Consider the following 103,393-nt stretch of genomic DNA (forward strand, 5'->3'; position numbering starts at 1 on the left):
AGATCTTCCTCTCAGGAAAACAAGCAACATTTACAATGACCGACAAAGACAAATGACAGAGGGAGTATATATACATTGATATCAAATCAAATCAAAGTGTATTTGTCACGTGCGCCGAATACAGAGAAATGCTTACTTACAGGCTCTAACCAATAGTGCGGAGGGAAAAAAAGTAAGTGTGTGTGTAGGTGTGCGTAGGTAAGTAAAGAAATAAAACAACAGTAAAAAGACATTTGAAAATAAGAGTAGCAAGGCTATATACACACACCGGTTAGTCAGGCTTATTGAGGTAGTATGTACATGTGGGTATGGTTAAAGTGACTATGCATATATGATGAACAGAGAGTAGCAGTAGCGTAAAAAGAGGGGTTGGCGGGTGGTGGGACACAATGCAGATAGCCCGGTTAGGCAATGTGTAGGAGCACTGGTTGGTCGGGCCAATTGAGGTAGTATGTACATGAATGTATAGTTAAAGTGGCTATGCATATAAGATAAACAGAGAGTAGCAGCAGCGTAAAAGAGGGGTTGGGGGGCACACAATGCAAATAGTCCGGGTAACCATTTGGTTACCTGTTCAGGAGTCTTATGGCTTGGGGGTAAAAACTGTTGAGAAGCCTTTTTGTCCTAGACTTGGCACTCCGGTACCGCTTGCCATGCTGTAGTAGAGAGAACAGTCTATGACTGGGATGGCTGGGGTCTTTAACAATTTTCAGGGTCTTCCTCTGACACCACCTGGTGTGGAGGTCCTGGATGGCAGGCAGCTTTGCCCCAGTGATGTACTGGGCCGTACGCACTACCCTCTGAAGTGCCTTGCGGTCGGAGGCCGAGCAATTGCCGTACCAGACAGTGATGCAACCGGTCAGGATGCTCTCAATGTTGCAGCTGTAGAACCTTTTGAGGATCTCAGGACCCATGCCAAATCTTTTTAGTTTCCTGAGGGGGAATAGGCTTTGTCGTGCCCTCTTCACGACTGTCTTGGTGTGTTTGGACCATTCTAGTTTGTTGTTGACGTGGACACCAAGGAATTTGAAGCTCTCAATCTGCTCCACTACAGCCCTGTCGATGAGAATGGGGACGTGCTCGGTGCTCCTTTTCCTGTAGTCCATAATCATCTCCTTTGTCTTGGTTACGTTGTGGGATAGGTTGTTATTCTGGCACCACCCGGCCAGGTCTCTGACCTCCTACCTATAGGCTGTCTCGTCGTTGTCGGTGATCAGGCCTACCACTGTTGTGTCGTCAGCAAACTTAATGATGGTGTTGGAGTCGCGCCTGGCCATGCAGTCGTGGGTGAACAGGGAGTACAGGAGGGGACTGAGCACGCACCCCTGGGGATCTCCAGTGTTGAGGATCAGCGTGGCAGATGTGTTGCTACCTACCCTCCCTGATAGAGTGGGGATTGGAACTAGGTGTGTGTAATGATGACGAGGCAAGTTCGGGGTTGATGAGTGAAGGGCGTTTGCCGGCAGCAGCTAGGCCGGCGGCGCTGAACGCCTGAGCTGGACAGAAGGGGGAGCCAGAGCGAAGTAACACTGTCAATCAATTCCGCCTATGCCATTTTAGTCACAAAAATAGAACTGTTTAGCCATGATGACCATTGTTATGTTTGGAGGAAAAAGGGGGGGATTGCAAGCCAAAGAACACCATCCCAACCGTGAAGCACTGGGGTGGCAGCATCATGTTGTGGGGGTGCTTTGCTGCAGGAGGGACTGGTGCACTTCAAAATAGATGGCATCATGAGGCAGGAAAATTATGTGGATATATTGAAGCAACATCTCAAGACATCAGTCAGGAAGTTAAAGCTTGGTCGCAAATGGGTCTTCCAAATGGACAATGACCCCAAGCATACTTCCAAAGCTGTGGCAAAATTGCTTAAGGACAACAAAGTCAAGGTATTGGAGTGGCCATCACAAAGCCCTGACCTCAATCCTATAGAAAATTTGTGAGCAGAACTGAAAAAGCGTGTGCGAGCAAGGAGGCCTACCAACCTGACTACGTTACACCAGCTCTGTCAGGAGGAATGGGCCAAAATTCACCCAACTTATTGTGGGAAGTTTGTGGAAGGCTACCCGAAAACGTTAGACCCAAGTTAAACAATTGAAAGGTAATGCTACCAAATACTAATTGAGTGTATGTAAACTTCTGACCCACTGGGAATGTGATGAAATAAATAAAAGCTGAAATAATACTATTATCCTGCTATTCTACTATTATTCTGACATTTCACATTCTTATAATAAAGTGGTGATCCTAACTGACCTAAGACAGGAATTTTTACTATGATTAAATTGCAGGAATTGTGAAAAACTGAGTTTAAATGTATTTGGCTAAGGTGTATGTAATCTTCCGACTTCAACTGTAACTAGCTAGTAAAATGATATACAGTTGCTGATCTTACAAGTTTGCTAACAAGTTACAAATGTGAGGCATGGTGCATAAGTTAGCAGGTGCCAGCCAAACTAGCTAGCCAACTCCAGTCATGTGCTAACGTTTGCTGATAAACCTAGCTTTAGGTGGCTGGTTATATTGTTGTAGCTTTCTGTTTAGTAGCTAGCCATATCTATGACTAAAAATAGAAGAGGTTTTACAATCGATATACAAAAGATCTCAGATTGTAAAACCTCTTCTATCTTTCGTCATGGATGTGGCTACTGGTATTTGTTTAGCTAGCTAATTTACCTAGCTAGCTACAAGCTAGCTAAGTTAGAAAACATTAAATAATTGTATTTCCCCCCACTGTATCACAGTAGTATGTTATCCAGTAATAAACAATATTAGCTAGCTAGCTTGAAGCCATTACGTCTGGTCAGTTCTTTCAGTTTTGCCCAAATGATTGTTGTTAGTGTCCCCCTCCTTTATAAAAAGCCAGCTTTCACAATATCAATTGTGGCCGGTAATATCAAAGTCTCTGCAATTGTGTGAGGTTTCATAGCGTAGCGGGCCTAGCCAATCACACTGGGAATGATTCAAGTGCAGCGATCAAGTGTGGCCTTGTCCCATGATCTAAAGTCGCTCTCTGGTTGAGTTTTATCTTTTAGTTTTTCATAATTTTCATTTAGATTTTGAAGGTTAACCACATTACAACGATTTTGATATACAAAGACTATATATATACAGTGGGGCAAAAAAGTATTTAGTCAGCCACCAATTGTGCAAGTTCTCCCACTTAGAAAAATGAGAGAGGCCTGTAATTTTCATCATAGGTACACTTCAACTATGACAGATAAAATGAGAAAATAAATCCAGAAAATCACATTGTAGGATTTTTAATTAATTAATTTGCAAATTATGGTGGAAAATAAGTATTTGGTCAATAACAAAAGTTTATCTCAATACTTTGTTATATACCCTTTGTTGGCAATGACAGAGGTCAAACGTTTTCTGTAAGTCTTCACAAGGTTTTCACACACTGTTGCTGGTATTTTGGCCCATTCCTCCATGCAGATCTCCTCTAGAGCAGTGATGTTTTGGGGCTGTTGCTGGGCAACACGAACTTTCAACTCCCTCCAAAGATTTTCTATGGGGTTGAGATCTGGAGACTGGCTAGGCCACTCCAGGACCTTGAAATTCTTCTTATGAAGCCACTCCTTCGTTGCCCGGGCGGTGTGTTTGGGATCATTGTCATGCTGAAAGACCCACCCACGTTTCATCTTTAATGCCCTTGCTGATGGAAGGAGGTTTTCACTCAAAATCTCACGATACATGGCCCCATTCATTCTTTCCTTTACACGGATCAGTCGTCCTGGTCCCTCTGCAGAAAAACAGCCCCAAAGCATGATGTTTCCACCCCCATGCTTCACAGTAGGTATGGTGTTCTTTGGATGCAACTCAGCATTCTTTGTCCTCCAAACACGACGAGTTGAGTTTTTACCAAAAAGTTCTATTTTGGTTTCATCTGACCATATGACATTCTCCCAATCTTCTTCTGGATCATCCAAATGCTCTCTAGCAAACTTCAGACGGGCCTGGACATGTACTGGCTTAAGCAGGGGGACACGTCTGGCACTGCAGGATTTGAGTCCCTGGCGGCGTAGTGTGTTACTGATGGTAGGCTTTGTTACTTTGGTCCCAGCTCTCTGCAGGTCATTCACTAGGTCCCCCCGTGTGGTTCTGGGATTTTTGCTCACCGTTCTTGTGATCATTTTGACCCCACGGGGTGAGATCTTGCGTGGAGCCCCAGATCGAGGGAGATTATCAGTGGTCTTGTATGTCTTCCATTTCCTAATAATTGCTCCCACAGTTGATTTCTTCAAACCAAGCTGCTTACCTATTGCAGATTCAGTCTTCCCAGCCTGGTGCAGGTCTACAATTTTGTTTCTGGGGTCCTTTGACAGCTCTTTGGTCTTGGCCATAGTGGAGTTTGGAGTGTGACTGTTTGAGGTTGTGGACAGGTGTCTTTTATACTGATAACAAGTTCAAACAGGTGCCATTAATACAGGTAACGATTGGAGGACAGAGGAGCCTCTTAAAGAAGAAGTTACAGGTCTGTGAGAGCCAGAAATCTTGCTTGTTTGTAGGTGACCAAATACTTATTTTCCACCATAATTTGCAAATAAATAAATTAAAAATCCTACAATGTGATTTTCTGGAATTTTTTTTCTCATTTTGTCTGTCATAGTTGAAGTGTACCTATGATGAAAATTACAGGCCTCTCTCATCTTTTTAAGTGGGAGAACTTGCACAATTGGTGGCTGACTAAATACTTTTTTGCCCCACTGTATATATATATTTTTTTTTTCAGGATTCTGGGAATTCTCCCGTGACCCCATTTTTAAATCAGGCGACCCCATATAGTGTTGCGACCCCTAGTTTGAGAACCACTGGGCTAAGGTAACACCGACATCTTTTAGGGAGCGGTAATGAAGTGACCAATAATGGTTGCAATTGAGATCAGCTGTGCGGGTGAATTTAGCACATATTGATGGTTTGAGACGTCAGCTGGTGATAATCTAGTGCCATCAATGGTTGCAATAGGCTTAGCCCCCTCAGTTGAAACTTGTCCCCCCTCAGTTTGAGTTTTATGTCCCTACATAAAAATAGCAACAACAAAAAAAAGTTCAAATGATTGAGTGACAGGTTTTTGCAAAATCTCTATCTCCGCTGCGCTATGTCATCATAATGGACAGAGCACGTTGTGGTGTGTGTAGGGGGGCGATGGAAAGCCACTGGGGCACAGGGTTTCTGTTAACCGGTAATTGACAGCTTTTGGCCGATAAAATAAATGAAAAGCCGATAAATAAAACTGGAGCCGGGGCTGCCCTGCTGCTGAGGAGAGAGAGAAAGCGAGATAGGAGCCTAGGCTTGATATTGATTGTGAAGATGGAGACCTTTTTAATTGAAGCAGGGGAAGGAGCCAAAATATTTTCCAATTGTTTCGTTCTGAACAGAACCTTTATTTTTTTCATTCCGTTCCACTGTTCCAACCAGCAAAATTAAGTTCTGAACCGGTTCTAACCAAAAGAAGGTACTGTTTTATCGTTCCTTTCTTTTCCTTTTTAAACCTCTGAAATATACATATTTTTTACATTTAGAGCGACATTAAAATTACTTCACCAATCAGTGAGGATAGATCAGCTTGCTGTGGAGTGGGTAAGTGATTTAATCTGTATGGGAATGTCGTTAAGAGCAAATTGTATTTTGCCGTAACAGCATGGTTTAAACCTCTAAGGGACCCCTTAACGCTCGAATCCCATTAACGGGATAGATTTGACAACATCCGGTAAATTGCAGAGTGCGAAATTCAAAAATACTAACTAAGTAATATTAAACATTCATGACGATACAAGTGTCTTACATCATTTAAAATATAAACTTCTTGTTAATCCAGCCACTTTGTCAGATTTCAAAAAGGCTTTACGGTGAAAGCATACCATACAATTATCTGAGGACAGCTCCCCACATACAAAACCATGAAAAACATTTTCCAACCAAACAGATGCATAACGAAAGTCAGAAATAGCAATAAAATAAATTGCTTACCTTTGAAGATCTTCATCTTTTTGCAATCCCAAATGTCTCAGTTACACAATGAATGGTCGTTTTGTTCGATAAAGTCCTTCTTTATGTCCAAAAAATGTCCATTTATTTGGCGCGTTTGATTCAGAAATACACCGGTTCCAACTCGTCCAACATGCCTACAAAGTATCTAATAAGTTACCTGAAACTTGGTCCAAACATTTCAAACAACGTTTCTAATCCAACCTCAGGTAAAATGTAAATAATCCATAAAATTTAAGACGGAATAATCTGTTTCCAATACCGGAGAAAAACAACACGGAGCGCGCTCCTGTTCACGTGCACCAGAAGACTAGAGTCCTTCTGAGTGACACATGGAAATAACTACTTCTTCATTTCTCAAAAGAAAAACATTGAACAATTGCTAAAGACTGTTGACATCTAGTGGAAGGCATAGGAACTGCAATTTGGGTGCTAGCGTCCCACCTGGCCAACATCCTGTGAAATTGCAGAGTGCGAAATTCAAAATACAAAATTCTTAATATTAAACATTCATGGAAATATAAGTGTCTTACATCGTTTAAAAGCTTAACTTCTTGTTAATCCAGCCGCTTTGTCAGATTTCAAAAAGGCTTAAAGCATACCATGCAATTATCTGAGGACAGCGCCCCGCGTACAAAAGCATTACAAACATTTTCCAAACAAGCAGAGGGGTCACGAAAGTCAGAAATAGCGATAAAATAAATCACTTACCTTTGAAGATCTTCCTCTGTTTGCAATGATAAGGGTCCCAGCTACATAACAAATGGTCCTTTTGTTCGATAAAGTCCTTCTTTATATCCCAAAAAAGTCAGTTAGTTGGCGCGCTTGACTCAGTAATCCACTGGTTTCCCTCGTTCAAAATGCATACAAATGAATCCCGAAAGTTACCAATAAACTTTGTCCAAACAAGTCAAACAATGTTTGTAATCAATCCTCAGGTACCCTAATATGTAAATAAACGATAAAATTTAAGACAGAGAATACTATGTTCATTACAGGAGATAAATAACGAAGTGCACGCCCTCACCGACGTGCGCCACAACACTACAGCCAAAATGGGAGCCACTACAAATTCAAGCTCATTTTTCAAAAAACAAGCCTGAAACTCTTTCTAAAGACTGTTGACATCTACTGGAAGCCCTAGGAACTGCAATCTGGGAGGTATTACATTGATTTCCCCATAGACAGGCATTTAAAATGGTGTCACCTCCAGAAAATGAATCCGGATGGATTCTCCTCGGGTTTTTGCCTGTTATATCAGTTCTGTTATACTCACAGACATTATTTTAACAGTTTTGGAAACTTTAGAGTGTTTTCTATCCAATACTACCAATTATATGCATATCTTAGCTTCTGGGCCTGAGTAACAGGCAGTTTACTTTGGGCACCTCATTCATCCAAACTTCCAAATACTGCCCCCTACAACAGCCTTCTTCTGTGTGTTCTCTTTTCAACTCCCTCTGCATTATTTGCAATCAAACAGCAGAATTTTTCCCATCTCCTTAGCTATCATACTCTGCTTCCACCGGGCATTCCACTGATTTCAAAACACGGTCCTCCAGAAAGTGGAGAGCCTTAGCAACACTTATGCAGTTCTTTTTGATATGTTTCAAAATGTCCATGTAAGAAAAGATTACCTACACATACTGAGCAGCTCATGTTATAGACATAAGCGTGAGCAGCCCATCCAGCCCATCCATTATCTCAGTCAATCATGGCTAGTGGGAAGGCTCCTAACTTTTTCCGTGGCTAAAACAACTATGCTCGTAATTTAATATTTGTATCTGTATTTACAGATGGCATACAGGTTTGTTATTAAGGCACATGAAAATTCACAAGTTCCAGAATGCATTTCTGCCAAAAAACGCATTTTGATCAAAAAAAAGAAATATTCAAATGCCTCTCCAGTAAAGTAGTGACGAGCGACATACGCCTATTTTCCTCAAAAGAGTCACATTTTGTTACATTTTGCGACCCTTTGACACCTAGATGTGGGAGTAAAAAAAAATATTGGTTGCATCGGTGCGGTCTGCACATTTATTCACCTCACTAATAACATCCTAATTGTATAAGGCTAAAACCATGATTTGGTCAAACAGTAAAGTACATTATCCTTATGATTCCTGTAATGGAAGTGTCTTCCCGCCTGTCCCTGTACCTGTTTCTCTGGGGCCTGCTGCTGTGTTGAGCGAGCCAATATACACATTGGCCATTGTGAGTGCATAGGCCTCATTATATGGTAGGCTACAACTGCCAATTTATTTTTACATTAAATGCACTGTTAGATTAACCCTTGTGTGATGTCCGGATTATGGGACCCATTTTCAATGTCTACTAAAAGAAAAATGATACAATTAATAATTATAATTGTTTTTCATCCTGAGACTCATTGGCCTTAGCTCATTTTCTGTGAAGAACATGTAAAAGAACACACTGTGCACCCCCCTACACATGTACAGTTGAAGTCGGAAGTTTAACAATTGCAAAAGTGTTTTCTAATGATCAATTAGCCTTTTAAAATTATAATCTTGGATTAGCTAACACAACGTGCCATTGGAACACAGGAGTGATGGTTGCTGATTGTCACGTTCTGACCATAGTTCTTATGTGTTTTGCTTGTTTTAGTGTTGGTCAGGACGTGAGCTGGGTGGGCATTCTATGTTGTGTGTCTTGTTTGTCCGTTTCTATGTTTGGCCTAATATGGTTCTCAATCAGAGGCAGATGTTTTGTGTTGTCTCTGATTGGGAATCATATATAGGTGGCTTGTTTTGTGTTGGGGATTGTGGGTGGTTGTTTATCGTTCTGTATTAAACATGTTGAACACGAGCTACGCTGCGTCTTGGTCCGATCCCTGCTATACCTCCTCTTCAGACGAAGAGGAGGAAGGCTGCCGTTACAGAACCACCCACCAAACTCGGACCGGGCAGCAGCGACAGCAGCAGCAGCGGCCCACTACACAGGACTCCTGGACATGGGAGGAAATTTTGGAGGGTAAAGGACACTGGGCTAACATTGGAGAATATCGCCGCTCTCGTGAAGAGATGGAGGCAGCTAAAGCCCAGGAGCGGTGGTATGAGGAGGCAGCACGGAAGCGTGGCTGGAAGCCCGAGAAGAAATCCCCAAAATTTCTTGGGGGGGTGGCTAAAGAGGAGTGTGGCGAAGTCAGGTAGGAAACCTGCGCCCACTTCCTGTGTTTACCGTGGAGAGCGGGAGTACGGGCAGACACTGTGTTATGCGGAAAAGCGCACGGTGTTTCCTGTACGTGTGCTTAGCCCGGTGCGGTACATTCCAGCTCCACGTATCGGCCGGGCTAGAGTGGGCATCGAGCCAGGTGCCATGAAGCCGGCTCAACACATCTGGTCTCCAGTGCATCTCCTCGGGCTGGTGTACATGGCACCAGCCTTACGTAGGGTGTCCCCGGTTCGCCAGCACAGCCCAGTGCGGGTTATTCCACCTCCCCGCACTGGTCGGGCTACGGGGAGCATTCAACCAGGTAAGGTTGGGCAGGCTCGGTGCTCAAGGGAGCCAGTACACCTTCACGGTCCGGTCTATCCGGCGCCACCTCCCCGCCCCATCCCAGTACCACCAGTGCCTACACCACGCACCAGGCTTCCAGTGCGTCTCCAGAGCCCTGTTCCTCCTCCACGCACTCTCCCTGTGGTGCGTGTCTCCAGCCCAGTACCTCCAGTTCCGGCACCACGCACCAAGCCTCCTGTGCGTCTCCAGAGCCCTGTACGCACTGTTCCTTCTCCCCGCACTCGCCCTGAGGTGCGTGCCCTCAGCCCGGTACCACCAGTGCCGATACCACGCACCAGGCCTATAGTGCGCCTCGAGAGTCCAGTGTGCCCTGTTCCTGCTCCCCGCACTAGCCTTGAGGTGCGTGTCTCCAGTCCGGTACCACCAGTTCCGGCACCACGCACCAGGCCTACTGTGCACCTCAGCAGGTCAGAGTCGGCCGTCTGCCCAACGCCGCCTGCACTGCTCGTCTGCCCAGCGCCGCCTGCGCTGCCCGTCTGCCCAGCGACGTCTGAGCTGCCTGCCTGCCCAGCGCCATCTGAGCCATCCGTCTGCCCAGCGCCATCTGAGCCATCCGTCTGCCCAGCGCCATCTGAGCCATCCGTCTGCCCAGCGCCATCTGAGCCGCCCGTCTGTCCCGAGCCGTTAGAGCCGTCTGTCAGTCAGGAGCCGCCAGAGCCGCCAGCCAGTCAGGAGCCGCCAGAGCCGCCAGCCAGTCAGGAGCCGCCAGAGCCGCCAGCCAGTCAGGAGCCGCCAGAGCCGCCCGCCAGTCAGGAGCCGCCAGAGCCGCCCGCCAGTCAGGAGCCGCCAGAGCCGCCCGCCAGTCAGGAGCCGCCAGAGCCGCCCGCCAGTCAGGAGCCGCCAGAGCCGCCCGCCAGTCAGGAGCTGCCAGAGCTGCCTGCCAGTCATGAGCTGCCTGCCAGTCATGAGCTGCCCTCCAGTCATAAGCTGCCCTCCAGTCATGAGCTGCCCTCCAGTCATGAGCTGCCCTCCAGTCATGAGCTGCCCCTCAGCCCGGAGCTGCCCCTCAGCCCGGAGCTGCCCCTCAGCCCGGAGCTGCCCCTCAGTCCGGAGCTGCCATTAGTCCGGAGCTGCCATTAGTCCGGAGCTGCCCTTCAGTCCAGAGCTGACCCTCAGCCCGGAGCTGCCCCTCAGCCCGGAGCTGCCCCTCAGCCCGGAGCTGCCCTTCAGTCCAGAGCTGCCCTTCAGTCCGGGGCTGCCCCTCAGTCCGGAGCTGCCCCTCAGTCCAGAGCTGCCATTAGTCCGGAGCTGCCCTTCAGTCCAGAGCTGCCTCTCTGTCCGGAGCTGCCCTTCAGTCCGGAGCTGCCCCTCTGTCCTGAGCTACCTCTCTGTCCTGAGCTACCTCTCTGTCCTGAGCTACCTCTCTGTTCTGAGCTGTCTCCTCAATCTAGTGGGGACCTTGGTGAAGATTCCTAGGCCAAGGTCGGGGGCGAGGGTCGCCACTCAAAGGACGCTAAGGAGGGGGACAAAGACAATGGTGGAGTGGTGGCCTCGTCCTGCGAGGCCACCTTAACAATTGCAAAAGTGTTTTCTAATGATCAATTAGCCTTTTAAAATTATAATCTTGGATTAGCTAACACAACGTGCCATTGGAACACAGGAGTGATGGTTGCTGATTGTCACGTTCTGACCATAGTTCTTATGTGTTTTGCTTGTGTTGGTCAGGACGGGAGCTGGGTGGGCATTCTATGTTGTATGTCTTGTTTGTCCGTTTCTATGTTTGGCCTAATATGGTTCTCAATCAGAGGCAGATGTTTTGTGTTGTCTCTGATTGGGAATCATATATAGGTGGCTTGTTTTGTGTTGGGGATTGTGGGTGGTTGTTTCCTGTCTCTGTGTTTTCTCTGCACCAGCTAGGACTGTATCGGTTTGCCACATTTTGTTATTTTGTATTTGTTAAGTGTTCACGTTTATCATTCTGTATTAAACATGTTGAACACGAGCTACGCTGCGTCTTGGTCCGATCCCTGCTATAGGCTGCCGTTACACTGATAATGGGCCTCTGTACGCCTATGTAGATATTGAATAAAAAAATCAGCCGTTTCCAGCTACGATAGTCATTTACAACATCAACAATGTCTACACTGTATTTCTGATCAATTTTATGTCATTTTAATGGACAAAAAAAATGCTTTTCTTTCAAAAACAAGGACATTTCTAAGTGACCCCAAACTTTTGAACGGTAGTGTATATATATTTTTGTGTAATTTTTTTTATTGTTTGACATAAAATGGGGCGGCAGGTAGCCTAGTGGTTAGAGCATTGGACTAGTAACCGAAAAGTTGCACGATCGAATCCCCGAGCTGACAAGGTAAAAATCTGTCGTTCTGCCCCTGAACAAGGCAGTTAACCCACTGTTCCTAAGCCGTCATTGAAAATATGAATTTGTTCTTAACTGACCTGCCTAGTTCAATAAAGGTAAAATAAAAAAAATCATGTAAATACACCATGCAAATCAGCTCCAAGTGATTTTAATTTTGGAAATCTGTTCCAAACTATTCCCATGCATAATAAATAGATATACACTGAGTAAATCAAACATTAGGAAAACCTTCCTACTATTGAGTTGCACAATGTTGACTCCAATGCTTTCGAACAGTTGTGTCAAGTTTACTTGGTGTCCTTTACATTTTACATATTTCAGTTGAACATTTCTCTATATTTCTTTGTCATTGAGGACTTCTTTCATTATGCTCTACTTGTGACTTATTTGTGCGCAACTTCATGGAATTACTTGATTTACTGTTGTAGCAGAGAAGTGTGCCAGGAATGATGTGTGGGTCAGTGACGGCACGCGCCCCTCACTCATTAGAATATCAATGCACGAACGACAAGCAGTGGTGGCCCTTCCCCTCTAAATCTCTCTCTCACACCAGCTCACACACACACACTTTCGCGTGAAGCACTTTTTTTTCAAGTGGTGTTGCTTGATAGAAAGTTTTGTTCTCAATCATTAGGAGACTTCAACATCTCTTCGCACTTTAAAACCATGAATAATGAGTCTACTCTGCGTAAAACGGCAGTGCACTCAGCAGGCTACCCATATTGTTAAGACTTGATTGGTTGGATATTTTATAGTAATATTTTAAATTGACTGTAGTCCAATATCCAATAGTAATTGTTTGGGTTATTAGAGTTAATTTTAATAATACAGGAAAGGCATATGATCTGAAAGTGGTCAAAGATCTTAAAGTGCATGGTGTAAAGTAGCCTAGTCCTATAACTAAACTACTTCTAGATAGCACCTTTTTTTTTCTAAAAGTGTATAGGCTATAATGGCAATAAGCACGACAGATGCTGGAAACACCCCTGTTGATGCCCCCTAAATCAATATGCATTAAGAAAGTTGTGTGCAGTTGGGAAGGACAGTTTGAGAAAACAATAGTGTGTGGGGACACCGCACGGTAGATCATGTGCCATTGATTACCATACAGCTGTTCACACAAAGGCAAAAACTCTAGCCTGCTGCAGGGTCCAGAGAGAGTGCCCCTCCCCCGTCTCAACCTCAACAATAGACCCCCGAATATCCCCGAAGCGCGCAATGAAAGGTCTCATCCATAACCTGCCCGCACGCGTCTGAGCAATTACAATTTTGTGACTGAAGAAAGGGCGGATCATGCTATTCTTCCCTACTTCCTTCAGATCGATATTTACCACACATTAATTAATACTGAACAATGAATTGATACTGAACAATATATGTTCTTATGCCAAACTTTTGTGAAAACAACTTATTTGGAACAGAATTGAAAGGACTAAGATGAGGTGATATCGAATAGTAGCCTAGGTTATAGCCACTCATAACCCAAATGTTTATTATCATGTGATGCTGTCTAACACTTAATTTACCATCATTGTGCCGGTAGGCTAAAGTGCTTAAATTAACAACTTTTTTTCTGTTACATGATTCCAGTAGGTATAGATACTGTAGAGCTGTTAGGCTGCGAAGCCTATTCATTATACTGGTTGAAAATCGTATGCTTTTGTAGGCCTATATTATTATTTGTCTGATTGAAGTTGAATAATTAAATATGTAGTTTTCGATGCTTGTGTCACACATTTCCTAGCTCGACTCCAAAATCGTGGACATTTGGCTAGTTAGTTGTATTTATGTTTTATTTGTTTATTTAACCTTTATTTAACTAGGCAAGTCACATTCTACATTCTTATTTACAATGATCGTCTATCAAAAGGCAAAAGGCCTCCTGTGGGGACCGGGCTGGGATTAAAAAATAAAAACAATAATATAAATATATGACAAAACACACATCACGACAAGAGACACAACACAACACTACACAAAGAGAGACCTAAGACAACAACATAGGAAGGCAGAAACAAATGACAACACAGCATGGTAGCAAAACAGCATAACAACATGGTAGCAACACAACATGGTAGCAGCACAAAACATGGTACAAACATTATTGGGCACAGACAACAGCACAAAGAGCAAGAAGGTAGAGACAACAATACATCACACAAAGCAGCCACAACTGTCAGTAAGAGTGTCCATGATTGAGTCTTTGAATGAAGAGATTGAAATAAAACTGTCCCGTTTGAGTGTTTGTCGCAGCTTGTTGCAGCTGTATAACTGTATAAAATGTGTATTGTGCCAATCACACTTCCAATATGATTATGCTCTAAGTATAGGCCTTATGTTATTTTTGCTGATAAATTTAATCAGCACCAAATCCACACACATGATCCGACGCGTCGTGGTTGTCCCTTGGGTCTTACCGTGCTCCGCCTCCTGACGCGTGACAGGGCGCATCAGGGGTATAAAATTCATTCACTCTCATTAACCACCAGAACCAAAACAAGTGAAGACCAGCACATAGGGAAGAGCGAGGACTGCTATACCTTTTCATACTAATTTTATGGTGTGACTGCAAGGATTTTTTTCTATCCGGGTTTTTGGGAATACGCGCCTGTCACATTTCTATTGGACACAACAAATGCAAACACCTGCGAATTGTTGTATAGCTACCAACCAAACACCTGGCGGAAATGGCCTCGCTACCTCTTAGATGTGTCTTTGCTTTGGCTGTAGTGCAAGTGGTAAGTACGAAGTGTAACCTAACAATAAGGAACCATTCAATATTGCCGTGCTTTATGCACAGCATATCTCTAATGTCCAATTCGCTCTTCTCTTGGCAGGTATCATCTTCTGGTGTGTTCGAGTTGAAAGTCCATTCGTTCAACACTGCTCAGCGCATATGCAGAAGGCATAGGGACTGTCACATATTTTTCAGAATTTGTCTCAAACACTCAGAGGATGTCATCCATGCGGAGCCACCATGCACTTTTGGAACAGGACACACCAACGTCATCCGCGCAGATCAGACCTCAATTTCCAGCAGCGCTCCTATTAGAATACCGTTCCATTTTAAGTGGCCGGTAAATAATATTATATTCATAAATACTAATGTTAGACAAGGAAATATAAATGTTATGTTACTCTATCATTCTTGCATAAACGTTTTAATCCAGGATTTACCTCTTACAGGGAACATTTTCGCTGATCATTGAAGCATGGAACGCAGAAATCCCTACAGAATACACAGGTAAGGTGTTGTTGCAGTAGGCTTATTATAGCATTTTTTTAAACAGCCTACCTGTTACTTAAAAAAAATTCTGTATGCCAATATGCTACTACAATACTATTTTTTCCCTTATTTTTTCAGACAACCAAAACAACCTGGTCAGTCGCTTGGCTACCAGAAGAAGACTGGCCATAGGCGAGGACTGGTCTCAAGACGTCCACTTCGGAGAGCAGAGCGAGCTGCGCTACTCCTATCACGCATTCTGTGACGAGTACTACTTTGGCGACAGCTGCGCGGAATACTGCAGACCCCGCGACGACACTCTGGGCCACTACACCTGTGACGTGGAGGGGAACAAACAATGTCTGGAGGGCTGGAAGGGCAACTACTGTTCTGATCGTAAGTTCAATCTACTTGGTTAACGTCAATGACTTTAGGCTACATTACTGTCCAGACTCAGATTCTGTCAATCAGGTTGTCTCAGTCTGCACTGTATAGGCCTATTGGAAATAGACTGCACAGTGCACACAATGATTAATTGATAAATGAGGCAAATGCTATTTTTTGCATTCTCCTTAGTGAAAACAATTAATGCTCTTTGAAGGTGTCACAAGGGCAGTATATAGACCTGAATGATTGGTGGCAATAATTTGTACATACAGGCCTACACATAATTACACCAACAATTAAGCATGTGCAACACATTTTAATTGTACATTTTATGAAAATGTTTGTGCCAAGTTAATTCTAAAGTAAGATTACTCTTCTGCCTCAAGGATTTCAATTTAATCTCATAACCAGCCACTGTACTATTTTAGACAGGCATAATTGCATGAGCCTTAAGTATCTACTTTTATCTCAGAAAGCCTCCTGTTGTGTTGCTTTATAGACTTTATAGTAAGGAAGGCTTGTGGAGTTCGATCTGCCCTTTGTTCCCCTATAACAAAGGGAGAAAGAAACATGACTCACCAGGGACACATGTTGGAGATGCTGTGTGTGTGGCAGAGGGCGAAAAGAAGGTCCTGGCTTCTGTTCCTACGGTGGAGTGCTCACCAGCTGCTTGGTTTAATACTTAACAAACAGTTGGGAGGGCCGGCAGTGGGGGGGCTCAGACAGAGTTGGGGGGGGAATGCGTGCCCGCCCAATCTGCCCATTCATTGTAATCACACCCTCTTCCCCCCTCCTCCCACCAGCCATCTGTTCGGCAGACTGCAGCGCGAGGCATGGCTACTGTGAGGCCCCTGGGGACTGCAAGTGCAGAATGGGTTGGCAGGGGCCCTCGTGCAACGAGTGTGTGCGCTACCCGGGCTGCCTCCATGGCACCTGCGTCCAGCCATGGCAGTGTGACTGCAAGGAGGGCTGGGGCGGCCTCTTCTGCGACCAGGACCTCAACTACTGCACCAACCATCGGCCATGTGCCAACGGTGCCACCTGTACCAACACAGGCCAGGGAAGCTACACCTGCATCTGCCGCCCGGGCTACGGTGGCACCAACTGTGAGCTGGAGACCAACGAGTGCGACAGCAACCCCTGCAAGAACGGAGGCAGCTGCAATGTGAGTAATATTACAGCTTACAGGGGTAGTAGGGGGTAGTTAAATATTGGCTCAGATTTTTGGGTGTTAATTAAACAATATTTTTAGAGTTATTTTGGCATTCCATGTTATTGTTTTTTTTCCTTAATTGTCCATTTGAAGGTAAAATGTTAATGTGCCCAAGGTACAAACGCAGTGTAACATAACACAGTAAAACATGTTTAAATTAGACACAATGTCAGAAACATGATCAGTAATCATGGTTCATCTATGGATTGTAAAAAGCCAAAGCTCAGTCAAGGTGTCTGTCTAACGACAATTCTCTCGACATTATCAAAAATACTCCAATGACAATCATCTCTCTCTTTAGGACCTGGAGAACGACTACTCGTGCACCTGCCCCCAGGGCTTCTATGGGAAGAACTGTGAGATCATCGCCATGACATGTGCCGATGGGCCCTGTTTCAATGGAGGCACCTGCATGGAGATGCTGACGGGGGGCTATACTTGCCGTTGCCCTCCCACCTACACTGGCTCCAACTGCGAGAAGAAACTGGACCGTTGCAGCAACAGCCCCTGTCTGAATGGTGAGTGACTGCAGTGGATCAAGCTCAAATTTAAGTTTATAGTTTATTTCCAAGTAGTTGGAATTCTTTGTTGGAGCACTCTCACATATAGTACAGTACATAGACATGTACAGTAAAAATAAAAATAAATATGTTTTCAGTCATACAGTATGTTGAAGTCGGATGTTTACATGCACCTTAGCCAAATACAATAAACTCAGTTTTTCACAATTCCTGACATTTAATCTGAGTAAAAATTCCTGTCTTAGGTCAGTTAGGAGCACCACTTTATTTTAAGAATGTAAATGTCAGAATAATAATAGAGAATTATTTATTTCAGCTTTTATTTATTTCATCACATTCCTAGTGGGTCAGAAGTTTACATACACTCAATTAGTATTTGGTAGCATTGCCTTTTACATTTTTTAACTTGGGTCAAATGTTTTGGGCAGCCTTCCACAAGCTTCCCACAATAAGTTGGGTGAATTTTGGCCTATTCCTCCTGACAGAGCTGGTGTAACTGAGTCAGGTTTGTAGGCCTCCTTGCTCGCACACGCTTTTTCAGTTCTGCCCACACATTTTCTATAAGACTGAGGTCAAGGCTTTGTGATGGCCACTCCAATACCTTGACTTTGATGTCCTTAAGCCATTTTGCCACAACTTTGTAAGTATGCTTGGTGTCATTGTCCATTTGGAAGACCGATTTGCATGGGTAATTTTCCTGCCTCATGATGCCATCTTTTGAAGTGCACCAGTCCCTCCTGCAGCAAAGCACCCGCACAACATGATGCTGCCACCCCCATGCTTCACGGTTGGGATGGTGTTCAACGGCTTGCAAGCCTCCCCCTTTTTCCTCCGAACATAACGATGGTCATTATGGCCAAACGGTTCTATTTTTGTTTCATCAGACCAGAGGACATTTCTCCAAAAAGTACAATCTTTGTCCCCATGTGCAGTTGCAAACCGTAGTCTGGCTTTTATGGCGGTTTTGGAGCAGTGGCTTCTTCCTTGCTGAGCAGCCTTTCAAGTTATGCTGATATAGGACTCGTTTTACTGTGGATATAGATACTTTTGTACCTGTTTCCTCCAGCATCTTCACAAGGTCCTTTGCGGCTGTTCTGAGATTGATTTGAACTTTTCCCACCACAGTACGTTCATCTCTAGGAGACAGAACGCGTCTCCTTCTTGAGCGGTTTGATGACTGCGTGGTCCCATGGTGTTTATACTTGCGCACTATTGTTTGTACAGATGAACGTGGTACCTTCAGGCATTTGGAATTTTCTCGCAAGGATGAAGCAGACTTGTGGAGGTCTACAATGTTTTTTCTGAGGTCTTTGCTGATTTCTTTTGATTTTCCCATGATGTCAAGCAAAGAAACACTGAGTTTGAAGGTAGGCCTTGAAATACATCCACAGGTACCCCTCCAATTGACTCAAATGATTGTCAATGAGCCTATCAGAAGCTTCTAAAGCCATGACATAATTCTCTGGAATTTTCAAAGCTGTTTAAAGGCACAGTCAACTTAGTGTATGTAAACTTCTGACCAACGAATTGTGAAATAATCTAAACAAGTCTAAACAATTGTTGGAAAAATTACTTGTCATGCACAAAGTAGATGTCCTAACCGACTTGTCAAAACTATAGTTTGTTTACAAGAAATTTGTGGAGTGGTTGAAACACTTAGGTTGGAGTCATTAAAACTTGTTTATGTAAACTTCCAAAAGTAGGAGAAAAACAGCAGCCAGGTTGCTTGGTTTAAAAGGAGGATTGTACTCTGGTTTAAGCTATTCTTGAACCTGGTAGTGGAGGTCTTGATGCTCCTGTAACCCGCCCAGATGGTAGCTGGGAGAATAGTGCACTCGCAGGGTGGCTGGGGTCTTTTGGGCCCTAGTAAGGGATCTGTCTGCATTGATGTACTCGCTGAGGGTAGTGCCAATGATTCTTTCTACAGTGTGTGCTACCCTCTGAAAACGTTTGCAGTCTTGTGCATTGGTGTTACCATACCACACATTGATGGATCCAGTCAGGATGCTCTCTACTGAGTGCCTGTACTCATGCTAAACTTCTTCAGTAGCCTCAGGAAATAGAGCCGCTGCTGTACCATTCTGATCACAGCGTTTGTTGGCTGGCCATATCAGATCGAATGAGATGGTTATGCCAAGGCATTTGAAACGGTCCACCAGCTCCCCCAAAAAGTGGAAACAGGTGAAAGTGGATGGAGAGGATCTTGCCTTAGTTCTGGCAACACCTAGTGGTTGAAGTACGCACCTGCACTTGCTTGAAGTACTTGATAATGAAGTACTTCACTTGGCTGATAGAACAATGAATTAATACATGTTTTCAGGGTATATCAATTCATGATGTCATGAAGTGCCAACAGTGTGTGATCCCATGTATCACATCTTGCGCTACTTCAGAATGTGGTAGGCTGCAGTGTACTAATTGGCGCCGTGTGAAATGTTGTCTTCTAGGTGGTGAGTGTCTAGACCTGGGTCAAAGCGTGCTGTGCCGCTGCCACTCTGGCTTTACCGGCGCCAACTGCCAGTTCAACATCGACGACTGTGCTTCAGCGCCGTGCCAGAACGCTGGCACCTGCCAGGACGGTGTGGACGACTACACCTGCTCATGCACACTGGGCTACGCCGGCAAGAACTGTAGCCTGCGCTCAGATGCCTGCGGCCGCGGTGCCAGCGCCCAGCCCTGCCAGAATGGCGGCACCTGCTTCACCCACTTCACGGGGCCCGTGTGCCAGTGCCCGCCGGGTTTCATGGGACCCAGCTGCGAGTTCACGCTGCAGCCCAGCTTCCATCCTGCCCCCCGACTGACCAATAAACCTTCCTCCACCGCCCTCACAGCCTCCTGCGTCCTGGCGTTACTCGCCCTTGGCCTGGCGACGGGCATTGTGGTGCTGCGGCGGCGCCGGCTGAGTGGCAGGAAGCAGCTGAACGACACGGCGGTGTTCAACGACCTGAAGACGGGGATCAACCGCTTCCCCAGCGAGAGAGAGGCTTTCATGGCTGCTAGTGGCCTGTTCAAGATCAGCAACAGCGACCCGCGCCTCAGCATGGCATCACTTGCATCACTTAGACCCACAGACGACAGGACGGGCCGGGGACTTGGGGGGGAGCGCCACTCATTCTCCCCTGGACAGGACTACCTCTGGAGGGGGGACAGCGGGGCTGGGCTGAGATGAGCCACTGGCCTGGACCCAAGATGGACAGAAAAAGGAGACTGAACAGCCAAACACCTGGGGAGGGAGAGACAAACTGTGAGGAAGAACAAGGGATCGTTAGCACTTATTTTTCTCTCTTTTTGAAATGTTAAGTGAATGAAGAAAAAGACAAACTGCTTGAATGGTTGGAAATTATTCCCCTCATTCTGAAAATGTTTGTTACACATTTTGACAACAAAGAAAAAATATGTTGGAAAACAACCTTGTGTCATGAAGAACAGTAAATGACCTCTTGAAGTATGGGAACTTTAGGAAATCTCCTCAGAGAAAGGTCTTCCATGTCAAATAACCCAAAGAGATGACTACCAATACCACATAACTACATACGATGGACACTGACCTATCATTGCACTTCCTCCAACACAGTGATATTGACCAAATGACTCTGGAAGAACCATTTAAACCAAATACAGGCAGACCTGATTCTCTGACCTGTACCTTTTTGGAAGACAATAGACTGTTATCAATGACCTTCAAGGAGATGAATATATTTGCTGTATTGACTTTTCCCACTGTTTTTGTTTGTTAGCTCATTTCACCAGAACTCTGATATTAGCAATTCCAAAAGATAAAACATATATATTTTTCATTTTAAAATTAACTATTATTTTGTCAACATACCATTTCCTAAGAAGAAACTATCAGTCGTTATACCATCATTTTATTTATGTTATTTATTAAACTCAGCAAAAAAAGAAACGTCCCTTTTTCAGGACCTTGTCTTTCAAAGATAATTAGTAAAAATCCAAATAACTTCACAGCTCTTCATTGTAAAGGGTTTAAACACTGTTTCCCATGCCTGTTCAATGAACCATAAACAATTAATGAACATACACCTGTGGAACGGTCGTTACGACGCTTACAGAAGGTAGGCAATTAAGGTCACAGTTATGAAAACTTAAGACACTAAAGAGGCCTTTCTACTGACTCTGGAAAAACAGCAAAAGAAAGATGCCCAGGGTCCCTGCTCATCTGCGTGAACATGCCTTAGATGTGCTGCAAGGAGGCATGAGGACTGCAGATGTGGCCAGGGCAATAAATTGCAATGTCCTTACTGTGAGACGCCTAAGACAGCGCTACAGGGAGACAGGACGGCCAGCTGATCGTCCTCGCAGTGGCATACCACGTGTAACAACACCTGCGCAGGGTTGGTACATCCGAACATCACACCTGCTGGACGGTTACAGGATGGCAACAACAACTGCCAGAATTACACCAGGAATGCACAATCCCTCCATCAGTGCTCAGACTGTGCAATAGACAGAGAGGCAGGTATGAGGGCTTGTAGGCCTGTTGTAAGGCAGGTCCTCACCAGACATCACCGGCAACAATGTCGCCTGTAGGCACAAACCCACCTTGGGCACGTCTGGGACCTGTTGGTTCGGAGGGTGAGGGCTAGGGCGATTTCCCCCCAGAAATGTCCGGGAACTTGCAGGTGCCTTGGAAGAATGGGGAACATCTCACAGCAAGAACGGGCAAATCTGGTGCAGTCCATGAGGAGGAGATGCACTGCAGTACTAAATGCAGCTGGTGGCCACACCAGATACTGACTGTTACTTTTGATTTTGACCCCCCCCCCCCCTTTGTTCAGGGCCACATTGTTCCATTTCTGTTAGTCATATGTCTGTGGAACTTGTTCAGTTTGTCTCAGTTGTTGAATCTTATGTTCATACAAATATTTACACGTTAAGTTTGCTGACAATAAACACAGTTGACAGTGAGAGGACGTTTCTTTTTTTTGCTGAGTTTATATGTAAAATGTTTTCCTTTTGTCACAAATTCAGAGATATATTTATGTGCTCCTAAATAAACAACTTGTTCTACATCTTTGTTATTCTGTGTATTCTAAATACACCAGGAATATTCCGGGGAAATTATTTATGACCTGAAATCAATGAACATGTGACTTTGATACCATAGGCGGAAATCCCAGGGGGGACGGGGGGACACGACCCCCCCCATCCTGGGAAAAATATGATTTGTCCCCCCCAATCTATCACTGTAAACATAGCTATGTAATTTCAATAATATTAATAATACGCAATGAAAGCAGTTGTGCTGATTATAGACACTTAATAGCGCCTTTTTAAGTTTCAAAAGATTGCGACCACCCCGCCCTTTGCCTCACAATGGTTTGATCCACTGCCAGTTCTTTAGCTGGCAAGGTAATAGAGGGTTCGTATCTACTGTCCGAAAGGCACATGTACGTAACTGACGTGAGGTTAATCCAGTCAATCGCGCCATAGCAATGTTTAAATGTTTATGTTGGCAGGGTTCACACACTAGCTGAATTTGCAGAGCTAGCGCGCAAACTAAAGCAAACATTAACAAGCTAGCTAGTACCTATTCCATTAATGTGGCGTCGTCAAAGATGGAATCTTTGCTATCGTCAGTTTATTCCAAGATCAGCATGCAGCTGTAGTGCTTCAAAGTCCCTGTGATAAGGTTAGCGATAAACTGAAGTCCAAACTGAACAGAACTACACTCTCTTATACCATTGTCTTAAATATATTTAATGGTCTCGTTGCAAAAGCTAAATTGTCGCTAGTGAACTTTTTACAATTTATTTTATTTCCCCCTTTTCTTTTGTTGATTATAGCAAACACCACAGAAACGGAATTGGTGCTCGCTAGCTTTACAAATTCAGCTATTGTTGGAAGCCAGCCAATATGAAACAAACTATATTAAAATTAGAAAAGGTTGTAGCATATGTTGTGTAAATGTGTGTGTGTGCAGCTAGACCGGCCAGCCAGCCAGCCAGGTAGAAAAATGGCAGAAAAAAGTAAAAAGACGGACATCAGAGTATTTTTCAGTACACCAAAACGCAAAGTAAGAACTCTAGTAGCCTAATATCTCAAAGACGAGTTGATAAAATGTTCATAAGAAAGAAGTGAAATGCTAATGGAATGTTTCACAATGATGTCATTAGGCAGAGCAGGCAACAGATGGCAGAGCAGGCAACAGATGGCACACAGACAGCAGAGCTGGGGACAGATAGGCAGGGACAGACTGGCAGAGACAGGGAGTCTCAGGTAAGTTTGTTGAGTCTTTGTTTGGCAACATTATGAAAGGTTCTCAATTTTTTTAACTTGTAAAATAGGGACATAATTGGAAAATGCCATGGATACCCCCGCTCTCAACTTAAACTGATGACTAAACTAAGATTTGTTTATGGCAATGGTATTGCTGTTGTGATTAATTGTGTAGTTTTGGGTACCGGTAGTTAGGAGTACGGCAAACACCTTATTTCTTTTCTAGGAGACAGACTGAGTCAGTGAGGGTGGTGAAAGGGAAAGAGCCAGGGAGAGAGACTTCAGAGAACAATGTCACAGCCACGGCAGGACCAGGTGTCACCCTTGTTGCCAGCAGCACCAGTATAGGGGACAGTGGCACAGCATTGTCCAGTTACCTCAGTGATGGCACAAAACCATATCAGCCACACCCACAATTTTTGAACCGCAAACTCTTGCCAACAGAGTGTTGACGTTTCAAGAGGCCCCAAAGCACAGAATGAAATTCTGAACATCATGGCCATTACAATCATTCGAGGCATTGCAGCTGAGATTAGGTCTCTTCCGATTGTACAATTTTCATTAATTGTTGATGGTACTCAAGATGTCTCTGGTGCTGAACAGGAGAGTGTCTTTTTGCATTATGTTGACCATGACCTTGTCCCTCACGAGGAGTTTATTGGGCTATACAGGGTGACGGAGACAACAGGCGAGGGCATTGCGAAAGTGGCAACTGAAGTGTTGTTGAGGCTCAATTTGCCCATGTCTGGCTTACGTGGGCAGAGTTACGATGGTGCCTCAAACATGGCAGGAAAATACACAGGTGCACAGGCAATTGTGAGAAGGCAGCAGCCATTAGCCCTCTATGTCCATTGTGGAGCACACTGTGTAAATCTGATTACACAGGCTGGCTGCTCAGCCTCCCCACTGATCCGGGATTCCCTTTCTTGGGTCCATCAGTTAGGTGTCCTCTATGGCCAGTCAGGAAAGTTTAAGAGCATGTTTGAATCAATTGCCACGTCCAAAGAAACACATCTGCCCACCCGGAAACCCCTATGTCCAACAAGGTGGACTGTGCGGAATAATGCTATTAGAGCTGTGCTAGGGCAGTATGAGCGGGTACTAAGCAGCCTAGAGGAGAGTAGTTTTTAGTACATGACAGTACACTTACAAATTATTTATTTCATGTTATTTTATTTAAAATTGCATACTTTGTGCGACATACTTGTCCATAGCTGGTGTTTGAAGAGTTGAGACACTGACTGAAGGATATTTTGTTTGATTTATTTGGGTTTTTCATTGAAGTAGTTATTTTGCTTTTAGAACTGTACTTATTTTAAGCTTTTTGTTCTTGTAAAGATATTGTAGTAGACTCAGGCCAGTGGCACATTTAATGACTATATAAATGTATCAGAAAAAGTCAAATTAAAAGGTCAATTCAATACGGAGACTAACTTTGTGATGGTTCTCAATGGAGATTATTTTAGATGAGATCACACCATGTTCATTGTATTTATGAAAACTACACCCATACATTGCTACCTACTGGCCTTTCTTGATATTGCTAGTTGTAAGTACGAATACCTGCATACATACTGGACTGGTAAGGAGCACTGCTATAACTATTATTAGTAGTAGTATTATAATGATTTAAACATTTGAACAAGTTGGTTAAACCCTTCAGTTAACTACTGTACCTATCAATTATTCAGTTGTAGGAATTATGGTTCCTCAATATACATTTAACATATTACAACGTAGGCTATGTGTTACAGCACTACTTTTGGTGTCCCCCTCAGGAATTGCTCTTGAGAAAATGTAATGTAATTGTCCCCTCCAAGGTTGATATCAGATTTTCGCCCCTGTTTGATACACGGATCATGAGTATTGCTGTTTCTGAAGAACAGCCAGTGTAATGTTCATGCCAAAGTTAGTTTGTCAGGCATTTGCAAAAAAAAAAATGTTTTTTGTTTGTGTTGAATAAAAACTACAAAATCTTCAGCTTTTGTCACCTATCGATTGAGTATCAACATACAGCATGTTGGCCCTATGATAGACAAAGGTATAAATGTCATTCAATTCAAATGTTTACATATGCATATTTGGCTGGGTTTGAAAATAAGCCTATAATGAGGGGTTTTTGTAAAACGATTGGTATAAAATGTGAGAAGTAACCTGCCATTGCATAATGTACGCAAGGTAGGCCTACCCAATTAGCAAAATTATTCGAACGCTTGCTCAAACACGTTTCTATAATATATATATATTTTTACCAGAATCTGTCCCAATTTCTGTCTGTGTTGGTTTACCAACCTACAATGTTTCGGTCACTTTTTACTATGCGCTTTTTTCCGGTGCGCTTCCGCAGGAAAAAGGTGAAACTAGAACCCGAAGACTGTTTTAGGTTTGCTACATTGAATGTTGTCGAATCCACAATGACATTCTCGCTTCAACCCACACAGTGTTTCAAGCTCCCATTTGCTTGGGAACCATTCAGACCAGACATGGCAGCCGACAGGGTCGGACGGATGCGAGCAGATGAAGTCCACTCATCAGATTTGGAAACGTGTCGAGAACACGGAGTCAACCTTCAGAAGAGACAAGCTCGAGTGACTGTGAAATACAACAGAAAAGAGCTACAGAGACGACTAGACGTGGAGAAATGGATCGATGACTGCTTGGATGAGCTGTACTTGAGCAAAGTGAGTGCCGTCATAGCCTATGGATCATAATAATGGTCACCACACAAAGTGTCATGTAAGCGCTCAGGCAATAGGTTTCAGACTGTTAAGAGATTTTGGGTATCATGGCAAGTTAACTTTCTAATCAGGCAATACTATCTGAAAGTTTCCCATCCTTTAAGAATGAGAACTTTGCTCTTTCACCTTTGCCTAAATCAATAGAATTTGATTTTAAAAAATAGTTCACTTTATGTTTAAAAACAAGGCTTTGAGTTGGATATTCATATAAAAAGGGCTGGGTTTGTGCTCTGTAAAGACACACTGTACATAACACATGGATCTCAACATTAAACTTGTACTTTTCGCAGCACTGAGGGTATTACAGGGCTTTATAACCCATGTCTAACAGGCAGACAAATGAACACTCCTCTGAGACACAAACAATGTAGAATAACTACTATAGTATATTCCAACACAATAACTTGCACTTGAAATTACAGAGGCATTTCTAAACCAGCTGTTCTGCGTAGTCCTTAACAGCACTAAGCAGACTTGCACATTGTTGTGGGTGTGGTATATGAGATGTATATACAAGGTGTATACAATATGTATGTTATGAGAGGGCACAGTGTCCATAAAAGGACTGGAGAAGATGCAAGGTGCACTGTGGACTAAGGCTCTGTCCAAAATGGCACCCTATTCCCTATAGTTCACTACTTTTGACCAGGGATCTATGGGTAGTGCACTAGGGAATAACGTGCCATGTCAGATGTAGCCTAAGTCTTGAGCCACCACTGTCCACCACTGTAGCAGCCGCCTCCTGTATACATGGTGGCTGGGGGATGCTAACTCACTGCCTTACATGGCCACTTGGAAAAAGGGAAAGGAACAGAAATGGAATTCCCTCCCTTACAGAGAGGGTATGAGGGATGAAGGATGAGAAACAGGAAGAGAACGTACAGAGGATGGGGTTAATACTCCTTGAGGTAGGGTAAACATACTGCAGCTGGCCATGTGACATCACTAGCCAGATGTTCTGCTCTGATGTTTTGGGTTTGGGGATACAGGTGTCCTAGTGGCAGGGAGCCTAGCGGTAAAGAGCGTTGGGCCAGTAACCAAAAAGTTGCTGGTTCAAATTCCTAAGCCAACTAGGTGAAGCATCTGTCAATGTGCCCTTGAGGAAGGCACTTAACCCTAATTGCTCCTGTAAGTCGCTCTGGGTAAAAGTGTCTGATAAATTATTAAAATGTCAAAATATAACATTCTGCTCCGTGTTCTTGTCTGCATCTGAAATGTCACCCTATTCCTTATGTAGTGCACTACTATTGACCAGAGCTCTATGGTCAAAGTTATGTACTATATAGGGAATAGGCTGCAATTTTGGACACACATCTTGTAACAATACTGCACCTTGTAACAATAACCTTGTAACCTTGTAACAATACTGAAAGCTTCCTGCCATCCTTGACCTACAGTACCAGTCAAAAGTTTGGAACACACCTACTCATTCAAGGGTTTTGTAACGATGTGCACTGAGAGTCAGGAAGCAAGTTCAGGTGCTTTAATAAATGAACACACCATAATATCAAAAAAGAACCACAAACAACACACAGAAATTACACAGGAACAGAAACAATCACATCTGGGGAAGGAACCAAAGGGAGTGACATATGTAGGGCAGGTAATCAAGAAGGTGATGGAGTCCAGGTGAGTCTGACGTTCAGGTACACGTAACGATGGTGACAGGTGTGCGCCATAACGAGCAGCCTGGTGACCTAGAGGCCGGAGAGGGAGCACACGTGACAGGTTTTTCTTTATTTTTTACTATTTTCTACATTGTAGAATAATAGTGAAGACATCAAAACTATGAAATAACACATATGGAATCATGTAGTAATCCAAAAAGTGTTAAACAAATCAAAATATATTTTAGATTTTAGATTCTTCTAAGTAGACACCCTTTGCATTGATGACAGCTTACTTTTTATTTTATTTTGTATTTTTTTAACTTTAGTTTTAGTATTTTTTTTTTAGTAAGTTCTATTTTCTTAACTGTATTGTTGGTTAAGGACTTGTAAGTAAGCATTTCACGGTAAGGTCTACACCTGTTGTATTTGGCGCATTTGACAAATAAACTTTGATTTGATTTGATTTTAGTACACTACTAGTGTAAAGCAGGACATTCAACCCTTTAGGGCCACAAGTGCACCTTGTTGGCCCATGCCTGATCTCACCTAAGCATTAGATCAGATAAACAATAATGTCAGCAACTATCATTTTAGGATATGCCCTTAACAGAGAATTTTTATGGATTTTATGACTGTGAAATCCAGCCACCCAGAAGTCGAACTGGTACCAGGCCGGCAATTCAGAGCAGTTGTGTGGAGAGGAGGCTGATCTTCAACTGGTCTGGAACAACAGAGTTCTGTTCTGTCTGGCTAGGCCACTGATACAGTTTGGAGAGTTGGATACATGGACACTGCTACTATTACTTTTCTACTCTGATAATATACAGTATACATGTGTGTGCGTTTTTAATATACAGTTGAAGTCAGAAGTTTACATACACCTTAGCCAAATACATTAAAACTCAGATTTTCACAATTCCTGACATTTAATCCAAGTAAAAATTCCCTGTTTTAGGTCAGTTAGGATCACCACTTTATTTTAAGAATGTGAAATGTCAGAATAATAGTAGAGAGAATGATTTATTTAAACTTTTATTTCTTTCATCACATTCCCAGTGGGTCAGAAGTTTACATACACTCAATTATTATTTGGTAGCACTGCCTTTAAATTGTTTAACTTGAGTCAAATGTTTCGGGTAGCCTTCCACAAGCTTCCCACAATAAGTTGTGTGAATTTTGGCCCATTCTTCCTGACAGGGCTGGTGTAACTGAGTCAGGTTGGTAGGCCTCCTTGCTCGCACACGCTTTTTCAGTTCTGCCCACAAATTTTCTATAGGATTGAGGTCAGGGCTTTGTGATGGCCACTCCAATACCTTGACTTTGTTGTCCTTAAGCCATTTTGCCATAACTTTGGAAGTTTGCTTGGGGTCATTGTCCATTTGGAAGACCCATTTGTGACCAAGCTTTGACTTCCTGACTGATGTCGTGAGATGTTGCTTCAATATATCCACATAATTTTCCTGCCTCATGATGCCATCTATTTTGTGAAGTGCACCAGTCCCTCCTGCAGCAAAGCACCCCTACAACATGATGCTGCCACCCCCGTGCTTCACGGTTGGGATGGTGTTCTTTGGCTTGCAATCCCCCCCCTTTTTCCTCTGAACATAACGATGGTCATTATGGCCAAACAGTTCTATTTTTGTTTCATCAGACCAGAGGACTTTGTCCCCATGTGCAGTTGCAAACCGTGTGTGTGTGTGTTGTTATGGCGGTTTTGGAGCAGTGGCTTCTTCCTTACTGAGCGGCCTTTCAGGTTATGTCGATATAGGACTCGTTTTACTGTGGATATATATACTTTTGTACCTGTTTCCTCCAGCATCTTCACAAGGTCCTTTGCTGTTGTTCTGGGATTGATTCGCACTTTTCGCAAAGTGCGTTCATCTCTAGTAGATAGAACGCGTCTCCTTCCTGAGCGGTATGACGGCTGCGTGGTCCCATGATGTTTATATTTGCGTACTATTGTTTGTACAGATGAACGTGGTACCTTCAGGCGTTTGGAAATTTCTCGCAAGGATGAAGCAGACTTGTGGAAGTCTACAATTTATTTTCTGAGGTCTTGGCTGATTTCTTTTGATTTTCCCATGATGTCAAGCAAAGAAACACTGAGTTTGAAGGTAGGCCTTGAAATACGTCCACAGGTACACCTCCAATTGACGCAAATGATGTCAATGAGCCTATCAGAAGCTTCTAAAGCCATGACATAATTTTCTGGAATTTTCCAAGCTGTTTAAAGACACAGTCAACTTAGTGTATGTAAACTTCTGACCCACTGGAATTGTTATACAATGAATTATAAGTGAAATAATCTGTCCTTAAACAATTGTTGGAAGAATTACTCGTGTCATGCTCAAGTAGATGTCCTAACCGACTTGTCAAAACTATAGTTTGTTAACAAGAAATTTGTGGAGTGGTTGAAAAACGAGTTTTAATGACTCCAACCTAAGTGTATGTAAACTTCCGACTTGTGTTTTGCAGGAGGATGACATGCCAGATGAGGTAAACATTGATCATCTGTTAGACCTGGCTAGCGATGAGGAGCGAGTGAAAAAGTTAAAGGTAGGCCCCGCCCACCCAAAGTTGTTCTGATCATAGACTCAGACCAACCAGACTTTGACAGATAATTTTACTGCTGGAATTTTGATACAAGGAATGATCTCTTCTTTAAACTCTGTTCACCATCAGGAGATCCTTCAGACATGCAGCAACAACACAGAGGTATGTTTTACCCTAATGTTTTATGATATGGAATAATCATGCATATTAAGTCATACCTTTTTATTTAGTCTGTACATACAAACACACACACACACACACACACACACACACACACACACACACACACACACACACACACACACACACACACACACACACACACACACACACACACACACACACACACACACACACACACACACACACACACACACACACACACTGTATAGGCCTCAGATAGGAGGCAGCAGTGTCTGACACCTCCTTCCACTGTCACTCCACATGCCTTACAATGACCGTCTGTCCTAGCCTTCTCTCTCTCTCTTCCCTATTTCTTCTCTTCTCTTTTTCCCCCTGTTCCCTGCTGTAACAAAGGACCTATTTGGACAAAGGACAGGGCCCACACTGGCCTGCTCAGGCCCAAACACGCATGCGCATGCGCATGCACCAGAGCATGTGAGCACAGTTGAGCTGTTGGAAATCCCGCCCATCACTCATGGAGTGGTGCTTCTGGCGCTCCTTGTCCTTTCCTACCGCTCAGCTAAAAACCGCTCCACACTCACAGGAAAAAAAAAAAATCACAATTGAACCAACACCCATCTATTTGTGTGACTACCTGGACCTACCAATTGGTTTTTAAAGTATTGAAACCAAACCATATGGATTTGAATGAAAAGTATGTGAATAAATATGATAACTGAATGTAAGAAGCGAACATAGTTTCAAATAGGCTACATGTCATATTAAACAGCATATAAACACTAAATAGGTCAGGAGCCAGACAGCGAGCCTAAGAAGGAATGAAGATGAATTATTTAGGCTATATTATTTCAATTTTTTCAAGGCTATAGCCTACAAAGAAATACATTGTGAAGCATTTGCAAGTGCGACACAATAGGCTGGTAAGGACATAAAACCCTCAGCATTTTGTTGTATTAAATCATTATAGTCTATAAATTATGTATATAGGCTGTGACTTAAATACAAATTAAATGAAAAATGCCTTATTAGTGCCTTAGAATCTTTTTTAAATTAGTTTTTAGAGACACGAGTTAGGCCAGTCTGTGGCTTCAGGCTCATGCGATGGTCACTGGAGAGCCGGCCAGCAGCAGAGAATATCCTCTCCACACTTGCAGAACCACTGGGGATGCTAAACACTCCTTTGGCCACTTTTGCCAGGTTGGGCAGAGAGGCAGAGTTGTTTTTTTGTTGTTTTTCTATAGGTAGGCCTAAAAGTTTTTAGGCAAAATAACCCAATCAAAACTGAAAGCTCCTTGAAAGTAGGGTAAGGGTTAGGGTATACCAGGCCTAATGGGCCAAAATCAATTATGGCCAATTATATATAGATAATAGAACAAAAATGAATTAAACGTTTAAGAGATCAGAGTTTTGTTTATAAATACTTTGCTACAATGACACACCTAGTTATCTATCCACCTCGTTCCTTTCTTTTAGCATGTAAGTTCATAGTAAGTACACAATCATGCTTTTGGGATACGTGTCTTTTCAGATTCCACAATGATTCTTTAGCTGTGGACACTACATCACTGTACTCCCTCTCTTGCTCTTGGTCCTCCTTTTTGTAAGTCACCTTGATTTAGCACATGCATTTGTAGTCTACGACAAGCAAACTACAAATACATGCTGGGGCGGGCATGCCCTGAGCTCATGAAGTGAGTGCTAATGGAGCAAAATTGGAGCAGGCGAGAAGGCCGATGCTCCAGCCTTTGGGAATCTCGCTCCCCACCCCAGTCAAATTGGGCTCGCTCCAACTCCGCTCCGATCTCATACTCTGGCATGCACACACACACGCTTCCACACACACGCTTCCACACACACGCTTCCAAACACACACTTCCACACACACACACACACACACACACACACACACACACACACACACACACACACACACACACACACACACACACACACACACACACACACACACACACACACACACACACACACACACACACACACACACACACACACACACAAACACACACACACACCAGGTGAATCCAGGTGGTCTAGAGACCAAACCTAGAGTGGCTGGGGTTGAGACTTCTCTATTTTCCGTCTCCCACTCTAATTCCTATCTATGTATTATCTATACTGAACAAAAATATAAATGCAACGTGCAACAATTTCAAAGATTTTACTGAGTTACAGTTCATATGAGGAAACAGTCAATTGAAATACATTTATTAGGCCCTAATCTATGGATTTCACATGACCTGGAATACAGATATCAGGAATACAGCATCTGGGCAAAAAAAACGTCACAGTATTTCTGTGCATTCAAATTGCCATCAATAAAATGCAATTGTGTTCATTGTCCGTAGCTTATGCCTGCCCATACCATAACACCAACGCCACCATGGGGCACTCTGTTCACAACGTTGACATCAGAAAACCGCTTGCCCACACAACGCCATACACGTGATCTGCGGTTGTGAGGCCAGTTGGACATACTGCCAAATTCTCTAAAACAACGTTGGAAGTGGCTTATGGCAGAGAAATTAACATGACTATTTCTGTCAACAGCTCTGGTGGACATTCCTGCAGTCAGCATGCCAATTGCACACTTCATCAAAACTTGAGACATCTGTGGCATTTTAGAGTGGCCTTTTATTGTCCCCAGCACAAGGTGCACCTGTGTAATGGTAATGCTTTTTAATCAGCTGCTTGATATGCCACACCTGTCAGGTGGATGGATTATCTTGGCAAAGGAGAAATGCTCACTAACAGGGATGTAAACAAATTTGTGCACAGTATTTGAGAGAAATAAGCTTTTTGTGCATATGGATAATTTCTGGGATCTTTTATTTCATCTCATGAAAATGGGACCAAAACTTTACAAGTTGCATTTGTATTTTTGTTCAGTGTATCAGAACTCAGGATAATACCCAGATGCAGACAGCTGGAGTCACAGATGTTTATTGACCCGAACAGGGGGCAGGCAAAAAACAGGTCAAAGGCAGACAGAGGTCCGTAATCCAGGGCAGACTCAATAAGGTACAGAACAGTAAGCAGACTCGGGGTTTATGACAGGCAGAGGTTTGTAAACGGGTCAACGTCACGCAGGTACAGAACGGCAGGCAGGCTCAGGATCAGGGCAGGCAGAATGGTCAGAACCAGGGAAACAGAACCTGAGAAAGCAGGGAGATGGGAAACACACTGGTATGACCTGACAAGATGAACTGGCAACAGACAAACAGAGAACACATGTATAAATACACTGGGGATAATGAGGAAGATAGGCGACACCTGGAGGGGGGTGGAGACAAGCACAAAGACAGGTGAAACAGATCAAGGTGTGACACAGTGTATGTATCTAATGTGAAAGGGAAAAATACAAAACATTACTTATCACAGGAGGTTGGTGGCACCTTAATTGGGCAGGACAGGCTCGTGGTAATGGCTGGAGTGGAATAGGTGGAATGGTATCAAATACCATTTATTTGGGCTGCAATCTGAGGTGCAGTTAACTCTAATAAACGTATCCTCTGCAGCAGAGGTAACTCTGGGTCTTCCTTTCCTGTGGCAGTCCTCATGAGTGCCAGTTTCATCACAGCGCTTGATGATTTTTGTGACTGCACTTAAAGAAACGTTTAAAGTTCTTCAAATTTTCCGGATTGGCTGACCTTCATGTCTCTTTGCTTATTTGAGCTGTTCTTGCCATAATATGGACTTTTACCAAATAGGGCTATCTTCTGTATACCACAACACAACACAACTGATTGGCTCAAACGCATTAAGAAGGAAAGAAATTCCACAAATTAACTTTTCTTTTTCTTTTCTTTTTACCCCCTTTTTATCTCCAAATTTGTGGTATCCAATTGTTAGTAATTACTATCTTGTCTCATCGCTACAACTCCCGTACGGGCTCGGGAGAGACCAAGGTCGAAATCCATGCGTCCTCTGAAACACAACCCAACCAAGCCGCACTGCTTCTTAACACAGAGCGCATCCAACCCGGAAGCCAGCCGCACCAATGTGTAAGAGGAAACACTGTGCACCTGGCGACCTTGGTTAGCGTGCACTGCGCCCAGCCCGCCACAGGAGTCGCTGGTGCGCGATGGGACAAGGATATCCCTACCGGCCAAACCCTCCCTAACCCAGACGACGCTAGGCCAATTGTGCGTCGCCCCACGGACCTCCAGGTCGCTGCCGGCTGCGACAGAGCCCTAGCCCTCTGCGCCACCCGGGAGGCCCACAAATTTACTTTTAACAAGGCACACCTGTTAATTGAAATGCATTCCAGGTGATTACCTCATAAAGCTGGTTGAAAGAATGCCAAGTGTGTAAAGCTGTCATCAAGGCAAATGGTGGCTACTTATATTTTGATTTGTTTAACACTTTTTTGGTTACTACACGATTCTATATGGATTCTTTCATAGTTTTGATGTCTTTACTATTATTCTACAATGTAGAAAATAGTAAAAATAAAGAAAAACCCTTGAATGAGTAGGTGTGTCCAAACTTTTGACTGGTACTGTACATGATGCTACTATATGTCCCTCCGTGCCAGGCCTTCATCGGAGAGCTGTTGGTCAAGCTGGAGGGCCTTCACAAGCAGGAGGAGCTGGCTACCGAGGGCATCGAACACCCCTCCCACTACAACCACGCCCAGCACCGCCATGAGCCCTACCACTTTAACAGACCCAACTGGCCCCGAACCCACACCCACCAGACCCCCTGAGCTCACCAAACCACTGACATATGACCTCTGACTAGGGTCTTACTAAAACTCTGAAAATGTTCCCAAAATTCCCACGTTTTCCATAAATTCCGGTTGGAAAATTTCTGGAATCAGGAAGGAATAAGCAGGGACCAAATAACCAAGTATTCCCGGGAATCCTACAATCGGGATTTCTAGAAAACCTGGGAATTTTGGGAATGTTTCTGTAAATTTGTTTCCCAGTCACCCCATTTCATCCCAGTCATCTTGGCAGTGATGGCCCCCTACCAGTTTGCCCTCTTGTTTGTACTGCCAACTTTATTTTTGAGTGAATTTAAATGAATTAAATGAATTCATCATATTAAAATGGAGGTAAATAAAACATATGTCAATCACTATAGGGCCTGTATTGTCGTTGTTGTCATTCACAAAGATGTTGTAGATAGGCTGCTTAGACAAGGTTTTAAAAGAACAGCATGTCTGGTCTGGTCCCAGGTCCTGAATTCAGTAGCATTGCTGATCTTGGATATTGTTTTGCCATTTAGATCATAATGAAGAAGATTAAATAGAGAGAGGGACTTAATCCTAGATCAGCACTCTTACTCTGGGACGCTTTATGAATATGGGCCTGGAGATCTGTATGTGCTGTAGGCAACTCCTCTTTCTATGGTTGTCATGCTTCACATGCACTGTTCTAGGCAGTTTATCTTTGGCTCTAGTTCAAAAAGAGGCGACAGTGTTACTACTCTGGGCTTGCATGTGACGTAGCCTACAGTACGTCCGTCCTTCTTTTGTACATGCTTGTCTGCATGACATGCCAGGGCTGGGTCAGGCATGTAATCTTTTAAGGGGGAATATCTATGGAGATAGCCGCCAAAAGGTTGAACGTACTTATTGTCAGGATCGTAAGAAAAGCCATGTGTGAAACATTAAACGTAAACATGATTTAAAAAAATCTTTGAACAGATAATCACCATGTTACGATTACGGACTAACATTTTAGGCTTGAGCAAATCTTGTGTTGCAATTCTGACGTACCTTAATACCTTTTCAGAGTTTTATCAGTTTAATCTCACCAACAAAAAATAACATACGCGGAACGGTCTGTGAGGAATGCTACTCAACAAGCATAACACAGTATATAAAAAAAACAGAAGTCAGGGAAACCGGAAAGAGGTATTCTGCACGTATTCAAGTTAAAAGTCTCCATTCTCTATTACTCCTCAGTTGAGTTTACTTCACATTTAAGTAGCTAATGCAATGGATTTGTTTGCCAGCGCAGGTCTAGATAGCACTAGCTGTATTATACCTACAACAGTGAAGTTTCAGTCTGTTAGGTGTATCTCTACAACATGTGCATATCTCTGAGTGACGTGGACATCCCCATGCATGCACTTAATCCAAATATGACTAATTCAATATTGCACCATCCATTCTCTGGGCCCTGTCAGCAATCCTAACCAGTAGTATATACCAGGAATAATGAAACATAGAATCATGTTTGGTAAATCTATGAATTATGTATGACCACTGGAGTCTTTGACACTCAAAATATCTTTTATAGAATATTTTGAAATGTATTTCATCACTCAAAACCTTGTCAAAACGTATTCTGTAGGAAACATAATTTGACATGATTTCTATGACTCGAGTCATGAACATATGGACTTAATGTAGGGAGAGGTTAAACGTAGGCTAAGTCTGGCATGAGCTTATTCCCACACTTTAATAATTAATAATAATTATGTTGCAGTGGTCTTGGGTAGTCTCCGTATAGGCTATTCCCTCCATCGCGACACTGCTGCCCAGTTGAAGAGCTTGTGATCTCCATGCAGCACCATGCGCCTTTGGAAAAGCACCCCTCAGCCTCAGAAGATGTCCTTCTGGAGGCATGCATCCATGGAGTCATTATACCTAATGTAACCTAATGAATCACACTTTTTCCAGTATTTGGGAGCATGGACTGTAGGCCTTATATTAGGCCTTTTTGACTGTTGTGTTTGCGAATTCCACTCTGTATGTAGGCTTGTTATAGTAATTTGTGTTGCACAATCTCATCACACAGAGGCTAAATTAATTTCAATAAATGAGACAAAACTAAATATTTATTAAGTGTTGGCTATAACCTGTCCTGAGTGAAATAGCCAAGGGGTCCCAAATGGTCAAGAATATCTATAGCCTATTCTTATTGCCAGTACTGTTTTCCCTATCAGCCACTGCACGTGCTTCTTCAACTATTTTGTTTAACATTTATTTAGAGACTATATTTAGAGGCCTGTGAGCCAGGGTCTCTTTTTAACTGGAGCCGTATAATAGAAACAGTTATAAAACACAAATAGAGTTCTAAAATTATTCCACAAGACACCAGTAGCCAAAATGATTTCAATGCCTACAAGTTGAAGGCCTATTTCTTTTTGGATAGGCCTAAATTAAATATTGAATTATTACATTTTAGATCATTTTGAATACACATGAATTTCAATAAACAAATGGATAAGACTGTTCTATTCTGCACTGTTGGAGATGGAAACACAAACATTTCGCTACACCTGCAATAACATCTGGGCAGCAGGTAGCCTAGTGCTTAGAGCATTGGGCCAGGAACTGAAAGGTTGCTAGTTCAAATCCCTGAGCTGACAAGGTAAAAATCTGTCGTTCTGCCCCTGAACAAGGCAGTTAACACACTGTTCCTAGGCTGTCATTGTAAATAAGAATTTGTTCTTGACTGACTTGCCTAGTTAAGAAAAAGAAAAATGTGTGTGTGACCAATAAGATTTGATTTAAACTCAGACAAACAACTGAATGGATGACATACTGAATGAAGGATTAATTAAATGTTCAAATATGTTGGAATGACAAGTTGCACACATCACGCATGTTCTGCACTTTATTTGGCTACTAAGCAAATAGGGTATATACCTCTATGACTGCATGCCTCCAGAAGGACATCTTCTGAGGCTGAGGGGTGCTTTTCTGAAGACGCATGGTGCTGCATGGAGATCACAAGCTCTTCAACTGGGCAGCAGTGTCATGATGGAGGGAATAGCCTATACGGAGACTACCTAAGACCACTGTAACAGAGTTATTATAAATTGTGGGAATAAGCTTATGCCAGACTTAGCCTACATTAAACCTTTATTTAACTAGGCAAGTCAGTTAAGAACAAATTCTTATTTACAATGACGGCCTACCCCGGCCAAACCCTGACCCGGTCGACACTGGGCCAATTGTGCGCTGACCTATGGGACTCCCAATCACGGCCGGTTGTGATACAGCCTGGAATCTAACCAGGGTCTGTAGGGACACCTCTAGCACTGAAATGCAGTGCCTTAGACCACTGCGCCACTCGGGAGCCCTCTCCCGTGTTCTTTTCAAAGTCCATATGTTCATGACCCGATTCATGCAAATCATGTCAAATTATTTTAAATTCATATTAACCCCTCCTCAGTGGTGGAAAAAGTACCCAATTGTCATACTTGAGTAAAAGTAAAGATACCTTAATAGAAAATGACTGAAGTAAAAGTGAAAGTCACCCAGTAAAATACTACTTGAGTAGAATTCTAAAAGTATTTGGTTTAAAATATACTTAAGTATCAAAAGTAAATGTAATTGCTCAAATATACTTAAGTATCAAAAGTAAAAGTATAACTAATAAACAAAAAAATCCTTACATAAACGAAACCATATTGCACCATTTTCTTGTTTTTTATTTACAGCTAGCAAGGGGCATGCTCCAACACTCAGACATCATTTACAAACGTAGCATGTGTTTTGTGAGTCCGCCAGATCAGAGGCAGTAGGGATGACCAGGTATGTTCTCTTGATAAGTGTGTGAATTAGACAATTTTCCTGTCCTGCTAAACATTCAAAATGTAACGAGTACCTTTGAGTGTCAGGGAAAATGATGGAGTAATTCATAGATGCATGCATAATTCATAGATTCATGCATAATTCATAGATTCACCAAACATCTATTATTATTCAATGTTTCATTATTCCTGGTATGTACTACTGACAGAGCCCAGAGAATGGGATGTGCAATATTGAATTAGTCATATTTTGATAAGGTGCATGCATAGGGATGTCCACGTCACCCAGAGATATGCCCATGCTGTAGAGATACACCTAGCGGACTGAAACTTCACTGTTGTACGCTCAACCTTTTGGCAGATATCTGTCTCCATAGAACAACTCCATATTAACACCCATGATTTTGAAAGGAGATCTTCGACGAGCTGGTGTCCACATACTTTTGTTCATGTAGTGTATCAACATCCTCAACTAACAGACATCACCTTCCTCAAGACATCCCCCTTGTGTTGGTTATAGGAAATGATCCAGATGGTCCACAATTCTACCACTAGTGGGCACAGGAGGACAACATTGATCACGGGAGGTGCAAGAGTTTGAAGCTTACTGCTGTTCAAGTTGGCATGGAATCAACCTAATAGTCTTGTCATGCTAAATTGTAAGTACGCACTAAAGTGAACTTCTTTCCACTGTAAAGGTTTCTAAGCAAAGCAACCATCTTATGAAATGTACCTAGCATCTTTGAATATGAACTAAATGTCAGTTCTAGATGTCTGATTCATGACATACTGTGGGCCTCAAACTACTTTTGATTGGTCATGTAAGATATTAAACACACCAGCCCTTAATCTGTTCACATGCTCTCTTCAAGGTCTATATTACAAACAGTATTGTATGTTAGACTGACCTCATGTCAGAGTAGTGAAGGCGATTGTTGAAAAGCTTCACATAGGAAATTAGCTTTGAAGCCCTTGGAAATATTCTCTGTTACTCAGGTCAACTCAGAATGTAGAAGCACAACGCCGACTTATCAACTGACCCTCAGACAGAGATGAATCTGCACACACACACACGCACACACACGCACGCACGCGCACACACACAAAGAAACATGTGCTGAATTTAAAAAGAAGGAGCGATTGTAGAAGAATGTGCTGCCAGTGGTCATGCAATTAGTATAATTTGCAATCTCCCAGAACATGCATGTGTGTGTATGTGTGTGTGTGTGGGGGGGAAATTTCCTCAGGAAAACGCATCATCTACAGCTACAATACAGCCAGAGTCAGGAAGCTGGGTGAGCACAGTGCTCTGCTGAGCCACAGAGGAGATACACACACAATCTCTCACACACATACACACACACACACTCTGCCACACTTACGTACAACACACATCGGGATGACATTCCATTGAGACACTGTGCATTAACTACACAAGGTAAGAGGAATCCAGATATTTCTCATGTTATGAAAAAGCGGGACGTACGTTGTACTTCTGATTTCTGAACCTCTTGCCGTCCTTTCTCAAATTCTCTAAATGGCTATACAATCATCATATGTTCAGGTTAGCTTTGTTGTACCATAGTGTGATGGTCTGTGCGCATGTTCTGATTTTCTCTGAAAAAAACTAAAAATATATGTTTTTTTATCAATATGACATATTTCTAGACTGGGCTGATAATTCAATTATTTCCATATACCTTTCATGTTTCCATCTCCCAAGACTTTAAGAACTACTTTATATTTTACTTACCATGTTACGTAAAATGTATGCAAGCTTTGGATAAAAGCATCTGCTAAACGGCATTTATACATTGAGTGTACAAAATATTAAGAACACCTTCCTAATATTGAGTTGCAACCTCAGAACAACCTCAGTTCGTTGGGGCACGGACTCTACAAGGTGTTGAAAGCGTTCCACAGGGATGCTGGCCTATGTTGACTCCAATGCTTCCCACAGTTGTGTCTAGTTGGCTGGATGTCCTTTGGGTGGTGGACCATTCTTGATACACACGGGAAATTGCTGAGTGTGAAAACCCCAGCATTGTTGCAGTTCTTGACACAAACCGGTGTGCCTGGCACCTACTACCATGCCCTGTTCAAAGGCACTTCAATATTGTGTCTCAAGGCTTAACCATCCTTCTTTAACCTTTAATCTACACTGGTTGAAGTGAATTTAACAAGTGACATCAGTAAGGGATCATAGCTTTCACCTGGATTCACCTGGTCAGTCTATGTCATGGAAAGATTAGGTGTTCATAATGTTTTGTACACAGTGTATATTTTCATTATTATATGTTATTTTTGGACAAAACCTCTGTTTCCCACTTTATAATAAGTGCACATTACCTATACCTGTGCATTATACAGTAGTGTATGGTTAAACATGGTTATATAGTACGCTGCAGTACTAAATGTAATTACATGCAGTGTCAGCAAGCTAGTGTACCAGGCAACCAGGCACTAAAACCACTTGACCCAATCAATTCTTTCACTCTGAACTTAGCGAGGAATTTTAACTGATTAAATCATAAACACAGTTGGATGTTATACCAAGTTGTTAAAATAGTTAAGTGTTTTAGTAAAATAAAATAATGTAGCCAGCTACAGACAGACGCTACTTATATTTCCTGTTATTTTCTAAACTATTAGGGAGCAGAATGTCCAGTGTTTGTTTAGGAACTAACCTCCTGCTCCCAGTGTTGCTGTTCAATGTGTCTGCACCAGCTGAACATTGGCCTCAACACAATCCAACATTCATACACTGTACATATTTTTGGGATTCTGAACTGAGATGTTAATCAGTGGTTTAACACATGGATTCACAGTGTTCCTCTGAAACACATGAATAGTTAAGGAAACAATCACTGTTAAGATTTGAGCTGAGCATTGTAAAATAAAATGGAAAATAACATTTTGGAATCCGCCAAATAAAAATGTGCAAATAGTTCAATCCAAACTCACTTATTGTTCAAAAAAAGCTGAAATATTTCACAGCATTTGTTCCTAATGTTCACAAACTGTAGTTTTAACTAATTCAAAATGGGATCAATCCCAATTATCTCTAAACTGTGAGCAAAAATCCATATTACAACCTATGTGTTGTGATAATTGCGTTGCTTACTCTATAACCTGCTAGTTCATATGCCTTGACACCGTGATATATAGGCCTAAGGCAGAGACAATGAGAAGACACAGTGGCAGAATATATTCAACCACACATTTGTTTCATTACGAAACCGAAGAGCAACATCTGTCCGGTGAAGTCCACAAAACATATCGCATGTAACAAACCGTTACATGACCTACAGCATGGTCAAGCAAGGTAATGTTTCTGACATTTTCATATTACTAAATAACTATCAATTTAGAACCGCAGAGTTACCGCAAGTCGCAAAGTAAAGAGGTGCTGCCTCTGCTCTTCCAGCTCCATTTCAACTTCAACATCATCTAATCACCTGTACTTAGTCTAATACAGTGACAACTAAAAGATACCAAAAACAACTAAAATATATATATATATATATGGGGGATACAACCAACCCAGCTCTGCAGATTTTGCTGCGAAGAGACCAAATCATTAGATCATTTGTTTTGGTACTGTCCATTCAGTGTTTAGCTTGTTTTTGGTCGCAAGGTTCAGGAATGGCTGAAGAATTGCAACATTTACTTGGAGCTAACTCTCTAAATAGCACTGCTGGAGTATTTGAAAAGTCATTGTCAATCGATCAATAATATAATAATACTCTTAGCAAAAAGCTTTCCTTTACAATCTGTAGAAACTATGAGAATAGAAAGGTTCAGAACTTTTGTGAAACATCACATCATTGTTGAAAAATATATGGCGAATAGAAAACTGGATGGTGTTCAGAAATAGATGGGAGGGGTTGAGGGGAGGGAAACAACAAACAAAAAAACAAGATACCTAATGAAAAACATACTGTGTCCATAAAATGTATATAATACATATAAGCTGGAAGTAGAAGCCTAAGTGTTGTTGTCCATTAGTGTACTCCAATTAGGGGAAGGGTAGCAGGGTTAGGGGGAATTAATAAAGGAAAATATATATTTTCCTTTAACCCTACAGTGGCAAGAAAAAGTTTGTGAAACCTTTGGAATTATCTGGATTTCTGTATAAATTGGTCATAAAATTAGATCTGATCTTCCTCTAAGTCACAACAACAGACAAACACAGTCTGCTTAAACTAATAACACACAAATTATTGTATTTTTCTTGTCTATATTGAATACATAATTTCAACATTCACAATGTAGGTTGTAAAAAGTATGTTAATCCCTAGGCTAATGACCTCTCCAAAAGCTAATTGGAGTCAGGAGTCAGCTAACCTGGAGTACAATCATTGAGACGAGATTGGAGATGTTGGTTAGAGCTGCCCTGCCCTATAAAAACACTTACAAAATTTGAATTGTTGACTTGCATAAAGCTGGAAAGGGTTACAAAAGTATCTCTAAAAGCCTTGATGTACATCAGTCCACGGTAAGACAAATTGTCTATAAATGGAGAAAGTTCAGCACTGTTGCTACTCTCCCTATGAGTGGCCATCCTGCAAAGATGACTGCAAGAGCACAGCGCAGAATTCTCAATGAGGTTAAGGAGAATCTTAGAGTGTCAGCTAAAGACTTACAGAAATCTCTGGAACATGCTAACATCTCTGTTGACGAGTCTACGATACGTAAAACACTAAACGAGAATGGTATTCATGGGAGGACCCCCACGGAAGAAGCCACTGCTGTCCAAAAAAACATTGCTGCAGATCTGAAGTTCACGAAAGAGCATCTGGATGTTCCAGATGGTCAAATATTCTATGGACAGATTAAACTAAAGTTGAGTTGTTTGGAAGGAACACACAACACTATGTGTGGAGAAAAAAGACACAGCACACCAACATCAAAACCTCATCCCAACTGTAAAGTATGGTGAAGTGAGCATCATGGTTTGGAGCTTCTTTGCTGCCTCAGGGCTTGTACAGCTTGCTATCATCGACGGAAAAATAAATTCCCAAGTTTATCAAGACATTTTGCAGGAGAATGTAACTATATTTGTCTGCCAATTGAAGCTCAACAGAAGTTGGGTGATGCAACATGACAACGATCCAAAACACAGAAGTAAATCTTCAACAGAATGGCTTCAACAGAAGAAAATACGCCTTCTGGAGTGTCCCAGTCAGAGTCCTGACCTCAACCCGATTGAGATGCTGTGGCATGACCTCAAGATAGGGGTTCACACCAAACATCCCAAGAATATTGCAGAAATCAAATAGTTTTGTAAAGAGGAATAGTCCAATCGCCATTTTACCTGTTGTTGTCTTTGCTGATTAGTTGTTGTTGTCTTACCCGTTGTTGACTTAGCTAGCTCTCCCAATCAACACCCGTGATTGCTTTATGCCTCGCTTTATGTCTCTCTCAAATATCAATATGCCTTGTATACTGTTGTTTAGGATAATTATCATTGTTTTAGTTTACTGCGGAGCCCCTAGTCCCACTGTACATGCCTTTGATTCCTCCTTTGTCTCACCTCCCACACATGCGGTGACCTCACCCAGTATAACCAGCGTGTCCAGAGATGCAACCTCTCTTATCATCACTGAGTGCCTGGGCTTACCTCCACTGTACCCGCACCCCACCATACCCCTGTCTGCACATTATGCCCTGAATCTATTCTACCACGCCCAGAAATCTGCTCCTTTTGTTCTCTGTCCCCAACGCACTAGATGACCAGTTTTGCTAGCCTTTAGCCGTACCCTCATCCTACTCCTCCTCTGTTCCTCGGGTGATGTGGAGGCTAACCCAGGCCATGCGTGTCCCCAGGCACTCTCATTTGTTGACTTCTGTAATCGAAAAAGCCTTGGTTTCATGCATGTTAACATCAGAAGCCTCCTCCCTAAGTTTGTTTTACTCACTGCTTTAGCCACACTCCGCCAACCCTGATGTCCTTGCTGTGTCTGAATCCTGGCTTAGGGAGGCCACCAAAAATTCTGAGATTTCCATACCCAACTACAACATTTTCTGTCAAGATAGAACTGCCAAAGGGGGAGGAGTTGCAATCTACTGCAGAGATAGCTTGCAAAGTTCTGTCATACTTTCCAGGTCTATGCCCAAACAGTTCGAGCTTCGAATTTAAAAAATGTATCTCTCCAGAAATAAGTCTCTCACTGTTGCTGCCTGTTATAGACCCCCCTCAGCTCCCAGCTGTGCCCTGGACACCATATGTGAATTGATTGCCCTCCATCTATCTTCAGAGTTCGTTCTGTTAGGTGATCTAAACTGGGATATGCTTAACACCACAGCAGTCCTACAATCTAAGCTAGATGCCCTCAATCTCACACAAATTATCAAGGAAACCACCAGGTATAACCCTAAATCCGTAAACATGGGCACCCTCATAGATATTATCCTGACCTACTTGCCCTCCAAATACACCTCTGCTGTTTTCAACCAGGATCTCAGCGATCACTGCCTCATTGCCTGCATTCGCTATGGGTCCGCGGTCAAACGACCACCCCTCATCACTGTCAAACGCTCCCTAAAACACTTCTGCGAGCAGGCCTTTCTAATCGACCTGGCCCAGGTATCCTGGAAGGATATTGACCTCATCCCGTCAGTCGAGGATGCCTGGTCGTTCTTAAAAAGTAATTTCCTCACCATCTTAAATAAGCATGCCCCTTTCAAAAAATGTAGAACTAAGAACAGATATAGCCCTTGGTTCACTCCAGACCTGACTGCCCTTGACCAGCACAACAACATCCTGTGGTGTACTGCATTAGCATTGAATAGTCCCCGTGATATGCAACTGTTCAGGGAAGTCAGGAACCAATACACTGACTGACTGTCAGTCAGGAAAGCAAAGGCTAGCTTTTTCAAACAGAAATTTGCATCCTGTAGCTCTAACTCCAAAAAGTTTTGGGACACTGTTAAAGTCCATGGAGAACAAGAGCACCTCCTCCCAGCTGCCCACTGCACTGAGGCTAGGCGACACGGTCACCACCGATAAATACATGATAATCGAACATTTCAAAAAGGATTTCTCTACGGCTGGCCATGCTTTCCTCCTGGCTACCCCAACCCCGGCCAACAGCTCCACACCCCTCGCAGCTACTTGCCCGAGCCTACCTAGCTTCTCCTTCACCCAAATCCAGACCGCGGATGTTCTGAAAGAGCTGCAAAACCTGGACCCATACAAGTAAGCTGGGCTAGACAATCTGGATCCTGTCTTTCTAAAATTATCCGCTGCCATTGTTGCAACCCCTATTACCAGTCTGTTCAACCTCTCTTTCGTTTCGTCCGAGATCCCTAAAGATTGGAAATCAGCCGTTTGCTGCCCGCACCCGCCCGCCCGACTAGCATCATTACCTTGGACGGTTCTGACCTAGAATACGTGGACAACTACAAATACCTAGGTGTCTGGCTAGACTGTAAACTCTCCTTCCAGACTCATATCAAACATCTCCAATCCAAAATCAAATCTAGAATCGGCTTTCTATTTCGCAACAAAGCCTCCTTCACTCACGCCGCCATACATACCCTAGTAAAACTGACTATCCTACCGATCCTCGACTTAGGCGACGTCATCTACAAAATAGATTCCAATACTCTACTCAGCAAATTGGATGTAGTCTATCACAGTGCCATCCGTTTTGTTACCAAAGCGCCTTATAACACCCACCACTGCGACCTGTATGCTCTAGTCGGCTGGCCCTCGCTACATTTTCGTCGCCAGACCCACTGGCTCCAGGTCATCTATAAGTCTATGCTAGGTAAAGCTCTGCCTTATCTCAGCTCACTGGTCACGATAACAACACCCACCCGTAGCACGCGCTCCAGCAGGTATATCTCACTGATCATCCCCAAAGCCAACCTTTGGCCGCCTTTCCTTCCAGTTCTCTGCTGCCAGTGACTGGAACGAATTGCAACAATCGCTGAAGCTGGAGACTTACATTTCCCTCACTAACTTTAAACATCAGCTATCTGAGCAGCTAACCGATCACTGCAGCTGTACATAGTCCATCTGTAAATAGCCCACCCAATCTACCTACCTCATACCCATATTGTTTTTATTTACTTCGCTGCTCTTTTGCACACCAGTATGACAACTTACACACCATCTGCTCATCATCATCTGCTCATCTATCACTCCAGTGTTAATCTGCTAAATTGTAATTACTTTGCTACTATGGCCTATTTATTGCCTTACCTCCTCATGCCATTTGCACACACTGTATATAGACTTTCTTTTTTTTCTGTTGTGTTTTTGACTGTACGCTTGTTTATTCCATGTGTTGTTGTGTTGTTGTTTCTGTCGCACTGCTTTGCTTTATCTTGGCCAGGTCGCAGTTGTAAATAAGAACTTGTTCTCAACTAGCTTACATGGTTAAGACATTAACAATTATAATTGTTTGTGTCTTATTCGTTTAAGCAGACCGTGTTTGTCTATTGTTGTGACTCAGATGAAGATCAGATCAAATGTTATGACCAATTTATGCAGAAATCCATTATCAGCAACCACCACTCCTGTGTTCCAATGGCACGTTGTGTTAGCTAATCCAAGTTTATAATTTTAAAAGGCTAATTGATCATTAGAAAACCCTTTTGCAATTATGATAGCACAGCTGAAAACTGTTGTTCTGATTAAAGAAGCAATAAAACTGGCCTTCTTCAGACTAGTTTAGTATCTGAAACATCAGCCTTTGTGGGTTCGATTACAGGGTCAAAATGGCCAGAAACAAAGACCTTTCTTTGGTAACTCATCAGTCTATTCTTGTTCCAAGAAATTAAGACTATTTCATGCGAGAAATTGCCAATTAACTGGAGATCTCGTACAACGCTGTGTACTACTCCCTTCACAGAACAGCGTAAACTGGCTCTAACCAGAACAGAAAGATGAGTGGGAGGCCCCGGTGCACAACTGAGCAAGAGGACAAGTACATTAGAGTGTCTAGTTTGAGAAACAGACGCCTCACAAGTCCTCAACTAGCAGCTTCATTAAATAGTACCTGCAAAACACCAGTCTCAACGTCAACAGTGAAGAGGCGCCTCCGGGATGCTGGCCTTCTAGACAGAGTTCTTCTGTCCAGTGTCTGTGTTCTTTTTCCCATCTTAATCTATTATTTTTATTGGCCAGTCTGAGATATGGCTTTTTCTTTGTGACTCTACCTAGAAGGCCAGCATCCCGGAGTTCACTGTTCACTGTTGAAGTTAAGACTGGTGTTGGCCTGGTACCTGTTCAACTTCTGGGTGGCTGGATTTTACAACAAAAAAATAATAAATAAAATAATAAGTAAGCTGTCATCAATGCAAAGGGTGTCTACTTTGAAGAATCTAAAATCTCAAATATATTTTGATTTGTTTAACTCTTTTTTTGATTACCTCATGATTCCATATGTGTTATTTCATAGTGTTGATGTCTTCACTATTATTCTACAATGTAGAAAATAGAAAAAATAAAGAAAAACCATGGAATGAGTCGGTGTGTCTAAACTTTTGACTGGTACTGTATATATTTACAAAGAAAAGATATGGGGGATTGGAAATGATGGAGACAATTACATTGATAGAAGCCTAAATCTTTCTGGAATTTAAAGCTGATCTATAGCCCAAAAAATTTAAAAATTAACAGACCTTATTTACATAAGTAATCAGACCCTTTGCTATGAGACTCTAAATTGAGCACAGGTGCGTCATGTTTCCATTGATCATCCTTGAGATGTTTCTACAACTTGATTGGAGTCCACCTTTGGTAAATTATATTGATTGGATGTGATTTTGAAAGGCGCACACTTGCCTATATCAAGTCCCATAGTTGACCGTGCATGTCAGAGCAAAAACCGAGCCTTGAGGTCGAAGGAATGTCCGTAGAGCTCCGAGACAAGAATGTGTCGAGGCACAAATCTGGGGAAGGGTACCAAAGAATGTGTGCAATGTTGAAGGTCCACAAGACCACAGTGGCCTCCATCAATCTGAAATGGAAGAAGTTTGGAACCACCAAGACTCTTCTTAGAGCTGGCTGCCCGGCCAAAGTGAGCAATCGGGGGAGAAGGGCCTTGGTCAGGGAGGTGACACTGACAGAGCTCCAAAGTTCCTCTGTGGAGATGGGAGAACCTTCCAGAAGGACATCCATCTCTGCAGCACTCGACTAATCAGGCCATTATGGTAGAGTGGCCAGATGGACGCCACTCCTCAGTAAAAGGCACTTGACAGCCCGCTTGGAGTTTGCCAAAAGGCACCTTAAGGACTCTCAGACCATGAGAAACAAGATTGTCTGGTCTGATGAAACCAATATTGAACTCTTTGGGCTCAATGCAAAGCGTCAAATCTGGAAGAAACCTGGCACCATCCCTATGATGAAACATGGTGGTGGCAAGATCATGCTGTGGGGATGTTTTTCAGAGGTAGAGACTGGGAGACTAGTCAGGATCGAGGGAAAGATGAACGGAGCAAAGTACAGAGAGATCCTTGATGAAAACCTGCTCCAGAGCGATCAGCTCAGACTGGGGGCGAAGATTCACCTTCGAACAGGCCAACGACACTAAGCAAACAGCCAAGACAATGCAGGAGTGGCTTCAGGACAAGTCTCTGAATGTCCTTGAGTGGCCCAGCCAGAGCCCGGACTTGAACCTGATCAAACATCTCTGGAGAGACCTAAAACTAGCTGTGCGGCGACGCTCCCCATCTAACCTGACAGAGTTTGAGAGGATCTGCAGAGAAGAATGGGAGAAACTCCCCAAATACGGGTGTGCCAAGCTTGTAGCGTCATACTCAAGACTCAAGGCTGTAATCACTACCAAAGGTTCTTCAACAAAGTACTGAGTAAAGGGTCTGAATACTTATGTAAATGTGATATTTCTGTTTTTTATTTTTAGTACATTCGCAAACATTTCTAAAAACCTGTTTTTGCTCTGTCATTATGGGATATTGTGTGTAGATTGATGAGAATAAAGCTGTAACGTAACAAGATCTGGAAAAAGTCAAGGGGTCTGAATACTGTATGGATTATCTACAGGTAACTGCAAAAATAATGGAAACACTTGAGAAAATTAGGGAAACAAAGTATATTGAATTAAGCAATTAACATCCCATCATGTATAAAAATGCTGGGCAGGCCATTATTTTGGATATTATATTGGCTACCATGGCTATGCCCCCATACGATAACAATGCCCCCATCCACAGGGTATGAGTGGTCACTGAATGGTTTGTTGAGCATGAAAACAATGGAAACCCTAAGCCGTGGCCATCTTATCACCAGATCTCAACCCAATTGAACGCTTGTGGGAGATTCTGGAGCGATGCCGGAGACAGCGCTTTCCACCAACATTAACAAAACACCAAATTATAACCTTTCTTGTGGAAGATTGGTGTCGCATCACTCCAATAGAGTTCCAGACAAGGTGCATTGAAGTTATTCTGACTCGTGGTGGTCCAATGACCTATTACGACACTTTATGTTGGTGTTTCCTTTATTTTGGCAGTTACCTGTACATTACTATAGCACGTTGTACTGTCGTAACTTGAAAGAGCTGTTGGCTAATCATCTGTGTTGGTATTTTAGCTCTGAGTAAAGTCCATAATGAATAGTATAATTACAACAGTTCCTATGCTATTAGAATATTCTGTAGATCCCCGAGTACAACATTACTCTACCATTCATTTTGGTTTTAGCTTTCATTATCTGTTCAACCTTTTCCAGCACAATCCTACTGAGCTCTTGGTATTGGTAGCCTAACTAGCTTGTTCAAATGATCTGTGATCTCATTCTCTCTTCTAACTAACTTGCCTTGTGTCTTTGCAGTATTTGATTCTTGAGCACAACATTTTAATGCCCATCCTTAAGAACCTCCCGGGGAGGATCAAGAGTAACCATGGGAATGGTGAGCTCATCCTGCCCAGGTTAAACTTGGACCTGAACCCCTTCAATGAGGTGGACCTTGAGGAGGAGAGGAACGAGGGTGAGCCCCCCAATTTGGGGGTATGTGGGGGAAAAATCTTCCAGCGCAGTTCGTCTCGTGACGGGGAAGAGGAGGAGAATGAGGTGAACGCGGAGAGGCATGGCCCTGAGGCCCCTAAAGGAGGAGGGAGGCCCCTGAGGGGAACCCTTGAGCGGCTATGCGGCTCTTCGCCCCTGAAGACCCTGGGGAAGCTGGGGAAGGGGCTGCGTATGTCGGGGTGCAGTGTGTGGGGGACATTCCCGTCCCAGCGATGCCCCACAGACCCCCACTCACCCCAGCCTGAGAAAGAGAAGAGGAAGGGCCTCCGCAGGAGCTCAGAGGAGATCATGACCCTGCTCCGGTAACTGGGAGGGAGGGTTGCTGATCTAGGATCAGTTATGCCTTTTAGATCACAATGAAGATTGCATTGACAGGGAGGACCTGATCCTAGATCAGCATTCCCACTCTGAGATGCTTTATAAATACAGGCTCAGAGCCACAGATTAACATACATGTAATGTCTATATATAATATAACTCAATAACTATTTTCATTCGTAATGTCTCGACCAAAGAGCTTTCGTTGAGTTCCATTAATTACTGATTTGCTTGTCTATCCAAACTGATTTTCCTGTTACCGGGTAGGACTGAGACCCCCTATCAAGCTGTAACAAAATGACGGAAATGTTCACAGCATATAGCATAATCATTTCCTATTTGGTTATGTAATATACAAATGTTCCATGAGTTACTATGTTTATGAATAGAACTGCTTTGTTTGCTAATACCATGTTGTGTACCTAAGCACTATTTATAAACAGTTTTCACTTTGAGTGCTCCAGTCAGGGAAAGTCACAATCACCTCTCAAGCATTTAAATACCTGCTTATTTATAGCATATGAAGCCTAGTCTAGATATGGTGGTCACACGTTAACATTGAACACTACAGTATTTGGTAACAATTATGTATCCCATTCCATTATATTTTAGATGGTACCTTTATTTCCACACAATATTTCAGACTCTGGAAATCCACACATAGCCATTCTTGCCTTTCAAAGTCATACTCTGGCATAATATAGTTCCGACCCTCTCCTAATGGTTCTCTTCTGCTTGTAGATTTGCAGGGAGGAGGAAGCAGACGCAACGCAGAGAGAGCCTGCCCTGTGATGACCTGAGCGCCGGCAGCGAGGCTGAGTCCTGCCGCCGGCCCTCCTTCCTCAGGATGGTCAGCCTTGGCAAGCTGAAAAGGGAGTCCCTGTCGGACCACAACTCCCAGGAGGCTGAGGAGGATCTGGAGGAGGAGCCACTAGTGGTCAAACCCAGGGAACCTCTCTCAGGTATATAAGGCACTCCAAAACAAACCAATCAGGAGTGGAGATATGGTATGTTTCCTGCAGGTCCAACCAATCACAGATCACCTAATCGAAACATCTGAATCATGGAAGGGTCAGTGCAGGTTACTTCTGTCTCTGACATGAGCACCTTAGACCTCCCACAGTCAGTGTTTGTAAGTTTCAGTGTTTACTTTACGAGTCAGGAACTTCCTGGTCAGGTCCTGCAGTATTTCCTCCTCCAATCCCATGCTGGTTTCTGATGAGCTGTGTGCGGTCCCCGGACCCCCGAGTCATCGGGTTCAATCAGCACCAGGCTATGAAAGCCGGAAATGACTGACTTCCTCCCACTGCAGATCCCTTTAGATAGAACTTCATCCAGAGCTACTGTTCGCAGAGCTCAATAGGGACCAAAACAGACAAGGTACAATCATAGGACAGTGTAGTACATTGCGTGTTCACAACAATCCAAAATGTCAGGTCAAGAGATTTGTATTGTATTTTTTATGGATCCCCATAACTCTTCCTGGGGTACAGCAAAATTAAGGCAGTTATACAATTTTAAAAACATTACAATACATTCACAGATTTCATAACACACTGTGTACCCTCAGGCCCCTACTCCACGACATATCTACAATACAAAATCCATGTGTACGTGTATGTATAGTGCGTATGTTATCATGTGTGTATGCATGTGTCTGTGCCTATGTTTATGTTGCTTCACAGTCCCTGCTGTTCCATATGGCAAATAGGAGTGGCAATATCGTCCGCTATTATCCTCAGTCATTTTACATCGAAGTTGTCAGACCCCGGAGGCTTGCCATTGTTGATAGACAACAATACTTTTTCACCTCTTCCACACTCACTTTACGGAACTCAAAATTATAATGCTTGTCTTTCATAATTAGGTCAGCTATATTTGGATGTGTAGTGTCAGCACTTGTTGCTGGCATGTCATGCCTAAGTTTGCTAATCTTGCCAATAAAAAATTATTCAAGTAGTTGGCATTGTCAGTCGGTTTTGGGATGAATGAGCCATCTGATTCAATGGAGCTGAGTTTGCCTTTTTAGCCAAAATGTAATTTAAGGTGCTCCAATGCTTTTTACTAACACTCTTTATGTTGTCTTTGTTTCATAGTGTAGTTTCTTCTTCTTTTTATTCAGTTAAGGTCACATGATTTCTCAATTTGCAATATTTTTGCCAATCGGTTGTGCAGCCAGACTTATTTACCATTCATTTTGCCTCATCCCTCTTATCCATACAATTTTAAATTCCTCCTCAATCCACTGGGATATATCAATGGTTACAGTAATTGTCTTAATGGGGGCATGCTTATTAGTAACTGGAATAAGCTATTTCATAAATGTGTCAAGTACAGTGTCTGTTTGCTCCTCATTACACACCACGGACCACCAAATATTCTTTAAATCAACAACATAGGGACACCTACAAAACTTATTGTATGACCTCTTATATACTATATTAGGCCCAGTCTTTGGAACTTTGGTTTTCCTAGATATGGCTACTATATTGTGATCACTATATCCGATGGATCTAGATACTGCTTTCAAGCTAATTTCTGCAGCATTAGTAAAGATGTGATCAATACATGTTGATGATTTCATTCATGTGCTGTTTGTAACTACCCTGGTAGATTGACTGATAACCTGAACCAGGTTGCAGGGACTGATTACAGTTTTGAAGATTTTTCACGAGTGGGCAGCTTGGTGAAAGCCAGTCAATATTTAAATCACCCAGAAAATATACCTCTCTTTTGATATCACATACATTATCAAGCATTTCACACGTGCTATCCAGATACACCTCCACCATTGACATTTCTGTCTTTTCTGTAAATGTTATAATCTTGTATTGCTACCACTGTATCATCTAAGGTATTATCTAAGTGAGTTTCATAGATAGTCAGAATATGAATGTCATCTGTTACTAGCAAATTATTGATTTCATGAATCTTGTTTCTTAAGCTACATATGTTAACGTGGTCTATTTTGAGCACTTTTCTTTTAGGATGCTTACTTGTTTTCATTGCTTTACTGGGAAGCTTAGAAGATGTAGATATGCTCATGTTATTTAGGTCAGTGCAGGGTGAGCTGCATACAGTGGACTTCCTACTAGGGCACACCGCCTCAGTGCTAACAGTATAAATCTGGTTCATAGGCACATGATTACTGCATACAATAGCTGTAGGATCAGCAGAGGCATTCAGGGAAGTTAGAGGGACATAAATTAGGTTACTTACATTGTGTCTACCAACACCACGGTATAATGTACATTTGCTGGGCTTGGATCATTGATATACTCAATATCACACATATCAGCACCCTTCAATATGTCAATGTTGATATTTCACACAGAATATAGCCTGATGAAAACATGTACTTTTTCTCTTCACTTACCCCACCCGTTCCTACCCATACATTACATACTCTGTACAAACCAATAGACTAAACAGTATGACATTGATTCCTCTCTCTCTCCTTCCCTCAGTACTGGAGATCCTACAGCTGGTCAACCAGAGGGACCTCCTCCTGGCAGACACACACATCCAGGAGCTGGAGCGTGAGTGCGAGCTGATGGCCCTCCTGCCCCACCCCCCCACACCCTCATTCACGCCTCCCGGACTGACCCCTCTCGGGTCCTTCGACGACCCCTCCAGCCCCAATGTGTCAAGAGACGCCAGCCGTCGCAAGGCCAAGGATGTGGAGTTGCTGTACGAGGCCCTGCAGAAGGAGATGTGGGACGTGGTGAGGGAGTCACTCCGACAGCCAACGGCCGGGCCCAACCTGGGGCTGGTGGTGCTGGTCATCCAGCAGGAGGAGCAGGCCGACACCGCCCAGGCACAGAAAGAGGAGACCCAGCCCCTGAGGGAGGGCCTCCAGCCCCATCCTAGCCAGCGGCCCCGTCAGCTCAAGCTGAAATGGCGGCAGGCAGTGGGGGAGGCGTCTGACTGGAGCCTGCCCCAGCAGGTGAAAACTCCGGCAGGGCAGCTAGCCTCGTACCTGGAGCGGCTGAGGGGCCGCATGGTGGACGACCTGGACGCGGCGCGGAGGAACGTTGTGTCGGTCTACCCGGAGGAGTTCCAGGCCTTCCAGGTGTACGTGCAGAGCTACCACCGGGCAGTGGCCCGACGCCTGAACATCATCACCAGCTCCCAGCTGCAGATCACTGACGTCTACTCCTTGCTGGACTGGTTCTATAACATCTACAACAGGTCAGTGTCAGAACTCATAACATAACAACATTAAGAAAATCTATGACATGTACAACAGGTTAGACGTATACACTTTTAGAAAACAAGGTACTACCTAGAACCATAAAAGGTTATTCAATTGTCCACATAGGAAAACCCTCTGAAAGTAACTGTTTTTGGTTCCAAGTGGAACCCTTTTTACTAACTCAAGGTTCTACATGAAACCGTTTCACCACTAAAAGGTTCTTTGTATAACCTTTTTCACAAACAAAGGGTTCTACTTGGAACTAAAAAGGATTCCCCTATGGGAACAAACAAAGAAACCTTTTTATTTTATGAGAGTTAGTAAGTCCATGTACGTGTATATGAACATATAGATCTTTACAGGTATTCAAGCTGTGAGACTTGAATGAATAGTGACAGACAGTAGCACTTCCTCCCTTTTCCTCTGGTCTTTTTAAGGGATGTCCTGGGCACCGTTGGCATGAAAACCCCTATTAACTACTCCCCACTGGAACCCCTACTGCACCAAGATACAGTGGACCGACTGGAACAGGACTGCCTGAACACTGTCAGGGTAAAATCACACTTCCTTTAATACTGAACACTGTCAGGTGAAAACTTGCCCACTGACAGAGGTAATGTTTCTGGCACTAATCTAATGGTAGTGGAACTGCCCATGCTTGGATAGACAATGGACTTCATGGTTGTGTGGGTTCTGTTGTTAATCTCAGGAGAAGGTGACCACAGAGCTCACTCAGGTTCTGGACGAGGAGGAGAGGCGGTGGGCCCAAATGCTGCACATAGAGGAGTACCAATCCAATCTGGCCCGCTCCATCATCCAGGTCTGTCACACTGTCACTCAGAGACACTACTGTACAGTATATATGTAGGTCACTATTACTATGGCAGTCTGGTGACATTGTGGCAAAGAACTCTAAGACATTTGTAAATCTTTTATGAATATTCAGGAATGAACTATTTTGGCTGGTTGGATTTTGAAGTTCCTACCCTTATTAGTGTGTATGTGTGTGACTGTAACAGAGACTGACGGTGGACCTAGACAGATCCACAGCTGTAAGCTCGTTTCTGGGGGCCAGGGTGGCCCGCTGCAGTCTTAATGGGCTGTCTGACTTCCTGTACAGGTGAGGAGAAGATGTACTCATAGAGACATGGACAATGAGTATATTCAATCAATAACCTGTATGTAAATCGATATACATGGATTTCATTTCATAATTTTACTGTGTGTCCAGTTTCCAGAGAAAAGTGGAGATGTTCCATGAGACCCAGGCTGAGTTTGGGGACCGGGGTGATGGATACATCTCCAGGACCATCGCTCTGGTCAACTGTTGTCCTCCTCTAAGGTAGATACCCAGACAGAGAAGTCATCTCTTGTGGCAACTGTGTTGACTGATGCTCCATTCAAATGCTCATCGAAAACGTATATTTTCAAGTTGGTGAAGTTGTAAATGCGACAAGAGAGCATTCAAGTGCATAGACCAATGAGTTAGCTCGATAATCCAGCCCGATAGATAAGCTTGCTAACATTGCGGATAATAAGTTAACTATCTTGCTGAAGTTAACAACATGATCAAACTAGGTTATCCACATGATTAAGGTTGTAAATGGTTCAAATGGTTTTTCCATGTCAGAAATACGATCATTCCGAGACCAACAGTGTTTGCATTCCAATTTTTGTGTAGGTCTTTCGTACAGCGCTGCAGGCAGTGTGACCCACAGGGTAGTGAGGAGTCCACACAGAGAGCTAACTCCTCCCTCGATAGGATCATTAACCAATCAGTGAGGGTTCTGACGGAAAAACTATTTGAGCACATCAGGGTGAGGCAATGTGCTTTTTTCTTTTGTTAGGGCGGTAAAACGTCCTCAATACACAACTCACCAATTCCACACGTATTCATGACTGATCAAATACAAACAAACATGCTCTAACGTTAGCACAAATGTTTTGATATAGGAGAAGCTGTTCATCAACTTCATGTGAATGAAAGCTGTGTATTTCTATTCCAGCCGTTCTGTGACAAGCTGGTGAAGAGAAAGTGGCTAAACAACACGGAGGCATTTGAGGCCATCGAAGCAAGCATCAAGCAACACTTTAAGAAGTTCAGAAGACTGGACTGCCCACCTTATCAGGTATCCACCAATGACCACATACCTGACACGATAACATGTTGCGCGAAATACATAAAATAATAAATATTTGCCCTTTCTATCCCAATATTTTTTGTTTATCAACACTTATATTGCAATTGACGGACTGAATGATTGACTGGTTGATTATTTGATTGACAGAAACTGGTGGGGGAGGTACACAGGCGGATCCTGGTGGAGTATGTGCGTGCGATCATGCGAGGACGGGTCATCTGCACATCATCAAAGATGAGAAAGAGGATGGCGTTCCGACTTCAGGACGAGGCCAAACAGCTCAAAGGACTCTTCAAAGACCTGGTCAGTCATCCCTCTGACTTATGGTCATAATGACCACAAATGTACAGTTATTAGTATAACTACTGTCCCCAACGGGAGGGAACAAGGTACAACATACTATGGGGAGTCAACGACCAATCCTATTCACCTGAAAACTGAAATCCTACCCAACGGGCCAATGGATGCCAAGCCCTCCCTTGGAAGCCCTGCCTTTCTGGCTATAATACCCGGGCTCGCATTCATTTCCTTAATTCAGTGCCTCTCTTCATCGAGCCCAAATCCCCTGATGGCGCAGGGGGATAATATGTTATACTTCGTTCCCTCCTTCAGCGAACAATAGCTATATTCATAACTTTATGTTCCCATTCAGTCAGTCACTTGGTATAACATACACTATACAGTGGCTTGCGAAAGTATTCACCCCCCTTGGCATTTTTCGTATATTGTTTCCTTACAACCTGGAATTAAAATAGATTTTTTGGGGGGGTTTGTATCATTTGATTTATACAACATGCCTACCACTTTGTCTCTTGGGGTATGTCTCTATAAGCTTGGCACATCTAGCCACTGGGATTTTTGCCCATTCTTCAAGGCAAAACCGCTCCAGCTCCTTCACATTGGATGGGTTCCGCTGGTGTACAGCAATCTTTAAGTCATACCACAGATTCTCAATTGGATTGAGGTCTGGGCTTTGACTAGGCCATTCCAAGACATTTAAATGTTCCCCATAAACCACTTGAGTGTTGCTTTAGCAATATTCTTAGGGTCATTGTCCTGCTGGAAGGGGAACCTCCGTCCCAGTCTCAAATCTCTGGAAGACTGAAACAGGTTTCCCTAAAAAATGTCCCTGTATTTGGCGCCATCCATCATTCCTTCAATTCTGACCAGTTTCCCAGTCCCTGCCGATGAAAAACATCCCCACAGCATGATGCTGCCACCACCATGCTTCACTGTGGGGATGGTGTTCTCGGGGTGATGAGAGGTGTTGGGTTTGCTCCAGACATAGCGTTTTCCTTAATGGCCAAAAAGCTACATTTTAGTCTCAGCTTTGCAGCTCCTTCAGGGTTATCTTTGGTGTCTTTGTTGCCTCTCTGATTAATGCCCTCCTTGCCTGGTCTGTGAGTTTTGGTGGGCGGCCCTCTCTTGGCAGGTTTGTTGTGGTGCCATATTCTTTCCATTTTTTAATAATGAATTTATTGGTGCTCTGTGGGATGTTAAAAGTTTGGGATATTTTTTTATAACCCAACCCTGATTAGTACCTCTCCACAACTTTTTCCCTGACCTGTTTGGAGAGCTCCTTGGTCTTCATGGTGCTGCTTGCTTGATGGTGCCCCTTGCTTAGTGGTGTTGCAGACTCTGGGGCCTTTCAGAACAGGTGTATACATACTGAGATCATGTGACAGATCATGTCACACTTAGATTGCACACAGGTGGACTTTATTTAACAAATTATGTGACTTCTGAAGGTAATTGGTTGCACCAGATCGTATTTAGGAGCTTCATAGCATGAATACATATCCACTTTTACGGTTTGAATTTTTTGAAACAAGTTTAAATTTTTTTTGCTAGAGCTGCCCCGGTCAACTGTAAGTGCTGTTATTGTGAAGTGGAAATGTCTAGGAGCAGCAACGACTCAAGCCGTCTCAGAGGGTACCAAATTAGGATTCCCAGGGCAGCTCAAGCACAGACAGGTTCCACCACCTCTAAAAGGGGGTATAGAAGCCACCTTTGTCCCTAATACTTAGGGAATACTAATACTAATACTAATACTAATACTAATACCTCATGAGGCCTGAACTGTCAGAGCCCCATATAGGTAACCAGAACCTTCTGCAACTTGGCTATGCGCACTGACATGCTGCCACTGCAGCCCAAGTCCATAGATCCCATGGTTCCAAAAACAATACTTACCTTGCGATCCTGAAATGTCAGAACTGGTACAAGGAACCGAAAGTCCAAAATTTCAGACCACTTGTTGTGACTTGGTATAGCATCGACCAGAGTTGATGAACCACGGCAGCCCGAGGCTCCATCCCACTGGAAACTTGCTGTAACCTGGATAAATGCGCAACCTGCGCGCTGCCTAACACCCACTCCTGGTCCCAGCCATAAGAACACTATGAGCCACACCGGCAGCAGTTACATCCAAGCGATAAAACCTTGTCATGCCCCTGAACAATGCCCAAGCAGCCGCATCACCCTTAGTGGCGTGAGCACGCACACCGCTAGGCAATCCTTGTCCTTTGTTGTCATATGCCGGGGAGAAAGTGCCCTACCCCGAGCTGGATTAGCGAAAAATACAAAAAGCTGGTCACAAACACAGATATCCTTGGTCCTATTCATATACAGGACGTGCGTAAAGTGTGCACCAGACACAGGCCATGCAACCTCCGTTGTTCATTGGAAGCAAACAGAGGAGGTGAGAAAGGGAACTGCTCGAAAGCCCGGAAGGGTGTACTGATAGCAGGTAGAGATCCCCAACCATCACATAGAGCAGGATCCAATGCCACTGATACTCCACAGAATCAGTTCCCAATGGAGCATCCAGATCCATCATCGACAAGAAAAGACTAGAATACGTGTTCTCTCACGATGCATAAGATCTACGCCAGCCCTGCACACCGGTCCCATTCTGGACAACCATCGAGGGGTGCAGTCTCCACTCCGTAGAGATAGGACCACCCCCTGGAAAGCAGATCCAAACCTACGTTGAAAGATCCGGGAAGATACTTCCCCATAAGCGACAGGAAATGTGCACTGCTCCATACGAGCAGATAACGGGACAGGTTTATGAGCGAGAGAGACCACATCCCTTCCTGTCTGTTGATGTATGCCACCACCGTCCTGTTGTCAGACCTTACCAACACATACTGGCCCTCCAACATTGGAAGGAAACAGCTCAGCCATAGAAAACAGTCAGTAGCTCTAGGTAATTGATATGAGTGCCCTTTGCGCTGTTGACCAAATCCCTCACACAGAGCTCCCCATCCCAGTAAGGATGCATATGTCGTGATCACCCTGCGGGACAGTACCCGGTCCATGAGAACCCCCTGCAACAACAGTTGCGGGTTCCTCCAAGGAATTAACACCCTTAGGCATGACTGGGATACCATGAGCAGCTGATGGCAGTGGTGAAATACGTCCAGACACGTAGCAATCCCCCAGCACTAAAACAAAAGCATCAACAGAAGTCCCAGAGGCACTACAGAGGCGAACTGCAGAGCCCCTGTCACAGCCCTCATCACCCATGGTGAAACTGCTTGCCCACCACTGGACTGGAGAATGCTGCCAGTCTTCCATACCTTATCTCCTGAAAAGGTAAAGCGCCCCCCTGAGGATTGGGATAAAAAATTGTTTTATCGTGCTTGTTTTCATATCCACCACTCTTGACAACCGTGTGTCTGAATGTGGGGAAGGAACTCGTTTTTTGTTATGCCCACACCTGGACAATAACACAGTCTTGATACCCCTCACCAAGGATCCTTGGGTAGAAACAATGTGCTTTCGTATTACCTCTGTTCTGATAGCCGGCCCACACCGGGTTCAGGGACTTCGGCAACCAGTAACTTTGCCCCATTGACCGAGCCACTTAAAAGCACTGTTGCCACAACAAATTCTTGGGGAGGAAGGCCCCACTAAGCCACCACCATTGCCCCCATACTTTCCCCCACAGCCAGGATAGTACAGCGTGACAGACGCAGCACAAAATCAGCCATAGCACGGATTTCGTCGTGATGCTCTGAAACCGGCTTCCCCGTCTCCACGGTCTTCTTTAGCTTCTGCAGCAAATCGATATGATACATCTGCAGCACTGGACCACATTCAACGAAAGGGCCGCCACACCCTCAGCCTGATACATTTTGTCCAACTGATCCGCCGAGAACTGGCACTGTGTATTTGGAAGCACAATGCTAGAATAAGCCCCCTTGTTAGCCTCTGGAGCTAAGTAACCTGCCAGCTTTCCATCCATCGGCAGTGTGTAAATGAGCCCCGCCTTCTCTGTACCCTCTACATTATTGAGCTCGCCATAACCTGGTAGCACTAGCCTGGTTGAATGAGGGGATTCCCAGGTCATCAGCGAAATCTTTAAACATGGGTAAGCGCTGCATGGACAGGAGGTAAATAACTTCACCCAAAACTGGAGGAACTCCGCTGTGGAGGAGAAGACGGCCAATCCACCCCAGGTGATCTGCCAGCCTACGACACAGCTCCATCAAAGGTGCATTAACCACCAATGGTTCACTCTCCCCCATCGAATCCACAACCGGGGCTTTAGGCTCCCTGTACAGATGCCATCCGATTCACACTCTGAAAACCGTCCAGAGCCAACCAGGGATAGTATATCATCCCTGGAATCCAGACTCTGAACACTGCCAGAGAAACCTTGAATGAGCCTCACTCAGATGGGATGACAACCCTATCAACTCTAACCACCACTGCTGCTCTCTCCCGGCAGGCCTCCTGAGTGTGGTTCCACTCCAGGCAAACAGGACTGCACTTACTTTTCATTGTGAAACCCCATGCATGAGGTTGGAGGTTCAAATTTGTCTGGTTAGCGTTTTTGAACTCTTACCACTGGCCCTCTTACCCAAGCAAGGAAGCATTAGCTACACAAGCAGAGCAGAAAGTGCTTAGCTTTCAGCAAACAGAAGAAAACTCCAAGTACACTCCCCCCACTAACAGACACCTAAGTCGGAGCTGAATCTCGAGCCCCGGCATCCATTGGCCCGTTTCATTTTCAGTTTTCTTCAGGTGAATAGGATTGGTCGTTGACCAATATGTTATACCAAGTGACCGACTAAAAGGGAACAACTATCTGAATGAAATAAGACGATTAAGCTTAACACTCGCAACAATTGTTTGGTAAACCCTAAGCGTGCATTTATAACAGACCTCTAATAAAATACGATACACATGTGCTAATTTAGTTTGACATTGGTTAAGTGAATGCTGAGGTGCTGAGAGAACATAGGGCTGACATGCTGAGGGAACATAGGGCTCAGAAAAGATAGGGCTGAGGGAACATAAGGCTCAGAAAAGATAAGGCTGAGGGAACATAGGGCAGACCCTGTCAGTCTTTCCACTGAGAAACTGACTTCCCTATACTCTTCATTGACCTTGTTCTGAAAAATCACTTTGAAGCAGATTATTATAAGAATTTTTTTTAAAGACGAAACAAAAGAACTTCGGCTGTGGAATGCAGAGGCCTGTCTGTTACGAATGGTCCCGTGACCCTGGGGGATGCCAGGTCAGGCATAACTCAGACAGTGTTGATACGGGGTAGAAGGCTGAAGAATGGCCGCTGTCAGCGAGATGGAGATGAATGAGTGCAGGCCTACGTTAGTGTTAGTCAGGGGGTGGGAGATTGTGAGGAACTGGGTCTGCCAGCATGGCATTTGCCCCTCTCCATGAGCCAGTTGAAAGAAATGTCTGTCACCTCGGGCTGACAACAGGAAGTCTCTGTGTTTTGAGGAACTTCCTGTTCCTGTCAGCTGGGCAACTTTGATGTGTTTCTAGGTAGTCTTGATTGCCTTTCGCTTGAGAAGCAGAACGAGACATCTGTGGAAACTGGGGATTGAATACATTTTTAATCACTGTCTAAAAGGGAAGAGGATATTTTTAGTGGATGGAGAGGTTAAGCTGTGTTAGCACACTGCACATTGTTGTCTTTCTTTCTGAGAAAGTATGTCTGACAAACAGGCTGTCCCTGTAGGAGACACATTTATTGGTTCCAGGGAGAACCCTTTCAACAAAGAACCTTTAACACTAGAACCATTTACCCCATACAGTCTCTGACAGTTATTTTGATGCTCTTGCCACTTTAGAGCATATTTACAAAGGGTGCGAGAAGCTCCAGACTTTTTTTCCATTTAAGTCAATTGTTATAATGCTTGTGAATATCAACGGGATGAAAGCTTCGCTACAGTTCAGTGAGACAATCACCACACCGACCGACTCCAGATAGTGATGTGCGTATCCCATCTGTAGACGGCCTTAGATCCAGAACAGGAGTCTACCTCTGATTTATTTGTCTAATTAATGAATAAATACTAGTTGAAGTTGTGCTTCAATACAGAGCAAGAGATGGTTTGTTAACTGAAGGGTATTTAAAAGGCTTGAATGTACAAGAAATCAGAGCCATAGGTTGACAAGCAAGAGCAAAGTCTTCCTTCGGTGGTTATAAAAAAAGTGGCTTATAAATAAACATTTGGCTACTGAACAGATCTGTTATAACATGACTTAAACCAGGAAGTCAGTAGAGCATGATCTGTTTCTCTCATTCAAGTAAAGTGTGACGTAAACAAGACACATGGCCATAATCAAACACAAATCTGTGTCTCAGCACACACACACAAACTACACATGCACATGCACACACACACAAACTACACATGCACACACACACACACACACACACACACACACACACACACACACACACACACACACACACACACACACACACACACACACACACACACACACACACACACACACACACACACACACACACACACACACACACAGAATGAGCCGAGGCAGAAGCCCTGTGTCTCAGTGCAGCCTTATCATCTTTTATGTATTATTTGTATTCCAGTCAAAGTCAGGTCCTTGGTCCCGCGTGCCAGCGTTATCACTCTGTGGATCAAGATGGCGCCGGAGGGGAGGGCTGCTGTCTTATCGGCTCTTAAACAACCATGCTATTTCGTTTGCTTTTTCGTTTGCTTTTTCGTAATTTGTTTTGTACATAATGTTGCTGCTACCGTCTCTTATGACCGAAAAGTGTTTCTGGACATCAGAACTGGGATTACTCACCTCAAATTGTACGAGGAGTTCTTCTTCAATGAGTCGGACGCGAGGGATACAGACACCCGGCCAGGCCCAGATCCCTGTGATTCGCTGGAAGAGGAAACCTAGGTTTCGCGGGAAGATATCAGGATGCCTTGTGAGGATCAGGCGACGAGTCGCTAATCTGTCCTTGCCTTCCGTTCTGCTAGCTAACGTTCAATCGCTGGAAATAAATGGGATGAACTGAAAGCACGTATATATCCTACCAACGGGACATTAAAGGCTATAATATCTTATGTTTCACCAAGTCGTGGCTGAACAACGACATTAAGAACAAACAGCTGGCGGGTTATACACTCCATTGGCAGGATAGAACAGCAGCCTCTGGTAAGACACGGGCCGGGGGTCCATGCATATTTGTAAACATAGCTGGTGCACGATATCTAAGGAAGTCTCAAGGTTTTGCCTGCCTGAGGTAGAGTATCTCATGATAAGCTGCAGACCACCCTATCTACCTAGAGAGTTATCATCTGTATTTTTCATAGCACCACAGACCGAGGCTGGCACTAAAACCGCACTCAATGACCTGTATTCCGCAATAAGCAAACAGGAAAACGTTCATCCAGAGGTGGCGCTCCTATAGGCCGGGGACATTAATGCAGGGAAACTTAAATCAGTTTTACCTATTTTCTATCCGCTTGTTAAATGTACAACCAGAGGGGGAAAAAATCTGGACCACCTTTACTCCACACACAGAGATGCCTAGAAAGCTCTCCCTCTGCCTCCATTTGGCAAATCTGACCATAACTCTATCCTCCTGATTCCTGCTTACAAGCTAAAATTAAGGCAGGAAGCACTAGTGACACGGTCTATATAAAAGTGATCAGATGAAGCAGATGCTAAACTACAGGACTGTTTTGCTAGCACAGACTGGAATATGTTCCGGGATTATTCCGATGGCATTGAGGAGTATACCACATCAGTCACTTGCTTTATCAATAAGCAAGTGACTGATCATCAAGGACATCATCCCCACAGTAACTGTACGTACATACCCCAACCAGAAGCACTGAGCTAAAGGGTAGAGGTACCGCTTTCAGGGAGCGGGACTCTAACCCGGAAGCTTATAAGAAATCCCGCTATGCCCTCCGATGAACCATCAAACAGGCAAAGCTTCAATACAGGACTAAGATCGAATCGTACTACACCGGCGCCGCGCTCGTCTTATATGGCAGGGCTTGCAAACTATTACAGACTACAAAGAGAAGCACAGACAAGAGTTGCCCAGTGACACAAGCCTACCAGATGAGCTAAATAACTTCTATGCTCGCTTCGAGGCAAGTAACACTGAAACATGCATGAGAGCATCAGCTGTTCTGGACGTCTGTGTGATCACGCTCTCCGCATCCAATGTGAGTAAGACCTTTAAACAGGTCAACATTCACAAGGCCGCTGGGCCAGACGGATTACCTGGCCAACTGGCAATTGTCTTCACTGACATTTTCAACCTCTCCCTGTCTGAGTCTGTAATACCAACATGTTTCAAGCAGACCACCATAGTCCCTGTGCCTAAGAACACTAAGGTAACCTGCCTAAATGACTACCAACCCGTAGCACTCATGTCTGTAGTCATGAAATGCTTTGAAAGGCTGGTCATGGCTCAAATCAACACCATTATCCCAGAAACCCTAGACCCACTCCAATTTGCATACCGCACAAACAGATCCAAAGATGATGCAATCTCTATTGCACTCCACACTGCCCTTTCCCACCTGGACAAAATGAACACCTATGTGAGAATGCTATTCATTGACTACAGCTCAGAGTTCAACACCATAGTGCCCTCAAAGCTCATCACTAAACTAAGGACCCTGGGACGAAAAACCTCCTTCTTCAACTGGATCCTGGATTTCCTGACGGTGACAACACATCCACCACGCTGATCCTCAACACGGGGGCCCCTCAGGGGTGCTTTCTTAGTCCCCTACTGTACTCCCTGTTCACCCACAACTGCGTGGCCAAGCACGACTCCAACACCATCATTAGGTTTGCTGACGACACAACAGTGGGAGGCCTGATCACCAAAAACGATGATACAGACTATAGGGAGGAGGTCAGAGACCTGGCAGTGTGGTGCCAGGACAAAAATCTCTCCCTCAATGTGAGCAAGACAAAGGAGATTAGCGTGGACTACAGGAAAAGGAGGGCAAAACAGGCCCCCATTAACATTGACGTCGCTGTCTAGAGTACAAAGGTCAATCATCTCTGTTGTCCATCAGCCATCAATGGATGACTCCTATTGATAAACCATTGTCTCAATCCATGATTGTCAGACAAAGAATCCACCAAAACCACTCATTCCTTTAATGTACAGTGTTAAATATCACTAATATGTGACAATAATGATTTTTGTGAACAAATGTTTCATTTTGGCGTTATAATAAGATTGGTAGCAACATGGAAAATCATTGTGGAAATCTGTTGCAACTCAAGTCGACTACAAAATCCACTAATCCTCTATCTATGGGCTGACTGGCTAGCTAGCTAGGTAGCTAGCTAACGTTAGCAAACGTAGCTACACACAATAATACCAAAGACAATATTAGCATGTAACATACTGTAGCTAGTTAGCTGTAAAATCGCCTAAACAAACTCCACTATCAATTTAGGAGTCTACAATCTTTGGCGAACACCAAACGTGATTGCTTATTTTTTTCTTTAAACAATGGCTTTTTTTCTGGCCACTCTTCTATGTTCAACCTGCAGATGATTGTGCCTCATAGTGGAGTCTAACATGCTGACCAAACCACTCACGTCGCATGCGCGAGCGTTGCAAAATACATTTAGAAATCTATGTTATTAAATTATTGCACCCACACTGCTCGTGCGCGCCAACGAGCGTCTGCGTTGCCAAGGGCTAAAATAGAAATCAGTTCTATTTCTGACGCAGATTGCGCTGCAAGTCCTGCCTCTCCCATCTCCTCATTGGTTTATAGAAGCAGGTACCCACGTGCCATCTCCTCATCGGTTATACCCACGTGGGTGACTGAAAGACGAATGAGGTCAGTGGCGGTAATGCACCTAATTTATGAAAGTTGCCAAACGCAATATAAAGTCAAGAGAAGAAAGTTTGTTGGTGATGTGGACACCAAGGAACTTGAAACTCTCGACTCGCTACAGTACGTAACTCATCCAGAACAATGAAATTAGCTAAACCTTTTAAGGACAAAAACGGACAATGAAGAATGCATATGCGTTTTCAAATGCTTTTATATGTCTCTGGGTGGTCATTCGTGTTACACATTTTTATGATGACTTATCTTATATCTCTTCTCTCAGGAGTCAGGATCCTCTTGGCTGGACAGTGTCCTCGCTCATCTAGCTGACATCATTCTACTGGAGGACACTCCGTCCATCCAGATGGAGGTTGCTGTTCTGGTGAAGGAGTTTCCAGACATACGGTAAAGGTTTCAATCATTTGGGGAATGCAGTATAGAGCACTGTTTTAGAAACGTTGCAGAGTGAACTAATTTGCCAAGTGTCATTCATTGGTCACCATTTCCTATATACGCAATGCCACAGTACACAGAACCTACATTCCACAGTGCAGTTTCATAAGTGCTGTTTTTGGCATGTGGACAAAGGTAGCACAATTTAAGTCCACATATACACTGAGTGTATAAAACATTAGGAACACCTTCCAACTATTGAATTGCACCACCTTTTCCCCTCGGAACAGATTCAATTTGTTGGGGCATTTTTATTTTATTTTATTTATTTTACCTTTGTTTAACCAGGTAGGCAAGTTGAGAACAAGTTCTCATTTACAACTGCGACCTGGCCAAGATAAAGCAAAGCAGTTCGACACATACAACAACACAGAGTTACACATGGAGTAAAACAAATATACAGTCAATTATACAGTACAAAAACAAGTCTATATACAATGTGAGCAAATGAGGTGAGATAAGGGAGGTAAAGGCAATAAAAAAGGCCACGGTGGCGAAGTAAATACAATATAGCAATTAAAAACACTGGAATTGTAGATTTGCAGTAGGTGAATGTGCAAAGTAGAAATACTGGAGTGCAAGGGAGCAAAATAAATAAATAAATACAGTAGGGGATGAGGTGATTGTTTGGGCTATTTATAGATGGGCTATGTACAGGTACAGTGATCTGTGAGCTGCTCTGACAGCTGGTGCTTAAAGCTGGTGAGAGAGATAAGTGTTTCCAGTTTCAGAGATTTTTGTAGTTCGTTCCAGTCACTGGCAGCAGAGAACTGGAAGGAGGAATTGGCCCTGGGGGTGACCAGTGAAATACACATGGACTCTACAAGGTGTTGAAAGCGTTCCACAGGGATGCTGGCCCATGTTGACTTCAGTGCTTCCCACAGTTGTGTCAAGTTGGCTGGATGTCCTTTGGTTGGTGGACCATTCTTAATACACACGGGAAACTGTTGAGCGTGAAAAACGCAGCAGTAGCGTGGCACCAGACTGTCTCCCGTGGGGTGGCAGGAAAAGGAAATACAGTTCAGCAGTTCTTGACACACTCAAACCGATGCGCCTGGCATACTCTTGCCAATTCACCCTCTGAATGGCACTTAAATATTTTCTCTTGCCAATTCACCCTCTGAATGGCACACAATCTATGTCTCAATTGTCTCAAGGCTTAAAATCCTTCTTTAACCTGTCTCCTCCCCTTTATCTACACTGATTGAAGTGGATTTAACAAGTGACATCAATAAGGGATCACAGCTTTCACCTGGTCAGTCTATGTCATGGAAAGAGCATGTGTTCCTAATGTTTTGTGCACTCATTGTAGACTTTCTGTTGACACAATGGGTCAACACAAGGAAAAGAAGCACGGAAACATACTTATATTAACCCTGCTATTCTTGGAGAGGACCGAGGGGCTGTTTTGAGTGGCAGAGGCTGGTTATCCCCATAAGGTACTGTCCCTGGCCCCTCGTTGTTTGTGTGTTTCATGGGGTCAGTCACTGGACGGCTAGCTGGCAGCGTACCCAGTATGTGACGCATGACCCGTGGCCCGGCAGACAGGAAGCTGCTGCAGAGTATTTCCTTTTCCTTCCACCCCACGGGAGACAGTCTGGTGCCACGCTCTGGAATCAAAGGATGGAACTAAAGCAGGTCGATACGATGTTAACTCATTCAGGCACAAGGAGTGCCTTTTGTTTGCTTGCTCGCAACTCGCCGTTGGTATTTTCAGAGATCAAAGTCTGCAGTCCACCACTGGGACTCCCCCAAATGTCCCAATAGTTCCTACATCAGCCCCTCATCCCCCCCAACCACTGTTTAACACCTTTGTTTACAGGCTCAGTCAGTTTCACCCCACCCTTGATTGCTTTGTGAACAAACCCTTCCTCTTGTTCATATTGAAACAATCAGCAAATCAAATCAAACTTAAATTAAAGTGAATTTAAAATCGCAACACACTTTAAATTCAATTTACTTGGAAAGTCTGGTAGATGTACCAGGTGAAGAAATGTAAAAAAAAAAAAAGGTTTTGTCACATCTTTGTTGAATCGTGTCTAATTGGCATGAAATATACATCATTTTTTATCAATAGATCAACTGAACATAATAAGTTATGGTCCTTTGCTGTGCATAATTGAATCATGAATCAGCATCAAAATGACTGAAACACACTAACACCAGTCTCTATCTCCCTCCCTTTCCTCCCCTTCTCTCCCTCCATCATCCCTGCAGGAAGAAGCACGTCTCCACCCTGCTGAACGTGCGGGGCATGATGCGTCAGGCGGAGCGTGAGGAGATCCTGAACATAGTCCGAGACTTCGAGAGCAGTGGCAGCTCTGCCCTTCTAAGCCGGGATCACGCCCTCTTCTCAGACATCCCTGTCACCTCCGAGGTGCACTGCATCAACCTGGGCCTCATCCGCGTCGCCATGACCCTCGCCAACTGGTTCTCAGAGGCCCGGCCTCGACGACACCGCAAGAAAACCCCCAGGAACAGAACCACGCTGCCACTGGAACCCCTGACCGAGGAGAAGGATATGGATGATGATTGACTTCAAGGAAAATTATATGGAGCACATTGGTAGAACAGAGGCTCACCCGTAACACTCATAATTCTGTATCAATGTGCTCGTTTGCATGACTAATTAATACTGATGGTGCGTAATATAATTGTTTGACTTTCTGCTGTAAATAACATAGGTAGAGGTTTGTTGTTGACAAGAATTTGACGAGCACTCAATCCTAATATCTGTCATATTATGTGCTGCGACTACTACTATGGGGCGGAATACTGTGAAACATACTACTGATAGGAAATTCAAGTCTCCAAAGAAACGTGAAACTATCAAATCCGCTTTTAATTCATCTGTAAATTGACTTCTCACTCATTTACAGACATTTCAAAGGAATGTGATAAAAAATGACTTGACCTCAGGTACAGCACATACAAGCTCATCTACTGCACCTCAAGCTCAGATATTTCTTCATGTTTGGAATGAGAACCAGTACACAGTTTCATTGCTTGGATTGATTTTAAGGCATACTTGAAACACAGATTTCGTATCATCTATGAACGTATCACTTCAATGGTTTTGTAAACCTTATTGGGTAACACTTTACATTAAAGCAGTGTTTCTTAATGATGGTCCTGGGGACACAAAAGGGTGTTCATTTTTGTTCTTGCCCTGGCACTTGATTCATCTAATCAACTCATCATCAAGCTTTTCGATGTGAATCAGGTGTGTTAGTGCTGGGGTAAAAACAAACATGTTCACCCCTTTGGGTCCCCAGGACCAGGATTGAGAAATACTGTATTAAGGTATACTTTTATACATAAATAAGTAGTTAATAAACTGTTAATTATTCATTTAACAATAACTTAGAGCTAACTAATGTGTTATAACTGTTTAACTTTTATAACTAACAATTCATTGTTTCTAAACTACTTAGGGAAAGGGGGTACCTAGTCAACACACCTGAATGGATTCCACCAAAATGTGTTTTCCGCATTTAACCCAACCCCTCTGTATCAGAGAACTCTGAACTTAAGAATCATTTTAAGTACACCTTAATGTAAAGTTTTACCAGCTAAGGTAAAGTGTTACCAAAACTATTCAAACTGTTGTCATCATATTTCAACTAATTATTGTCCAGTTGAATGCTTTGTAATGTAAAGTTTTACCGGTTAAGTTAAAGTGTTACCAAAACTATTCAAACTGTTGTCATCATATTCCAACTAATTATTGTCCAGTTGAATGCTTTGTAGATTCCAATGCAATGTATGACCTATGGATATATATGTTGTTCAATATCTCTTTATTCTATGGGTAATTTAACCTAATCCTAACCTTGTCTTGGATACTGCACAGCTTTTCTCTGCTCTTTCTCTAACTTTGTATTGTTGTTTGATACACGTATGTATGGAAATATATGAGAAATATATATATATATATATGACATGGTTTGTAAATGTTTTGAACACTCAACTGTGAATGAATATGAGTAAATAAACCCCCATTGATTGGGTGGTTTGAACTAACTTCTCATTTGATAGGGGCATATATTTTACCATATATAGAAGTACATACTGTATATTTGGTCACGTTTGGGAGCAAAATAATCTTTAAAATACAAAATGTCATGTGCTGAGAAGCATATGTTTGATGACAGAAAGGTGGTTTCCTGCCCAAGGGAGGAATGCTGAACATCTTGAAAACAGCAGTGGTGAACAAACAAACCAAAGGGCAGTCTGACAAACTGATATAGTGTATGATGAAGGGTATACACTGAGTGTACAAAACATTAAGGACACATGCTCTTTCCATGACAGACTGACCAGGTGAATCCAGTTGAAAGCTATGATCCCTTATTGATGTCACTTGTTAAATCCACTTCAATTGGTGTAGATGAAGGGGAGGAGACAGGTTAAAGAAGGATTTTTAAGCCTTGAGACAATTGAGACATGGATTGTGTATGTGTACCATTCAGAGGGTGTGTTGGCAAGACAAAATATTTAAGTGCCTAGTAGGTGCCAGGCGCATAAGCTTGTGTCAAGAACTGCAACGCTACTGAGTTTTTCACACTAAGCAGTTTCCTGTGTGTATCAAGAATACTCCACCATGTGTTATGGCAGCTACTGTATGTCCATTTGGGTTCCACCGTGGCTCCTATATGGTGCTTGGTTGCAAAGGGAAACTGAAGGGTCGTACCTCCAGACTCATCCGAGGGGATGTTTTGTGGTAAACAAAGGCTACGTGTTGTCTACCGCCGAGGTGGCAAACGGATGCTTTTATTGGAGCCAAGTTTACGCCACGCACTAGGAGGGAACTTCCTTTTTGCTGGTCGGAGTGTGGGTTCAGCCATGCTGGATCTTTTTCATGCTTTATAAACACTCATGGGCTGTTTAAAACAAGTCAGACAACCTCAGTATGGGTTATGTGCTGTGTTTTCTCTTCACACACTCCCTAAATTGGGCTGTATCTCTAAAAGCTTATGTCACTACATGTCTATGTGTAGCTTTCTTACCCTTTTCCATGGAAAAATTACAACACATGGCAGAAAATTCTGTACTCAGAGCAGATGGTTCACATTGACCACTTGAACATCCTTGTTTTTCAATGGCGACCAATAGCACACAGTGTCCCACTTCCCTACTGTGAGTGTTCATGACTCACCTGCACCAGACCGCCTGGTCCTGGAGGGTTGCAGCAGACCAACCAGGGTAAGTAAAAAAAGCCTTGCACGAGTCTGAACGGTGCATACAGTAGGAGCAGGAGTCTGTTTCTGGACAGGATGCTAGTCTATCACAGGGACTTACCCCCAATCTACATGGTCAAAAGTATGTGGACACCTGCTCATCGAACATCTCATTCCAAAATCATGGGCATTAATATGGAGTTTGTGCCCCCTTTGCTGCTATAACAGCCTCCACTGTTCTGCGAAGGCTTTCCACTAGATGTTGGACCATTGCTGTGGGGACTTGCTTCCATTCAGCCACATGAGCATTAGTGAGGTCGGGCACTGATGTTGGGCAATTAGGCCTGGCTCGCAGTCGACGTTCCAATTCATCCCAAAGATGTTCGATGGGATTGAGGGCAGTGCTCTGTGCAGGCCAGTCAAAATCTTCCACACAAAACCATTTCTGTATGGACCTCGCTTTATGCATGGGGGCATTGTCGTGCTGAAACAGGAAAGGGCCTTCCCCAAACTGTTGCCGCAAAGTTGGAAGCACAGAATCGTCTAGAATGTCATTGTATGCTGTAGCGTTAAGATTTCCCTTCACTGGAACTAAGGGGATAGTCCGAACCATGAAAAACAGCCTCAGACCATTATTCCTTATCCACCAAACTTTACAGTTGGCACTATGCATTGGGGCAGGTAGCTTTCTCCTGGCATCCACCAAACCCAGATTCGTCTGTCAGACTGCCAGATGGTGAAGCGTGATTCATCACTCAAGAGAATGCGTTTCCACTGCTTCAGAGTCCAATGGCGGTGAGCTTTACACCACTCTAGCCAACGCTTGGCATTGCGCATGGTGATCGTAGGCCTGTGTGCGGCTGCTTGGCCATGGAAAGCCATTTCATGAAACTCCCGACGAACAGTTATTGTGCTGACGTTGCTTCCAGAGGCAGTTTGGAACTTGGTAGTGAGTGCTGCAACCGAAGAAAAGACGATTTCTATGCGCTATGCGCTTCAGCACTCGGCGGTCCTGTTCTGTAAGCTTGTGGGCCTACCACTTCGCGGCTGAGACGTTGTCGCTCCTATACGTTTCAACTTCACAATAACAGCACTTACAGTTGACTGGGGCAGCTCTAGCAGGGCAGAAATTTGACGAACTGACCTGTTAGAAAGGTGGCATCCTATGACGGTGCCACGTTGAAAGTCACTGAGCTCTTCAGTAAGGCGTTTCTACTGACAATGTTTCAATATGGAGATTGCATGGCTGCGTGCTCATATTTATACACCTGTCAGCAACGGGTGTGGCTGAAATAGCCAAATCCACTCATTTGAAGAGGTGTCCTCATACTTTTCTATATACAGCACCTTTGGAAATTATTCAGACCCATGACATTTTCCACATTTTGTTACATTACAGCCTTATTCTAAAATGGATACAAAAAATACAAAAAAATCTTCAGCAATCTAAACACAATAACCCATAATGACAAAGCTAAAACAGGTTGAGACATTTTTTCTAATGTATTAAAATAAAAAACAGAAATACCTTATTTACATAATATTCAGACCCTTGCTGTGAGACTTGAAATTGAGTTGCATCCTGTTCCCATTGAACATCCTTGAGATGTTTCTACAACTTGATTGGAGTCCACCTGTGGTAAATTCAATTTATTGGACATGATTTGGAAAGGCACACACCTGTCTATATAAGGTCCCGCAGTTGACAGTGCATGTCAGAGCAAAAACCAAGCTATGAGGTCGAAGGAACTGTCCGTAGAGCTCCGAGACAGGATTGTGCCGAGCCATAGATCTGGGGAAGGGGTACCAAAAAATGTCTGCATCATGGAAGGTCACCAAGAACACATTGGCCTCCATCATTCTTAAATGGAAGAAGTTTGGAACCACCAAATCAAATCAAATCAAATGTAATTTGTCACATGTGCCGAATACAACAGGTGTAGATCTTACCGTGAAATGCTTACTTAAAGCCCTTTACCAACAACGCAGTTCAAGAAATAGAGTTAAGAAAATATTTACTAAATGAACTAAATTTTTTTTTTTAAATGACATAACAATAACGAGGCTATATACAGGGGGATTAATTGTTCAGCAGTCTTATGACTTGGGATAGAAGCTGTTAAGAAGCCTTTTGGTCCTAAACTTGGCACTCCAGTACTGCTTGCCGTGCGGTAGCAGAGAGAACAGTCTATGACTTGGGTGACTGGAGTCTTTGACAGTTTTTGGGGCCTTCCTCTAACACCGCCTAGTATATAGGTCCTGGATGACAGGAATCTTGGCCCCGGTGATGTACTAGGCCGTACGCACTACCCTCTGTAGCGCCTTACGTCAGATGCCAAGCAGTTACCATACCAGGCGGTGATGCAGCCAGTCAGGATGCTCTCGATGGTGCAGTTGTTGAACCTTTTCAGGATCTGGGGACCCATGCCAAATCCTTTCAATCTCTTGAGGGGGAAAGGTGTTGTCGTGCCATCTTCACAAATGTCTTGGTGTGTTTGGACCATGATCATTCATTGGTTATGTGGACACCAAGTAACTTGAAACTCTCAACCCGCTCAAAGGCTCTTCCTATGGCTGGCCGCCCGATCAAACTGGGGGAGAAGGGCCTTGGCCAAGAACTCGATGATCACTCTGACAGAGCTCTATAGTTCCTTTGTGTAGATGGGAGAACCTTCCAGAAGGACAGCCATCTCTGCAGCACTCCACCAATCATGCCTTTATGGTAGAGTGGCCAGATGGAAGCCACTCCTCAGTAAAAGGCACTTGACAGGCTCGTTGGAGTTTGACTAAAGGCACCTAAAGACTCTCAGACCATGAGAAACAAGTTTCTCTGGTCTGATGAAACCAAGATTGAACTCGTTGGCCTGAATGCCAAGCATCACGGCTGGAAGAAACCTGGCACCATCCCTACAGTGAAGCATGTTGTTGTCCGCATCATGCTGTGGGGATGTTTTTCAGCAGCAGGGACTGGGAGACTAGTCAGGATCGAGGGAAAGATGAACGGAGCAAAGTACAGAGAGATCCTTGATGAAAACCTGTTCCAGAGAGCTCAGGACCTCAGACTGGGTTGAAGGTTCACCTTCCAACAGGACAACGACACTAAGCACACAATCAAGACAACGTAGGAGTGGCTTCGGGACAAGTCTTTGAATGTTCCTGAGTGGCCCAGCCAAAGACCGGACTTGAACCTGATCAAACATCTCTGGAAAGACCTGAAAATAGCTGTGCAGCAACGCTCCCCATCTATCCTGACAGAGCTTGAGAGGATCTGCAGAGAAGAATGGGAGAAACTCCCAAAAACAGCTGTGCCAAAGTTGTAGAGTCATACCCAAGAAGACTTGATGCTGTAATCGCTGGCAAAAGTGCTTCAACAAAGTACTGAGTAAAGGGTCTGAATACTTATCTAAATGTGATTTTTCAGTTTTTTATGTTTAAATAATTAGCAAAAATGTCTAAAAACCTGTTTTTGCTTTGTCACTATTGATGAAGAAAGAAATATATTTTAGAATAAGGCTGTAACGTAACAAAATTTGGAAGGGGGTCTGAATCAAGGGGTCTGAATACTTTCCGAAGGCACTGTATAGTGTACAGTGGCTTGCGAAAGTATTCACCCACCTTGGCGTTTTTCCTATTTTGTTGCCTTACTGCCTGGATTTAAATAGATTTTTTGGTGGTTTGTATCATTTGATTTACACAACATGCCTACCACTTTGAAGATACAAATACTTTTTTACTGTGAAATAAACAAGAAATAAGACAAAATAACAGAAAACTTGAGCGTGCATAACTATTCACCCCCCTCAAAGTCAATACTTTGTAGAGACAACTTTTGCAGCTGCAAATCTCATGGGGTATATCTATATAAGCTTGGCACATCTAGCCACTGGGATTTTTGCCCATTCTTCAAGGCAAAACCGCTCCAGCTCCTTTGAGTTGGATGGGGTCTGCTGGTGTACAGCAATCTTTAAGTCATACCACAGATTCTCAATTGGATTGAGGTCTGGGTTTTGACTAGGCCATTCCAAGACATTTAAATGTTTCCCCTTAAACCACTCGAGTGTTGCTTTAGCAGTATTCTTAGGGTCATTGTTCTGCTGGAAAGGGAACCTCCGTCCTAGTCTCAAATCGCTGGAAGACAAACAGGTTTCCCTCAAGAATTTCCCTGTATTTAGAGCCATCCATCATTCCTTCAATTCTCACCAGTCTCCCAGTCCCTGTCGATGAAAAACATGGTAATCTCGGGGTGATGAGAGGTGTTGTGTTTGCGCCAGACATACCGTTTTCCTTGATGGCCAAAAAGCAACATTTTAGTCTCATCTGACCAGAATACCTTCTTCCAATATGTTTGGGGAGTCTCCCACATGACTTTTGGTCGAACATCAAACGTAATTGCTTATTTTTTTCTTTAAGCAATGGCTTTTTTCTGGCCACTCTTCCCTAAAGCCCAGCTCTGTGGAGTGTGCGGCTTAAAGTGGTCCTATGGACCACTATGGTACTCCAATTTCTGCTGTGGAGATTCACAGCTCCCTCCTCCTTATCTTTGGTGTCTTTGTTGCTTCTCTGATTAATGCCCTCCTTGCCTGGTCCGTGAGTTGTGGTGGGCGGCCCTCTCTTGGCAGGTTTGTTGTGGTGCCATATTCTTTCCATTTTTTAATAATGGATTTATTGGTGCTCCGTGGGATGTTCAACGTTTCTGATATTTTTTTATAAGCCAACTCTGATCTGTACTTCTCCACCACTTTGTCCCTGACCTGTTTGGAGAGCTCCTTGGTCTTCATTGTGTCGTTTGCCTGATGGTGCCCCTTGCTTAGTGGTGTTGCAAACTCTGGGGCCTTTCAGAACAGGTATATATATACTGAGATCATGTGATAGATCATGTGACACTTAGATTGCACACAGGTGGACTTTATTTAACTAATTATGTGACTTCTGAAGGTAATTGGTTGCACCATATCTTATTTAGGAGCTTCATAGCAAAGGGGATTGGAAGGTTGGGAATCCAATCACCGTCATACCAATGATGCATCTCCGCTTGGCAGAGGAGAAACAGTGCCTTTCAAAAGTATTCATCCCCCTTGGCATTTTTCCTATTTTGTTGCATTACAACCTGTAATTTAAATAGATTTGTATTTTTATTTGATGTAATGGACATACACAAAATAGTGAACTGAAAAAAATGACTAGTTAAAAAAAAATCTAAAAACTTAAGAAAAAAGAAAAGTGATGCGTACATATGTACGCAAACCTTCCAATCTCAGGGCGTATACTAACCACAAGGCCACTGAACTACCAGGGTAGGTTTGCAAAATTCTGTTAACTTCCCCAAAGTCCTGTCTGGAAGTTTCCTGGAATCAAGAGGGAATAAGCAGGAATCCTCCAACATGTCATTCTGAAAAAGGTTGGAATTCTGGGAAAGTTACTGGAATTTTGCAACCCTGTGGGTAAACAATAGAGTTAGGAAGTCTTCAGTTGTCAGACAACCAAAGTTGACAGCATGGTCAACTGTCCCTGGTGCCAGGCTGCGCTGTCATCTGAAACAAAGAGGGAAGGTTCGTCTACAGACTTCATTCCCCACGGTTAGAATACCAGACATGAAAGTTTCCGTCCATAGCATTCTTATCTCCCCTGTCAGCTCACTTTGTCTGTCATGTCTGCCGTGTCTCTCCTCGCTCTTCCTCTGACTGGGGTTGTCATCAATCCTTTCCTAATCCTCCCTCTTCTCTTTTCCTCTCTCTCCCCCCCTTTAACAGTTGAGGTACTCTCTATGTTTGTGTATCCGGTCAGGCCTAAACAAGTTGGGAGAAATACTTGGTTGAAAATCTTAAAATGTACTACGATATAATTTTTGCCAAACTTTCACAGTTTCTTCCTGCCAATGGTTATTGCGTCTTGCCTCCTGTCACTATGCTAAGTAAACACTATGTTTGACATTTCCTCTTGTAAATGCACAAACGCACAAAAAAGTGCGCAAAGTAACCTAAACTTTTGAAACAGACAGGACGCGGAAAATAATCAAAACAAGTTACTAATACTTAGCTTGCACTTGCAGCATCACTGCGAGGGTACGTTTAGAAAAAGAAATGTCCTCATATATTGACCTAAGATAAATAATAGGTGCGACTTTCGCTCACAATTAAACGATTTTAAGCTTTGATGAAAGCCAGTCCCTGTTGATTGCAGTGGTGGAAAAAGTACACAATTTTCATACTTGCGTAAGTGTAAAGATACCTCAAAAGAAAATGACTCAAGTAAAACTGAAAGTCACCCAGTAAAATACTACTTGAGTAAAAGTATTTGGTTTTAAATGTACTTAAGTATCAAAAGTAAAAGTATAAATAATTTTTCATTCCTTATATTAAGCAAACCAGATGTTCTTGTTTTTTTAAATTTAGGGATAGCCAGGGACACAGTTGTGCTCAGACATAATTTACAAACAAAGCATGTGTTTTTAGTGAGTCTGCCAGATCAGAGGCAGTAGGGATGACTAGGGATGTTCTCTTGATAAGTGCGTGAATTAGACAATTTTCCTGCCCTGCTAAGCATTCCAAATGTAATGACTACTTTTTGGTGTCAGGGAAAATATAAGGAGTAAAAAGTACATTATTTCTATAGGAATGTAGCGGAGTGAAAGTAAAAGTTGTCAAAAATATAAATAGTAAAGTACAGATACCAACAAAAAAAACTTAAGTAGTGCTTTCAAGTATTTTTACTTAAGTACTTTACACCACCGGTTGATTGGAGCTAACCCTTTAGCTGTAGCCATGTTAGCTCCAATGCTAACCCTGTTGAAACATCCAAAGTGTACAGAACACTGTGAGACTAGGCTATTTGACCTAGAAAAGCACAATGTATTGTCCATTTAGGCAAGTCTTGTAAAGGACAGGAAGTAAGTCAATTTAAGTTTGGCATTGCTTTGAATGTTGAGCTTGGCTGACTCTAATTTATATGGATATCTAACGGCATCATCAGACATCCTTTCATATACCTAGAACACTACGGACACAGATGCCACCGGTGAGTATTCCAGGCAAGGACCAACCTTTTTGGCAGAGGTAGGCAGGTAGGGGCAGGAACCAAATGAGCTCATGTACATGGAGGTTCCCACTGATCAGGTCCTTTAATGGCGCAACAGCAACAGAACATCACAATGAAGTCCCTGGGAAGAACCACCCAGCTTCCTCCTAATTAATACGGGCCAGCACTGGAAAACACATCTGACTTAATCACCAACAATCCACTGTTTGTTTTCGGAACAAAGCCTCAACCGCCTCCCCCTCTCTTTTTCCGCTCAATGAATACACATTTTCATGGTTTGGTTCCTACATTTTTTGTTGTTGTTTGCTCTGGATTTGCCTGGCTGTGTTGAGGAGGGAGGGAGAGAAGGGGTCGGCCCAGTCTGGAGCACAGCAACCCTCTATTCCCTTTGATTATAAATACAAGCTTCTGGTCTGAGTGTGCCTAAAGGTTGAGTTGTGTCCACCCACGTGGGCACACACTGGTTGAATCAACATTGTTTCAACATTATTTGTCAAAGTATTGTGATGTAGAATCAACTTGGAAAATACATTGGATTTGAAAAAGAAATCAACCAGTACTATTTTCAACCAGCATTGTCAACATTGAAATTAGGGTAAAACATCCCCGTAAATACATTGACTTAACCTGACTAACTGATTGTTACATCAATCTAATTTCAACATAATCATCAGAACAATGTATAAGTTGAAATTGCATAAAAAATTCCACATAGAAACGTAAAAAATATTTTTCATCCTGTTCACAACATTGTTTACAACGCTGGTTGAAAAGAGATGAAAACAGTACTGGTTGATTATGTTTTCAAATCCAATGTATTTGTCACGTTGATTCCACGTCACATTACGTTGAAACAACGTTGATTCAACCAGTGTGTGCCCAGTGGGCACTCTTTCTCTCCTAGTGGGTGATGACCCAGCAGGGCAGGGTTGTGGCATCGACTGCCTATAGATTGCTTAACAACGTTCCTATAAACAACACATCACAATGCAGCCCGCCGTAACACGCCACAGGCCGACAGAGGAAGACTCAATAGAACCCCATGTCCTCTTCCACTACTGTATACGTCTGCTCTGCGTCTGTCAGGATGGCTACCCACTTGAATCAAAACAATAGGGCACTTCGTCAAACCCGATGGGATATCCTGATTTATGTTATCACAGTGTATTCATCAGGTTACTCTTTATTTAGCCCTGTAGGAGACATATGGTTCCGTAACCTGTGAACTGAGAATAAAACTCAGGGTGCATCCCAAATGGCTCCCTATTCCCTATACAGTGCACCACTTTTGACCAGGGCCTATAGGGCTCCCTGGTCAAAAGTAGTGCACTATAAGTGGAATAGGGTGACATTTGGGATGCTGCAGCCTCAGTATTTTTCCCTGGATTCTTGGCTGGTGGACCACCCACCCTGTTTGTGTCAGTATCCATGTCCACCTTAAATTATTACCCTTGACCAGAATATGAGAAGCAGATGTCCACTTTTCTTCAGAGGGCATCGTAAAATAACCTTGATAAAATCTAATCTGACTTAGACAAGTGTTCTCTCTAAGACGAAATCATGTAAGCCACAAAGTCACATTTAAGGTTCCATGGTTGTGTTTTTAAAATGTGTGTCATGTCATGCACAAAAATACATATTCATTGTGAAAACGGATCAAACTCAATATGAGAACGTACAGAAGGATAAGGAGAACTATAAACAACCCTATCAAAAATAAGCTCAGGGTTTAATAATAAGTTATTCATTGCTTTACTTTGTTAATTGTGTTTACATTTTTTTCTACACAAGATTAATTCTGGCTTGATGGCAATTCATAATTCTGACAAAGTGAGAGAGATCGCCCATATTTCAAAAATAATAATACAATGCCACGAAACACAAGACCGAATTGGCCAAAGTATGTCCCTATAAATATTTTGTTGGGCCTGAGTTGCATGATGTCACTGACACTGTAAACATCCAAAGTGGCTGGGATATTTGTTTTCCTTTGAGTAAACTGTTTTGACATTTGAATAATAGTGAGAAAAACACAGAGGGATGCTTTATTCATCCTGCGTGCGTATGCAGCTGTCTTTATTTACGCGACCACATCCCCTGTCCTTAGAGACCTGGTTGCGATACAGGAGCACTGTCTACACTCATCACACACAGGACAGATCACCTCACCTCGTTTTCATAATGCAAACAGGAGCTCGAATGTATAGAAATACAATCTATTGCACAATGATATTATTTATATGCCCAAAATACTCTGTTGGGGTCCATCACGGTGTATATTTTTTGTTGTTGTGTTTAACTCTGAATATATATTTTATTGAACAGACATGGCAGTGACAGGAGAGGTAGGAGAGATACACTCCTCTACGTACTTATTTGGACAATGAAGCTAAAACGTTTAATTTGGCTCTATACACCAATATTTTGGATTTGAGATCAAATGTTTTATATGAGGTGACAGTACAGAATGCCACCTTTAATTTGAGGGTATTTTCATTCATATCTGTTATACCGTTTAGAAATGAATGCACTTTATGTATCATGAATAATGATGAGTAAGAAAGTTAAACTATTCCTTTAGGTCATCAGACTGTCCAAACCTTAACACTGTAAAGGTCATCCCTTTTCCATGTCTCTTTTGAGAAAAAGATTGTATCTCAATTGGACAAACTTAAAGGGATAGTTCACCCAGATTACACAATTACATATTTGTGTCCTTACCCTGTAAGCAGTCTTTGGACAAGGAGAGACAGCAATCCATGCTTTGGTTCAGTTTACCTGGCTGCTGTCACCAAATGCCTACTTCAGCGTTTCTGTCCAAACACCAATGCAAGTCAATACAAAGTCAAAATTAGCAGGTTTTAAATTACCTGCACAAATCATCTTAAAGTAACTTAATTAAGCTACACAATCAAATTATATACCTTTTGGGATAATTTGGCCTTTACTCTTTAACTGTCTCTTCTTGAAAAATGTTACTTGATGTTTATTTTGGAAATAACAGAGCTCTACCAGGCGGTTGTGAAGTCAAAACAGAGTCATACTAGCAATGCCATATTAGAAGGGACATTTGCATAGCAATTTAACTCATTTCAATGATATTACAAAAAAATGGCTTTAGGTCTGCTTCAATGGCTTTTATATGTAAGCATACTTAAATGAGGACTGATGTCAATTATGGTAATTTTGTATGTTCAACATAAATATTAAATTACACTAACCACCTTTCCATTCACAGTTTTTATGTGAGTCATACCTAATAAAAATATCAAGTCAGTTGTGATTGAAACAGGAAGTTTTGGTACAGTTTTATAAATGCCGACAGATAATTAGTTCGTTCGACATGGTAGGATGTTTTTGTGTCGGTACAATGTACAGTATTATGCGAGAAATGGTGGTGGAAACGCCTTTATGCAGAAACATTGATATAAGAACCACCATATCGAAGTTAACTTGGAGTCCCACTACGACTCCGGAAACCATGCAGTTTTTTGGCTACAGATGAAATAAATTACGATAAACTTCACAGGGTGGGGAAAGTGCAGTGATCTTGATGCTCCTTTCCAATAAATATTGAGGGTCTAATTCTGGTGACATGATGATCGATGCTGGAATGCCGTTTGACATACAAAGCTCCTCACGTAGACTAGCCTATCCACACAGCCTACCCGCACTGAATCTGCAAACTGTTGGCTAGAGCACATCTGCCAAGACCATAGTAGGCACATTTGCTATTTAATGCAACAGTTTTTGTGACAAAACTATCGGTAGAGTTGAAAATGTGATGGAAACACATTGAACTTTAGATTTCTACTTGGTACATGAAAACTTAAGCAAAAAAATGGTGTGTGCACTACGTCATCACGCACTGATTTTTATCTGCAACAAGTCAGTTTGGTTGAAACTCATCACTTGTGAGAAAATTCACATTATGCGAGAAATGCTGATGGAAATGCTTTTATGCACAAATATTGATATTATAAGAATCATATCTAGGTAAATTTGGAGTCCCACAATGACATGTTGTGAGGTCCTCCCCCTTCAACTCATCAGGAAAGCATGCGGTTTATTAGGCTACAGATAAAATAAATCATGATGAACTAAACATGATGAACAAAAATAAAAACGCATTATCCATAAACCGACCTCCAACGTCGTTTTCGAACATTTGGCAGTACGTCCAACCGGCCTCACAACCGCAGACGACGTGTAACCTCACCAACCCAGGACTTCCACATCCGGCTTCTTCACCTGCGGGATTGTCTGAGACCAGCCACCCAGCTGATGAAACTGAGTTTGTACAACCAAATAATTTTTGCAGACAAACTGTCAGAAGCCATCTCTGGGAAGCTTATCTACGTGCTCGTTGTCCTCACCAGGGTCTTGACCTGACTGCAGTTCCACGTCGTAACCGACTTCAGTGGGCAAATGCTCACCTTCGATGACAACTGACAAGTGTTCTTCACGGATGAATCCCGGTTTCAACTGTACCAGGCAGATGGCTGACAGCATGTATGGCGTTGTGTGGGCGAGCGGTTTGCTGATGTCAACGTTGTGAACAGAGTGCCCCATGGTGGTGGTGGTTTTATTGTATGGGCTGGCATGGACAGCGAACACAATTGCATTTTATCGATGGCAATTTGAATGCACAGTGATACCGTGACGAGATCCTGAGGCCCATTGTCATGCCATTCTTTATTTAAAAAATTATAGGATTAGGTTTTGTCCTTAATGCACTCTATTGCTTAACAAGAGACGAACAGTTCCTGTGCTGACATTGCTTCCAGAGGCAGTTGGAAATTGGTAGTGTGATGCAACCGAGGACAGACAAATCTTACCTCGGTGGTCCCATTCTGTGAGCTTGTGTGGCCTACCACTTTGCGGCTGAGTCGTTGTTGCTCCTAGACGTTTCCACTTCACAATAATAGCACTTACAGTTGACCGGGGCAGCTCTTGACGAACTGACTTGTTGGAAAGGTGGCATCCTATGACGGTGCCACATTGAAAGTCTCTGAGCTCTTCAGTACCGGCCATTCTACTGCCAATGTTTGTCTATGGAGATTGCATGGCTGTGTGCAACGGGTGTGGCTGAAATAGCCAAATCCACTAATTTGAAGGGGTGTCCACATACACTATACGTATATACAAATGTATGTCCTTGTCCTCTCCTTGGTTGATTTAGGGGGCATCTTATAGAAAACAATTATAATAATAATTCAAGTCAGTAATAACCATAGCAAGTCACATAAATAAACATCAAAATCACTCAATCATCCTAACATAATACAAAATGTAATAGTCTTATTTAGCAACTAAGTTTTCAATTTCAACTTAACCATGATCATATATGTAATTTGTGTGTCTTTTCAGGTCTTAAGGTAAATCAAAATGTATGAACTAATACATTTAGTCATTACCACCACATTCTGTCCTTACCATCACAGTTCATTATGTGGTGGTAATGACGTGTGGTGTGAATGACATTTTTACAGTATTTGGTCATAAATAAAAGGGATTCTAGCATGCTAACTCCAGTTGAACAGCTAGCATACAATCTATCCTAAATACACATAATTAAAACATAATTTAAAAAATCTGACATAATTTTATGAAATTATAGCCTTTTTGGTAATGACACAATAAAAACATTATCTTCTCAAGTCATATTTACCTTTATTTTTCTGTAATTTCCAGGCATCAAAATGTGAATCTCCCTCCATGACATCCATGTGGTCCACTGTCACTATTCACATCCATGGTAACCAAGAACACAAACTTTTGAAAAAACATTATTATCATGTAATTTGCTTGTCGTGGTGGTAATGACCCAATACTTAGAGACGACTGTATTTTGTGCAAAAAAAGTAACAAGTGGCTTATGCACATGTACAGTGGGGCAAAAAAGTATTTAGTCAGCCACCAATTGTGCAAGTTCTCCCGCTTAAAAAGATGAGAGAGGCCTGTAATTTTAATCATAGGTACACTTCAACTATGACAGACAAAATGAGAAAAAAAATCCAGAAAATCACATTGTAGGATTTTTTATGAATTTATTTGCAAATTATGGTAGAAAATAAGTATTTGGCCAATAACAAAAGTTTATCTCAATACTTTGTTATATACCCTTTGTTGGCAATGACAGAGGTCAAACGTTTTCTGTAAGTCTTCACAAGGTTTTCACACACTGTTGCTGGTATTTTGGCCCATTCCTCCATGCAGATCTCCTCTAGAGCAATGATGTTTTGGGGCTGTTGCTGGGCAACACGGACTTTCAACTCCCTCCAAAGATTTTCTATGGGGTTGATATCTGGAGACTGGCTAGGCCACTCCAGGACCTTGAAATGCTTCTTACGAAGCCACTCCTTCGTTGCCCGGGCGGTGTGTTTGGGATCATTGTCATGCTGAAAGACCCAGCCACGTTTCATCTTCAATGCCCTTACTGATGGAAGGTTTTCACTCAAAATCTCACGATACATGGCCCCATTCATTCTGTCCTTTACACGGATCAGTCGTCCTGGTCCCTTTGCAGAAAAACAGCCCCAAAGCATGATGTTTCCACCCCCCATGCTTCACAGTTGGTATGGTGTTCTTTGGATGCAACTCAGCATTCTTTGTCCTCCAAACACGACGAGTTGAGTTTTTACCAAAAAGTTCTATTTTGGTTTCATCTGACCATATGACATTCTCCCAATCTTCTTCTGGATCATCCAAATGCTCTCTAGCAAACTTCAGACGGGCCTGGACATGTACTGGCTTAAGCAGGGGGACACGTCTGGCACTGCAGGATTTGAGTCCCTGGCGGCGTAGTGGGTTACTGATGGTAGGCTTTGTTACTTTGGTCCCAGCTCTCTGCAGGTCATTCACTAGGTCCCCCCGTGTGGTTCTGGGATTTTTGCTCACCGTTCTTGTGATCATTTTGACCCCACGGGGTGAGATCTTGCGTGGAGCCCCAGATCGAGGGAGATTATCAGTGGTCTTGTATGTCTTCCATTTCCTAATAATTGCTCCCACAGTTGATTTCTTCAAACCAAGCTGCTTACCTATTGCAGATTCAGTCTTCCCAGCCTGGTGCAGGTCTACAATTTTGTTTCTGGTGTCCTTTGACAGCTCTTTGGTCTTGGCCATAGTGGAGTTTGGAGTGTGACTGTTTGAGGTTGTGCACAGGTGTCTTTTATACTGATAACAAGTTCAAACAGGTGCCATTAATACAGGTAACGAGTGGAGGACAGAGGAGCCTCTTAAAGAATAAGTTACAGGTCTGTGAGAGACAGAAATCTTGCTTGTTTGTAGGTGACCAAATACTTATTTTCCACCATAATTTGCAAATAAATTCATTAAAAATCCTACAATGTGATTTTCTGGATTTTTTTTCTCATTTTGTCTGTCATAGTTGCAGTGTACCTATGATGAAAATTACAGGCCTCTCTGATCTTTTTAAGTGGGAGAACTTGCACAATTGGTGGCTGACTAAATACTTTTTTGCCCCACTGTATATATATAGTTTCCATTTATTTGACTCTTTTTCTAAACAGGTGCATTAAATATTTTCTAATTATAAAGACTTTTGTAAGTGTAATTAAAACATAGCAGAATGCCAAAGTCTGGGTGTGAGACAGGACAAAAACAGTGAAAAACTAAATCCAGACATGTCATGCCCTGACCGTAGAGAGCTTTTTATGTCTCTATTTTGGTTTGGTCAGGGTGGGATTTGGGTGGGCATTCTATGTTCTTTTTTCTATGTTTTGTATTTCTTTGTTTTGGCCGGGTATGGTTCTCAATCAGGGACAGCTGTCTATCGTTGTCTCTGATTGGGAACCATACTTAGGTAGATTTTTCCCACATGGTTTTTGTGGGTAGTTATTTTCTGTTTAGTGTTTTGCACCTTACAGGACTGTTTCGGTTTCATTTATTCTCTTGTTATTTTGTTTAGTGTTCAGTGTAAACAAAAAAACATTAACACTTACCACGCTGCGCTTTGGTCCGACTATTCTTCTTCAGACGGCGAAAACCGTTACAAGACATGAAATGCTTAAGGTTATTTTTGTCTCTACTTATTGATGTAAAATTAAAAATAATCTAAATTCACATTTTATCTAAATAATCTAATCCTGAGACACAAAAAGGCCCATATTTGCAAAATCACACATATTTGTATTGATGGCTGTCAGCCCTATGACTTGATGTACGAGCTAGATTGTTGTATTCACAATAACTGTGGGTCATTGTGATCCATGTGGATTTTATATGGTCAATGTTGTATTTTATACTTTTTTTCTGCAAAACCAATTGCCATCTGGGACAATAAAGTTTAAAATTGAACTTGAATAGTGAGGTGATTTCCCACATTCAAAGTCCTGCAATAAGAGCTATGACACTAATATGTGTGTAAACTCTTCACAGTTCTGTGGGTCTCACTGAATAGGCTGATACCTATGGAAATTGAGTCCATGAAATGGGGTTAGGCTTTACCGTGCATACAGTAGGTTACAATGAAATGATAAAGTCTTATACATCCACAGTGCGATTTTCTTTTGTTGAATTGATATAGCAACATTACAAACTTGTTAAGCATTATCTAGCCCAAATATGGCATGATTCCACTATTTGTATCTGTTTGCATCATTTTCAATGCGGTACTTTTATTTTAAAAGGAGAACCGCAAATGCCACTATTTTGGCTAACCGTTATTGTGGCTAGCTTGCTCTGGCAGTGCTGGCCGCTGTTGAAAACGATGCATCTCCAGATTACCTGCTTTAAGGTGTGGAGGCATGCATTGAAAACATGGGTCAGTTAGCTGCTACAAGGGACACATAGGTGAAATAATTTATTTGCTAGCTATTCATCTGTTTCATAAAGTTTATAAAGATTCCATTAAAGGTGCAATATGCATAACTGCCTTCATTTTGCTGGACCCCAGGAAGAGTAGTTGATGTGGATCCATATAAATACAAAATATGCAGAAATTGCTCCACCCTTTCCTGGTTGATAAAATTCTAATAGTTCGCCTAATTTCAGTTTGTGGCAAAACAAGTTACTGACTGACTAAGCTAATTCTTATGTTTTTGTTGTTGGCATTGCTAACCGGACAGCATGCTGACAGGCCAGGGCCCATATTCACAAAGAATCCCAGAGTAGGAGTACTGATTTTAGGATCAGTTTTGCCTTCACACTGAGTACAATTACATTGACAAGGGGGAGGTTATCCTAGATCACTATCCCTACTCTGAGACGCTTTGTGAATATGAGCCTGGAAGAAAGCTGTTGCCCAATACCTAGCACAGCAGTAGCTTCACCACAGGACCCTAGAGCAGAGGTAGGCAACCCTGTTTCTGGAGTGCGGCAAATACTGCAAGACTTTGCTCCAATTAGGTACCACACTAGGGGTGCGTTCAGTTCGCTTGAACGTTTGCGACGTTACGGAATGTTTTGTACTGAACGACACGTTTTTCAATAATGTTCTTGTACGTTCTTGAACAGACTTTGAGATACATTTGCTCCATTCGGTGGGTGTGCGGGGGTGTGGCTTGAAGGAATCAGTGACATATTTAAAGGGCAGCGGTGCATTTTGAACCCACAAACCAACCCCTCCCCATTTTTCAACTGGCAGTTCAATACAGCACCGTTTCTGTTCAATTGAACGTTCTATTATGTTTTTATGTACTGAAAGCAGCCCTGACCAACTGAGCTAATTGATTAGTTCAGTTATTGCCTAAATTCAACACACCTGGTCTTCCAGGTTGGTTAAATCAAAAACGTGAAGTTCCTGCGGCACTCCATAACCAGGGTTGCCTAACCCTGCACTAGAAGTTTTACAGTCAATGCTTATTAATTGAATATTGTATATGTATTTCCATATGTCAATGACACTAACAAAAGGTTTGAAGTGTTCATCAACATGTGTGGTAAATTCTAATATGGCTTTGGTGATGAAAGGTACATAATGAATTTGTCATGCTGTGACATGGGCCTGGATGGTAACACACATCTTCTTTAATTAAGCTGCCTGACTGAATGCTGTGGCTTTCAGTGGTATCAGAAGTAAGGGCCTTACCTGGGAGTACAGCAACAGTCCGTCTCTGTCGAACAGACATTCTGTCAACATGGATTGTATGTAACCACTCAAGTTCATAAAAACTGCTACGGATGCAATCACTGGCTTATTTTCACTGTCTACTTGTCCCGTTCTTCAGTGTTGTCTGGGATGTGTATTTTAGCTGACACCTGTGTGATGTGTCTGATATACAATGTCTTCACCCTGGGTATGAGACTTGCATTGACTTTAGACCAGGTATTCCCAAACTGGGGTAGTACAAGTAATGCCGTCGGGGGTACGCCAAATAAAAATGTGGTTCACATTTAAAAAAATGTATACAGTTGAAGTCGGAAGTTTACATACACCTTAGCCAAATACATTTAAACTCAGTTTTTCGCAATTCCTGACATTTAATCCAAGTAAAAATTCCCTGTCTTAGGTCAGTTAGGATCACCACTTTATTATAAGAATGTGAAATGTCAGAATAATAGTAGAGAGAATGATTTATTTCAGCTTTTATTTCCTTCATCACATTCCCAGTGGGTCAGAAGTGTACATACACTCAATTAATATTTTGTAGCCTTTAAATTGTTGAACGTGGGTCAAACATTTTGGGTAGCCTTCCACAAGCTTCCCACAATAAGATGGGTGAATTTTGGCCTATTCCTCCTGACAGAGCTGGTGTAACATAGTCAGGTTTGTAGGCCTCCTTGCTCGCACACACTTTTTATGTTCTGCCCACACATTTTCTACAGGATTGAGGTCAGGGCTTTGTGATGGCCACTCCAATACCTTGACTTTGTTGTCCTTAAGCATTTTTGTCACAACTTTGGAAGTATGCTTGGGGTCATTGTCCATTTGGAAGACCCATTTGCGACCAAGCTTTAACTTCCTGACTGATGTCTTGAGATGTTGCTCAATATATCCACATAATTTTCCTCCCTCATGATGCCATCTATTTTGTGAAGTGCACCAATCTCTCCTGCGGCAAAGCACCCCCACAACATGATGCTGCCACCCCCGTGCTTCACGGTTGGGATGGTGTTCTTTGGCTTGCAAGCCTCCCCCTTTTTCCTCCGAACAAAACGATGGTCATTATGGCCAAACAGTTCTATTTTTGTTTCATCAGACCAGAGGACATTTCTCCAAAAAGTACAATCTTTGTCCCCATGTGCAGTTGCAAACCGTAGTCTAGCTTTTTTGTGGTGGTTGTGGAGCATTTGCTTCTTCCTTGCTGAGCGGCCTTTCAGGTTATGTCGATATAGGACTCGTTTAACTGTGGATATAGATACTTTTGTACCCGTTTCCTCCAGCATCTTCACAAGGTCCTTTGCTGTTGTTCTGGGATTTTGAATTTGCACTTTTCGCACCAAAGTACGTTCATCTCTAGGAGACAGAACGTGTCTCCTTCCTGAGTGGTATGACGCCTGCGAGGTCCCATGGTGTTTATACTTGCGCACTATTGTTTGTACAGATGAACGTGGTACCTTCAGGCTTTTGGAAATTGCTCCCAAGGATGAACCAGACTTGTGGAGGTCTACAATGTTTTTTCTGAGGTCTTGGCTGATTTCTTTTGATTTTCCCATGATGTCAAGCAAAGAGGCACTGAGTTTGAAGGTAGGCCTTGAAATACATCCACAGGTACACCTCCAATTGACTCAAATTATGTCAATGAGCCTATCAGAAGCTTCTAAAGCCATGACATAATTTTCTGGAATTTTCCAAGCTGTTTAAAGGCCCAGTCAACTTCTGGAATTGTGATACAGTGAATTATAAGTGAAATAATCTGTCTGTAAACAATTGTTGGAAAAATTACTTGTGTCATGCACAAAGTAGATGTCCTAACCGACTTGCCAAAACTATAGTTTGTCAACAAGAAATTTGTGGAGTGGTTGAAAAACTAGTTTTAATGACTCAAACCTAAGTGTATGTAAACTTCCGACTTCAACTCTCTATTTTTTTTCCCTTCACATTTTCAAACAGTCCATATATGTTTTCCAACGGGGCTATACATTTGGGTGAGTTTTTTCCCCCCCTCGCCTGATTAGCCTTGTTTCACAGCCAAAAATAAAATGAAACCATCTAGGTGTTCAGCGAAATAACAACACAATGTCAATACAGGTAGCCTAGTCAAATAATTAACATCCAATCATCCAACGATGGTACTGGACCTGAAATTATTGGCTGTTTTTTTTGTCTTTTAATGCTAAAATCAGTTCTTTAAAATCAATTTTCAAATATTCCAAGCTAGCCATCCTGAAGTCGTTTGACACCACATGGACTACGGCAGTGTCAGCTCCAGGCATCTGTCATAGAACAGTCGGAAGCAGCCTTGTGATGTCCTGTACCCATGCTCCTGGATAGCACATGGTTTTTGCCTTGGGAACCGCTCCCGCACATACCAGAAACAGCTTTGCCACTCTGGATCCAGAGGTTCCGGCGCCTTCTTCCTTGGGGGCTTCTCATTCAAGATCAGATCCGGAGGTACCCGTGTCTTCGTCCTCAGCTCTGTCTCCCTCTCTGGTGGCTTCTACCTCGTGTTCAGATCCTCGGAGCTCAGACTGTGAGGCTGCCTGAGAGACGGGCCCATTCAACATCACCAGCTGTCATCATAGGCAGCTCTATGGTGAGAAACATCTCGGTTTCCAAGGCAAAAACCCTGTGCTACCCAGGAGCACGGGTACAGGACATCACAAGGCAAAAGGTATGGGAAATAAGTCTGGCTGTCACGTGTGCTCCATTTCTGGCCTCTATGTTACCAGGCTGTTCGTTATGGCGCACACCTGTCACCATCGTTACGCGTACCTGCACGTTTTCAGACTCACCTGGACTCATCACCTCCTTGATTACCTGCCCTTTGTATGTCACTCCCTTTGGTTCCTTCCCTAGGCGTCATTGTTTCTGTTTCAGTTTCCTGTCTGTGCGTTGTTCGTGTTTCTTGTTTTATTATTATTTTGTTATATGTTATTAAATTATGCACTCCCTAATCTTGCTTCCCGACTCCCAGTGCACATCGTTATAGAATGACGCCTCACCAAAGGAAAGCATCAGGGGGTGTTTTTAATAAAAAAAAAAAATTGTGTTGGAGGTGATGTTGGGCCCGGGTGTCTGAACCGGAGCTACCTGGGGAGGCCTCAGGCAGGTTTGTGGGGTTCCCCTGCCTCTGCGGCCTCGACGGGCTGCCACGCCTCTGCGGCCTCGACGGGCTGCCACGCCTCTGCCGGTTCGGCAGGTTTCAGCACCTCAGCGGAGGTGACTTGTCCGCTCCGGATCCCCGGGATAGTCCCTTTGGTTGGTGTCCTGCGGCTGGAGCCGAACGCGCCGGGGAGGGGGTACCGTCACGTATGCTCTCTCTCCGGCGCTCTAGGTGGTCATGCTCCCGCGTCTCAGCAGGACTGACAGGTTTCCCGCACCTCAGTAGAGGTGACCGGTCCACTCCTGATCCCTGGGGTCGTCATTTTGGTCAGTGTCCTGCGGCTGGAGCCGCGTATCGGGGAGGGGGTACTGTCACGTGTGCTCCCTCTACGGCCTCTAGGTCACCAGGCTGCTCGCTATGGCGCACACCGGTCACCATCGTAACACACACCTTTGCATCATCAGACTCACCTGGACTCATCAACTCCTTGATTACCTGCGCTTTATATATGTCACTCCCTTTGGTTCCTTCCTCAGGCATCATTGTTTCTGTTTCAGTTTCCTGTCTGTGTGTTGTTCGTGTTTCTTATTTTGTTCATTTGTTTATTAAATTATGCACTCCCTGAACTTGCTTCCCGACTCCCAGCGCACATCGTTATACTGGCAGCCCAACTGATTGGCAAACGTACTGCAACTTAAGAAATCATGTGACAAAACTAAATAAAAATAAACTATACTATGAAAAAGATAAATGATATAAAGAATGATAGTGAAAAGCTTTGGGGCACCTTAAATTAAATTTAAAAAACAACTCGGCTCCATCATTCATTGAATCAGATGGCTCATTCATCACAAAGCCCACTGATATTGCCAACTACTTTAATTACTTTTCATTGGCATTATAAGCAAACTTAGGGATGACATGCCAGCAACAAATGCTGACACTACACATCCAAGTATATTGGACCAAATTATGAAAGACAAGAATTGTACTTTTGAATTCCGTAAAGTCAGTGTGGAAGAGGTGCATTTTTTGTTGTTGTCTATCAACAATGACAAGCCACCGGGGTCTGACAATCTGGATGGAAAATGACTGAGGATAATAGCAGATGATACTGCCACTCCTATTAGCCGCTCCTTCAATTTTAGCCTACTAGTAAGGGTGTGCCCTCAGGCCTGGAGGGAAGCTAAAATCATTCCGCTACCCAAGAATAGTAAAGTCCCCCTTACTGGCTCAAATAACCGACCAATCAGCCTGTTACCAACCTTTAGTAAACTTCTGGAAAATTTGGTGTTTGACCAGATACAATGCTATTTCACAATAAACAAATTGACAACAGACTTTCAGCAGGCTTATAGGGAAGGACACTCAACAAGCACAGCAATTAAATGACTGATGATTGGCTGAGAGAAATTGAGGAAAAAATGATTGTGGGGGCTGTCTTGTTAGACTTCAGTGCAGCTTTTGACATTATCGATCATAGTCTGCTGCTTGAAAAACGTATGTGTTATGGCTTTACACCCCCTGCTATAATGTGGATAAAGAGTTACTTGTCTAACAGAACAGAGGGTGTTCTTTAACAGGTGCATGTTAATCAATAATTAATTGAGCCTCTCATTCTCCTTATTTGCTCTCCTCAACACATTACAGAAAGAGATTAACTGTATTGGAAGCTCTGGGGACAGGTCGTCTGGATACTGGACAGCCAATAAATTGGCAGATGCAAACAGATTATTATATTTACAACAGTTCTTAAGGGCTTGAACAAAAAAAAAGCAGTTTGCGACATCGTTCATACTGGTGAACTGGCATTTGAGTTGTATGGTTGCAATATCAACAGTCCCTTATCTATGGTATATCTTGGCATGCATCTATGAAGACTAAGTTTAAAAATTGTGTGCAGCGCAATGGACATATAATACACAATGTCTCAGGAAAAACTGTCTGGGTTGGCAAAACTCAGTATAGAAAACAGTTGGACTTGCAGGCTGTTGTGTAGAAGAAAGAAAAAGAGACAATAATAGACAGAGATACAGACACAGAGAGAGTAGCAGCAAGGAGGACTTCAGGAGACCAGGGGAGTCTCTCAAGTTGGATTGAATTTGATTTGATTTACCTTGTACAGCATATTACAGCCCATTTGTGTAGGCTATTAGCCAGACAAAACCCACTGAGTTCAACAATAAGTAGTCGCTGAATTTATCTTCAATCCGACTACTTTTGTCTTCATTGTTAGGCAACTTGATGTGTAATTTTTCATAAAAGTTTATAAATAGCAGCTAATTAGTAATTAAATACGGTAGGCTGTATAACTATAGATAGTGGGCAACACTGCATAATGAAACAATCCCTAGTAAGCTAGTGTTTTGATGGTGGGGGGAGGGGGGTCCAGAGAAACTGAGTTACGCTAGTGCAAGGGGCAACTGTTGGGAAACTGTTTACATTTGAGTTTACATTTGAGTAATAAACTCAGCAAAAAAAAGAAACGTCCCTTTTCAAGACCCTGTCTTTCAAAGATAAAAAATCCCGTAAAAATCCCAAAACTTCACAGATCTTCATTGTAAATGGTTTAAACACTGTTTCCCATGCTTGTTCAACGAACCATAAACAATTAATGAACATGCACCTGTGGAACGGTCGTTAAGACACTAACAGCTTAAACACGGTAGGCAATTAAGGTCACAGTTATGAAAACTTAGGACACTAGCAAGGCCTTTCTACTGACTCTGAAAAACACCAAAAGAAAGATGCCTGCTCATCTCCGTGAACATGCCTTAGGCATGCTGCAAGGAGGCATGAGGACTGCAGATGTGGTCAGGGCAATAAATTGCAATGTCCGTACTATGAGACGCCTAAGACAGCGCTACTGGGAGACAGGACGGACAGCTGATCGTCCTCGCAGTGGCAGACCACGTGTAACAACACCTGCACAGGATCAGTACATCCGAACATCACACCTGCGGGACAGGTACAGGATGGCAACAACAACTGCCTGAGTTACACTAGGAATGCACAATCCCTCCATCAGTGCTCAGAGTGTCCACAATAGGCTGAGAGAGGTTGGACAGAGGGCTTGTAGGCTGGACAGAGGGCTTGTAGGCCTGTTGTAAGGCAGGTCCTCACCAGACATCACCGGCAACAACGTCGCCTATGCACACAAACCCACCGTCACTGGACCAGACAGGACTGGAAAAAAGTGCTCTTCACTGACGAGTCGTGGTTTTGTCTCACCAGGGGTGATGGTCGGATCCGCGTTTATCGTTGAAGGAATGAGAGTTACACCGAGGCCTATACTCTGGAGCGGGATCAATTTGGAGGTGGACATGACTTTGAGACGTGGCTGTTTCTAGGGGAATTTTTATTTAGCTGAGCCTGCTAGCTACATTTCGTTAGCTAACTAGCAATTGCTGTGAAGTCACTGAAATTATTTGAAATAGTGATTGAGGTAGCTATACTTTACTGACTTTATTGTCTCCATGGGGAACTTTTGTTGTAGTGTCATGTACACGTTTTAAGTGACATTTTAAATACAAAACAAATTGACAATACAACTTTCATAACAGTTACATAGCAATAAAAAGAGACTAGACTACTGGCCTTACTGGGTTGATAGGAACATTAGCCTGAGCTATTTAGGAGGGATATCAGACCTAGCACAAATGATTGTCTAGTTCTGTTTTTCCTGCCGAGGGGTGCCCTATACCTGCACCCAGAGGGGAGTAGTTTAAAGTCCAGGTACAGGGGGTGGCTTGGGTCTAAAATGATTTTGTGAGCCTTGAAGAGGGCCCTGACCTTAAAGATCTCATCTAGGCCTGTCTGTTTGACTCCAAGTACTCCAAGTTGAAATACTCTCAATGAAAAAATGGTAAAACAGAGTCAGTGTGCTACAGTCAACATTAAAAGATCCCAGCTTTTTGAGAAAGTACAGTCTCTGTTGATCCTTTTTGTAGATCAGGTCTGTACTTTTACTGTACAAATAATTCTGTATTGTGAAAGAAGTCCTCTTTTCACCCCTCCTAAATGTGACCTTTCCTTTAAAGGTGCTTTAGGCGAAGTGTCAGAGTTGTGAACAAATGGAGCTAATAGCTAGACAAAGAGTACAATAAAGACAGTTGTTCTCTAAGGGGCCTCCCCCACGGTGTTTTGTTTTTTATCGTTCACCTCCCTCCAAAAAATGTGTCTGTTTCTGCGGAACAACACATTTATTGGCGCGATCCGATCCCAGGAACGGAAACTACTTTACATGACAAGAAAGAAGTCTGGAACACAAACAATGGTGGCTGTCTTGAAATATGGCAACAGGGTCTCACCTTTGGCTCTGTGTGCTTTTCTCCCCCTGCCTTATTTACGTAAGCAAGGTTGTGCTCCCTGCTCTCTCGAGGCGTTGCAGGAAGCCCAAACCTGAGGTAGAATCAAGGGTAAACACACAGCATTAGACCCCCAGTGTGATCCTTATCGGAGATCCCCGAGCTGAGAGCACCATGCACTCAGCTTGCCACTTCCCCCTCCTGTGGAGACATGCTGACCTATGGAACTCTTTGGCATCCTCACTGAAGTCAGCCAACGTGGAACTACTACTTGGTTGTATTCATTAGGGCACACCGTAACAAAATATTTTACAACGGAAAACAAAATTGATTGTTTCTTAGTTTCATGTTTTATTGTCACATGTACACATCTTTCTTGCAAGCTCTTTCCCAACAATGCAGAAATCAATATCAGTAGTACTGTAAAAAAAGTAGAAGTGAAGTAGAACAAAGACACACGAGAAACAGAAAGAAGAAGAACACAAGAAATGTAAGCTATATGCAGGGTCAGTTCCAGGGTCAGTGCCAATACCATATTTACAATGTGCAGGGATGCTGGAGCGGTAGATATGTACAGTATAGTGGTAAAGTAACTAGGCATCAGGAGATATATGATAAACAGAGTAGCAGCAATGTATATGACGATTGTATGTGAGTGTGTGTTCTTGTGTGTAGAGTCAGTATGAATGTGTGTGCGTGTTATATGTGTGTGAGCAAATTAAGTGTGTGTGTGTGTGTGTTGAGTGTGTGTGTGTAGGAGTGTCAGTGTGAGAGTGTAGTCCTGTGAGTGTGCATAGAGTCAGTGCAAAAGTAAAAAATAAAATAGAAGGGTCAATGCAGATAGTCTGTGTAGCCATTTTAGTAGCTATTTATCAGTCGTATGGCTTGGGGATAGAAACTGTTCAGGAGCCTGCTGGTGTCATACTTGTTGCTTGCTGTACGGAAGCAGAGTACAGTCAATGGTGTGGGTGGCTGGAGTCAAACAATTTTCTGGGCCTTTCTTTCACACTGCCTGATATAGAGGTCCTGGATGGCAGGGAGCTGGGCCCAGTGATGTACTGGGCTGTCCACACCACCCTCTGTAGCCATACAAAGCAGTGATGCGGCCAGTAAAGATGCTCTCAATGGTGCAGCTGTAGAACTGTGTGTGTGGACCATTTTAAGTCCTTAGTGATTTGGACACAAGGAACTTGACAGCTCGACCCACTCCACTGCAGCCCGACGATCAGCTCCTTGGTCTTACTGACGTTGAGGGAGAGGTTGTTTTCCTGACACCATACTGCGAGGTCACTGACTTCCTCCCTGTTCACTGTCTCATGGTTACTGGCGATCAGGCCTATCACCTCCATGTCGTCAGCAAACTTGATGATGGTGTTGGAGTCATGCGCTGCCACGCAGTCATGGGTGAACAGGGAGTACCGGAGGGGAGGCTTTGAGAATGCGCCCTGGAATAACGTCCGGTCCCGCGGCCTTGAGAGTATTGACCTGATTAAAATCTTTACTCGGGTCGGCCTCGGAGTCCCCTGGGTCGCCAAGGGCCCTCATGCACGGCTCATTGTTATTTTTGTCGAAGCACACATTGAGTTTGTCTGGTAGAGAGGCATCGTTGGACAGATCATGGCTGGGTATTCCTTTTTAATCTGTAATTGACAGTCAGATATAGTCCCCTCCCCTCCTTGTTTCAGTTTGCTGTCTTCAGTTTGGTGCTTATTGTTACCGCTGGGACTCATTATCAGATTTGATTGTTGTCAAAATATAGGCTACATGTATTGTTGTGGTTTATCGATAAAGCCCACTATTGTGAGTCAACATGATTATTGTTGAACATGCAGTACATCAAGACAGTCCCTAATCATAGGATAGGATAGGACACAAATGGATAGGATAAGCAAGGAAAGTATAGGGTGTAGAATAGGATATGAAAGGATGGGATAAGAAAAGAAAGGAAAGGATAGGGTTTAGGATAGTATAGGAAAGTACAGCGTAGAACAGTAAAACATTTTTATTGTCCCTGAGGGGGGAAATTGTCTTGGACTCACAGTAGGCCTACTGCTGTAAACAAACAAATACAGCAGCACAGGTGTCCAGGTTGCTAACAGGCAGAAGAGGTTACATCGTACAACATGAATATTTGGATAATTAACTGTGGAAGGGTGTTTTTACGGAATAACATTCGTTGCTAAATGAGTCCCAAACATGTGGAAGGGACATCATGCAATCCCTGGAGAGATATGGACAATCATGCCTTGGGACAAAAGACAAACATGATTTCTCTGTGATGCCTGTCACCTCTGCGTGAACCCCCTTCCATCTTTCATCATTAGGGAGTTGTGGTTTGACCTTGTTAACATGACATCCGCCCCAGTCCCCACACGGCCCTGCCGCCTCGTCCCTCTGGTACCTCGTCCCAAATGGCACCGGAACAGCCATTTTGGGGGCGCATACTCTGATTCCACACAACCTCAAAGCTCTTCCACAGTTTACAATGAGACCACAAGACCTTTGAGACGGGTGCCTACTCATCTTCTTCTTTTGTCTCCGAAACTGGAAGGTATTCCCCTTTCTGTGTTTTTTCTCCCTCTCTCCCTCGTTCCTTTTTTCCTCTCTGTCTTCCTCCATGTCCCTCTTAACTAAGAATGTTAAGATGTATTGATGAGAATATTTGTTAATCCAGCGAGGGACTGCATGCATTGCTGAATGCTTACACCAGTCTGGCTTGTATTGATATTACAAACACAGCTCATTGTCGCTACCCAGAGGCTAGAAGAGGCAGAGTACAGCATTGAAGACTAGGATGCTAAATCAATTATTTCCAAAGTTGTTTGCAGTGTGATACACCTAAAATCTATTTTTTAAATCATTTTTATGACCCTCCAAATGAACAGAATTATGTTTCTCTTTTCTTGTCACTTAAAGCCACAAATCCACAGGATTTCCTGCTGATCAATTACGATAGCCTAAATGTAACTGATGTGAAATGGCTAGCTAGTTACCGGTGCGAGCTAGTAGCGTTTCAATTGGTGACGTCACTCACTCTGACACCTTGAAGTAGTTGTTTCCCTTGCTCTGCAAGTGCCTTTGCTTTTGTGGAGCCATAGGTAACAATGCTTCATGGGAGGCAGATGTCGATGTGTTCAGAGGGTCCCTGGTTCAAGCCCAGGACAGAAGCAACACTGTTACATGTAAATGGATTTTACCCCATTTTTCTCCCCAATTTCATGATACCAATTGGTAGTTACGATCTTGTCTCATCGCTGCAACTCCCCAACGGGCTCGGGAGAGGTGAAGGTCGAGACATGCATCCTCCAAATCATGACCCGCCAATCCGTACTGCTTCTTAACACACTGCTCGCTTAACCCGGAAGCCAGCCGCACCAATGTGTCGGAGGAAACATTGTTCGACTTATGCCCGAAGTCAGCTTGAAGGTGCCCGGCCCGCCACAAGGAGTTGCTAGAGGGTGATGAGCCAAGGAAAGCCTCCTGGTCATCCCTCTGCTAATCCCAGATGGTGCTGGGCCAATTGTGCGCCGCCCTAGTGCCTTAGACTGCTACACCTCTCGGGAGGCCCACATAGATGGATTTTTTAAAGAATAAACATTGTAAATGTCTCATTAAATCAGTACAAGTTAGGCCTATCTCAGAGTCAGTCAAGAGTAGCCAAGTAGTTCAGTTCTCTCAATTGGCCTTCGCAGGAATTTTTCTCACATTCTTGAACACTGTGTAAACGTCTATAATCAACATTTTCAGACAACATGACACAGATGACAGGTCACACAACAGATAGAGCCATTTACACCACAAGCTATAGATCTGACATCACAATATGAAGGTCCACCATGCCCATACAATCTTAATCATTTGGATCTAAAAGGGGAAATGTATCCTAGATCAGCACTCATACTCTAAGAAGCTTTGTGAATACAGGCCCAGATATGATGGGACAGCCAGTCAGAGGGTACTTGGTTCTCTGGCAGTAAAAAGTAAAAGCAACACACTGCTACCATCTGCTGGCAGCTGTGAAGAACTACAGGCTTGGGCACCTGCTGGTTAGAGGAAGGCCCTGTTGGAATACATCCTTCCTTCCATCTTTCGCCCTTCCTTGAAGTAATCACTGATCTGACATAAGTGGCTTATCACCAATCTAACATCAAGATTTCCACTACATTAATTCCACCAATTCACATAAGCTCAAGGGAGAAAGGGAGGAAGGAAGGATGCATGTTATGAGTATTTAAACAAGGCCCATACCTGAATAGGAAAGGATCCCAATCTTCCTATTGGTTGCTCTAGCACCAATATCACCAAAGGTATGGGTTAGTATATGCTGACAGACCATGTGCTGATAGACCATGCTGCATTTTGACATGGTTTACTTCCCAAATGGTACCATATTCCCTATAGTTCACTACTTTGACTAGAGCCTGGCATAGGGTCAGCCGCGGTGCAGCACCGCTGGATGGAGAGCAATTTAGGTTTAAGTGCCTTGCTCAAGGGCACAATGGCATTGGTTTGTACCTGGGATCAGATACCACAACCTGGCCTCAAGGCAATTCATAGGATTTGGGATGTACATTTGTATCCCTTCATTTAGTATAATATGTTACCTTACGTTATGAATGGAATAGTGGTGGTAAAATATTATACAAATACTTGTTACCCGATCCATCGTACAATATCATACTTTTGTTTCTGTATTAAGTAAAGATGCAGTCCGGGATTTTAACCACTTATAAATTCTTGTATGAATTGTAATTAGTAACATATCATAGGAATTGCAAAAAAAATGTGCAGGAGGTAACATACGAAATGGATAACGTGGTACACAATTGTACAATTTTCTATGACCCGTTTTGACTCGTGAGCACTACTTTCAAAACTACTGGCTGAAATTATACAGAATCACTGGAGCATCACTTTTTAGTAACCAGACCATTAATGTATTCATAATTTAACATAACATATCATACTAAATGGAGGGATACAAATTTACACAACATATCCTATGTTTGTTTAACGTGGTCAGGCTGGACGTCAGCACCCCTACCGCTATCAGTTCAATTCCCTTTTTTTATTAAATCCCTTGGCTAGAACCAGCAACCTTCCGGCTGCTGTTGCCACCCTCCTTATTAACATAATACTTGTCCACATAGAATATGACATACAGACATATTCCCATCCTGTGTCTTTAGAAGATTTGAGGGAGGGCACTTGAGTGATCACTGCTCATTACAAGACACTAATCAGTAACCTAAGGTATAAACAACTGTAGAGTTACCAAATTACAGTAACTTTCCCAAAACCTTGGTTGGAGGAATTTTGCAATTCTTTGACTGGGAGAGGGTTAACTGTTAGATCCTATCCTACTCTGGGACAGCTGAACATGCCCCACTGCACCCCCACTCAGCCCCCTAAATCACAACAATAAATACTGAATATTTAGCCTACTCAGCCAGTGCATGAGTGCACA

The 103,393-nt window shown here is 43.1% G+C and overlaps 3 protein-coding genes across 3 annotated transcripts; all 3 read left to right on the forward strand.

Annotated features, from left to right (window-relative positions):
* Positions 1 to 14,349: 14,349 nt before the first annotated feature.
* LOC139530349 (delta-like protein B) lies at positions 14,350 to 21,164 on the forward strand. Its single transcript, XM_071326662.1, has 7 exons — positions 14,350 to 14,592; positions 14,692 to 14,931; positions 15,041 to 15,098; positions 15,219 to 15,476; positions 16,271 to 16,632; positions 16,982 to 17,198; positions 19,649 to 21,164. The coding sequence occupies exons 1-7, from the start codon at positions 14,542 to 14,544 to the stop codon at positions 20,368 to 20,370; spliced, it is 1,908 nt and encodes a 635-aa protein (XP_071182763.1). The 5' UTR covers positions 14,350 to 14,541; the 3' UTR covers positions 20,371 to 21,164.
* Positions 21,165 to 23,057: 1,893 nt separating this feature from the next.
* Positions 23,058 to 35,589, forward strand: LOC139530351 (protein phosphatase 1 regulatory subunit 14A-like). Its single transcript, XM_071326677.1, has 5 exons — positions 23,058 to 23,441; positions 25,883 to 26,122; positions 30,265 to 30,345; positions 30,472 to 30,504; positions 35,042 to 35,589. Exons 1-5 carry the CDS (start codon positions 23,316 to 23,318, stop codon positions 35,210 to 35,212), a joined length of 651 nt encoding a protein of 216 aa, XP_071182778.1. The 5' UTR covers positions 23,058 to 23,315; the 3' UTR covers positions 35,213 to 35,589.
* A 4,713-nt stretch (positions 35,590 to 40,302) lies between these two features.
* On the forward strand, positions 40,303 to 72,238 carry exoc3l2a (exocyst complex component 3-like 2a). Its single transcript, XM_071326687.1, has 13 exons — positions 40,303 to 40,438; positions 50,807 to 51,303; positions 52,061 to 52,281; positions 54,787 to 55,510; positions 55,952 to 56,066; positions 56,224 to 56,334; positions 56,534 to 56,634; positions 56,746 to 56,856; positions 57,196 to 57,331; positions 57,521 to 57,643; positions 57,803 to 57,958; positions 68,066 to 68,187; positions 70,453 to 72,238. The coding sequence occupies exons 2-13, from the start codon at positions 50,834 to 50,836 to the stop codon at positions 70,769 to 70,771; spliced, it is 2,709 nt and encodes a 902-aa protein (XP_071182788.1). The 5' UTR covers positions 40,303 to 40,438; positions 50,807 to 50,833; the 3' UTR covers positions 70,772 to 72,238.
* Positions 72,239 to 103,393: the final 31,155 nt, after the last annotated feature.

The sequence above is a fragment of the Salvelinus alpinus genome, chromosome 1 (assembly GCF_045679555.1).
Source record: "Salvelinus alpinus chromosome 1, SLU_Salpinus.1, whole genome shotgun sequence".
NCBI classification, from domain to species: domain Eukaryota; kingdom Metazoa; phylum Chordata; class Actinopteri; order Salmoniformes; family Salmonidae; genus Salvelinus; species Salvelinus alpinus.

Coding starts and splice junctions, on each gene's coding strand:
- exoc3l2a (XM_071326687.1), top strand. CDS start 50,834: ATGCCCATCCTTAAGAACCTCCCGGGGAGGATCAAGAGTAACCATGGG. Junction 56,335..56,533: donor TGGCCCGCTCCATCATCCAG/GTCTGTCACACT, acceptor TGACTGTAACAG/AGACTGACGGTGGACCTAGA. Junction 57,332..57,520: donor AACTATTTGAGCACATCAGG/GTGAGGCAATGT, acceptor TTTCTATTCCAG/CCGTTCTGTGACAAGCTGGT.
- LOC139530351 (XM_071326677.1), top strand. CDS start 23,316: ATGTTTCACAATGATGTCATTAGGCAGAGCAGGCAACAGATGGCAGAG. Junction 23,442..25,882: donor GCAGAGACAGGGAGTCTCAG/GTAAGTTTGTTG, acceptor CAACCCACACAG/TGTTTCAAGCTCCCATTTGC. Junction 30,346..30,471: donor AGCGAGTGAAAAAGTTAAAG/GTAGGCCCCGCC, acceptor GTTCACCATCAG/GAGATCCTTCAGACATGCAG.
- LOC139530349 (XM_071326662.1), top strand. CDS start 14,542: ATGGCCTCGCTACCTCTTAGATGTGTCTTTGCTTTGGCTGTAGTGCAA. Junction 14,593..14,691: donor CTTTGGCTGTAGTGCAAGTG/GTAAGTACGAAG, acceptor TTCTCTTGGCAG/GTATCATCTTCTGGTGTGTT. Junction 14,932..15,040: donor CGTTCCATTTTAAGTGGCCG/GTAAATAATATT, acceptor TACCTCTTACAG/GGAACATTTTCGCTGATCAT.